Source organism: Telmatherina bonti (assembly GCF_933228915.1).
Source record: "Telmatherina bonti genome assembly, chromosome: 24".
NCBI classification, from domain to species: domain Eukaryota; kingdom Metazoa; phylum Chordata; class Actinopteri; order Atheriniformes; family Telmatherinidae; genus Telmatherina; species Telmatherina bonti.
The window spans coordinates 9451730-9595908 of NC_136633.1; the positions used below are offsets into that span (position 1 = coordinate 9451730).

At 40.8% G+C, this 144179-nt stretch overlaps 10 protein-coding genes across 10 annotated transcripts in view; 5 read left to right on the top strand and 5 right to left on the bottom strand.

Annotated features, from left to right (window-relative positions):
* Positions 1 to 8603: 8603 nt before the first annotated feature.
* On the top strand, positions 8604 to 13624 carry cyp4f3 (cytochrome P450, family 4, subfamily F, polypeptide 3; the record flags this gene model as incomplete). The annotated part of the gene is made up of 13 exons (XM_079264047.1): positions 8604 to 8807; positions 8928 to 9072; positions 9463 to 9516; positions 9702 to 9829; positions 9923 to 10044; positions 10125 to 10271; positions 10569 to 10698; positions 10817 to 10883; positions 12152 to 12281; positions 12777 to 12910; positions 13094 to 13158; positions 13245 to 13327; positions 13420 to 13624. The coding sequence occupies 13 exons, from the start codon at positions 8604 to 8606 to the stop codon at positions 13622 to 13624; spliced, it is 1614 nt and encodes a 537-aa protein (XP_079120173.1).
* An 829-nt stretch (positions 13625 to 14453) lies between these two features.
* Positions 14454 to 22177, top strand: LOC306773964 (uncharacterized protein). Its single transcript, XM_079263916.1, has 11 exons — positions 14454 to 14648; positions 15613 to 15774; positions 15855 to 15980; positions 16104 to 16264; positions 19089 to 19194; positions 19336 to 19434; positions 19549 to 19569; positions 20847 to 20867; positions 20970 to 20996; positions 21081 to 21137; positions 21227 to 22177. Exons 1-11 carry the CDS (start codon positions 14582 to 14584, stop codon positions 21277 to 21279), a joined length of 900 nt encoding a protein of 299 aa, XP_079120042.1. The 5' UTR covers positions 14454 to 14581; the 3' UTR covers positions 21280 to 22177.
* A 4165-nt stretch (positions 22178 to 26342) lies between these two features.
* slc19a1 (solute carrier family 19 member 1) lies at positions 26343 to 40093 on the bottom strand (the record flags this gene model as incomplete). The annotated part of the gene is made up of 5 exons (XM_079264048.1): positions 26343 to 26537; positions 28420 to 28561; positions 33536 to 33728; positions 34828 to 35587; positions 39797 to 40093. 5 exons carry the CDS (start codon positions 40091 to 40093, stop codon positions 26343 to 26345), a joined length of 1587 nt encoding a protein of 528 aa, XP_079120174.1.
* A 10021-nt stretch (positions 40094 to 50114) lies between these two features.
* LOC306774066 (C-X-C chemokine receptor type 2-like) lies at positions 50115 to 51179 on the bottom strand (the record flags this gene model as incomplete). The annotated part of the gene is made up of 1 exon (XM_079264049.1): positions 50115 to 51179. The coding sequence occupies one exon, from the start codon at positions 51177 to 51179 to the stop codon at positions 50115 to 50117; it is 1065 nt and encodes a 354-aa protein (XP_079120175.1).
* Positions 51180 to 65736: 14557 nt separating this feature from the next.
* On the top strand, positions 65737 to 80168 carry arpc2 (actin related protein 2/3 complex, subunit 2). The gene is made up of 10 exons (XM_079263682.1): positions 65737 to 65937; positions 68235 to 68269; positions 69221 to 69333; positions 70471 to 70516; positions 73792 to 73978; positions 74152 to 74245; positions 76202 to 76328; positions 76415 to 76515; positions 78635 to 78735; positions 79716 to 80168. The coding sequence occupies exons 1-10, from the start codon at positions 65864 to 65866 to the stop codon at positions 79735 to 79737; spliced, it is 900 nt and encodes a 299-aa protein (XP_079119808.1). The 5' UTR covers positions 65737 to 65863; the 3' UTR covers positions 79738 to 80168.
* Positions 80169 to 81669: 1501 nt separating this feature from the next.
* On the bottom strand, positions 81670 to 85287 carry LOC306774067 (keratin, type I cytoskeletal 18-like; the record flags this gene model as incomplete). Its single annotated transcript, XM_079264050.1, has 8 exons — positions 81670 to 81980; positions 82891 to 82925; positions 83073 to 83302; positions 84083 to 84208; positions 84286 to 84447; positions 84517 to 84673; positions 84752 to 84834; positions 84904 to 85287. 8 exons carry the CDS (start codon positions 85285 to 85287, stop codon positions 81670 to 81672), a joined length of 1488 nt encoding a protein of 495 aa, XP_079120176.1.
* A 395-nt stretch (positions 85288 to 85682) lies between these two features.
* On the top strand, positions 85683 to 89089 carry LOC306774068 (intermediate filament protein ON3-like; the record flags this gene model as incomplete). The annotated part of the gene is made up of 7 exons (XM_079264051.1): positions 85683 to 85841; positions 86961 to 87169; positions 87254 to 87314; positions 87403 to 87498; positions 88414 to 88578; positions 88656 to 88781; positions 88865 to 89089. The coding sequence occupies 7 exons, from the start codon at positions 85683 to 85685 to the stop codon at positions 89087 to 89089; spliced, it is 1041 nt and encodes a 346-aa protein (XP_079120177.1).
* Positions 89090 to 95298: 6209 nt separating this feature from the next.
* gpbar1 (G protein-coupled bile acid receptor 1) lies at positions 95299 to 96321 on the bottom strand (the record flags this gene model as incomplete). Its single annotated transcript, XM_079264045.1, has 1 exon — positions 95299 to 96321. Exon 1 carries the CDS (start codon positions 96316 to 96318, stop codon positions 95299 to 95301), a length of 1020 nt encoding a protein of 339 aa, XP_079120171.1. The 5' UTR covers positions 96319 to 96321.
* Positions 96322 to 103538: 7217 nt separating this feature from the next.
* Positions 103539 to 111687, bottom strand: aamp (angio-associated, migratory cell protein). The gene is made up of 11 exons (XM_079264237.1): positions 111392 to 111687; positions 111112 to 111252; positions 110913 to 111032; positions 109097 to 109236; positions 108741 to 108885; positions 106575 to 106658; positions 106228 to 106343; positions 106052 to 106146; positions 105879 to 105969; positions 104236 to 104390; positions 103539 to 104039 (listed from the first exon to the last, which is right to left on the bottom strand). Exons 1-11 carry the CDS (start codon positions 111480 to 111482, stop codon positions 103964 to 103966), a joined length of 1254 nt encoding a protein of 417 aa, XP_079120363.1. The 5' UTR covers positions 111483 to 111687; the 3' UTR covers positions 103539 to 103963.
* Positions 111688 to 134648: 22961 nt separating this feature from the next.
* Positions 134649 to 144179, top strand: part of LOC306773751 (histone deacetylase 4-like) — an 82971-nt gene continuing 73440 nt past the window's right edge. Inside the window, exon 1 of the mRNA XM_079263650.1 lies at positions 134649 to 134805. Coding sequence (XP_079119776.1) covers positions 134784 to 134805 — 22 coding nt within the window. The 5' untranslated portion in view covers positions 134649 to 134783. The remainder of the gene's footprint in view (positions 134806 to 144179) is intronic.

Here is a 144179-nt window from a genome sequence, read left to right on the forward strand (position 1 = left end):
TGTATTAGTTTGGATTTTATTGCCCACAAAAATACAATCAAATCCAGTCATTTCTAATAGCATAACTGACAAAAATTAAATTTAAAAAGTGCTTTTTTGTTCTAAACAATCAAATAAAAATCTTCGCCCAAGCTCTTTAAATTCATCCTGACTGATATGGTGACATGATAAATCTGGCCCAACCTCCTTGAAGAAAGCGGCAGGCGGCAGAGTGCAATACCCATCATCTTCTTCAGCACCACCTTCTCCATGCTCTTCATCCTTCTGCTCTTCCTCCATCAGCTTCTTTATGGCTATATACCAGTCTTCCTGTTGCTGCTGGTCCTCCATCACCAGAACCAGGGTCTGATCGCTGGCATACAGCGCCACCATGTGGCCTTTACGCGAATTGCCAATTCGACTCACGCCAAGACAGCAGCGCAAGTAAATGGTCCTGAAAAAGAAAAGATTGTGAGAACAATTATTTAGCCTGTTAATCAGCAGAAAACATGGTTCAACTTCAAAATGGATGAAATAATATGACACAAATACCGATTATGTCTTGTATAACTTAAGACAAAACCTTTTTTTTTTTCTTTTTAAAAATGTCAACTTTCTCCTTCAATTGTAATTACAATTTTCTCTCATTTTTCTGAAGCAAAATGATAAAACCAAAACAACCTGATTAAATCAACTGAAATTTAACCCTATAAAGTCCAGCGGGACATATTTGATACACATAGTTTGAGACATTTTGTATCACTGTACGGTAAAAACTTTGCTTTAAATCCTGTTAAACAATCTGATATTGGTCTTTTGTCCACTAATAGATACCAGGAAGCAGTGGATTACACTATAATGATTTAACATATCACATGGCAATAAATGATAAATATCCCCTAAAAACCTGTTAATATTAATAATAACAGTAATGATTTATTATTATTATTTTGTTTAAGGACCACATAAAGACCTCGTATTCAAAACATTGGACTTTTCCTGCCATTTGTTGATGTGTTGAGTGAAAACTAAATATTCTGACTGTGACTTCAGCTTCCACACAGCTGAGGTCGCGCGTGTTGCTTCCATCCCAGATCAGCGTCTCAACTAGAATATTCCATATCCAGAAGTTTTCCACTGATCACTGGATTAACCATCATTTAGCAGCTTATCACCTGGTTAACATTTAAGAAAAATGACAGAAGTGTTATTTAAAAGTCTCTAAATGAATCAATAGAAAATAGATTATATTGGGCTGTTTGGAGCTGCCAGCCTGAGACCGGCTTTGGACTCAAGGCCGAGGGCAAATTGTTTTCCTCGCCTGGAACCCAAACAACAATCATATCTGGGTTCGGCTTCCCGGCGGCCTTGGACCGGTGTAACCCCCCCCCTGAGAACGGAAGAAGAGATGTTCATAGACACTCTGTCCCCCTCCTCAACCCCCCCTCCCACATGACTCACCGCCTCCCTGGACTGTGTGTGTCTGAGTTTGTATTTAAGTGTATGAGACTTTTTTCCCTGTCTCTCCAGACTGCGCCATCTAGAGGTGCGGTCCGGAGTTACATGTTTTTTTTTCCCTTGACACCCCCCCATGATCCTAATGTATCGCTGTTCTTATCTGTTATCAGGCGGCGCCGGTAAAACTGGCTGCGTAGCCTAAGCTTCAGTTCGGTTCTGTAAACTTGTCATAAATGTTACACGTCTGGATGTCAAACCTTGGACGAGCTGCCTTGAACCTTGAATTTCCCCTTGGGGATGAATAAAGTATCTTTGATTTGAACAGGATTAACCAACATCTGGCTGCTGTGAATCGAGTGAGGAAATCAGTGGCGATACCCAGCCAGAAACTAAATCATGACATTTTTCTCAGCATATTAAAACAATGGATGTCCCAGAAGGTTCTCACAGTTTATCAAAGAAAGAATCAACCTATTCGGAGTCACAGAACATGACCAGCATGTAAAGTCTATGCACATCTGCAGCAACACAAATAGTTTGATTACTCTAAACTACCCAAAGCCATGACCCATATTCCAACGTACAGTTCATATTGCAATAGTTATTTTTATAAAAAAATCTAAATAATTTCAACCAAATGAAACCTACATGTAACGTTAACACAAACTGAAGCTTAAATGGAACCTTTAGAGGAGCTGAAATTACATCCACCAACCCTTGTTTGTTCAACCCAAACAGTGCCGTTTTCCCAGCAGACTTTTCCATTGCAGTGAACTTCTCCTGGTTCTTGAACCACTCCAGTCGGCTTGGCCCAGTATGACTTCCTGCTCTCAGGACAAAATATCTCCTGTGGTTCCGCTCCAGCTTCCCCAGATAGCCTTGTTTCGTCACATCACTCTGGGGTCCAGAGGAGCCCATCAAGGCCCCAGCCAGAGGGACCAGAGGGATGGAAGGTCGACCGCTACAGAAGAGCTCCTCGTAGAACCTTGATGAAGAGCTTTCACTTGACTGCAATCTGAGGAGGAAATCCCCAGAGTCTTCATCCTGCTCTGTGTGGGGATTATTCCTGGGAGACTCAAACAGCAGTCGTGTTTGGGGGGGGCTGCAGCGGCGGGACATCGGAGAGGAACAAGAGGCTGTAATCGCTCCCTGTTGATCATCGTCATGACCTTCTGCCATTTCTTCACTAAAAATAAACACCTGAAACAGAAACACAGGAAGAAAAAGAAGCAAAAATAATTGAGTTTATCCTTAGATGGAAAAGCTTAAAATATGAAGCCGTTTATTGAATGAATCTGGAGCTTTGTGATTAAAAAAAAAAGATGCATCTGTTGCATTTACCAACAAAGACACAGTAAGACGTAACTTCCAATTCAGATCAATGGCCAAGAACCATTTGGGAGGATTTATCATTAAAACCTTATGTATAAGTCAAATATTGCAAAGATCAAATTAAACCAGTTGTATTAAACCAAAAGAGTCAAATCATTGTTTAAAAACTGCTTATTTAAGGAGATTGCAGTTCAGATGTTTTTCAGGTTAACTTCAGACTTTTGACAGAATCATCAGTTCTGCAGAGTCCTGACACCAGATGGAAAACTGGAAAAATGCCTTTTAGCTCATTTAAGTATCATTATTAGGATCTTTAAAAAAAAAAAAAAAAAAAAGAAGCCCCAGTTTGAGAGATTAACCGTGTGCTTTAACAATACTCCTGAAGTATTAGCAGTTTCAAAAGGCTTTCACCTCCGACCTCTCTGATCTGATGTTGGATGTTTCCTTCAGGACCACGTTCATGCAGCGACACAAAGGCCTGACGAAACTACACAGAACATGGATGATAACTGACTGTGGACAACCCAGAAGTTTGTTTTCCCACTAATAATAGGTTTTAAAAGATTAATGTGCAGCAGATTATGATGACCTCCATTTATCCACTGTTGGACTTGGTTTTGAAAATTTCTTTTCAAAAGGTGAAAGGTCAAATGTATTTATATAGCACATTTGTGTGGGAAACGTGAAGCCCAAAGTGCTTTACAATCTAAAATTACAACTAAATCTAGGAAAGAAAAAAAAATACAATTGGAAATTCTTACAAACAAGATTAAAAACAATAAATCAAATCAAAACAAAAACATTTCCCAGTTAACTTGTGCTAAAAGCAAGAGCGTGTCTTCATTTGAGATGGAAGATGATCCAGTGTTTGATGGCAGACTACAGAAAAAGCTCGGCCTCCTCCAGACTTTAGTTTTGTTCTTAGACTGGATAACACCAAAGAACTTAACCTCATGGTTCTTGATGGAACACAGAAACATAAGAAATAGTTGTTAAGAGGCTTAAAACAGAGAGGAAAACTTTAAACCGGACCCTGTAGGAGACTGGAGGCCGATGGAGAAGTTCATTCTGTTTAACACCAGCCAGCAAACGAGCGTCCATCTGTTGGACCAATTAGAAACTAATACACAGTTGCAGTTGTCCGGGCAACTACAGGAAATGAACATGGATGGAAAGTTGAAAATCATGAGCAGGGAAGTATAGCTTTACGTTAGCCAGCTGTCTGAGGAGGAAGAGGCTGGACGGGACTACACGAAGTCTGACGACGAGATGAGAGGGGCCTCACCGCTCTGTCAACATCTGGAACAACATAATGACTCTCACTATTAAAGAAATGTAAAAAGATCCGTTATTAATAAGACCAAAAGCTCCCAGAAAGGCTGATTCAGTGTCACCAAAATATCCAGACGATAAAACTCTCATCCAGACACAGTTTTGTTCATCTCTGTGTGGAAACGGCCTTAATTGTTACAATCACACTGCTATGTACAGTCAACACCTCGTGGACCCCCATGAGGGCTCAGGGACCCGGGATTAGAAAAACGGCCCGTTTTGGTTTCATTTTTAAAACCTGAGCAAATAATTGCAAAGCAATACTTCTATAAATCCAATTACATTAAAGTCAGAAGCCAGCCTACAATGCAATGTATGTTCTTGTAGTTTTGAGTCATGAAAATATTTATCTTTTTTTAAAAAAAAAAAAAAAAAAAAAAGCATTATAAACAGTTTTAGTGAAACTTCTGTATAATACTTTGAAAAACATTAATTCCATTAAAATTATTGGAAAAATTTCAACTCAATTTGAATTAATCAGACCCATCATATTAATCTTTTCAGTTTTTTTATATGTAATTTCATAAAATCAACAGTTTCTCCAAAAATTAAGACAATTCTTTTTTTTTTTTTTTTTTTTTACTTCAAATGAGGTAAATGATGCTACTCTTCCTGCTTCATCACATTCTAAATCACATGACATTAAATGCATCAAATTAAATGTAAAGAATTATTGTCTAAAAGCAGTTGTTTGAATTGTAATGCAATAAGTCATAACAGTTTTTAATTCAAACTTATATAATGTGGCCATGTTTTCATTAACCATAGCTACCTGAATAAATGTCATTTGGACTATTTCATAAATCAGCTAGGCAGGCAAGCTTTTAAATTGTGTAGATTTTGACACAACTAAAAAAGAAGAAAAGTGTAAAGTGAGTTAAATGTTGAACTGAAAGTGAAAATCTCATTTTCCTTCATAGAGCTGCTAAACTCATGCTGACAAGTAAACGTCACTTTCTCCCCTCAACGTGAGAAAAAAAAACCAAACAAAACTTACCTGTTTCACATTTTACACCTGCAAACCCTCCCTGCTTTCTGCTTTTCCTCTCAGGTTGCTTTTTACAAGTCAAGCTGAAGTTAGCGAACTAGCTTTTTTCTGGAGCTCCGCGGCTTCCGTCCCGCAGGTGTAGCAATCAGTGTTGCATTCAGGAGCTCCCCGTAAAAACGAACACTCAATAAAAATAGGAGAAAAACTATGCAATTTTACTAGTTAGAAGGGAAAAGGAAACTCTGTGATTACATTAGTTGGAGTGAATAACTGCATAAATACTATCTACAGTTGCAAGTTATGTAATTTAGAATTTTTTGTTTTGTTCTTGAACAGAGCTTCAAATATGTTGTCAAAACGTTTTACTAATGTTTTATTTTTTGTTTATTTGTTCATTCATTTAGTCCTGCAAGCAAATATTTTTGCACAGAAACAAAAGAAGTATTTCAGTTAGTTTTCACAACTGCTAAAGCTCATTTCTTGAAACTTCTACCCTCTTAAAGAAAAGTATTCAGATCATAAACACAGCAATTACAAATATATTTTATAAAGAGTTTTTGTTTGATACTGCATGGAATGTGGTTTTTACCAGGAAAACGATTATTGCAGATACATTTAGGAAACAAAATATACCCCGAATCATGATAAAAGTGTTTTCTACATCCAGTACTACTCTCATACAAAACAAAACAAGAAAAGCACTTTACTGCAGAATCAGCGTGCCTCAGATTTACTCCCCATCACCATGTCTTTGTTCAGGACCCAACACTGCATAAAAAAAGATTAAATGATAGAGAAAGACGAATATTTGAAATAATGCATTTACCAATACTAATACTAATACTAATGTGTTCACTCTCAATTTACATGCCAGTTCACAGTACTGTAAAAGTAGAAGCTGTAACTCCCAGCCTTCAGTAACACCTGGAAGCATCAGGTTACACTTCTACAGTCAGATCTTTGACTCTTGCAGATTTAGACTCGGAGGCAACTCTGTGCACTTGTCTCATGCCCAGTCTGTCCTGCTGGAGGACGTGTTCACCAAGTGACTGAAACACTGTTTATTCCATCAGCGCCCACGTTGCATCATTTTAAACAACTATTTCAACAATGAGTGATTCTTCTTGGGAGAAAAATGCAGTCCTCAACCTTACTATATATATATATATATATATATATATAGTTCATAATTAATGTGTATAATTATGTGAAGAAAAGAAGGAAAAGAACAGCTGCCTATAAAATAAACTGAAATTGACTAAAATAATAATAAATAAAAATTTAATGAAAATCATGATATTATTTTCTAATTCTGGTTCAATAGAAATATTTTTTGAAAAGCAAACAAATAAGACAATTTGTTACATATTCCATCAGTCATAAAGTAATATTTAGTTGAACAATCCTTTAATGTTTCCGCTCCAGTCAGGTGTTTTCTGTTCCTCCCAGTCAGACTTCTGCACCTGTTGACAGGTATTTTGTCCCACTGTTCAACAGAAAAGTCTCTAATTTGTCCAGGACACATTTGTTTCTTTGTTTTTTTTCTTTCTTCAACTCAATTAAACGAAAAAACAGTCTCTTATATTACCAAATTATATTTTTGTAAATTTTTACTTATTGTTCCTTTTTTAAGTCTCCAGTTATTTGAGTGACTGTTGTAAATTCAGCCTTTTCTTTAATGAAAAGGGATGAACACGACTCGTCCCATAACCAATGACACGATGAACACAGTTTATCCAGATTTCATCAGTGAAAATTGTTCTTGATCGTCCTCTGCTTCTTCTTCACCCTCTTCCTCCTCATCCACAATATTTAACACAAATTCCTCCTCCTTAATCTTTCTGCATGTTTCTGTCTTTTGTAGATGATGAACACCGTCCACCTGCACACAGTTGATCTGATCCCGTCATCATAACCCTGTTAGGGTTATTGCTGTGAAAATAACAGCTGTGTTGAAGTCGTCTTCACGTTTTGCTTTCCATGTTTACAGTTTAGCAACACAAAACTATTATAGTGTGAAAAGTGTTTATTAACTGAGAATGTGATTATGGTTTGACAAAAAAGAGCAGATGAGCTTTGCCAATTGTGTCTAAGTACCTGAACACAAGAATCTCTGACTATATGCATATATATGTAAATATAAATAGGTGGGTTTATATAATATTCAATTTCAATTCAGTTCAACTTTATTTATATAGCGTCAAATCACAGCAATGCCATCTCAAGACGCTTTACGGACAGAGAAGAAAACATAATGAAGGCCAATTCATAATAGCCTATATAAGGAAACCAACAGATTGAGTTGAGTCCAACTCAATCTCCCATCCTGAGCAAGCACACTGGCAACAGTGGGAAGGAAAAAACTCCCTTTTAACAGGAAGGAAACCTCCGGCAGAACCCGGCTCAGGACAGGCAGCCATCTGCCTCTGCTGTGTGGGGGGAAGAGGACAGAAAGACAACAGACAACAGGAACTGCTACTCCCGGCCAGGGAGACCTGCTGAGACAGGAGACATACATGTTAATGATGCAACACTGTTATGGGGGGGGGGGGTAAAAGAAAGAGATAAAGAGAAAAAGAAAGAAGCTCAGTGTATCAGGAAATGTCCCTCAGCAGTCTAAACCTATAGCAGCATAACTAAGGGATGCTAACCATCCCTAGCTATAGGACTTATCAAAAAGATAAAGTCTTCAGCCTAGTCTTAAAGGTGGGGAGGGTGTCTGCTTCCCTAACACTAACTGGGAGGTTATTCCATAAGAGAGGGGCCTGATAACCAAAGGCTCTGCCTCCTGCTCGGCTCTTTGAGACTCTAGGAACCACAAGTAAGCCTGCAGTCTGCGAACGAAGTACTCTGCTTGGTATATAAGGAACAATGAGGTCTTTGATATATAGTGGTGCCTGGTTGTGGAGGGCTTTATATGTAAGGAGAAGGATTTTAAATTCTATTCTAGATTCAACAGGCAGCCAATGAAGAGAGGCTAAAACTGGAGAAATATGATCTCTCATGCTGGTTCTGGTCAGGACTCTGGCTGCAGAATTCTGGATCAGCTGAAGGCTTTTCAGGGCATATTTAGGACAGCCCAGTAATAGAGAGTTACAGTAATCTAGTCTCGAAGTAACAAAAGCATGAACCAGTTTTTCTGGTTATTTTTTGGCTATATTACGTAAATGAAAGAAGGCTGTTTTAGTAACCTGCTTAATATGTGGGCCAAAGGACAGGTCAGGGTCAAATATTACTATATAAAGTACTCCTTCCTTTGTCTCTTCAAAGTTACACTGAGTTTATCTTCTCTCTCTCTGTTTAATGATAATGTGGAAACTGGCGGTTTCACATGAAGAAGAAGTGGTGTCATAATATTTACAACAAGTTTCATGTGTTGAAATATTCAAAGCAATAATGGGTGGAGCACGTTGGCTTCCGTATATTTCAACATCAGTGACTTGCCACATTGTACAGCTCCTGTCACAGCAGAATAATTGCCACCTCGCCAGGACGTCTCTCCTGCTTTACCAGGATGGCTGTCATACTCAGTTTCTTCTTTCTGATCTTCAGCCGGATGGACCTCTACCTGGTTCTGCAGTTGCTTGTTGCAGTGGTGGTTGCCGTGGTTGGGGTTTGGACCGTGAGGCTGCTGCTACGTCACGCCTGGTACACCCACAAGTTAACCGGCTTCAGTAAGCCACAAACACACTCATGGCTGATGGGTCACATGGGCAAGGTAAAACACAGATGTCATTTCATATCAGACATATTTCTAAATACTGAAACACAATGAGATGAGTTCAGGCAACAGGTCAGATCTTTCTTTGGGATTAAAAGCATCTTTTTAATACTTCAGATGCAGAGTTCAGAGGAAGGTCTCCTGCAGGTGGATGACTTGGTTGAGACCTACAAACACTCCTGCAGCTGGTTCCTTGGTCCTTTCTACCATCTGGTCAGACTCTTCCATCCTGACTACGTCAAACCGCTGCTGATGGCTTCTGGTAAGGTGAAACCACAAAGTGTTGGAGCCACTGTTGTCTTTCTGTCCTCTTCCCCCCACACAGCAGAGGCAGATGGCTGCCTGTCCTTAAGCTGGGTTCTGTCGGAGGTTTCCTTCCTGTTAAAAGGGAGTTTTTTCCTTCCCACTGTCGCCAGTGTGCTTGCTCAGGATGGGAGATTGAGTTGGACTCAACTCAATCTGTTGGTTTTCTTATATAGGCTGTTATGAATTGGCCTTCATTATATTTTCTTCTCTGTCTGTAAAGCGTCTTGAGATGGCATTGCCGTGATTTGACGCTATATAAATAAAGTTGAATTGAACTGAATTGATAAACTTACATTCATGTTTAATGATCATTTCTTCTTTTATCGCTTTGCTTCGCCTCTTTAAGCCAACATCACAATGAAAGATGAGCTTATTTATGGCCACCTACGTCCATGGCTGGGTGAGTCACATTTGTTGGCCTGGAAACATTTACTTGCATGTTTCATCCTTTTTAAGATCATGGAAAGTAATTTGTGTGAATTATGTTATTTTAACTATAATCTATTATAACTAAGTCTTTATCATTGAAATAAACTGACTGCTATCAGAGCTGCAATCATTCTGAAAAAGCCTCTTCTACTCCAGGACAAAGTTTGTTGCTAAGCAACGGCGGGGAATGGTCTCGTAAGAGGCAACTGCTGACTCCGGCTTTTCATTTTGATATTCTAAAGAACTACATCACCACTTTTAACTCTTCAACTAACACCATGCATGTAAGATGACACACATGTACAGCACACACAAATACAAATCTGCCTTTCTTTTCGCATTGCATCCATGTCCTCTATGTCTCATGTGACCATCAGAACAAGTGGCGCCACCTGGTAGCTGAAGGCAAAAACAACTTGGAGATGTTCGACCATGTGACTCTGATGACACTTGACAGCTTACTGAAATGTGCCTTCAGCTACAACAGCAACTGTCAGGAGTGAGGACTCCATTCATTTCACTGAAAACATGCTTTTCCTCTTGTAGTTCTGCTTTGTTAAGAAGTTCTCCGCTCTGCAGATCCAACAGCGAGTACGTGTCAGCCATAGTGGAGCTCAGCGACCTGATCATAGACCGCCGCCTGAGGATTCTACACCACTGGGACTGGTTTTACTGGAAAACACACCAAGGAAAAAGATTCAAAAAGGCTTTAAATGTTGTACACAGGTAATTTGCATGTATGTTGCTGTTTTGCATCGTTCATGTAGAGTTTGAGTCTAAAAAATGAGATGATACTTAAATAACTATTACTTTGAGTTTTCTTTGTATTAATTACATTTGTATTCTAAATATATGTAATTGTACGGTTTTCTAGTGGTTTAAATTCAATTAATCATAATATAGTAGTAGAATATTTCAGTGAACAGTATCTCACAAGATCACATAGTATTTAGTTTTGATCCATAGTGAAGTTTGATGTACTGTAGTGCAGTATTTGTATATTATTGTATTCATGGTTCACAGATTTACTCGGGAAGTAGTTCAGAAGCGCCGTGCCTTTATTAACCTGCAGAAAGAAACAGAAACCAAACCCAATGTCAGCACAACACCACAGAGGAAGAAGGATTTTGTGGATATTATCCTGTTGTCAAAGGTAAAAAAAAAGAGAAAAAAGTATTTTTATAAATATAATAGATGTGGCCTAATGAGTTACAAACAGAGTGTGGAAGAAGCTGAAAGTGAAATAAATATTGTTACTACCTGTTTTACAGGACGAAGATGGACACGGCCTAACGAATGAGGAGATAGAGGCTGAGGCCAACACTTTCATGTTCGCAGGTGAGGTCGAACTGCACAACAGCGCCCTCTGTGGTCACAAGTGATCATTACATTAAGCTGCTCTTAAGTCAATAACTATAAAAAATGCAGGCTGTAATATGTATAGTATACATATGACTATACATGTATAGTATAAATATTACAAGCACTTTCTCCCAATAACCACCGGCTGCAGCCTAGAGAATGGGGCGGTGCTGGATATTGGATGGAGTTGGATGACAAATGGGCGTGGTTGGACAGCCAATGGGTGTTAGGGTTAGGGTTAGGGTTAGCAATGGCCATTTAGAGGGAAGGAGAAACATGATCACATCAAAATGTTGAGGGGGCAGGGTTGGATATCCAGGCCCGGCCTCGTTCTCCAGTCTGCAGCTAAGACCCTCTCCTTTCTGCTGCCGGCAAGCTTTAGGAAGTTTGTAATTTTGACCCCTTTTCACCAAACAGTCCGACTCAAGACATGGCTGTTTGGTGCAGTTTTGTGTGATAAACTCTACTTTCAGCTGTACCTGGAAGGCAGGTTATAAATAACCAGGATAGCAGTCGATTAGCTACATAACAGCATGACATGACAGCAGAAACAACAATCACATAACACAGAACCAACGGACAAAAATGGTGGACAAGCAGCAGTTTATACTCTTTCTTTCTGCCATGTGGCTTCAAACAACCAAAAAAATCCACAGTATGTTTACTGTGGGTTTTTAGCAGTGTTCCTGCTTTGATTTTCTTGCCAACTCACATGGAAACTGATGATTCTTTCAACCAACCAATGGATAGCAGTGTGTCAAGCTCCACCCATTGGCTTCTATTTGTAAGACTGGAGTCCCAGTGGACGGGTCCCAAATAAATAAGACAGCTTTAATTGGATATTCTGTAACCCCACGCGAGGCTTTTGCCTGTGTAAACAAAAATATGTGTACTATTCAATCCTATCCAGAGCCAGACAAAACAGGGTCTTAAAAGAAAGTGGTCTTCTTTCTTCTGACAGTGTACCGGTCCGCGGCCGAGAAACCACATTTTATGACTTTTTTCTTGGACACAACGTCACTTTACAGCACCTACCATAGTTCAACAGCACTACTGTAAAGAAACAGAACCCAAAATGTGATGTTTTCATATAGAGGATAAACAGGAGGATTTCTTTCATAGCTATAAGAATCTAAAAAAGATCATGCTAAACTACTCCCATGTAAATAAAATAAAATAAAATAGAGTTAGAAATGAACATAATAATCCTTTAAAACCTCATTTGAAACCTAATTTTTTTACAGGTCATGACACAACAGCCAGCGCGATTTGCTGGACGCTGTATAACTTAGCACGACATGCGCACCATCAGGAGAAATGCAGGCAGGAGGTGATGGACCTCATGCAGGGACGAAGTGGGCATGAAATAGAATGGTTAGATCTCACACACACACACACACACACACACACACACACACACGCCTATTCACTAGGGGTGGGAAAATTGAATCGAAAAATTGAAAATTGGGATTTTTTTGCTTTACAATTTTAAAATCAATTTATTTTGCAAAAAAATCTTCTTCTTTTTTTTCAAATAAATAAATATAATCCATGACTAAATTTTTGTCATTTTTATTGTTTTTATTGATATTTTAACTTGTCATCTTGGGTGTTATAGCAGCAGAATGATGATCTGGCTACTGTGTTGTTTTTTCCTAATTGAAATCAAGAAAAATGATGAGCAAAAACAAAAGTTTTATACATTTCTTTTGCTGTTAATCCACAAAAGAATTGTGAGAATCGCAATCTAAATCGAATCGGCACCCAAAAAAATCGGAATCGAATCGGGACAAAAGCATATCGTCACAGCCCTACCATTCACCGTGCAGTTATTGTTCTGTTTAAAATATTTGCATATGTTGTTTGAAGGGAGGATCTGTCCAGTCTTCCTTTCACCACCATGTGCATCAAAGAGAGTCTGAGGCTCCACTCACCGGTCCAAGCTGTAACGAGGAGGTACACTCAGGACATGCCGCTACCAGGAGATCTCATCGTACCAGAGGGTGAGAAGCTGAAATAAAAAGCTTAGTTTGCTACTAGTTATCTGTGCATGCCAGCAACCCATTTTATTCCACCTAAAGTAGTTCACCAGTGCTGTTGGGGATTCCCAGTTATGGAGATCAGACTTTGTTGGATTAATGAGTCTGATAGAAACCCAACTCTTTCTTCTTGCAAACCTTTCCTAGGAGTGATCTGTTTGGTTAGCATTTATGGAACACACCACAACCCCGTGGTCTGGACGAACCCACATGTAAGGATTTGAAAATGAGCCTTAATTATACTTTTACTTGGGTTCAAATTTGTTATGACTAACCAGTCGATCTTCTGTTTAACCAGGAGTTTGATCCTCTGCGTTTCGACCCAACCAGCCCTCAGAATCACTCCTCTCATGCCTTCATCCCATTCTCCTCAGGCCCCAGGTTCGATTCTGTAATAAAGCCGAATAAGATCTGATTTATCTGGATGTGTTTGTGGAAAATGCCAGAAAAATGTGAATGGAATGTGCTTCCAGGAACTGCATCGGACAGAAGTTTGCCATGGCAGAACTTCGAGTTGTCGTGGCGTTGACCTTGCTCCGGTTTCGCCTCGCCCTCGGCGTGAATCCTGAAGTCAGGAACGGGTCTGGGGAAGTTCGCCGCCTCCCACAGCTGGTTCTGCGCGCTGAAGGAGGTTTATGGCTGCAGCTGGAGCCTCTGGACACACAGCAGTCAGGATGAATGATCCAAGAAGCTCTGGTTTTCCCTACAAACATGTTATTTGACTATTATAAAAATAAGCATAAAAAATGACATTGACACATTGCTGCAACTTTCTTTCATTGCCCTGATGACACACTGTTAAATGTAGTTTAAATTAAAGTTCCTCATTTTAATATTGTCTTAAAATGGTCCATTTTGTATTTTTTCTCCACATAAAAAGATGCTTTGTGCCAGTTTTAGGAGGAAATCCTTTCCACTGAGAACTTGAGAGGAACGACGGTTTGTTCGGGTCGTTTCAGGCAATGTGCTCATCTCTGCAATTACAAAAGTGGTTGAAAAAGAAGAAAAAGTCCAAAGGAAGTTTTTCAACACTGTCCTTCAGACTGAAGTGGGATGACTACATTATGTAAAACAGTATTACAAACACTGTTGTCATTAAATTACAGAAGCACGTTGTATTCAGTTTGAGAAATAAAAATCTGAACTTAGTGGGAATATATTTTAGGTAGTTATTTAAACAGTACTGAGGGTGTGCTGTCTGTTTCGTTAGGTTACTGGGAAATGCTCCCTGGCTGCAGTAGTCAGTGTTCGTCAACAGGGGCGGAAAAGTGCCGTTTGGATCCAGAATACTAATATAAATTCACTTTTCATAAAGTAATTTTACTAAACATAGCATGTTACTTAATCTTAATACATTTTGTCTGCATATTTTTTTGTTTCCATGGCTGAGTGTTGTTTCATTCATACTATATTTAATGTCGTGGCGCGTGGAGGCGGAGACTTGTAGCGTGTTCAGATTTACAACTTTCAGTTTCAACCTTTTCCTCCTGCTGCTGCCCAGACCAGTCCTGTAACTTACTAAAACCACCATTTCTGCTCTATTTAGTATCAGCTAAAGTCATTTCACACGTCTGTTTAGTGAACAGCAGCTGGAGCCCGGACTTCTCGTCGCTTTTTACCATTTTATTCACCAAGATGAGGCCGCGCCTGATGGCCGGCTGGTTTGTTATTGTCATCTTGTGTGTCACGTCTGCAGCTTCAGGTCAGTTTTTATCGTTTTATCTACACGATGAAAAGTATTTATAGCTCTTCGATATAGTTGCAAGCCGTGTTGCAGTTTCTTATTTTCCACGGTATGACCGCACCCCTTCCAAAGGAAACACGCGAGATAAGGTTCTAAAGAAACACAGAAAACTAATGTGATTTTAGGTGAAAATGCGGGCAGGAACAGACTGTGGAAGAATTAAGGAATCTGAATAGTGTAAAGTCGGTCAAACATCACAAATCCCAACCAGGGAAGATGCGTCACATCATGTTTAAGTGTTTTAAATAAAGCTGTATCTATTTTTTTTTCTTTTTTCTAGTTACTCTGTTAGAATAATAGTTTCTATTTAAACCCCCCCAGTCTTTGTACTTCCGGCTACAGGTCCATATTTTGGCTGATTGCATATAGCTATCATCTGTTTTTTTGTTTTTTTTAGAGTCAAAGGATGTAAAATCTCGGCATAATAAGTTTACATTCAAAGAAAGCATCTGTTCTTCTAATTTTCTGTTATCTTGTACTGTCACAATACAACAGTGGCTCAGAAGGTACAAACCAGTGTTTAGTGCCGGCACTTGCAGCTTGACATAGTTGCATCCTAAACACTCGAACTTTAAAAATCTGCATTATTGTTTAGGAAAAGTGATTGTAAAATAGGATGATAAAAGGCCTTGCAGATAGACAATACTTGAAATAGCTCAACTACTAAAGTTTTTTTATGTCTTTATTAACAGATTCCTCCAAAAAAAAAAAAAAGAAAGTAAAATGAGGATGGAAGAAATTATGTGAATGAATTAAAAAAGTTTAGTGTGAGGCCTCCAGCGACACCTTATGAGGGTAGTTTGGGTAAAACTTAGAGGTGTGTCAGATTAAATTTAACCACCATTGTGACCACAGTCAAGCCAATTTAAAGCTTTTTTAAAGTATCTTTGGACTAAACAAACAGCATGCTTCTTTTTTGTAGCTGCTGAGACAACAATCTATGGGAAACTGGGCGGTGAAGTTGAGCTCAAACAAGATGTCGTCCCTGCAACTGACACCATCACCAGCATCAAATGGAATGATGGAGAAAATCTCGCCATGCAGTTGGTTGTAGGAACAGTACAAGCATTTCGCCACTTTAAAGGTTTGACTTTGGCGTGAAGATTTTGTTTGTCTTTATTTGTGACTTTACTTGGAAAGATAACACTATCGGTGTTTGTTTAGAGCGTGGCTATCTGAACACCTCAACAGGGGTGATGACAATCAAAGGACTGATCCAAACTGACAGCAAACTGTACACACCAGAGATCAATGGCAGACCAGGCACTCCAGTTCACCTGGAAGTCATCTGTAAGTAAACCAGTTTTATATACTTAATTCATCCAGTATTGTATGATTTACCACTTTTTAAGAATGAGTCGTGTTGGAGTATGTGATCATTTTTCTTTTTTTTTATGTCTTTAACAAAAATAGCTGCTGTTCCTGTACCTACCCTGAAATCTTGTGACAATTCAGAGAGCACATGTACTTTGGTCTGTGAAGGGGACACAGCGGGAACTGGACAAGTCAGCTACACATGGAAAGCAGACAATAATGTGTTGTCAGATGCCTCTGAGAATACTTACACCCTTCAGGTATTGTATGTGTAATCTTTTATATTTTAAGGTTGTGTTTTCTTATAAACCAATGTCTGTGGTTGACCAATTGATCCTCTAAAGCAGAGAAATTCAACTCAATCCTTTGAAGGCCGCGACCCTACAGGTTTTAATGTATCCTTGCTTTGACACACCTGACCAAATTAAATGGTTCCAACAGCCAAGGAAGATCTGCACAATCAATCAATCCATCCATCCATCCATCCATCCTTCTTCTGCCACTTATCCAGGGTCGGGTCGCGGGGGCAGCAGCCTAAGCAGGGTGGAAGCCCAGACTTCCCTCTCCCCAGCCACATTTGCCAACTCTGCGGGGGGGATCCCGAGGCGTTCCCAGATCAGCCCAGAGATATAATCCCTCCAGTGTGTCCTGGGTCTTCCCCGGGGTCTCCTCCCAGAGGGACGTGCCTGGAACACCTCACCAGGGAGGTCCAGGAGGCATCCTGACCAGATGCCCAAGCCACCTCAACTGGTTCCTCTCGATGCGGAGGAGCAGTGGCTCTACTCTGATCTCCTCCTGGATGACCGAGCTCCTCACCCTATCTCTAAGGGAGAGCCCGGCCACCCTGCGGAGGAAACTCATTTCAGCCGCTTGTATATCTCGTTCTTTCGGTCGCGACCCACAGCTCATGACCATAGGTGAGGGTAGGAACGTAGATCGACTGGTAAATCGAGAGCTTCGCCTTCTGGCTCAGCTCCTTCTTCACCACGACAGACCGGTGTAGAGTCCGCATTACTGCAGACGCCGCACCGATCCGTCTGTCGATCTCGCGCTCCATCCTTCCCTCACTCGTGAACAAGACCCCGAGATATTTAAACTCCTCCACTTGAGGCAGGACCTGACTCCCGACCCGGACCCAGATCTGCACAATGTCTCATTAATTTGAGTCCGGTGTGCTGTTGCAGAAGATATGCTAAAAAGTTGTCGGGCGGCAGCCCTTGTGGGAGAGAGATAAATACTTCTGCTCTAAAGTACCTGCACAAGTACATTCTCCTGATGGATGTGTCCAGCGGAGGACTCGACCAAGTTGCTGGTGCAGATAACTTATCAGTTATAAAGTCGTTCATCTGTTAGTTGCAGCTTTTTGGTAAAAGTGATCTGAGCTGATGTCTAGTGGGCAATAAAATCAATCAAAAGTGTGTAACTGAAGACGAGAACATTATCAACAACAGGATGAGATCATTAACTTGGGATGTAAATTCATCGAGCATAAATCTGATTCTCAGCCTCATTTTTCACAACACTGATTACACTAGTTCTTCTAATGAAGGTATAATAATTAGCTTGTTTGCTAGCTAACTGCCAAATTTGCATGGTTGGCTTTTCTAAAAGCTACCGCATGGTGGAAGAACCTATTTGCTCACCTTTAACTGATTATCCACTAAATCCAGGTGCTTTGCTTGTAGTTCTGCACTAAAACTTGTGAACAGAAAGTCAAGTAAAATCTGTTAAAAGTCCAACAGTTTAGTAAAACCAAGCAGCACCCTCTGGCTGTTAAAAGTAAAGCGCATGCAGAAGTGCCAAAAATTGCAGTTCACCACCCATCTGCAAGAGGCTGGCTCCTAAAAAGAGTGAATCCCCATAAAGTCCCCAAAAAAGTCCAACTTTACAGCAGAAATAAACTTATTTAAAGCATGGTAAAAAGCAACTTTTTAGGTTTAATAGGTAATACCTTCATGACAGCTCAGGGAGGAGGGAATTCTTTCGTTTATAACCAGTTTCATCTCAAAATTTGGCATAATTAGGTACCTGTAATCCCACTGCAAGAAGACAGAGTTTAAAACAGCTATGTGTTTTATTTTTTTGCCCGCTAAAAGCATGACCTGGCTTTTGCCGGCCTAGCTCCATTAGCTGGTTAGCTACTGTTAGCTCGATAGTTACAGGCAGGTCAGAGTTTGGACAGACGTCAATCATCCACCCAACGCACACAGCCCCTCTCTTAGAACACTGTCTCTCCTGGAAAATACAAAAAATGTGCAAAGAAGCAGAGCTAACAGTTTAGCATACCTATCGGAATAGCATACCTTTGCTATTTGTACATGCTTACCATTGAATGTGGCAAAACTAAGCACATGAAACGTATGACAGTTTAATTTACATTAAAATCTTCTGTAATGTCTTGTTGAGGTTTAGGAAAGCACACTTGGGTTAGGTTTATTGGTATGCTGTTTTGGCTAAAAAAGACTAAATCGACAGATAAACCTATGAATGCTAACTTGTGGAATGCTATTTCAACGAGGTCACAACGGCACACGTGACGCTGCCAAGATGCGGCGGTGGGAGCCGCCCAATGGGCTTAAATTCAGCTCTTCAGAAACCTGTGGGTGACGTCACGGTGTCTCCGTCCGTCGTTTTATATACAGTCTATGTGTAAACACAGTTCTCAGTCTTTTTCTACACTGCAAAAACTCAGCCTTAAAATACAAGAAAAAAAATATACAAAAATGAGTTAAATGTTGCTTAAAATAAGATAAATTATCTGCCAACACAACAAGAAAATTTGGCTTGTCAAGACTTCCTAAAACAAGTAAAAAATACTCTTAAAACAAGAGGAATTCTCTGGCATAAAAACTAAGAATTATCTTAACTTTTAAAAAAAAAAAAATCATATGTGTACATATGTGAACTGAGAAAATAACAGAGATGTGAAAATATAACCATGTCAACCTGATGGGCGGCTGAGACATGGGCAGCCATTTTTGTTTTTATTACTATGCAATACGGAGAAATCTTGTTTGGAAGAGTTTGGAAGTTTAAGTGAAATTGCTTTTAATGCAATGTTTTTTTTTCTTACTGCACTCCCAGAAGGACAGTTTAAATATAAAAGAGATGAAAGAGTTCAGCTGTGAGCTGAGTAATGAGTTCAGCAGGGAGAGCAGCAATTCCATCGATAACCCATTCACTCCCAGTGGTGAGTAAACCCTGAGACTTTCTCTGATATCTTTGTGTTAAGTTCTTGTCAAACCTACAGAAGCTCTTTTTCTCTTCACTAATATTAGATTTATGTCTGTAGTCTCTTTAAAGCCTTGTACTTGTTCAAAATCTCTTCCAGATGATGAAAGTAAACCGAATATTTCCGTCGGAATCACAGTGTTCATTTGTCTACTTCTGCCTCTACTGCTGCTGGTTTTGTTTCACAAGTGCAAAACGGGTAATTATCCTCCTTTTTTTTAATACACATTTTAAATATCTTTATGGTTAATTTATCTCATATTGCTTCCTTTTAAAGTCTGAGTTTGTAATTGCTGCTTATTTCTTCTTCTAGGAGTGTGTTTCTATGAGAAGGGTAAGTAGCCCACAGCCTGAAATGCAGCGTTTCAATTTGCTCAATCCACACGACACAAGTGCACATGCAGTCATGAAACAGAAAGTAAATCCTTTTAAATCAAAGCTGTTTGAATCAGGACATAACAAAATAATCATACTCTGACTGGGTCTTAAACCTGAACAAATTGTGTCCCAAATAAACAACAGAAGTGTCATTCTTTTTATCTATTTTGGCTTCATTTTCATTAAATAATGCATCTGAAAAACTTAAATACATCTTTACTGTGTCCAGACAGGTGCTGGTATTTAGATAACTGATCATCATTAGTGTGAACGCCTCAATAAAAGCTGAAGTTTGCTAGTCTGCAGCATTCAGCTGTGTTTTCACACAATGCCAAGGAGGAAAGACACCAGACAATGATTTTAGAGAAGCAGTTGTTGCTACACTTAGATCTGACGATGGTTCTCAGGTAATGTCCAAACCATTCAGAGTCCATCATTCTACAGTAAGAAGGATAATTGGATCATTTAAAACGTTTAGTGTTTATCTTACCAGGACTAGATGTTCCAGCAAGTTCACATAAATACTGAGAGAAGCAGTAAAAAACCAAAACCTCGGGCTCTTGTCCTCAGCATCTTAAATGTTGAAACTCAAGATGCTGCGACTGGAAAAAAAAAAAAAGCTGAACATGATGTTGGAGTTGCTGCAACAGTCGCCCAACATGAACTCCATTGGATTTAAAAAAAGGTAGTTGCAGCAGGCAAACACAAGAATATGAATGAACTGGAGACGTCATAATGTTGTGGTGGGGAGTGGGGCCCCCAGAACACTGTGGGCCCAGGGGCCTGTGCACCTTTAATCCGGCCCTGCGTTTGCCCAGGAGGGATGGGTTAGATTCCACAGGAACACTGCCAAAAAAAGGGGGGGGGGTGGGATTGTAAAGCTGCAGTTTGACAGTGAAAGGGGGATTTTCTCTTAAATTTGGCAAAATAACTTCATCATGGTTTGATTTATGGCAAACAGCTGCTAGTTTGTGGGTTTTTTTGCATTGGCTGGGGGTGAGTAATTTGGACTGAACTGTTTGTTAGCTTATAGATGCACTCTTACTACCACTTATATCACTATATTTTGTGTTAATACTCTTATTGTAGCTTGTACCTGCTGGACTGGAATAATAACACAATTATTATTGTTTTGTTTTTAAATGATATTGTTCTGACTTCAGAGTTGTAGATATGAATAAATCCATGTAAAACGTGTGGCGTGTTTAATCCGTTGTGATCCTCTTCCTGCAGCATCGATGCCTTGGGAAGCGGGTAGGTAACTCCGATCATCCCTCTGAAATCAGCTTGTTTCATGTGTCTAACTCTCTGGTTGTCTCTCGGCCTTCTCTTTCTGTCACTGTTCTGTTTTTTCAGACTTCTGGAAGAAGAACAATGGCCCACGTAAGTCTTCATTTTCAGTTTTTATTATTATTATTATTCTTTAAGCTGAAAAGAAATGACTCTCGTCTGTTTTTATTGAAGCAGAGAGGGAATCTGAATCCAACGGTGCCACACGTGTTCAGACAGAAAGCCCCATAAATGGTAACATGCCACTAAAAAAGCAAAGCTCCCTTTTATTTTTGTGATTTACTTCATCGACCTGTCTTCCTTTGTGCCTTGTCACCTTGCAGAGGTCTCACCCATGACAGAACCTGATGAGGACCTGAAACTGAACCATCCATAAGTTCCAGACTGAAACAGGACTTTTTTTTTTTTTAGGAAAACCAGAAGTAGGATTAGTCTAAAGGTGGTTTATTAATAACACACAAGCACATGATTAGCAGTCAAAAGGAAGAAACTTAAAGGGATTTATTTCATATTAAGGCACTTGGAAAACAACGTGGTTTGACACTTTCTGATGGTGTTACACGTTAAAGCTGACATTTTACCAGTTTATCAGCTGCTTAAACCTACAATAAGTTTATAAGTCAGGGTAAATAAACACTACAGAGGTTTATTTAATAGGAGCTGTGTTACAGAGAATGGAAGCACATCTACCTTTGGCTCAAAGAGCCTGATAGCATTTTAAACAATTCCAGGAAATCCAGTAAAGTGTGTTTTCCTGCGACGGCCTGCATACTTTACTCGGACTGGTACCTCCGACTCATTAAAGCGGCGGCTGCTGATGATTTGTTGTCCGATGTGTCGGAGGAACTGAACCGACGGGGAGAAAAGGAGCCATTGTGTGCTTCGAGCAGCCGGTCCAACCAACAATCAGAGCTTTGTTCAGTCCTTACCACTGCATGTTTAGCTGTTTGTTTCAGGCAAATATGCAAGCTGACAGAAATGATAGGACTTGAAAGCAAGCGGGCAAAAAAAAAAAAAAAGTGCCTTTTTTTTGTAGTTTTTTCTCATTTGCTTGCTAATTTTTCTCTTGTGGTTGTGTGTGTTTATGTAGCTTGTTTTTACTGCATACTTTGGGAATATTTGGGGGGAACATATTTCCACATGGACGCAGGTTAAATGTTGTCTTTTAGCTCTCCAGCAAAAAAAAAAGACTTTCTTTTAACATCGCTGCTGTTTCAACACTAAAAGAATTTTTATTTTCCGTTGCTGTTTTTTCATGTTTTCTGACAAAAGGCACTGAGTGATGAGAACTGCGTTGTCCTCGTATGTGTTGTACTTCATGCAGCTGTATGAAGACTTTTTATATCAACTACGATGTATTTAATAAAAACAACAAAATGTAATCATGTGTCTGAAGTCTTTTTCCTGTCTTGAGCATGAAACTTTTTTTTTTTTTAAATGATTTTTTATGCTGCAGGTATTGATAGATGAGGTATAATAATATTTTAAGGAAAAGGTGTGATACTTTACAGCGTTGGTTCAAGGTGCTTTGCTGTTGCCCATCCTTCCCCACACTAATAACTTCTTAATTAATCCGATGATAAACTGGAAAATTTAGTCTGAACAGAGACGATTTGGGGTTTAAATCTCTCAACGTTCAAGGTGGATTTAATTTACTACCATCAGGGGTCATGAGATATAAAGTCTGCTTTATAATAACTACTTTCAGCTTTATTTGTAAAGCTCCACTTCACAGACACATCAATTCGAGCCAGTTGGTAATAAATAGTCCAGTTAAGGAAAACCAGTAGACTGCATCAAATCTTGACTTCGATCCGACCCCCCACCCGTTGTTCCCGGTGTGTGTTCTTCAAGACTATTAGTTTCTTAGACCAAAGTGGTGGCCAAAAAAAGTGAAGAGAAAATGACCTGAAAATAGAAGATCAAAGTATTTTCTTTTATTTATCACAACCTACAACAAGAAAGCTGTTTTAAAACAACGTTCATAAATAACCAGTTCATAATTTTCCATTAAAAACATCTAAAACTATCAACCACCTTTTCTATAAACCTTCCGTTCCAAACTTAGTTGGTTCTCTATGAAAATACTCCATCTCTGACTGGCTTTAAAGGGGTCCTATTATGGTATTTGGAGTTTTCTGAGCTTTCTACAGTGTTACAGTGTTGAATCCTCATCAGACATGTGAACGGCACCGTTTTTTATCACCTAAACGCATGTTTGAGTTTGAGTTTGAGTTCCAGCACTCTCTCCGTTCGGTTTCCATGGCGACCAAAAACACGTCGTTTTAGAGTTTTTTCTACTTGGAAATCCTTGTGAAGTCCCGGAGGATAAGGTTCGGTGATTGGTTACCTTCTACTGGTTAACAAGGGCATGTACAAATACATCAGGCGGGTGGAAAACGTGGGATAAAGTTATTTCCAACGATGGCTGGTGAGTTTACCAAAGAGAGACATCCTGCTGCATTCGTTGCTGTGGGTTGCTGTTTTCCACTTCGTTTTCAGGCTCTGATTCAGGTTCCAACATGTAGGGCTGTATGCTATGTGTTGACATTGTATTTTGTTTTTTATTGAGTTCATATGAGCCTAATCCTTCTGTTTATGAGATGTTACAATGACGGCGAAAGCAGGTGCGGTGCGCGCTCCCGATGTAGTGCAGTGGCGGGAGGCGGGGCTTAATGCGGAAGAGTCTCAATCCACTCGTTTTGCCCACAGGCTGATCTGACAGCCTACGGAGAGGGTCGGTCTGAAGTAAATAAAGCCATTTGTGACAATAACACGATCAATCCCAGTCCTTCTGGTCTCAGAAATAAAAATAAATTAGCCTGAAATGCACAGAATAGTTCCACTTTAAACACAGCTTCACAGCTGCTGTGGGTGTTCATACAGTCTACTGTACATGAGCTCCAGTGTTAATGCCAACTTGAAGCTAGAGGGCAGCAAAGCCTCACAATGCAGCATGCCCAACCAGAGTTTTCTTCTGCAGGATTGTCATTGGTTGACGCCTGGAAGAACATGTTTATGTGCTGCTAAATGGTGCAAAAGTCATTTTGTTTTCTTTGGAGGCTCTTTGTAGCACATATGCAGATAAAATATAGATGGTTCTGATGAAATGGTGAATAATAAACCTGAAACTCAGGAGGATTCATTTTAAATGAGGGTTGAGTCGACAGTTTCTTCTCAGGTCATTTTTCAGTTTCCTGAGAGATTCTGCAGAACAGTCAAAGTTAGTGAACTTTGCATGGATGCAACACATTTAGTGTCCAATCCTCAGGGAATTCAGGACGTTACGGCGTCCAGCTGCATAAACTAAAGATGAAAACAAAAAAACCTCCTGCTAGGAAATATAACAATCTAAAAGCTCTTCTTGTTTTCATGCTGGGAGAAGAAACTGCAGCTGAACAAACAGCTCAACTCCAGAGAAGTCTGTCGAAACCTTTTGTATTCACGGCCACTTTGTTCAGAACACGATAATTCTTCATGGTGAAGATTCAACAAAGTGCTGACTTAGCTCTATAGTCATGATGAAATCACACAGTTGCTGTAGATTGGTTAACAGCACTTCCATGATGAGAATCTCCCGTTCCACCACGTCCCAAAGCTGCTCTGATGGATGTAGATCTGGTGACTGTGGAGGCCGTTGGAGGACAGTGAACTCATCGTCATGGTGATGTGAGCTTTGTGACACGGTGCATCATCCTGCTGGAAGTTTCCATCAGAAGATGCTACACTGTGCTCAGAAAGGGATGGACATGGTCAGCAGCAGGACTCAGGTAGGCTGTGGAGGTTAAACCAGGTCATGCTGGTACTAAGGGGACCATATGTGGTGGTTTTGTTGGACCACATCCGCAACATTGTTACAATAAGCTTTTCTAGGTTTTTTTTTAACTCCTTTGTTATTTTTAATGTATAAAAGGTGCTATTCAAGTAAAATTTTATTTAAATCGTATCATTCAGTATCTTTGGGTATCGACCGACCTTGTCCTTTGGTCACATGTTGCTCAGCCTTGACCTGACCAAGTGCAACAACCCCAGATGGGACCGTCCACACAGGATTGTATAGTAGACGCCAGACATAATGGCAGCATCCCTTCATACCCGGATGAAGCATGGTAAATCTGGACTGATGAGACCACAACACCTTCTTCCTGAACCTTCGTTCAGTCCCAATCCCTGGACTTCTCTTCACATTGTACATGTAGAGATGTTCTTACCTTCACTAATAAACACAGTCAGGAGTTCTAGCTTTCCTTCATTTAAATGAAGACTGACCATCCAGTATCCCTCCAGTTTGATGCTTGTCAGTGACCTGAACCACAGATGAACATCTTTTCCAGTGTACATGCACTGTTATTGTAAAACAGTTAGAAAATACTGCTCAAGACCACCATCATCAAGAAAACCAAGTGATTTTTTTTTTTTTTTTACCCACCAAATGTTATTTATTTGTGAACAAAAATAAACATCTAAGATGTCCTTTAATACAGCATTCAGACAGGCTCAGACTTCTCTCAGGAATCATCTCAATTTAAATGAAAGAAATCGTGAATACAATCGTAAAATGATTGAAATCCTCCTGAAAACAGAGTTAACGTGACAAATAACTATCCAGCAGTGAAAACATTTCCTCATCTTCACTGTAGTTCCTAGCTGTATGTAGTAACACTGCATTCCTATGTCCTCTACAGGAGCAACCCTGTGTGTGTTCATGTGAAAATAGCCGTCCTCTTTGGCTGCCTGACACCAACAAGCTGCTAGATTATTAACTCAAGTACTAAAATTCAACACTTGGTAGGAAATTAAGTGTAAAAATGTAGAAATTATTGGTCAAAACTATTCAAATCTTATTCCAAGGTATCAAACAGATTATTACAAAGTGTTTTTTTGTGCTTCTTCTACATTACAAAAGCAAAATATAAAATTACAGCAAAGATTTAAAACAAAATACTTTATGAAGTGCATAAAAATCTGCAATTATTAACCTCATTAATAATTCGTGATTGGATTTATACACATGAAAAAGTGATTATCTCAGTGTAATAATACTTAGCAAACTGGATCAACACAGTAATTGTAACATAAAGTAAAACAAGAGTGTTTAAATAACCACACCTGCCTAAAATAATACGCGTAGGAAATATTTTTATCTGAAATAGTAAAAAAGAAAACTGGTCATGACATTCACGGTCCCGCTCTGTTATTTTTCAGCTTAGGGCTGCTGAGCCTTTTGCAGTAAATAAAACAGCAGATTTGACTCCTTTTCTAGTCTGAACAGTAAATAAAACCTCTGCAGTGCAGCAGCTTTACACAGCAGATGAGGCACTTGTATGACGAAGGCTCGGAGAGATCTCCAACATCGGCAGCGTGTTGAGAACGACTGATACCCGCTGAGTGAAGAGCGTGGTAGAAAACTGGGATGAAGACAACAGGAGCTACTTCTGATTAAGTTTTGGCACTTTTACCATTTGACAAAGGTTCTTCCTCCGAGTTTGCAGCCATGTTGTTGAGCTCTGTAGCCTGGTTACCGGCCGTTCCTTGCCCTCCAGACTGGTTCCTGAAGTGACGGATGATGACCACAGCAGCGCAGATGAAGTAGATCACCGTAAGGATGGTGAAATAAACAAAGTATACCAGGAACTGCGGGAGAAAACACAGATATGGTTTGTTGTATCATGTAAATGTCAAATTAATTCGTGTTTTTTTTATTATCCTCAACAGGGTTTAAGTTTTATGATGCTGAAAACTACAAAAGCAGCCAATGAAGAGGAGCGAAAATGTTATGCCTTTAAGTATTTGAAAAAGATCTTTGGTATTTTTGTGCTTTAAATTATTTACGAGAAGAATATTCTGTTTATTTAACATTTTGCTTGATCTAATAGTTTTAAACATTTTGTTGCATTTCTTTCCAGCACATTTAGATTTTAAGATGCTCCTGGAAGCTTTTCTGTTTATTGCCAAGTCAAGAAACAAATACAACCAGAAAAAAAATCGATAGTTTCTTCCATTTTTTACTATTTGCCAGGGAAATTGGTTCAGCAGGCTGCATCCAGTTCTAAAGTCCTACATGGACCAACAGTAGGAGCCTGACAACAGCTCATTACCAGATACATCCATCTGAACCTACAAATTGTCTTCTCTCTCCAACTTCTGGTCATTTCTGTTTGCTACAGGACGGGTTTGGCTTTCCCCAGTTGCTCATGTGACTGACAGTGGCGACAGTGACATGCTTGAAGCTTAAAATGCGCTGGCAGCGGCTACACAACGAGTTCAGCACCAACAAAACCAGAAGGAAGCAATGGTTTTGTCTCTAGGGGGCACACATCATGCTCAGTAAAAGTATGGCTTTTTTCTAGTTGGAACAGTGAAACAGCCCACCAGTAACACCAGGAACGTTCCCGGAGCTCCAAACTGGCAACCCCAGCACTGAGCATTGCTATAGTGCCCTAAAAATGAATGATGGTGCAGAAAGAGCCATTACAGCAGGTAGTACAATGACTGAACTGCTTTGTTATGATGGAAGGAATTTTCTTTCACATTTACTGAACAAACCAACACATAAGTGCTGATTTTTTCCAATCAAATCAGCATAAAACCAGATGGGGAAAAGCTGGTGTTTAGTGAATATTAATGAGAAAGATATGACGGTGCACTTTTACAACATTCAACCAGAACTTTTTATGCAATCTAAAGCAAACAAACAGATGAATGTGCGCCATATTTTGTTTACATGTTCAAAATTAATCATTTGTAGAAAAAAAAGAAAAACATTTTAACATTTAAGAAGCTTTTACTGCACTTCATTACATTTTGTTTTTAATCAGTAAATCTACTTTTCTGCAGAAATACCAGCTTTGCCTGAGTGGCAGTTTAATCATTTCCGTTTTAATCATTAATGGCCCTCAAATCGGCTCCTCAGATCTTCTTCTTCTCTAAAACAAGAGTTTAGTTACAGTCTAATGGAGGGCCTCCTTGCTTAAAAGCCCTGTTTCTGCTTCTTGCCAACTTCACAGCCCTTTGTAAGCCTGTTTGCACTTCCTGGACGTCTTGTGTTTGTAGGAGATTAGAAGGGAAAACTAACCGAACCGTCTGAAGTTGGAGGAAGGGTTATATTCCTATATTCGGTGAAAATGTTTCTGTTATTCCTTTATGAAGCAGATTTATTGCAGAGGAAGCTGATGTCAAAGAGCAGAGAATTTCTTGTAGCTCTCGCTTAGTTTCTGTTTAAATAAAATAAAATCTGCTGATGCTGTTTATATATTCATTCTCTGGCCTCTTCTTTAAACATAATTTTTCATCCTTTAATACAACAGTAAACAAGAAAGTTATGTACTTTTGAAAGATATATAAGGAAAAAACTATTTTTTATGCAGTATGATGAAGGTTAAACGTCATCTGAAATGCTTTTGTTCCATTTATCTGAGTTATTACAGTGGTAAACTATTTAAATATTTGCCAATTAGGCCTTACAAGAACACTCAGATAATAGATATTATAAAACAGTGGTGTGATTTTTTTTTACCTGAGAATGCACATCCAGTGCCAGACCCCTTTTATCTGAGACTATCAGGCTGATGATGCTCTTCAGTATCGTCCCTAAGAAGGTGTTGATACCAAACACAAGGGCACACAGCTCCTTAGTGAGAGATGAAGCGATCTGGAAACTGTGGAGAGACAAAAACATAGTAATGCACTCCAGATCCAGCAGCCAGGTCCGTGAAATGCCTCTGCAGAGAGTTGCAATCCCACTTCCAGTCAGTCCTTTTTACTAATCTTGATTTAAAAGGAAACATAGTCTGATTGTGTTAAATTCTAAATAAATATGTCTTAAATGCTGCAGATCTAACTCATCTCCAGGGTTACCATTCCAACCAGTAAGTGGCAGTAATGTCTTCTTTAAGACCACTTCTGTCCTTTTATCTTCTGATGGCTACTTCCAGCCAGATTCTATTCTATTCTATTCTATTCTATTCTACAGTCATTTAGCAGAAGCTTTTCAACTAAGCAACTTACATCTGAGTGAGAACAACACAAGCATGAAATCATACAGTAGAGGACATCGTAGGAAGGTGCTGGTGGACTGTCCAGTTGGACCCAGATCCTTCCATGAAGTGCTACAGACTTGTTTTTGTTTGTTTTGTTTACTCCCTTCCCACCCCATAATATCACCTATGTTAGAATACAAATAACTAATATTATAAAGTTTGTTGCAAAGAACTGGGCTAAGTTCTCAAACTTTCCGACAAATATAGGTATACTAAGTGTGGAAGTGCTCCTTGAAGAGCTGAGTCTTCATCTTTGGGAGTTTGGGAGATCATTCCACCATCGTGGCACTACAGAGGAAAAGAGTCTGGCTAGTGATTTGTATTGTTGGGTGAGGCGTTAACACGAGGTGTCTTTCACTGGTGGAACGTAGCTGTGGAGAGGGAGTGTAGGTCTGGATTAGTGAGTGAAGGTAGACGGGAGCCGTTTGAGTTACTGTTTTGTAAAACAGAAGCAAAGCTTTAAATTTGATGCGTGCTGCGACTGGAAGCCAGTGAAGAGCGATTAGCAGTGGAGTGACATGAGCTCATTTGGGTTGGTTGAAAACCAGACGCGCTGCGGTGTTCTGGATCATCTGCAGAGGTTTAACAGAGCATGCAGGCAGACAAGTGAAAAGGGATATGATATCTCAACATAAACATCAACATAACTCTCTGTTCAAACATGTGATGCATGTAAACACCAGTTATAATCAGAAAAACTCTGATCTGAGTTGTAACCAGACAGGAAACTTTGAACATGGCTATTGTTTAGAGGCCTGGATTACAACGTGAGATTAACATACTCCACATATGTCCCTGATACTTGGGTTGACTTACTCAGACATTCATAAGCGCTCCAACAAAGCTGCTTGGTAATTTAACCCCGTGTTTTCCAATCCAGACCAGTGCACTCACATAAAAGAGGTTTGCAGCATCTGACCAATCGCAGACATAGAGCAACTCATTTAGAATGGAAAAGGCAGACAACTATTATTTAGAAATATTAAACACATCAACCCTTACGGACTTGGTAATAAGTCTAGAACTAGAATGAAAACTTAATCCAAAGCCGGCTTTATTTCTTCATCAGAAGTATTTCAACTTTCCCTAAAAACTCTCTCTCTCTTAAGCTCTCCAGTCAAGACATGGGCACCAGTGTGGTTAGAATGGATTTTCCAAGAGAAGCAATTGGTTTTTATGCTCAATCTATTATCCTGAACATAGCTTGCTCCAGGTTAGCCGTTCAGCATTAGTTACTGGGGCAATATACACTGGTAAGAACTGAACCAGCTTTGTGGTATGGAAAACAGAGGGCTAACCCCACAGTTACCCCAATAAGAGAAGGACCAGCGTCATTGTACAGGTCTCAGAGTTTATGGAGTAACTGCAGTGAGATTGGGGCTAAATGATGGATCTAAGGTTGTTTATGACACAACTGCAGACAGAGGAAATGTAACCAGTGGGATCCACTGAACGCAGAAGAACTGCGGTGTGGATTCACCACACCTTTGTAGCTGATCGCGGCAACACAAGTAAAAAGGCGTTTCTGAAGCGTCCCAGAAGCGCCGCCGCTTTGAAAACCAAAGTGGATCCGGTGGATTTTGCCAGTAAAGGACTACATGTCCACTTTGGATGCATTTTACTCTAAAACATCAACATTTCCTCGTTACCGGCGGCACCAGCACCAAGCCGTCAGGTGCAAATAGTTTCACTAAAGAAGTGTGTTTATCTTGGAGGAGGAAACCTGTATTGTTTTGAAAGCTTTTGTTTTGAGACCACACATCACCTCTATAAAGAAACTAGAGAGCAAAACCCCAGAGATCGTGAAATTATAGAACCTGTTTCTATTGAAGCCTTTATATCTAAAAAAAAAACTGGGGAAATTCCATTTAGACCCATTACTGGCTTTTGAGAGAAATGTTGAAAACAACCCATCAAATAATCAGACAAGACCCTATTTTTATTTTTTTTACAAAAAAATTGTGTTCGGAAAAATAGTTTAGTGGATAAAAAATCTGTATTGGCAATCTTGGATCAGAGCAGGAATATATTATATATATATATATATATATATATATATATATATATATATATATATATATTGTGAATACGGAGAGTTCCATGTGTTTTGACCAGATGACAGCTAAATATAAAATCCCCTCCAAAGATACCTGGAAATACTTACAGCTCAGAGACTGTATGAGAAAAGCATTTTTAAAAAAAAACACAGCTTAATATCTGCTACTACTATACAGGAAATTTATCAAAATACATAAGTATCTAAATGTGTAGCATCTAAATTCTACAACCTAATAAGAACCGCTAACCCACCAAAACATGATGTTCTTAAGAGAGCTTGGGAAAAAGACCTAAAATAGGAAATACAGGTTGCTACATGGGACAATTTTTACTTCTGCTGCTGTGACAATATTTAAATCCTGGTATAAGACATCAAGAGAGGTGCAGATGTGATAAATTATTTACAGAATCATCCATAGAAGCGACTGGACTCCTGATGGCGAGACTAAAATTGCGAGACTGTAAAATGATGGAGGTGTGGATGAGCCAGAGGTACACTAATACATATTTTATGGATGTCAGACAGTTGAGAGCTATTGGACAAGTCTGGTGGAGTGTATATATGACATGTTTAGGATATAAATGGTCCAACGCTCAGCTTGGTGTGTATTAGGTATAGGCCTACAAAAAGAAAAAACTCTCAACAGAACGGATTCAGTGGTGTAGACTCGCTTTATGCATGGGCTGCAGGACCATGCTGAGACATTGGAAAACTAAAACCTATATTTCTTACAACGAATGGTGGGAAGAAATAATTAAAACGGCTAAATACGAGAAGCTTACCCTTAACTTGCACAATAAACGAGAGACATTTCAGAAGAAATGGGCCCCTTTTCTGAACTACACAACCAGAGAGGAAATATCTGAGTCGAATGTAAGATGGAGAAATACCAAACAGACTATGATGTACTGATGTATGTACCAGTAACTGTGTTTGTTTCCCAGTATGTTACCCATAGACCATATATGAAAGATGGACGGAGCCTCCAGTGGTTAAAAGTGAAGCCTACGCGGAAGTGCATAAAACTGCAGTTCTCCCTTCATCCACTAGGGGCTGCAAAACAGAGCAAATCCCCATAGACTCCCATGTTAAAAAGACCAACTTCACAGCAGAAATAAACATGTTTACAGCCTGGTTCAAAAATCCATTTTAGGTTTAATAGGTCAGGTTTACCTTCATGACAACTGTGGGGGGAGTGAATTTTTTTTCTAACTCGCCCGTTTTAAAGTAATTTAATCTCAAAATTTGCATATTTAGGGGAGTGTGCTTTTGATTGACAGATACCCGATTTCCTGCTTCAAGTTAGAAGAACGTAGAACAACCGCTGTTTTTAGCCGATTAACAACGTGACTTAGCTTTAGCCCTCTTACCTCCGTTAGCTGGTTAGCTCCTGTTATCTCCGGGTTAGCTCGGTTAGCTCTTAGCTACAGAAAGCTCAGAGTTTGCTCGATGTCAATCATCCACCATGACGCTCACAGCCCCCCTCTCAGCTCCACCTCTTTGCCCATATTTGTATTTTCCGGGCGAGACAACACGCATGCCCCTGCCAAGATGGCGATGGTAGGAACCGCCCACCGAGCTTCAATTCAGCTCTTCAGAAACCTGCGGGTGACGTCACGGAGGCTCCGCCCATCTTTTTATATACAGTCTATGATATTACCCTGTTGTTTTTGTTGGGTTTTTTTTTTGTTTTTTTTGTTTTTTTTATGTTACACTGGGTGTTACTCATTTAATTATTAATAAAAATGAAAATTAAAAAAAGAAAAAGAAAGTAGAAAAGCACTCAGAGAGCACAAACCTCCGCCATGTTAAAGAATCCTTTAAAAAATATTCCTGGATTTGGTGGTAATCCGGATCACCACCAAAATTAAATCAGTTCTTCATTTTCACATTTCCAACAACTCCTGAAAATTTGACGAAAATCCATCCACAACCTTTTGAGTTAAACACAAACAGACAAACGGCTGTAAAAACATAACCTCCTTGGCGGAGGTAATAAAGAGCGGCATGTGAGACACGTTCGAACTGTGCCTGCTGTTATTTGCTGGTTTATTGAAAAAATATAAAAATAAAAAATAAAGCAAGTTTATAAAGCATTTTAAGTGGGCCTACTCCAGCTATGATGCACGATTACGCAATTCTCATGTGAACCGCGACACAGACGTTGCGCTCTGAAACTCTGCTGGTGAGAGAGGGTGCTGGGCAGAAAGCTCGGCGCTCCACAGCGCTTCCATTTCCAATTTCCAATATTATATTATTTTCTGCATGCCCTCGCAGCTTTTTCTTTGCTTTACAGGTTACTGAGTACAACAGACCTCAAAGAGGCCGACTGAGCGATGGAAGGGTGACATGGATCAGTCCATGTACCTGAAATGATCCCATCTGAGTAGCGGCATAAATTAATGCAAAGCTGCTGCATTATCTGTTGTATTGTAACCAGACCATGTTACAAACATTTCATTAAGAAGTCAGTAAAGAAAACAGTAAGAAAAAGAGGTGTATGCCTTGTTTGAAGACAACAATGTGACACTCACGTGGCGACAGGCACCAGGAACTGATAGAAGCCTCTGAAGAGGACGTAAGAAGTGTAGCAGACCCAGATGTTGTCGGTGGTCCCCATGAGGAGCAGCAGACCCGCCTGCAAGGCAGTGATAATCCCAATGACCAGCTCCGACCACACGTTCCATCGAATCTTGACAAAACCTGCCACGAAGGAAGTTACTGCACCTGTAAGCAGACAATCGTTACTGGGATTTATTTTTTTTAATGGATACATTTAAAAGCCGTCAATATCAGACGATATTCTTCTGATTTCCTTCTTTTACAAAATGTTTTCTTTGTGTGTGTAAAGCCTTTGCTTGTTGTGTGATCAGCACTATCACAAGGACATGTTGCGTCACGCTATCAGTCACCTACTGTTGGATTCTGTTCGGTAGTTATGGTTTTACTGCTGCCGCATGATTTCTGCAATCTGCTACCTTTGTTCTTTACAGCCATTTAAAGTGCAACAAGTAACGTCATCTGTCCAGATCAGAACACAGAGGAGTTTACTGCAGACAGCTGCTCTGGCAAATCAAAGCTTATCAACAGGAGGAACTTTTTGTGTAAATAGATGTCCACTCACACACACTCAGAGATATAGCTCAAATGCCAGAAGCCACATGGACTCCCTTTAGCAGCACAGGACCTACGAAGATTAGTGTGTCGACCAAGTGGAGAAACACACCCATTGTCCTGTTACAACTAACATGCTTTTATTCATTTGGTACAGACACAATGGTCCATATAGATAACAGAAACGACATCAAAAAACACATGGACAACACATAAATTAGTCCATGTGGCTGTTAAACAGCTTCTCCATCCAGTGTTTCCTCATACCTGAGGTATAGCGACAGCTGCTCAGTTGGGGGCTTGTTAAAGCCTGTATGGTGGCGTTTTTCTGACTCCTCCAGCTGCCGCATAAGTTTGATCAATAAATATCTTGGCAGTGCCTCACAAGTGGGAATGTGATTCTCTACAAACAACTTACTGGCAACTGTGTCACCTGAGCTCCCCCACTAACAGCCTAAATGTGTCATTATAAGCCACTTTCAGTCGATGAATCATCCATCCATCCATCTATCCATCCCTCTATCCATCTATCCATCCATCTATCCATCTATCAATCAAACTGTCCATCTATATATCTATTCTTATGCATCAATTTATTAATATAATTTATATAAAATATAAAATTTGTATAAAACTTTATCTAAATATATAAACCACCAAGCTGAGTATCATCCAACTCATTACTTCCTGAAAAACTGGATGAATGCCTTACTTAGTAGTGTTGAAGCTGCCTCCACGCCCCCGTTGTAGACATTCTTGTTCTCTCTGGGGGGGTAGACTTTGTTCCATAGAATGTGGACGTAGAACAGCACCAGGTAGTAGCCAGTGGAGTTGAACACCCACCACAAGGACCAGAGCCTCAGGTTTGGCCTTTTCAGCACATTTTTAACCTCCAGGAGCATCTGCACAAACACAGAATCCTTCCAGCGGGATGCTGTAGACGCTGCGCCCTCTTTTGGGTTCATCTTGTCCAGTTCTGATTTGACAGAAGAACCCTTTTCTTGCTCCTGATTCTTCGTCCGATTGAAGAACAAGGAGCGTTTAGGCCAGGGCAGGCACAGTGCGAGCAGCAGAACAAAGCTGACAAAACCCAAAGAGATGGCATTGAGGGTGTAGAAGGTGATGTTGCCTAAAGACAGGCACAGCTGACCCAGCACAGCGCTGGTGAAGACCCCAAAGAGGACTGAGGAGCGCGAATAGCCTGCCACGCGCTGGTAGAGGACCGGGTTGACCAGGGAGAAGATGTAGGAGGAGTAGGCCACACGGCAGGCCATGTAGATGCCGTAGAAGAACTCCATGAGCTGCATCTGAAGCAGCGTGTGGCCCAGGAGCAGAATGACCCAGATGACCACCTGACTGATGCCCTGGATGATCAGAACTGGCTTGTAGCGCAGGAGATCTGTCAGCAGGAAAGCTGGCACTAGCACGGCCATGTAGGAGTAGGTCAGGACAGGAGTGATCTCATTGGTCACCTGGAAAGCAGTGAGATGAAATAAAGCTTCAGTATTAGTTTTTAAAAATGTGAAGAAGGATGGATGGATGGAGGGATAGGTGGAAGAATGGATGGAGGGATGGATGGGTGGAGGAATGGATGGATGGATTAGATAGATGGATGGGTGGATGGAGAAATGAGTGAATGGATGGATGAGGGATGGATGGATGATTAGATGGATGGAGGAATGGATGAAGGATGGATAGATGGATGGATGGATGATTAGATGGAGGGATGGATGGATGATTAGATAAATGGATGGATGGATGGATGATTACATGAATGGATGGATGGAGGAATGGATGGATGATTAGATAGATGGATGGATGGATGAATGGATGGATGATTAGATGGAGGAATGGAGGGATGGATGGATGATTGGATGGATGGATGATGGATGGATGGATGAATGATTAGATGGATGGATGATTAGATGGATGGATGAATGATTAGATGGATGGATGGATGATTAGATGGAGGGATGGAGGAATGGATGGATGGATGGATGAATGGATGAAGAAATGAATGGATGGATGGATGGATGGATGATTAGATAAATGGATGGATGAATGGATGGATGGAGAAATGAATGAATGGATGGATGATGGATGGATGGATAAATGAATGAATGGATGGATAATGGATGGATGGAGAAATGAATGAATGGATGGATGAGGGATGATAGATGGATGGATGGGTGATTAGATGGATGGATGATTACATGAATGATGGATGAGGAATGGAGGAATAGATGGATGATTAGATAGATGGATGAAGAAATGTATGAATGGATGGATGAATGGATGGAGGAATGGATGAGGGATGGATGATTAGATGGATGGATGATTAGATGGGTGGATGATTACATGAATGGGTGGATAGAGGAATGGATGGATGATTAGATGGATGGATGGATGAATGGATGGATGGATGATTAGATGGAGGAATGGAGGGATGGATGGATGATTAGATAAATGGATGGATGGATGGATGGATGGATGATTAGATAAATGGATGGATGGATGGATGAATGGATAAATGGATGGATGGATGGATGAATGGATGGATGAAGAAATGAATGAATGGATGGATGATGGATGGATGGATAAATGAATGAATGGATGGATAATGGATGGATGGATAAATGAATGAATGGATGGATAATGGATGGATGGAGAAATGAATGAATGGATGGATGAGGGATGATAGATGGATGGATGGGTGATTAGATGGATGGATGATTACATGAATGGATGGATGAGGAATGGAGGAATGGATGGATGAATGGATGCAGGAATGGATGATTAGATGGAGGGATGGATGGATGATTAGATGGATGGATGAATGGATGGATGATTAGATGGATGGATGATTACATGAATGGATGGATGGAGGAATGGATGGATGATTAGATAGATGGATGGATGAATGGATGGATGGATGATTAGATGGAGGAATGGAGGGATGGATGATTAGATGGATGGATGGATGAATGATTAGATAAATGGATGGATGGATGGATGATTAGATAAATGGATGGATGGATGGATGATTAGATGGAGGTATGGAGGAATGGATGGATGGATGAATGGATGGATGGATAAATGAATGAATGGATGGATGATGGCTGGATGGATAAATGAATGAATGGATGGATGAGGGATGATAGATGGATGGATGGGTGATTAGATGGATGGATTACATGATTAGATAGATGGATGGAGAAATGTATGAATGGATGAATGATTAGATGGATGGATGATTAGATGGATGAATGGATGGATGATTAGATAAATGGGTGGATGGATGATTAGATAAATGGGTGGATGGATGATTAGATAAATGGATGGATGGATGATTAGATAAATGGATGGATGGATGATTAGATAAATGGATGGATGGATGGATGATTAGATGGAGGGATGGAGGAATGGATGGATGGATGGATGGAGAAATGAATGAATGGATGGATGATGGATGGACAGATAAATGAAGGAATGGATGGATGGATGGATGGAAAAATGAATGAATGGATGGATAATGGATGGATGGAGAAATTAGTTAATGGGTGGATGAGGGATGGATGATTAGATGGATGGATGGATGAGGAATGGAGGAATTGATGGAAGATTAGATAGATGGATGGAGAAATGTATGAATGGATGGATGATTAGATGGATGGATGAATGATTAGATGGATGGATGGATGGATGATTAGATAAATGGATGGATGGATGGATAAATGAATGAATGGATGGATGATTAGATGGATGGATGGAGAAATGTATGAATGGATGGAGGAATGATGGAGGATTAGATAGATGGATGGATGGAGAAATGTATGTATGGATGGAGAAATTAATGAATGGATGGATGGAGGATTAGATGGATGGATGGAGGAATGGATGAGGGATGGATGGATGGGTGATTGAATGGATGGATGGATGATTAGATAAATGGATGGATGGATGGATGATTAGACGGAGGGATGGATGGAGGGATGGAGGAATTGATGGATGATTAGATGGATGGATGGATGGATGATTAGATGGAGGGATGGATGGAGGGATGGAGGAATGGAGGAATGGATGGATGATTAGATGGATGGATGAATGGATGATTAGATGGAGGGATGGATGGAGGAATGGATGGATGATTTGATGGATGGATGGATGGATGGCCTACATTTATCATATAAAAATAAGATTTTAATTTGGGTTGTCAAGTTGAGCATGTTAATTGACAATTTAACAGGTTATTATACCAAATCAAAAATTGTAATTTGCCATCATCACAGTGAGGGAAGTGGATTTTGGGCGTGTAGGTACTTGTTTCAAATGTACAAATTAGCACATTAATATGGATTACTTACAAAACATTAGCCAATAAATGTTCACAGATGGTTTCAAATAGATTGTAATGTTAAGGAAAATGAAAATATATCTATTCTCAGCCTGCTTGCCTTCTGTTGTCACCAGTATGAACGAGACTACTTCATATGACACACTGCAGAGTAACCAGAGCAGGATATCATAAAGGCTTCAGATGACAGAATAAAAAGCCCGTGCAGACACACAAGAAACAGCTACTGAATATGAGATCTTAAAATGGTTTGTTTTGTTTCACAATTTATTCAGTTAACTAAAAAAGATTAAAAACACCTGAGTGTAACGATAACGTCTAACCGATGGCTGGCATAATCACAATATTGGCAATATCTGATCTCACAAGAGCAGAACCAGGTTCCTCATCAAAGGCCAAAGGTGGCATGAGTTTTCCATGATCCAGCCATCAGGATTACATAAAAACTACCAATAAATGGATTAAAGAAACAAATAAAATAGACTTTACTTTCATCAAAAGGAAAGTGGTAATTCAAATTCAAACTTTCACCAAGCTACGTCACAAAGCTGTCATCATATCTACTACAGTTTGATGTAGATTTACATCATTTAGGAAAAAATATTTAAATATCTATAATGGCTTTTGTTGACATGTTTATTAAAAAAAAAAAAAAAAAAAAAAAGGGTAAAATAATCAACTAGCTTTGGAGATGAATCAAGCCGTTTGATGATAAAAACTCTTCCCTTTGGCAACCAGTTCTAAGTTCAAGGTCATGGTTGAAAAAAAATGTCTGACAAACAAAATATTGACCACATCTCTGAAAAATCAGTCCACTTTCACAAACCAATTAAACTGCCCCACTTCAGAGGAATGTGGACTTTGATCGCAGTAAGATGGATCAGTAAACTCCCAGCAGGGAACTCATTCATTCTTTGTTGCATGGAAGAAAACTTATTCCATAAGTTTTAGAGGTTCTATTTCTATATGGATTAACTGTGCATATGTGTATATGAATGTTACTCTGCTAAAATCTCTACCAAGTAAATATACTAAAACAGTGTTTTTCAACACTGTGCCGTGACAGATTATCAGGTGTGTCCTGAGAAATGACCCAATTTCACCCGATTGGTCCAAAGAGGCCCAGGTGAAAGATAATAAAATTAATTTTTCTTGTTTATCTTCTTTCTATTCAAGACACTTTTATCAAATGACTTTATGTTAATAATATGGTCTTTTTTTAAATTAAAAAAAATTTTTTTAAAATTTTTGGTTTGTGTGCCTTGTGAGTTTTCAGTGAAAAAAAACAAAACAAAACACTGTACGAAGGTGGTAGGACATTACTAACCTGCTCCCTGGTGAAGTTCTTCTCAGAGCTCAGCAGATATGGCGTAATGAAGGCCTCCCCAGGCTTAATCGATGACATAAACCCATAAAAACACAAGAATATAACAGCCCATTTCCACTTTCTGGCATCCTCCACATCCTCTGGGGGTTCCTCTGAGGGCGACTGGATCCCTGGGGCCGAGACAGCCATCTCTACATCTCCACCTTCACGTGCCTCGGCGTCCTCAGTCATGCTGAGATTCATCTCCTTCTCCTCCTCGGATCTGTCCCCGCTTCCTGCCGTGTCATCTGCTGCCATCGTAGCAGCCGTTTGGTGGTAACTCTGAGTGCAACTTTTCTGCTCAGTCAGACCACCATGTGAGGATTTGTTTGGAGGCAAGAAGCTACCGATGTTCAGACGAGGGGGGGGGGGGGCAAACGTAAAAACGTTCCTACTGACTCTTCTGCTTGTCTGAGTCAGAGAGGACTGAACTGAAGGAAACGTAACATTTTACAGGGTGATGAAATGAAAGTTAAAATGCTACATGCTGCTGTTGTTATGCAGTTGACCTTTGATCCATTCCAGCGTCTGACCCTGTACGACGGCAACCTATCCAACCGCTGGATCTGGTGTCATTGTGAACCTGAAAGGATAACAATGCTGTCTGTTAGTCAGATAAAAAACACGATGCCAATATGCAGCTTTTCATCATGTATTAATAACCTGAAAACATTCCCGTAATAACTAAATGGTTCTGCAGCACAGAATGATTATTTAGCCTGGTTAGAGCTTCCAAAGGTCCAGATTTACCCTTGTTTCTATTATACAGAGAAAACTTTTGACTAAATAAAACTACAATCTGACTTCGGGAGGCATATTAACATTCTTAAATACAGGTCTGAGATGATGAAAGGATAAAAAAAAATATCAATATGAGCTTTTGTTCTCCATAAAACCAAAGCAGCATTTATCTGAACAGAAGTTGTATTATTCTGTTCTAATCTCAAGTTTATTTAGAGCGCCATCCAGCTATGTTCAGAAGGATAATCTATGTATAAAACCTGGTCTTTGTAAATACAGATTGGATTTCTAAAGATGTGTTTCAGTGTGGATTTCTAAACTTGACACTAAAAGTAGACCGCAATACAAAATGGTCCACGATCCCCAACAGGGAGGTAAGCTTGAAAATCCATGAGCCTTGCACCCTCTTCAGGCTAATGATATTTCAATCAATAGGACAATATAAACTCCAGGTTAGCCATTTTAATCAATATTTTGCTTTGAGGAGTAGTTTTAGGCAATATTGAAGCATGTAATTTTACCAAGAACTTGTCACATTTGATTGCATTCAAATCAAGAGACAAATCATTGATATCAAATCCAGCACCAGAGATTTGCAAACACTCACTATGATACACCAATAAAACTGCCTGCAAAGGGTTTCACACAAAATGTTGCAAAAAAAAATAGCTTAAGATTTAACATCTAAACCAAGATTGTGCATGCATCTATCAGAAAGCACCCAATCAGAGACCCTTTTGGCAAGGTCGATTATCCAAGCCAGATAGTTACACCACAGTGTCCAGGACATTGCTATTGGTACCATTGGCTGAGAGATGATAGAAATATCATTTCACAGTGTATCATTCACAATTTTCACAATGTTGTGCTGGGTAAGGGGGCCCCTGGAACACTCTGGGCCCAGGGGGCTGTGTATTTTTAATCCGGCCCTGCCTTTTGGGAATGCCTTATCATAATGATTCTGACAGCTATTTGTGGCCTATCCATTTCCAAATGATTAGAAACTACTTAGCAAAGATAACATGCCATGAAAATACAGCTTGTATTCCGTGTTTGTGTCCCAGAGTTTGCTGTTTCTGGCTTAATGAAAGCAAGTTACACAAACCACTGACAGCATTGTGAGTTAGCATGTCAGGCTTTCACATAGACAACCCATCAGCTGCTAACGTGCTAACCCTCACGTCAGATTGTTCCTGCTGAACAACGATACAGACCCTTTTTTTATATATAGTTTATATAGAAGATAAAAGGCACAAGTACTAAGACAATGTAGATATAAAAGTCTACATAATCTAGTTATGTAGAACAATGACATACCGTTATAAAGAGGCGGCTGAAAGTCTCTCACACAACACTGCGTTGGCTCTCCATGAAGCACAGTTTGTGTGGTCGCAATTTTTGGTTACCTTGCAGAAATCATTGCACTCTTGACTACCTCGTGCGATCAAAACAAGCAATGGCGCGAGCCGTGTGAACGTGCTTCTTATAGCCGCACTGACTTCTGGGAACTGAAGTCTTAAGGAGGAGGAGGGGTCTTCTTTCTACAACTAGCAAAACTTCTGTAGTTTTCGAGGTGAAGCTACGGAGGAGTATCAGGGCCACTGAATTTTAAAAAATAATTCTGTGAATTTTGACTTTAACCTCATAATTCTGCCTTTTTTTTTCTCATAATTCTGACTTTAATCTCAAAATTCTGACTTTAATCTAAAAATTCTGACTTTTTTCTCAAAATTCTGACTTTATTCTCAGAATTCTAACTCTTTCTCAGAATTCTGACTTTAATCTCAAATTCTGACTTTAATCTCAAAATTCTTACTTTAATCTCAGAAATCTGACTTTAATCTCAAAATTCTGACTTTAATCTCAGAAATCTGACTTTAATCTCAAAATTCTGACTTTAATCTCTCAATTCTGACTTTTTTTCAGAATTCTGACTTTAATCTCAAAATTCTGACTTTAATCTCAGAATTCTGACTTTTTTCCAGAATTCACACTTTAATCTCAAAATTCTGACTTTAATCTCAAAATTCTGACTTTTTTCTCAGAATTCTGAGATTAATCAGGCCAAAACACGTGGCTACCTTGCAAGAACTGAGGCTTACACACTGTATTACAGCTCAATGGAAACACCTGCAAATCGCAATTGTTTTTTTTTTTTAATCTGAAAAATGTTGCTTTCATTTTGCGAAAGAATGGAATGGGAACACAGCTACTGAAAACCCAAGTGTTAAACGTGTAGTCTTAACTTGTAGTTAAAATTCTGAGAATGAAGTCAGAATTCTGACTTTCTTTACAGAATTTTTCTCTTTTTTATTAAGTGGCCCTAATACTCTTCCGTATGGAGCAGTCAGGCTCTCATAAAAATAAGACTATGGTGTTTCCATGTGTTTTGGCCTGATTAATCCCCCATATCAGTTAAAACATGCAGGTTAATTGAGGAAGCTAATATTAGCTAAGAATGTGAGTCTGAATGAATGGTTTTGTCTCTTTTCGTTAGCCATGTGATCGGCTCTGCAGAGGTCCCATAGATGCAGGGCCGGATTAAAAATACACAGTCTCCTGGGCCGAGAGTGTTCCAGGGACCCCCCTCCCCACGGCAACATTGTGAAAATTGTGAATGATACACTGTGAAACAACGTTTCTTACATCTCTCAGCCAGTGGTACCAATAGCAATACACTATTGGTAGTGGTGTAACGATACGGAGATAACATAGGAAACCTGACATATTTGGTTTTTGCTTAGCGAATTTACAACAATGTATGTGAAGTTTAGCAAGTAAAGTGAAGAGGTTAGATAAATCTTATTTTGTATAGAAGGTGAGAACTAAAACACCCAAATAAAACATATTCAGGCTTCATCCTAACTTGATACTCCAGCTTCCTACTGAGGTACAGATTAACATCATTCCAGAAGACTTGACAATAGGAGCACTCCCAGAAAAGATGACATAGTTTTATCTGCTTGTTGACAGAAGGAACAGAGATGTTCAATATTTTTATGGATTTTTGCCATAAAAACATAAACTGGATAGCCACGTATCGAAGTTTTTTGTTGATAAAAAATAGTCTGGGAAGGTACCAGACTTAGTTTATATCAGGATATTCATTATTCCAGATAAAAACAGAGGCAGGTTTACAACTCATATCTCTTTGAAGTAATTCTCTAATGCACTTGCTATTAGTTTTTGTACAAAGAAAGGGCTCTGAGTTCCCAATAAAAAGTTGCAGCAGAGCATTAGGTGGAGCAGTTTTAGGTGAACATGAGACCAGATGTTTGCTTCCTGAGGGAATGGCGTCGTTAACAATGGCAAATTCTCTAGGAGTAACAGAGAAATTAATAATACGTAAGTACATGACCATCCCTATTAAGCAACTGATTAACAAGTAGAAGCCCATGTTCCACCCATGTTTTTAAATACAGAAACTTGTGTTTAAACAAATGTTCTGATTATTCCAGATGTAATAAAAGTGCGGAGTAAAGTTATGTTTGTATACTAGAGACCAGGAAAGAAGCATTTGCCTGTGAAAGTTGGATAATTTAATGGGTATTTTATCAACGTTGTAATGTTGTAACCTTAATAGAAAGTTAAGACCTCTTAAGGGTTCAAAAACATGATGGGAGATAAAAGTCCATAATGACTTAGGATTTAACAAACACCTTTTGATCCATTTTATTTTAAAGGAAGAATGTCATGTGTAAAAATCTAAAGCCTTAAATCCACCAGACTTTAAATCATTAATCATTACATTGTGGACTTTTCTTTTCCAAATCAAATTAAAAAGAGTTTTGTCAACAGTCGAGCACACATCTTTTGGGACATCTAATGCAGAGCTGGCATAGACAAGTCTGGACAACCCTTCAGCTTTAGACAGCAGGACACGGCCAGTTATACTAAGATACTAAGAATCTTTGTTTAAGAGTTGTTACTAGGGGGTTAAAGTTTTCACTAGTCCTCAAATTTTCTCTTTGAGAATAGATATTCCCAGGTATTTAACTTTAGATTTTATGAGAATTCCTAAAATTTCTATTTCCTTGCATGGTTTTATGGAGAACAACTCACACTTTGACATGTTTAGTTCAAGGCCAGAAGCTTAAAAAAATGCAGTAAAAGTTTTCATAGCAACATTTACTTGGGTTTTATCCCGTAGAAAAAGGGTGGTGTCATCTGCTAGCTGGCTTAGAGCAATAACCCTCCCCACAACAGAAATACTTTTTAGCTCACTGTTTTTAATATGAGTAGCCAGTATTTGCATTGGGAGTAAGAAAAGATATGGAAAAACTGGACACCCCTGAAGTATCCCTTTATTCAAATCAACTTTATTTGCATAGCGCCACTTCACAACAATATTGTCACAGGACACTTTACATACACATCATTTCCAGCCAATTCATACATATCCTATAATAGAAACCAACTGATGGCATCGAGTCATGACTTGGATCCAATCTCCCATCCTGAGCTGCACGAGGCGACAGTGGGAAGGAAAAAACTCCCCTTTAACATTAAGAAAACCTCCGGCAGAACCCGGCTCAGGGAGGGCAGCCATCTGCCTCGACTGGTTGGGGTGGAGACGACAGGAAAGACAGATCAACATGTACAACTGCATTTATTCAGGAAGACCTGCGGCAAAAAGGAGAAATAAGTTAGAGACGGCATTATTGTCATATATTTATATATTAATACATTAGAGAAATAGAGCGCGGTACATCTCAGTGCATCAGGTAACATCCCTATTGCTACATAAGTAATGGTTATCTAGACTACCCATAACTATAAGAGCAATGAGCATAACATGGATAGTTGGGTCCCGTACATGCAGACTCCAACTCAGGAGATGCTCATATCCTAATTATAAGAATCATGGAAAAGGAAGGTTTTCAGCTCCATCTTAAAGGTGTGGAGGGAGTCTGCCTCCTGAACCCACGGTGGGAGCTGGTTCCATAAGAGAGGAGTCTGATAGCTAAAGGCCCTTCCTCCCATAGTACTCTTTGAGACTCTGGGAACCACCAGTAAACCTGCAGTCTGAGAGCCAAGTGCTCTATTTGGAATATATGGAACTATAAGATCTTTTATGTACAATGGAGCTTGGTCATGGAGAGCTTTATAAGTGAGGAGAAGAATTTTAAAACTTTATCCTGGATTTAACAGGGAGCCAGTGTAGAGCGGCTAAAACTGGTGAAATATGATCTCTCCTGCTAGTCCTCATCAGAACCCTCGCTGCAGCATTTTGGATCAGCTGGAGACTTTTCAGAGCATATTTGGGACAACCCATGAATAAGGAATTGCAGTAATCCAGTCTGGAAGTAATAAAGTAATCAAATCAAACATTTTGGTGGTTCCATGTGGTAGTTTAATTGAACTGTTTGCAGATGTATAAAGAGTTTTTATAGATTTAATGTTAACTGTTCCCCAAAGCCAAAAAATGCAAACATAAACTCATGTTCTATAGAGTCAAATGCTTTGTGGAAATCTAAGAGCAGAATAAAAGTGTCATCCTCTATTAAATCTGAGTAATGTAGAATGTCAAATACCAATTTAATATTGTCAATTATGTACCTGTTAGGTATGACTCCATTCTGGGACTCATCTATGATACTATCTAGAACTAACTTCAGTTTTTCAGCGAAGTAAATAGCAAGGATTTGGTAATCATTGTTTAAAATGGAAGCAGGATGCCAATTATCCAATAACAAACTACCTTTATGTGGCTTTGGAATTTGGCAAGGAGAGGGATGCAATTTTCCAGTTTCAAAGCTTTCAAGAAATACTTTTAGGAGAAAAAGAGCTAGTTCCTCTGAGAAGTGTTTATAAAATTCAGAAGATAAGCCATCTGTGCCAGGAGATTCATTTGGTTTAAATTAGTTTATTGCTCGTTTCACTTCATTAAGAGTTATCGGGCTGTCGCACATTGATTTATCTCCTTCACTAACAATAATAATACAGACCACCACCATGTCTGTTTCCATTAATGAACACCATCGTGATCTCGTCCATCTCGTCACCTTGTTTGTTATAGATCATAGACTGTATATGAAAAGATGGGCGGAGCCTCCGTGACATCACCCGTAGGTTTCTGAAGAGCTGAATTGAAGCTCGGTGGGCGGTTCCTACCATCGCCATCTTGGCAGGGACATGCGTGTCGTCTCGCTCGGAAAATACAAATATGGTCAAAGAGGTGGAGCTGAGAGGGGGGCTGTGAGCGTCATGGTGGATGATTGACATCGAGCGAACTCCGAGCTTTCTGTAGCTAAGAGCTAACCGAGCTAACCTGGAGATAACAGGAGCTAACCAGCTAACGGAGGTAAGCTGGTTAAAGCTAAGTCACGTTGTTAACTGGCTGAAAACCGTGGTTGTTCTACGTTCTTCTTACTTGAAGCTGGAGATCGGGTACCTATCAATCAAAACGACAAAATATGCATATGAACTTTGACATTAAATTACTTTTAAACAGGTGAGTTAGAAAAAATTCACTCCCCCCACAGTTGTCATGAAGGTAAACCTGACCTATTAAACCTAAAATGGATTTTTGAACCAGGCTGCAAACATGTTTATTTCTGCTGTGAAGTTGGTCTTTTTAACATGGGAGTCTATGGGGATTTGCTCTGTTTTGGAGCCCCTAGTGGATGAAGGGGGAAATGCAGTTTTATGCACTTCCACAAAGGCTTCACTTTTAACCGCCGGAGGTTCCATCCATCTTTCATATACGGTCTATGGTTTTTATATTTTAATTTCACGTGCCCTTTCCTGTGTTACACGATCGCCGCCTGCTGGACAGATACTGTAACGTTTGTATTCCCACCAGCAGTTCCAATAACCCCTGGCTGCAGCCTGGAGAATGGGGTGGGGCTGGATATTGGGCGGAGTTGGTTGTCAAATGGGCATCGTTGGATGTCAGATGGGTGTGGTTAGACGGGCAATGGGTGTTAGGGGTCAAGCATAGTGATAGGTAACTCTCTTTCATGCTTCATGAATCGTCATCCAGCGTTTCTTGAAATCTTATTGAACACGTCCCGGAGGATACTGTGTGCCAGCTTTGTGATGAGGTATGCACGGTCAACTCGAGATCCTTTATGCATCGATGGCCGGGACCCTTGGCCACTATGTGTGTTTGTGTGTTTAAAGTGTGGCAGGGCGTCCCACCATTACACTTTGCCATTGGGTTGTGTTGGTAGGGTGTTGGGTATATCTGGAGATGCAGTCCGGGTGTTATGTTTATGGATTTATATGTTCAAAGAGGAGTATGGGGATCAGTTCTGCCCTAGTCCTTTCTCTGTGTGTGAGGCTAAGTTCGTCAGTTCTTTGTGATGGGGGGGAGTTTCAATTTAAGGGGCTTATCTGGGGATTTGTGTATCTCTGGGGTATGTGGTTTTAAGGGGGGAGGTGTTGGTTTGGGCAAGGTATGAGGTGGGAGAGGTATGTTTAGTATAAGGTACAGGAGAGTGGGTAGGGGGAGAGGGGTTGGTTAGGATCAGGTAGGAAGATGAGAGTGGCTATGGTTAGAGGTTAGGGTTGGAGTTAGCAGTGGCCATCCAATCAAAATGATGACTTTTATGTATGGGAGGCCAAAAGATGCACAACATGGGCAAGACTTTATCAGGGGTATCATTTAAGAGAGGTAATGATTGTATTCCTCACTCTAACACACACACACACACACACACACACACACATACACTGCTGTGATTACTGTGGTCAAAGAGACGTGAGATATAAATATATATGTGCATAAATTGGATCCATCCATCCAGCCAGCCACCCATCCATCCAGCTTCATGCCGCTTATCCGGGGTCGGGTCGTGGGGGGCAGCAGCCTAAGCAGGGAAGCCCAGACTTTCCTCTCCCCAGCTACACTTGCCACTCTGCGGGGGGATACCGAGGCATTGCCAGGCCAGCCAAGAGATATAATCCCTCTAGCATGTCCAGGGTCTCCTCCCAGAGGAATGTGCCTGGAACACCTCACCAGGGAGGTCCAGGAGGCATCCTGACCAGATGCCTGAACCACCTCAACTGGTTCCTCTCAATGCGGAGGAGCAGCGGCTCTACTCTGTTCTCCTCCCCGATGACCGAGCTCCTCATCCTATCTCTAAGGGAGAGCCCGGCCACCCTGCGGAGGAAACCCATTTCAGCCGCCTGTATACGAAGTAAATTGGATCACCATGTGGAAATATTTAGAACAATTCAAGAAGGCCCATAGAAAGGTCCATAAAGGGCCTACCAGCTATTTCGTTTGAGGTTGGGTGTGTGGCACTTGATGTGGTAGCAAAAGGGGTAAATTTTCTTCAGACTTCAATTATCTAATCCAATAAAGGACACCGAGAGTCAACAGCAAAATAAGTTTTTTTGGCAATGGTAGAGGTAAGTTTTTCAGAGGCACCACCCAAATAGTCATTTCTGTTGATCAACCCACAAATAAATATGTGGGAGGAGTTGGTATAAAATTATATTGTGCTGGTATAAAATATAGCACAATTTAAAAGAGAAATAGGCTTTCCAGTGGAATATGTTTTATTGTCAAGAAGCATTATCACTACAAAGAAGTAGGAACTGAATTTTTATGTCAAGATTATTCTAATTATAGAAACAATACCAGTAATGATAAAAATAAATAAATAAATAAATAAAATACTATATTAATTCTTAAAGGCAGTTAGGTAGGCTAATCAGGGGGTTTACTTACATGTAAACTTGTCATTAGACAATAATGCTATTGAAAACATGCAACCTAACTATAAACCAATGATATAGCTTTGGTAAAAAGAAAAAATGCTTGTGTGTGCAATGTCAAGTATGAATTGTATACATGCCAATTGCATTGTCAATACAATATTGCATGAAAAATGTAAACAAAACAGACAACACCTTGCATTACTGGATGTTTTCACATCTGCTGGCATTAGATCTGATTTGACATGTTATCAATACAAAATATAGTTTTGTGTTAATCAAATGAAGTCAATCCGATGGATAATATTTTTTTCCTTTTGTCATTAACACTAAAATACGCATTCAGACACTGAAATAATACATTCCCTCTGAGACAGATGAGTTATTCATTATTTTATTGATCACAAGGCCTCTTTGTGTATTAACTGAGTTTTGAGAGAAAAAGTTAATTCAGTCAGAATTAGGAAAAGAAGTATTTATTTACATATAAAAACATGACATGAAACAACTGAATCAATGCTTTTTAATATAAAAAAAATACAGCGGTAATTATACTTAAAGGCATATTCAATGATAATGTATTTTTCATTGAACTGGGAACATCTCAAAGATTGACAAGGAGAAATATGCAGTATGGGATCATAATCAGAGGCTTGAAAAGTGAGGCATCACCAGACTGATACCAATAGATGGCAGCAGTATACCTCATAATACAAAATGGCAGTAAAAGGTATGTATATACATCATGAAATAGAATGAAATAAAACCTGTAAAAACTTCAAATAAATCAATATTTGTTTAGTCTCATTAATTTTATTGCCTGTTCTAAGATATTATCCTTCTGTATGTTGGAAAAAAGTCCAGCAAGTGTTCAGAAGACAGTTCCACTGCCCTCTGAGGTCACAGATGTTGACCTGCTGAACCTTGACACCGACAGCCTCTCCAGTCGCAGATTCCTCTGAACAAAAAGTGTCATTTTCTTCCTGAACTTTTCTCCCACAAATGCATAGAGGAAAGGGTTGATGCAGCTGTGGCTCAGAGCCAGGCCGTTGGTTACATCCAGAGCTAAGCTCACTAATCTTCTCATGGCACAGTCATGACTTATCAGATCGGCCCTCAACAGAGTGTCAACCACCAAGGTTATGTGGTATGGCATCCAACACAGGAGAAATGCAATCACTACTGATATGATTACCCGCATGGCTCTGTGTTTCTGGAAACCACGAGTGTGCAGCAGCCTAGCGATGGTGATGGTATAACAGACTACCATGACAATCAGAGGGATCAAAAAGCCACAAATATGGCGGAGGCCGCGAGTAGCAAGCCTCCAAACAGTGGGACTGCCAATGTCAAATGCTTCTGTGCAAATCCACTCTTCTGAGTTACTACTGAGCTTGATGGCATCGTGAAAAAGGGCAGGCAGAGCCAGGGCCCAACCGAAGGCCCACACAGCTGCACAGAGTAGCCGGCTGCACTTCCTCTGATCAAACCTGGACCCCTCAAGAGCATGGACAATCACACAGTAACGATCAACGCTGATACAAGCCAGGAAGATGATACTGGTGTAGAAATTAGCTTCACTGATGAGGTTGAGGAACTTGCACAGGAAGTCTCCAAAGATCCATCCACGAACATGTGCAATTGCAAAGAAGGGGAGCGTTAGAGCCATGAGTCCATCTGCTACTGTCAGGTGAAACAAGTACACATCTGATGACGTCAAAGCCTGTCTGCTGGTGCAGATCAACCACCCCACCAGGAAATTTCCAGGGATAGCCAGTAAAAAGATGACCAGGAGGATGAAACACATAACCAGAGCTGCTGTAGGTTCCACCAGCTTTGGCTCACATTCCAGCGTCTTTGGATTGAGGACGAGTGGGGTGGTGTCATTCTGGCCATTGCCAAAGTAGTCCTCGTCAAAGGTATAGAAAATCGACATGGCTATGGATGGAAAACAGACTGATTTGAGTTCATTACAGCAATGAAACATGATCCTAACAATTACTGTCGTCTCAAAACAGTGATAATAACAGGTAGTTCATGAGCGATAGCAGTTATAGCTACACATGATCGTTTCTGGGTCATCTAGAAGAGAAAGTTATAGAAACCTACTCTAGTAGATGCCAAAAATCAATGTAATAAATGATTAATAAGCATTATCTGAGCATTATAGAGCAAGTTTGTTTAAGCTGTGCGAGACACAGGCTTAAAACAACAGTGACAAAAAATACCAGATACATTTATTTACTACTTATAACTCCTAACCTGCAGAAAAGCAACATAAGAAGAGAAGGATTATGCATTTTATGTTGGTTACACAAAATATCAGCCAGTATAAACTGCCATTAGCTACATTAAAACACGTATATATACATATAAACGTTTCTGTTCATCATCTGTGTCTCAGAATATTTAAAAAGTGAAACTTTTTGTTAAATCCCACAGTTTTAGTCCAGTATATCCCCACTACCATCCCTCTAGTTTTCACCTTTAAGGCTTACCTTATGAAGAGGCTCGACTGAAAGCTCCGGAGATGAGTGGCGCCAAAATGACTCCGCACCAAGAATACAATCTTTAAGAATGACTCAATATGGGTGGCTGTCTTCCTCCGGTCAAAGATGACCCAATGTACCGTTCTTGCACTTGGTTTCCTGTGTCGTCACCTCTTCCATCCCATCTCGTCAGCTGAAACGTGTCTCAAGGACTCAAGAAGATATTTTAATAAACAAACAGGTATATATTTTAGGAAGGATTTTTGGTTACCAAACATACAAAACCAGATATTTTATTGTTAATCCTGTAAAATCCAGGTTAGTTAGGGCTGAAGAGGCCTTCCAGATTAGAAAACTTCTGGAAACTCAGACTGATTTGTTGCTTTTGGAAGGAAAGATGGAAGATTTAACATGAAATTATTGTTATTACTGTTTATTTGATGTCATCATGAGGACGTTAGATCGTGATTGGACCCTGAAGATGAGTCAAGTCAGGTGTCTGTTACTTTTATAATTTTTTTATACTAAGAGACAGAATTTGAGATTTATTGAGTTTATGTTTGTGTTTGATTTGAGACCCTTCTTCTGACTGCTGAAGGCTTTTGGACAGCCATAATTTCAACACAATTCAAGAATTCAAGAAAGAAAAGAAACCAACAAAACCCCATTCACACATATTCTCATTTAAACTGAATCTGCTTCAACAAAAACTTCACAAAGAGACACCATTCATACTTCAAAATATTCACAAAACATTGTACTTTAGCTCTGACATTCATGATATCTGAAAACTTTACATTCAAAGACTTCAGATTCAGTTAAATTGAGTGCTAATAGACTGTATATAACAGAGTATATGATACTATATATAATAGACAGAACACAAGAGAGTAATCTGATTTAGTATCAAATCAAGAATATTTCTACCATTAAAACACAGGAAAATGACAACAGTCTCTAATAGGACTTTCATATCCATCAGACCTTTTGTCCAGGAAGCCTCTGAATGTAGGGAGGACCCTCCAGCTGATCCTTAGACTCCCACAGTTCTGACAGAATATTTTCTCTCTTTTAGAGTTTAGAGATTTTCCACATTAACTCTGACCTTCCCAGTTTTGAACACTTTTACAATGATGTGTTCAGCTATGTCTCGTCCTTCTTGTAGGGAGAAAACTGTCAACATAATCAGAGTTTGTTGTTGAGAATAAGGAAGTTTGAGGTTAAGCGTGAGGCCAGGTTCGGGCGAATTCGCTGCTTTCTTTCTGCATTTTGATATTCAGAATCAATCACATTGAAATATTTTATAATTCTTAAAATAACATCTTAAGTTGAACATTCATCCAACACAATGCAGCTTTTTTTTTTTTTTGGATAATTCTTCAACACTTCAAGTTTTCAGCTAATTTAGTCAAAATCATTGAGTCAGGATTCAGCACCATGAGCCTTTACACACGTTTTTCTTTCCCTTAGATCAAATATTCTCTTGTCTACAAGGACTTAAATTCATCTATGAAAAGAATTTGACATTTATTTACCAAAACATATTTTAATGAGACATAAAGCCATATATAGATAAAATGCCTGTAGTGTCTAAATATTTTTTTATTTCTCATTCAAGTTTAAGAGTTTGGACTTACCTGTTTTGTCGTTGTTTTTAAGTAAGCACATTTTTGGGTTATTTCTCCACTATAAGCCCTCTAAACATGTAAAGTTTAAATTAAGCAAGAAACAAAACAATAGCAGTCAGTTTGTGCATGATTTAGTACTTTTTAAATTCAACTTTTAAAACAAGACAGACATACTAGATCATCGCCGCTCAGCGTTTTCCTGTGGTTTTAACATAATAAACAGTGATTTTGCTAGAATGCTCTGTTTTTTCTGGTGTGGTTCCTGTTAGTGACGGAGGGGGGGGCTGCTTAGGCAATCAGCTGTGTGCTCGAGGCGTTTCACAAATCAGTCGACTGTCACGCTTTCTGGAAACCAAATGCTGAAATGTTCTTCCACTTCACATTGCAAAACGCTGCTCTGATGCTTCTGTTTTGTTCCCGTACTGAACCCCCTTGCAAGAGCACCAAAGACGTTGGTAGTTTTTGTTGTTTTGGTGAGAATTCCACAGAAGGAGCGTTGCATGTTGAGACAAACATTGGTGAGAAATATGCACCCTGCATGGTAGTAATAACAGGATGCCACGCTGACAGGACCTCTCCTCCTCCTCCTCTTTTTTTTACTCCTTGAGTCAATAGACAAGCATCAAGACCCAAAGACATCTTCTTTTAACACCCCTTTCTCTGCTTCAGTTGGGTTTTCAAATGGGGAGAGCTGTGGGTTCATCAGCGTTACAGTCCTTGTTGTCAGGTATCTGTAATTTATTGGCAACATTTAGCCTTTGCACCAGTAAATGACAAAACTGTCACACTGCCAACCTCCATCCGGAACGATAACAGCCCCAAAACAAGAATGGCCAGTTATTAGTTTCTTGTGTATGCAAACTGATTGGGTCAAGAGCGTGCACCTGGGAACTGTTTTACCAGACGAACTTGTAAAGGCATCACGAGTTAAAAGCATCACAACAAACAAGAGTAAATTTTGGTTTTGCTTTTGTCAACAATTCAGTCCCTGCAATTCCTCTCACACACAACTGACAGTTAAAAACACCACCCTTTCACACAGTAATAGATGAGTTGGCACCAACGCTAAGCTCAGCCTCCTTCTCTGGAAAATCTTGATTGCTATCAGATTCCTTTACAAGTAGTTCCATAGAACTCGCCGGCCACCGACATCATGTGATCGTCTTTTCATGATGATCATGTTTCGCAGTCCACATCACCTCATCCTCATATTTCTGACTTCTTTTACTGCCATTTTGTTGTCTATAATGTACTTCTTTTATGTTTGGAAAATGAAAGCATCCAAACTATGTTTTTTAACCTCTTACTGTCAACATCTTTAGGCAATCCTCGTGTATTTTGCAGACCCAAGTGGAGGTTTTTAGCCATATCCAACAGGTTTAACAATGGTTATTTTTATGCAAATGGACGTGTTGATTGGAAATACACATAACAGAACGCCGGCGACCAGTTTTTTTTTTCTTTTAAAGCTTATTTGTGTAAAAACTTACTTTCCACAAAACATTCACATTTGGTTTCTGCAAAATCCCTGAAAGTTGTTCTCATTATATAAGAAGATGTCATTTGTTGGTCATATTCTTTGTAAAAATATGTTTTCTTAAGTATCAAACCATTAATAAAGAAAACATTTCAAAAGCTGCTCCATTAAACATCTTGGATCTTTCAAAAGAGCCATTGGGTTATGATTTGTGGATACTATAAATGATAATAAAATTGGCACATTTTAAATTCATTCGTTCGTCATCCTAACCGCACAGTCCCATGAAGGGTGGCGGGGAGGCTGGAGCCTATCCCAGCAGTCTTTGGGTGAATGCAGGGTACACCCTGGACAGCTCGCCAGTCCATCACTGGGCCACATTTTAAAACTGAGTATGTTAATTTCATACATTAACAATTGAAAAATGAGTTCTGATGACAGTACTTTTCCCAACATTAATACCTTCAGTGACCTATTATCAATGCAATGACCATTTAATGAGCCTCACAGAAACAGGCTTTGATTCAACCAGTCATTGTGTGAAAGCAGCAGAGGCCGTGTGTCCACCAGCAGAGACAAATGACATATCAGGCATTCATTCCTGTTTTTGTGCTTCTTTCATGTCTTCATTTTTATTTACTTGGTCACCGAAAGACAATCTCCAACAAGCAGAATGTGACCAGCTGAACAGTTCAGTGCAATAACTTGTGAGCTAAAGAAAGATTCTTGATCTTTGGGAACAGCTCTTTGCCATCCGATAGCATCACCATCACGTTCTTGAGGAATCTAAATGTCACTCAGTTTTTTTTCCACAGTTCACATTAGTGTATTTTAGTTCAAACCCCATGGCATGTCCAAAAGGAAATACTTCTCAGGTTGTGCTGCAGGTTCACCCCCTTGATCACCACTCCGACGTCCTCCTCCGTCTTCCCAACACCATTGTGTGAAGCGCATCAAGCCGATGGAGGTGTGTTTAAACCTCCGCTCTGCTTCCTCATTGTTACCATTCTGTAGATAAGAAGTAAATGTATGTATATTTTACGACAGAAACCATAGGTTTGCATCAGAAAGTGGTATATACTGACCCAATACTCCTTAAGCATCATCATTGTGGACGTCTAAGGACCCTCTTCAGTTCTGTGTCATCTCTACATACAACAGCAAATGAAATTATTAGGATTTTTTTTTCTTATCTTCATATTCTCTCGCCAGCAGTGACTCTTGTCAATATTTAGGTCTACTGGGTATCATGCAGTTTAAAACACACACATTATAAACTCAGTTTTCAAGTCTGAAGTATGGCCAAACAAAGCAATGGTTGAACAGACTTGTCTGAACTCTTAATGTCATGAGATGAGCAATCTTCCTTCCAGCTCCTCCTGTGACACCAAAGAACTCAATTAAGTTAGCTGGGTCTTTGTCAAGCTATCCCAGGAATGCTGCTTGAAGTGGCAAAGTTGGAATGAACTATACATTCATCGACAGAAAAACAAGACACAGACAGAAGACTTTTATTATGCAAATATTCGTTTAATTTTATGTGCTCAGACTTGACTGTAGAAAACGAGTAAACAGGGAGAGTTCAGTGATTTTCTTTCAAAGCTAGCACGGAAGTATCCTGTTTTATAAATGATCCTACATATGGAGATGAAGTGTCAGATGTTTTCAGTGTGAAAATGCATCGTAATAGTTCATCTGAACTGCACATTATTTGAATTATGCTGTTTCCCGTTGCTGAAAGCTCATTCTGCTACTCAACTTATTCCATTCATTTAAAAAATGTATGATGTGCACAACTTCCATGACAAAGTAGAGAGCTCCAATGAATTTAAACATGGGTTTTGGGAGTTTGACATAAGCCTAAGGCAGTTCTGTATCTACATGTGGAAAGGCAACAGAAACATTCATGTCTAAACTTCCCCCAAATTGTCTGAAAGTGTTGTCAAAATGGTTTGACACACATTTTGATCATAATTCCACCCGATTTCCGACACACTTTAGACAACCCATCTTTCACGGCAGACGGTGGGGAAGTGGACCCAAATGCAGAGACGAGGGAACAGAGATGTAGGTTTGAGACTGATTTATTTTCCACAGGAGGAACCCAGGAGACTAACAAGCAAACCTAAGAACTAAATGATCCCGCCACCAAAAACAGAAACTGAGGGGTATAAATGCACTGGGGAACCAAACAAGAAACAGGTGTACTGAATGACCTAAAACAAGACCATGTGAACTTAATGAACAGGAAATCAATAAAGCTAAAAAAAAAAAAAAAAACCAAACAAACAAGAGAACCAAACAGGAAAAACTACAAAATAAAACAGGAAACCCAAAACCAAGCCACAGCAAAAACCAAATCATGACACCATCATATATATGCATGCTCAACAGAGAAGATGAGAAAATAAGGAAAAAGTCTAGCTTTACATATTACTGAACACGGCTTTCAAAGTCAAGCATTTAATACAATCACATGCACCTACTTAAACTGAGAGATTTCCCACAGAATGGAAAAGGTTCTGCAAACTAAACACAATGTTGCTGCACCTGAAAACACGAGGGAATTAAATAATAGTTAGTATCCATCCAAATTTAGAAATACGTGAGTAGAAAAAACAAAAAAAAGGTGAAAAAGTAATCTTCTCTTCTGGGTTTCCCCCACACAATATTCCAGACGTCAAAATATTTACTAACCCACTCTTGGTATTTCATTTTTCTAATATACATTTCTATCATTATTATTACTTTTAAAAAGGTATTGTAATAAATAAAAAAGCAGCCAATGACTTTGGCCTTCATGCTGCTTCACTGCTTTTCAACAGAGATCCAACTGTACCGAACCCTTATATAGTAGTTATGACTGTTGTTATATTAGCGGTGTAGATTTAGCAACACATTGAAGAGCATGTTGCAAGTTAGAACCCCCTTTAAATCAATATGAAAGAAAATATGGTTGCAACTGCTGTTTAATAAAAGCACACTCATAAATACACTATTTGAGATTTTCTGTTTGAATTTTACGGCTGCATCTAAAACTGCAAGACAGGAAGTGACGTAGTAAAAAGGGAGATGGTGTTGTACTGAAAAGCAGCCAATCACCAGAAGCGCAGTAACAGCATCTCGCCTGTAGATGGCGTGTATTCACTCTTTAACAAATAGGCGCCATCTACAGGTGAGATGCTGTTACTGCGCTTCTGGCGATTGCATGCTTTTTTTTTTTTTTTTTGGCACAACAAAAATCTTGAAAAAATTTGTTAAATATAAGTAAAAGTGAGATAATTAATAAAAATGTGTAAGCAACAACTTTAATGCTGAATTTTTACACTCACCATCCCGTATATGATGGCCAAAAATATTTTTTTAGTGTAGCTCATGAACTATTCTTGTATTACATGAGATGTGTAGTCTTCCAACAAGCGTCTTCTCCTGCTTTCATGGCAGGGGGTTTTCCAAGCAGCACGATATGGCAGCACAAATATTGGTCTTCTTTAACGCAGATGGCCCACTTTGGGAAAAGATACATCCATCCATCTTCTGCCGCTTATCCGGGGTCGGGTCGCGGGGGCAGCAGCCTATAATCCCTCCAGTGAGTCCTGGGTCTTCCCCAGGGTCTCCTCCCAGAGGGACGTGCCTGGAACACCTCACCAGGGAGGTCCAGGAGGCATCCAGACCAGATGCCCGAGCCACCTCAACTGGTTCCTCTCGATGCGGAGGAGCAGCGGCTCTACTCTGTTCTCCTCCCCGATGACCGAGCTCCTCACCCTATCTCTAAGGGAGAGCCCGGCCACCCTGCAGAGGAACCTCATTTCAGCCACCTGAATATGAGATCTCATTCTTTCGGTCACTACCCACAGCTCATGACCATAGGTGAGGGAAGGAACGTAGATCGACTGGTAAATCGAGAGCTTCACCTTCTGGCTCAGCTCCTTCTTCACCACAACAGACCGGCGTAGAGTCCGCATTACTGCAGACGCCGCACCGATCCGTCTGTCGATCTCACGCATCATCCTTCCCTCACTCGTGAACAAGACCCCGAGATATTTAAACTCCTCCACTTGATGCAGGACCTCAGGGGAGATGATTAAATAATGTAACTCACTTTTAGTGTAACTATTGTATATTATATATATGTAAATATGTTTTCTTGTATCTGTGAACCTGAGGAAATCTGAGAATCTAAGTTTTAGGGGGTTGGGATGGAAATTGTGGGATTGTTTATCTAATATATGTCTATGATAAACTGTTAGGTCTTGGCTCCCATTTATAAGCTAAAGATATATTCTAGGGAGTCCAAATTTTTACAAGTATACAATGTATCTATTGGCGTGTCACTGTATTTTAATGTGATTTGTAAAAATGAAATAAAATGAAAATAAAAGGAATCCACCCTATTCCGGCTGAGGACCACAGTCTCAGATTTGGAGGTCCTGATTCTCATCCCAGCAGCTTCACACTCGGCTCAAGTGAGAGCTGGAGATTACGACCAGATGAAGCCAACAGGACCACGTCATCCACAAAAGGCAGACCCAATCCTGAGGCCACTAAGGCGGATCCCTTCAACAACTCGGCTGCACCTAGAAATTCTGTCCATATAAGTTATGAACAGAATCGATGATAAAGGGCAGCCTTGGCGGAGTCCAACCCTCACTGGAAACGAATCCGACTTACTGCCGGCAATGCAGACCGAGCTCTGACACCTGTCGTACAGGGACCGGACAGCTCGTACAAGGGGGTCCGGTACCCCATACTCCCGGAGTACCCCCCACAGGAGCCCCCGGGGGACACGGCCGAACGCCTTCTCCAGGTCCACAAAGCACATGTAGACTGGTTGGGCAAACTCCCATGCCCCCTCCAGGACCCCAGAGAGGGTATAGAGTTGGTCCACTGTTCGGCGACCAGGACGAAAACCGCACTGCTCCTCCTCAATCCGAGATTGATCTATTCAGCGGACCCTCCTCTCCAGGACCCCTGAATAAACCTTACCAGGGAGGCTGAGGAGTGTGATTCCCCTGTAATTGGAACACACCCTCCGGTCCCCCTTCTTAAAAAGGGGGACCACCACCATAGTCTCCTAGTCCAGAGGCACCATCCCCGATGTCCACGCGATGCTGCAGAGGTGTGTCAGCCAGGACAGCCCCACAGCATCCAGAGCCTTAAGGAACTCCGGGCGGATCTCATCCACCCCCGGGGCCTTGCCGCCAAGGAGCTTTTAAACCACCTCAGCGACTTCAGCCCCAGAGATAGGAGAGTCCACCCCTGAGTCCCCCAGCTCTTTGGGAAAAGATATAGATGGTTAATTCTAAAGTAATTAAAATATGGTAATTATCTTTGGAAAGCAGTTAAATGCAAATAAACTTCATCTTTCAACAAGAGTCTTCTTCCTTTTATGGCAGTGGGTATCCCAAACACAGCAACTTCCATGGTAAGTGTGTCGCAATATGTCTTACAAGTTACCTCGTAAAGGTGACTAACCAGGCTTTCTACCAATGTTTCACACAAGACCAACTGGTACTATTAGAAGGGACACGTAACTGCCCAAAAACACATTAATACGTTTTTATCCATCAATGCTTTCTTCGTACATCTTAGCTATTATTTCTAATTGCAACTCCAACTTAAGACAAGAAAACTTATAACTCTATATTCCTTCATAGATCAGTGCTAAAACCTGAGTCAGGCAAATTGGATTTTAAGTATAGTGCTGAAAGTGATGGCTTTCCTTTTCATTTCATTGGCTTTGCAGCTTTATTTCCTTACTCATACTTCATCATCATCTACCAATCTTTGAATACAGGTTTTATCATCCAAAAACATATAATCCCTTCTGAAGTCAAGAGGTTTCTTGGTTTCAACTGAGTGAGTCATGAGGAAAAAACTCTGAAAGGGTCTGCCCACCCCCATCTCAACTTCTCATTCCTTTCTGTCGTGTGTTAGCACACCTGTTCATACAGTAGTTCAGGTTTTTTTTTTCAGCTTTTTGCAGCTTTGATAGCTGTGGAATTTTGTTTGCGCTGCTAAAAGCCTTTTTACAGGTGGAGCAGTAAATGAACAAAGTGTTCTCTAATCAAATGAATGACAAGTTCGAAGGAAGATTAAGTCATGAAAACAAAGAAAAGGTTGAATTCCAGCGTAGGGCAGAAGAAGCCTACGACTGGTTGTCTCTGGTTGTTTTGTTGTTGTTTTTTTTTTATCTAAAGTGGTTTCAGTGGTAACAGTTTCAAAATAAAACAAATTCCATTATCCTTACTATACCGGGATAAACTTTGATCTGACAGATAACCATCAGAGGTTGCATGTTTTCGGTTTCCAAACAACTGAGTTGCGTAGCTTGTTTGAGCTAGTCTTTTTAATTTAATCACTGTTCCAGGAATTCACACTATTAAAATCAAGATTATTTTTAAACCCCTGTAGATAAAATCATTTGATCTGAGATGCCATGCGCAAAACAGAAAGAGACATAATGGCAAAAGAGAACAAGACAAAGACAAAATTCTTTTCAAAACAATTTCAGTGGTATTTTGTTTCCGTGACATGTTAGAAAAAAATCTTGTCCAGTTACAGTTGGCATTTCTGATCATCCCTCCTTTCAAAAGAAGTCAAACGTTTGGCTTATTGACAATGTTCTAACGTATTTCTGTCTTCATCAAACTTTACAGAGATTAAAGAGCACTGGAATTAAATAATTAAATCGGCGTATCAAAAATTTTTTGAAATAATTTAAAAAATAAAATAAAATAAAATAAAATAAAATAAAATAAAACAAAGCCCTGATGGACTGGCAACCTGTCCAGGTTGATTCTCGCTCAGTGTGCTGGGATAGGCTCCAGCTTCCCGTGACCCTGGACTGATCAATTTGAAAAATGAATGCATAAATAAAGATAAAATAGACTAAAATTAATTAAAATAGTGGGCAGAAAAATAGAACATAGAAAATAATCAACAAAAATAAAGAAGAACTTGATGTTTTACATCCAAAATTTGCTCCCTAAATCTCAAATATGAAAAATGAAACTAGAAAACTTCAACAGAAAATGTGTAATTTGTTTATTTTAACTCGTTGTTACGAGAGTGTTTTCAATAATTACCAAAATATCAAATAATAGACAAAGTACGGTAAAAAAGGGAAAAAAAGATGAATTGTAATAGATTTCACATCTAATTTTTTAAGCCAAATTATTTTCAATTTTTTTTTTTTTATTATTTTTTATCAACTCAAAAAACAAATAAAACTAAACATCCATATTTGGAATAAATTTTTACTTTATAAATTGTGAAATCTTCTATGTAATAAGAACACCCGAGTAATATCTGATTTCTTGACAATAATGAACATAAAAGATCACCGACACTTACCAATCCCCTTACCTGAGCTCTTCAGAGTAGTGAAGCTGAAGAGCGCTGGTTTCATGTCACCAGCTTACAGGCTGTACCTGAAAATAAGGAAGAAACAAAGAAGATGGCTTTTTTATGAATAAAGTGTTTTCACTTGGTAAAACCGGTCAAGTCAGAGGAGAGGGCACCAGCATTCTGACATCATGAGGAAACATTTTACAAGACTCCGAAACCTTTAGGAAAAAAAAAACAAATCAGGATTTGTTTCGGATAAGTTTAGATGTTATTTCATGGTTTTCAATTTTCTTTTTTTATCTGTGACCAAGATTTATATTATTATTATTATTATTAATATTAATATTATCATTTTTATTATTATCATTATTATTGATATTGATATTATTATTATAGTCATTATTCATATTATTATCATTAATATTATTAATAATATTGATACTATTATTGTTTACATTTTTATTATTATTAATTATTATTATTATTATTATTTTAAAAACTACAGGGACTTTTACTGTAGGAGAAGTTGGCTGTTTCACTTAGTATCTGCTTTTTCTCTTCGTGTGGTCGGTCCTGTGATGGACTGGGGACCTGTCAGTGGTGCACCCTGCCTCTTGTCTGGGATGTGCCGCAGCCTCTCTGTGACACTGAATTGGACTGAGTTATATTGAAAGTGGAGGAATGGATGCATGTTAAATCACAGATTAAAGAGGTTATAGAAATTACACCGCTCAAAAATAAAGGGAACTCTAGCCCTTCACTCGTTCTTTCCTCGTGTAATCTTTTTTTTTTCCTGATGAGAAAAAGATGTGCCATTTAGATGCTTTGTCTGTCTGATCCTGTTTGTGTTTATAAGTAAATTGTTTGTCCTTGGACAGGTTGTAGGCCTACTGGAACACATTTCGATGTGCTGGGATGTTGGTTCAATGATAATATCCATTCATTCATTAAAAATGTACTTGGGTTTAATACTTGCATTTTAAAAACTTGAAATCCTGAATGAAAGTAAACTAAGAGCTGGAACAAGTTCAGATATGATCCAAGGTTCAACAACCTGAATTTCAGATTTTAAATATGTACAAGGAGATTCTTATGCTTTGATCCATCCTTGCCCGCATAAGACCAGGTCCTAATGATAATAATGTTGGGGAAACAAGTAGGCTATAATATTCTGACTGTTTGAGCAGACACATGCAGAATTGTGGGCTGCTGGAGCTCATTTTGCAGGGCTCTGGCAGTGCTCCTCCTGTTCCTCCTTGCACAAAGAAGGAGGTAGCGGTCCTGCTGCTGGGTTGTTGTCCTCCCACGGTCTCCTACACATCTCCTCATGTACTGGCCTGTCTCCTGGTAGCGCCTCCATGCTCTGGACACTACGCTGACAGACACAGCAAACCTTCTTGCCACAGCTCACATTGATGTGCCATCCTGGATGAGCTGCACTACCTGAGCCACTTGTGTGGGTTGTAGACTCCGTCTCATGCTGCCACTAGAGTGAAAGCACCGCCAGCATTCAGACCAAAACATCAGAAAGCATCGGAACTGAGAAGTGGTCTGTGGTCACCACCTGCAGAACCACTCCTTTATTGGGTGTGTCTTGCCAATTGCCTATAATTTCCACCTGTTGTCTATTCCATTTACACAACAGCAGGTGGAACTGATTGTCAATCAGTGTTGCTTCCTAAGTGGACAGTTCCATTTCACAGAAGTCTGGTTGACTTGGAGTTACACTGTGTTGTTTAGGTGTTCCCTTTATTTTTTAAGCAGTGTAAATGTGTCCAGGAAGAATTTTACAGTAAACTTTGTCACATAATGAATTGAAAAGAATAAACTATTGCTGTGTTTTATGGCCTATTATACTTTCTTTACACCATCTGGAATGCTTTTAATGTTTTATGTGAACTTTGAATTGTCTTGTATTTGCCTTGCCTTTGCTATTTTTCATTAATAAGTAGAATTTTACATATACCTATTATGAAAAGCAATGATGAACAAAAGAAAAGTATTTGGAAAAATAACATCCAGTGTAATAATGGCAAGGATTGCATTGCCTAATAAATAATTCCTTTTGATTGGAGTAATATAGACTTGGTCAAACTAACATGTTAGGCTGCAAAAAAAAAATTTCTGCAGGAAAAAAGTAAAAAATGTTGAATAAAGATAAAAGATTTTCTGTTTAGCATGCCCTCCAAAAACGAACAATTATTGACCCTTTTTTCGTCTAATCAACAATTTTATATAGGAAAAGATACATCCATCCATCCATCCATCCATCCATCCATCCATCTTCTGCCGCTTATCTGGAGTTGGGTCGCGGGGGCAGCAGCCTAAGCAGGGAAGCCCAGACTTCCCTCTCCCCAGCCACATTTGCCAACTCTGCGGGGGGATCCCGAGGCGTTCCCAGGCCAGTCGAGAGATATAATCCCTCCAGCGTGTCCTGGATCTTCCCCGGGGTCTCCTCCCAGAGGGACGTGCCTGGAACACCTCATCAGGGAGGTCCAGGAGGCATCCTGACCAGATGTCCTAGTCACCTCAACTGGTTCCTCTCGATGCAGAGGAGCAGCGGCTCTACTCTGTTCTCCTCCCGGATGACCGAGCTCCTCACCCTATCTCTAAGGGAGAGCCCGGCCACCCTGTGGAGGAAACTCATTTCAGCCGCCTGTATACGAGATCTCATTCTTTCGGTCACGACCCACAGCTCATGACCATAGGTGAGGGTCGGAACGTAGATCGACTGGTAAATTGAGAGCTTCACCATCTGGCTCAGCTCCTTCTTCACCACGACAGACCGGCGCAGAGCCCGCATTACTGCAGACGCCGCACCGACCCGTCTGTCGATCTCGCGCTCCATCCTTCCCTCATTCGTGAACAAGACCCCGAGATATTTAAACTCCTCCACTTGAGGCAGGACCTGACTCCCGACCCGGAGAGGGCAATCCCCCCTATTCCGGCTGAGGACCATGGTCTCAGATTTGGAGGTGCTGATTCTCATCCCAGCTGCTTCACACTCGGCCGCAAATCACTCAAGTGAGAGCTGGAGATCACGACCAGATGAAGCCAACAGGACCACGTCATCTGCAAAAAGCAGGGACCCAATCCTGAGGCCATAAACCAGATCCCTTCAAACCCTCCCTCCATCCTTCCCTAGGAAAAGATTTATTAAAGTAAACATTATAGAATTAAAGTTTGGTAAGGATGAATATCCATAAAAATAACAGACACTCTCTGACATCTATTCAGTAAGTCAGATTTTAGTTTTCTTTCATTCTATTCCACGTAAAATTTAATATTTCCATAACGCAGCGTTTCTCAAATCCAGTCCTCAGGTCTTACCACACCTAAATGAAATAAAGGCTCATTAATAGGCTGCAAAGAACTTGATGAGAGAGTTTATTAATCTAACTCAGGTGCTTTGGAGGAGGATCATGTCTAAAACATGCAGGGCAGGGGGGCCTGAGGACTGGATTTGAGAAACATTTCCACAACGGATTCACCACAGGCAATATTTTAGCCACCCATATCTCGTGGGGTCCTGATGGTGAAGTACGCGGAAGCTACAGGCGGAAGAAGCTTCGACGGAAGCGGTCTGGTCTGTCAAGGGAGGCATTTTTTGCAGAATTTAACCCTAAAGAGGTGAATCCCACCACATAGCACCACTCTTTCCCCCTCTTCCTCCACGATGATCCTGTTAGAAATCAACAACCGCATCATAGAAGAGACGCTGGCGCTGAAGTTCGACGGCGCATCCAACGGGTGAGAAATCATTGTAACACCGACGCTAACGCTAGCCAGCTAGCTTCCCCTTTAGCATCTTCCTTAAGATGCAACAAAACGGCTTATAAACTCTTACCTACCATACATTTAGGTCATACTTATTTAAAAGAGGTAAATAAGTGGTAACTTGCACATATAATTTGTGTAGTTTAGTCCTATGAGGCTGTTTGCCTGAAGCTGGGGTGTGTCTTCACCAGACGGGTTGTAAAGGAAAATGTAACCTCACTCAGTTGGTCCCCTTCTGGTCGTTTTCTTTCCACTGTAGCAGCAAGATAACAAAAACTAATAAATAATTCTGTCATGGCTGGCAAAATAAATGTTAAAAATGCGTTTTGAGACGTCTAACAAACATTGAAGTAGCTAGCCAACCTCTATACAGTCAACACAACCACATGTTTTGTTCACGTACATTTTAAAGACTCCAAACAATTTGCTTGAAAAACACAAACTAGTGACCTTACCCAAGAAGTTCCATCCATTGCATTAAGGTTAAGAGTTTGTCCACCGCCAAATTTGTATTAAAAGAAGCCTGTCATCAGAAGTAATATCACTATTACCAATTAATACCAATTAATTATAATGACCAATTATATTACCAATATAACACTGATCATTATTTGCAGAAATGTGATTCTATTAAATAATAAATAAATAAATAAATAACAAAAGAAGAAGAAAGTGTTTTTATGTGCTTCTCTGCACCACTGTTTAGCAGCTGCATGTCAGCTAACCACTGCTGCTGTCCTGCTTCCGCATTCCTGGAGTCAAGCTGCAGCAGCTTCTGGGACCATTATCAGCTTCAACAAGTCTCTGCAGCATCCAGCCAGAAATAGTTCATTTACAGTCATTTATTTTTTACCTGGTGCTTTAGTTAGTTAGTTAGTTTATTTTGAACAAATGAAAGAAAATACGAAAAGTATATGTATATACCTAAATTTGTGCTCATATGTATTTGTCCCCTTTCATTAAAGAAAAGGTTGAATTTACAACAGTCGCTCAAATAACTGGAGACTTAAAAAAAAAAAAAAGGAACAATAACTAAAAAAATTTGCAAAAATATCATTTAATAATATAAGACACTGTTTTTTCATTTAATCAAGTTGAAGAAAAAAAAAACAAAGAAACAAATTGGTCCTGGACAAATTTTTCCTTATTTAATGAAAGGGTATGAATAAATATGAGCACAACTGTATACATACATATATATATATATATATATATATATATATATATATATATATATATATATATATATATATATATATATACATACATACATACACACACATATACTTACTAATGAAGAAAATAATCATAATAATATTAATACTAATAATAATTCCTCATCAATTTAATCATAAAATAAATTCGTGAGATAAAAGGAGTTGGAAAAAGGAGTGGGAAGAAGTGTAGACTTATTTGGTATTCCCACCCCTTTCTACTCATCTAGTTTTATACTCTGTCGCTGCACGTCACAACATACAACACACAATTTACTATACATATTTACACATACACACACATTTCCATATACATCCATTCATATACACACAGATATAATACATACATACATATACTTACAGCCATGTACAAAATATTACATAAATATCATCTACTTATAATATTCCTTATATAATTTTTTTTTTCATTTTCATCCCTCATCCATGTACTTTTTCAAAAAATAAAAATTTGTACCTCTTTTTGAATATATTTCTGTTTCTGCTTTGCTTTAACTCTTCTTCCAGCTTGTTCCCCCCACAGCTTCATGTGCACATGCTTTCCATTGTTGTTGTTACTTTTTGTGTCTGAATTGTAGCTTTCCCCTTTAATTGAGGTAAAGTTGAGAGTTTAAGTTAAAACTGACGTTTCTTGATGTAAAAGATTTTACCTGATCAATACATCCTGTCTGAATGTGAAGCCAAGTGGTTATTTAGGTTGATAGGTGCCCATATTCCCCAATCGCTGGACAGGAATTATTTTTTATGCAACTTTAAAGCAGCTAGATGTCATTAACTTGTGCTCTGTGTCGCTGGTTGTCCTTTATCAGCTGATATAATAATAAATAGAAACCTTTCTGCACATTTTGGTTTAAAATTGCATCTAAAAGAAGATCCCATTAGAACTGGTCTAAATCAAGAGGAAATCTGGATGTCAGTGATGTTTCATAGCAGTAATCTGAACTGAGAAGTTTTACTTACAACTGAAAATGGTTAGTTTGCATATTTAATGCACACATGCTTCTAAACATTGCAGCTTATTGAATTTTGTCTTTGCAGAACCAAACCAGAAGCTGTCGATGTGACGTTTGCGGGTAAGTTGTTACTTCAGTGGAGTTTACACCAAACACTAATTATTTAGGTATCAGTGGGCCTGTGATGGTGTGCTTCTGTCCCAATTCCATTCCAGTTGTTTGGGTCCCGATTCGATTTTAATTACTATTCTCACACATCATTAAAAACCAAAAAAAAAAAGAATAGAAGTCTTTTTTTCTCGTCATTTTTCTTGATTTCAATCAGGAATAAAAAAAAAACCAGTAGCCAGACCATCATTCTGCTGCTATAACGCCCAAGACGACACGTAAAAAGATCAATAAAAATGACAAAAATGACCTAACCAGGCTTTATGATGGATTGGGGGGGGGGGGGGGATTTTTTTTAACAAAAAAACCCCAATTTTTATAATTATGAAGCAAAATATCGAGTTTTCGATTAGATTTTCGCAGCGCTAGGCGCTAGCTTTGCCGAACGGCAGTTGTCCATGTAAAAGTGATTCTTGACTTTTGTATTTTTTAAAAGAAAAATTAAAGTCTCATAATTTAAAGTTCATGAGAAAAGATGCAGCACAGCGTGTATTTCTGTTATAGTTGTGTAGTTTTACATTAATTTATATTAACTTTCTTAACACCCCCCCCCCCCCTCAGTGTGGTTTATACGATTTTAATGGATGGCTTCTTGTGAAGAGGGAAGTGTCCACGGTGGCTGTTTATCAGGTCTTTATTTTGTACGTGGAGAAAGAACTCAGACGTACCTAAAACTGCAGTTTTAGGTACTGAATACATTTCTTTGTGCTTTTGTTGTTTTTAAAGTACTGCTGCTTTTCTGGTGTGTTGCAACATATCGCTGCTTTCTAATTATAAACCAACCTGTTGCCACGTTGTGGCCCTGCCAGATGTTTGTGGTGGGTTTGTGACAGCCTGAAAATATGCAGTGATATTTATTTATCACCTGCAGGCGTTAGAATTAAAAGCTCCTCACTTCTGCAGATTTCGATGGCGTCTTGTACCACATCTCCAACCCCAACGGGGACAAGACCAAAGTGATGGTTAGCATCTCCTTGAAGTTCTACAAGGAGCTGCAGGAGCACGGCGCCGACGAGGTAAAACACCTCAATAAGATGGTTTCGTGTGTCAAAAGAGGAATGTTTTTGGGTTTTTTAAGCTTGAGATTAAAACATGGCTTTTTTTCTGTTCCTCTGGTGTCAAAATAAGCAAATTAGACACATCACTAAGAATCCTGTTTGTTAGTTTGTTCTTTAGATTATAGGTGTGAACTGCAGAAATACACAGTTTCTGGTCTCAGTTTTGATTTAGCATCAAACTCAGATGATTTAAGACAGAAAAAGGTCATGATTAGACCCGTCACACACACACACACACACACACACACTACAGTCACCCTGTTGCCATGTAAGGAATAAAGCAGCGATTGACTGAAACAGGAAGTGAGTTTGTGTTGCTCACCCCAGGCGAGGAAGTGCTGACTGCGAGCAGCAGACCCTGTGTTGGCGCGTTGGCCGCCGTCCAGCAGCTTCCCTCCTCGTCGCCTCAGGCCGAGAGGCAGAAGGATGAGTGAACGGCTCAACGGCGGGACATTCAGCTGTTCCGCCTGCTGAAAGTCCTGTCGGGGTAGCGGTCACGGGGAGTTTTTTTTTTTTTTTTTTAAACTCAAAATGAGACGCGCTTCTCTTAAAATCACATAAAGGTAGAACAGAAATGGAAATAATGACAGTTTTTAGGACATTATTGACATTCCTGAGGTATATTTGCATATTGAAGCTCATTCCGATACCACAGGTATCCATTAGGAGAAGTTCCCCCCCTTCAATTACCTCCAGAAATCATTTCACACCCTTCCTGCCGCTTGTTTTTTTCTTTGTTTTTTTTTAGCTTTTTTTTACAAGCCCTCTGGCTCTTATCCTTGTTGTTTCTTTTATTAAACCTCTAACTTTGTGTTTTTAATTCAAAGCAGCTTTGAAATCAAGTGAAAATAGGAAGAATTGCTTCTGAAGTAAAAGAAAAAGCATCTAAAACGTGAAGAATCTTAAAGTCTCACACTTCTTGTTTCGTAAAATTCACACAATCAAACACGGTTATGAAGTACTTTCCACCCTGGATGATTTCAGCTTGAAGCTCATGTTCTTCTTCTTCTTTTTGCCTGTGTTGTGGTTAATCTGTGAAGTCTTGGTTTTTTTGAGAAGAATAAAATTAGAGAAGTGCTTTTTTTTTTCTTCCAGCTCCTGAAGAGGGTCTATGGTCATTTCCTGGTTTCACCAGAGTCGGGTAAGTTTGATCATGTAACTCTTTTTTTCCTTCTGCATTAGACGGTGCTAGCCTGCAAAATTAACAGGTTACTGAAATCTCTACATTAGCAGGACGATATAATTATATCAGTTTGCTACAATAAAATGAACTGATACCTCCCGTGTGCTCACCATCTGCGGGAGGAGCCGTAGGGGTCGGGTGCAATGTGAGCTGGGCGGCAGCAAGGGGCGGGGACCCTGGCGGTCCGATCCCCGGCTGCAGAAGCTGGCTCTGGGGACGTGGAACGTCACCTCTCTGGTGGGGAAGGAGCCTGAGCTTGTGCGCGAGGTTGAGCGGTTCCGACTAGATATAGTTGGACTCACCTCGACGCATGGCTTGGGCTCTGGAACCAGTACCCTCGAGAGGGGCTGGACTTTCTTCCACTCTGGAGTTGCTCATGGTGAGAGGCGCCGAGCAGGTGTGGGCATTCTCATCAGCCCCCAGCTTGGTGCCTGCACGTTGGGGTTTACCCCGGTGGATGAAAGGGTAGTTTCCCTCCGCCTCCGGGTGGGGGGACGGGTCCTGACTGTTGTCTGTGCTTATGCACCGAACAGCAGTTCAGAGTACCCACCTTTTCTGGGGTCCTTGCTCCTTCTGGGGACTCCATTGTTCTGCTGGGGGACTTCAATGCTCACGTGGGCAATGACAGTGAGACCTGGAGGGGAGTGATTGGGAGGCATGGTCCCCCCCCCCTCTGAACCCAAATGGTGTTTTGTTATTGGACTTCTGTGCTCGTCATGGATTGTCCATAACGAACACCATGTTCCAGCATAAGAGTGTCCATATGTACACCTGGCATCAGGATTCCCTGGGCCGCAGTTCAATGATTGACTTTGTAGTCGTATCGTCGGACCTGCGGCCACATGCCTTGGACACTCGGGTGAAGAGGGGGGCGGAGCTGTCAACTGATCACCACCTGGTGGTGAGTTGGCTCAGATGGTGGGGGAGGAAGCCGGTCAGAGCTGGCAGGCCCAAACGTGTTGTGAGGGTCTGCTGGGAACGTCTGGCTGAGTCCCCCGTCAGAGCGAGCTTCAACTCCCACCTTCAGCAGAGCTTCGAACATGTCCCGAGTGAGGCGGGGGACATTGAGTCCGAATGGGCTGTGTTCCGTGCCTCTATTGCTGAGGCGGCCAGCCGGAGCTGTGGCTGCAAGGTCGTTGGTGCCTGTCGTGGCGGTAATCCCAGGACTCGTTGGTGGACACCAGCAGTGAGGAATGCTGTCAAGCTGAAGAAGGAGTCCTATCGGGCCTTCTTGGCCTGTGGGACTCTGGAGGCAGCTGATGGGTACCGACGGGCTAAGCGGCATGCGGCTTCGGCTGTTGCCGAGGCAAAAACTCGGGCATGGGAGGAGTTCGGCGAGGCCATGGAGAAAGACTTCCGGACGGCTTCGAGGAGATTCTGGTCCACCATCCGGCGGCTCAGGGGGGGGAAGCAGTGCTCCATCAATACTGTGTACAGTGGAGATGGGGAGCTGCTGACCTCAACTCGGGACGTTGTGGGTCGGTGGAGGGAATACTTCGAAGACCTCCTCAATCCTACCAACACGTCTTCCCATGAGGGAGCAGAGCTGGTGGACTCAGGGGTGGACTCTCCTATCTCTGGGGCTGAAGTCGCTGAGGTGGTCAAAAAGCTCCTTGGCGGCAAGGCCCCGGGGGTGGATGAGATCCGCCCGGAGTTCCTTAAGGCTCTGGATGCTGTGGGGCTGTCCTGGCTGACACGCCTCTGCAGCATCGCGTGGACATCGGGGGCAGTACCGCTGGATTGGCAGACTGGGGTGGTGGTCCCCCTTTTTAAGAAGGGGGACCGGAGGGTGTGTTCCAATTACAGGGGAATCACACTCCTCAGCCTCCCTGGTAAGGTCTATTCAGGGGTCCTGGAGAGGAGGGTCCGCCGGATAGTCGAATCCCGGATTGAGGAGGAGCAGTGTGGTTTTCGTCCTGGTCGCGGAACAGTGGACCAGCTCTATACCCTCTCTGGGGTCCTGGGGGGGGGCATGGGAGTTTGCCCAACCAGTCTACATGTGCTTTGTGGACCTGGAGAAGGCATTCAACCGTGTCCCCCGGGGGCTCCTGTGGGGGGTACTCCGGGAGTATGGGGTACCGGACCCCCTTGTACGAGCTGTCCGGTCCCTGTACGACAGGTGTCAGAGCTTGGTCCGCATTGCCGGTAGTAAGTCGGATTCGTTTCCGGTGAGAGTTGGACTCCGCCAAGGCTGCCCTTTATCACCGATTCTGTTCATAACTTATATGGACAGAATTTCTAGGCGCAGCCGAGGTGTTGAGGGGATCCGACTTGGTGGCCTCAGGATTGGGTCCCTGCTTTTTGCGGATGACGTGGTCCTGTTGGCTTCATCTGGTCGTGATCTCCAGCTCTCGCTTGAGCAATTCGCGGCCGAGTGTGAAGCGGCTGGGATGAGAATCAGCACCTCAAAATCTGAGACCATGGTCCTCAGCCGGAATAGGGTGGATTGCCCTCTCCGGGTCGGGAGTCAGGTCCTGCCTCAAGTGGAGGAGTTTAAATATCTCGGGGTCTTGTTCACGAGTGAGGGAAGGATGGAGCGTGAGATCGACAGACGGATCGGTGCGGCGTCTGCAGTAATGCGGGCTCTGCGCCGGTCTGTCGTGGTGAAGAAGGAGCTGAGCCAGAAGGTGAAGCTCTCGATTTACCAGTCGATCTACGTTCCTTCCCTCACCTATGGTCATGAGCTGTGGGTCATGACCGAAAGAATGAGATCTCTTATACAGGCGGCTGAAATGAGTTTCCTCCGCAGGGTGGCCGGGCTCTCCCTTAGAGATAGGGTGAGGAGCTCGGTCATCCGGGAGGAGAACAGAGTAGAGCCGCTGCTCCTCCGCATCGAGAGGAACCAGTTGAGGTGGCTCAGGCATCTGGTCAGGATGCCTCCTGGACCTCCCTGGTGAGGTGTTCCAGGCACGTCCCTCTGGGAGGAGACCCCGGGGAAGACCCAGGACACGCTGGAGGGAATATATCTCTCGGCTGGCCTGGGAACGCCTTGGGATCCCCCCCGCAGAGTTGGCAAATGTGGCTGGGGAGAGGGAAGTCTGGGCTTCCCTGCTTAGGCTGCTGCCCCCGCGACCCGACCCCGGATAAGCGGCAGAAGATGGATGGATGGATGGAAAATGAACTGATGTCTTTCTCACAGGATAAAATGTTGTTTCTTAAATAAACTGTAAAACTAAAGTCCATGTATGAGCCATAAATCACCATGTTGTCGTTTCTTTGTGACTTCCTCACAGGCTACAATGTGTCCCTCCTCTATGACCTGGACTCCCTCCCAGCCAATAAAGACGAGGTTGTCCACCAGGCAGGGATGCTCAAGAGGAACTGCTTCGCCTCAGTGTTTGAAAAGTATTTCAAGTTCCAGGAGGAGGGAAAAGAGGGCGAGAAGAGGGCTGTGGTCCACTACAGAGACGACGAGTCGCTGTACGTCCGCCAGAGTCAAAACGTTTCTCATGACGTCAGAGAGGAAGGGACTGGTTTCATGTTCCTTATATCTCACTGGAGTATTTAGAAAACTAAACTTAAAATCTAAACTTCATGATAAAAGTGAAACTTTATCCTTGGTGTTAAACTCTGAGATGTTTTTGTTTCCTCAGGTACATCGAGGCCAAGAAAGACAGAGTGACCGTGGTTTTCAGCACAGTGTTCAAAGATGACGACGATGTCATCATTGGCAAAGTCTTCATGCAGGTGAGCGAGGCTGTCTGTCATTACGAGACAACGTCGTGGCATTTGTAGAATCCATAATGAACCGTTTTGGTTCAGCCTCTGATTCTTTGCATAGCTCTGAATACTTTAGAACAAAACGCTGCGGATGTATGCGGGCATTCTTGACAACGTTCCAAATTAGATTTGGTCACCGGTGACGGTTGTGGATGCACAACAGCCTGTCAGAAGGATTTATTGACTTTGCCTCTTTGCAGTCCTGCCGTCTGGAATTGATCTGTAATTTAAGAGTCAGCAATTAAGCGAACACAACATCCTTCCTAATGTTGAAAACAACTTGGGAGGCATTCATTTATATGTGCGGAAAATGTTTCATGGTGCGTTCTTTAGTTCTAGTTTACTGTAAATACTTCTGTTGAGTGTGATCTCACCACGAAACTTTGCTCTGATTACTATGATGTGTACATAAAACTGTAACGCCTGGTTTCTCACTTGGGTCTGTTCTGTACTTTCAACTCCAAAAGTTGATCAATTAAATTCTAACAGCTGAAATGTAGAAAATTACACTGTGAAATAATTAGGAGGCAAATACCAGTTTGCACTGAATCGAGTTGTGTTAATTTATATCTACCAAGTTGGATGAAGTTTATGAATGCTCTCATGTCAGAACATTGGAGAGATTGTGTGTTAGTCAGTAAACAGCATGTTAGTTGAGACTTAACATGGTTGTGCCAATGATACGGGCCAAGTTAGATTGTTTCAGGAGAAAAAGTGGGAAAAATGACTTTGAAATGTATTTGGTAAGCAAGTTAACCTCGCTATTTTAGGCCACTTTAACTTTTGTTAATTGGCTTAAATAATAAAGAAAAACAAAAGAATACTGATTTAATGTTAACATATTCATTTAAGTTACCAAGTTAGCCTAGCTAATGATAGCCACTTTAGCTTTGCAACTAATGCAATTAACTAATTTAGCTAATATGTTGAACCTTTGAGCTAAAAAAAAAACCAGCAGAATACTGATTTAATGTTGAAATGCATTAGTTTAAGTTAGCCTAGCTAATGAGAAACACTTTAGCTTGCAACTAATGTAATTAACTAATTAACTAGCATGCTAAACCTTTGAGCTGAAAATCAAAAGAATACTGGTTTAATGTGGAAATGCATTAGTTTAAATTAGCGAATTAGCCTAGCTAAAGAGAGCCACTTTAGCTTCGCAACTAACATAATTAACTAATTTAGCTACTATGTTGAACATTTGGGCTGAAAAAGAAAAGCAAAATACTGATTTAATGTTGGAATGGATTAGTTTAAGTTAGCAAGTTAGCCTAGCTAATAAAAGCCACTTTAGCTTTGCAACTGATGCTAATAACTAATTAGTTAGCATGCTAAACCTTTGTGCTGAAATGAAAAGCAGAATACTGATTTAATGCTGAAAAGAATTAGTTTTAAGTTAGCGAGTTAGCCTAGCTAATGAGGGCCACATTAGCTTTGCAACTGACGCAATTAACTACCGATAATTAGCTAGCATGCTGAACCTATGAGCTGAAAAGATGAGCAGAATACTGATTTTAATTTTAAAATTAATTGGTTTAAGTTGGCAAGTTAGCCTATCTAATGATAGCCAATTTAGCTTTGCAACTGACACAATTAACCAATTTAGCTAGCATGCTAAACCTTTGTGCTGAACAGAAAAGCAGGATACTGATTTAATGTAAAATGCATTTAGTATGCTTGGCTAATGAGCTAATGTAAGCCACCTTGTCTTGGCAGAAAGCAAAAAACAAGCTAATTAGCTAACATGGTGTTGATAGCTGTTGGTATTATTAATAGTTAAAAACCTATTGTACCTTGTATGTCAGGTGGGTTGTTTTTTTGGTGTTGCTGTACTAGGACTTATTGTTCATATACTTACTCATTTAATTTGAATTAAAGTAATTCAAGCTGTAAAACATGCTGTATTTGTTTTTCTTCGTGTAGGAGTTTAAAGAGGGTCGGAGAGCCAGTCACACAGCTCCCCAGGTGCTCTTCAGCCACAGGGAGCCTCCTCTGGAGCTGAAGGACACAGACGCTGCTGTCGGAGACAACATTGGATACATCACCTTCGGTCAGTAAGATGCAGCATAGTTTTTCTTCCAAATAAACACAACTAGTCTTATTTAACGTCAACTATGTGCATTGAACATTTTATAGTCCTGTTCCCTCGTCACACCAACGCCAATGCCAGAGACAACACCATCAACCTCATCCACACCTTCAGGGACTACCTGCACTATCACATAAAGTGCTCTAAGGTGAGTTTGCTTCCTACCAAGACTTCATCAGCGATGGTTTGGCATAAACAGATCACTTACTTAATCAATAATCCATAAGTTTTATGTTATTAAAACCTGAATTCTTGGGTCTCATGAGAAGCCCTTAACTTTGTAAAGATTCCCACAGACAATTGAAAATTCAGGAGGATTCTGTCAAACTAAAACTGACAGTAATGACAGACCACAAAGGGTAATAAGGTCCCTCCCTTGTAATGGTACGTTCCGGTCTCCATTTCACCTGCTTCGTGGTGAAAGACCCGCCTTAAACAAGTTTAACCCAAGGTCCGACTAGGAGGATTTGTTCTGCATCAGTGTGATGCAAACTTATGTTTAATGTTCTAAGCATATGAAATGAAAAATACTTTACTAATCCCCAAAAGTTAAATTCAGTATTATAGTATATAATTTATATATAATTATTCGGGATGCACTGATCTGATACCTGAAACTTTGCCAATACCTGATGTGTTCATGTGAACATTATTGTGACTATGGTTATTATTGCTGTTATAACTGTGTAACATTTCATTACCTCACCAATACAAATATAATAACATTACAGATCTAACAATTTCAACAAGTTTTATTCTGATTTGGCACATTTTACCTAAATAGAACTATAAATGTGTGGTTTTGGAACAAACATCCAGCTTTTAGTGCCGTGTTCCTCATTGTATGCGGCTCTCTGACTCTTGCATTGCGGCTCGTGAAGCAGCCTCTGGCTGTCTGAAAATGCATCTAAACAAGTCATAATGATCCTCAACGCTGCAGTTTTCTCCACAAACAAGAGCTGCAGGCTGCTTGCAGAAACTCTGCTGTCCTAACGGCCCTAACCGACCCTGTAGAGTTGCCAGGTTTGTCTAATTTCATCTGCACCGATGTACCAGCCTTTTCCTTGTTCCTTTTTAACGGCGGTGGCGGCGTGGACTGTCTGGTTTTTGTACGCGCTTCCAACGATCCAAATAAAAAAAATTTTTTTAAAAATTTAAAAAAGGGGGGGAAAGGATTTAGAAAATTACAAATTTATTTTTCTTTAAACCAAAAGAAATAGAATAAAGGTGGATCGTTATTATTTGTTCCAGTTAACAAAAAAACAACAAAACCCCTGAAAGTGGTTAAAAAATCATTTCACCGTCTCACACCACCTGACACTGATTTCCAATTAAAAAAATAAAAATAAAAAAATCCCACCACCCCCTGACGTGACATAAATCACCTGTCTTCCTTCACCATTCTCACACTCGTCAAAAACGCTAAATAACAGACTGTAAATAAAAATCTATCTGTGTAATATAACCTAATATACTCAAATATAATACTTCCATAACAACCATTTCTCATAAAATAAAACAAAAACACACAAATGGCCTCAACAACCGAACTCCACCAAAGAGCTGCTCCGTCGGTAGCTCCGTATATATAATGAAAAAGAAACGCCCACATTCTGGAGGCATTGTTGTATTTTCACCATATACTGTTGCATCAGAACGCCATTACTCTGTGCAACATTTAGGATAAACATTCCTTGCTAAAAAATCTGAATGTGACTGATTTGGCAACGTAGCAGGATACGTAGCGTGGGAATGGGTTTTTTTTGGGAGCGTGGCGGCTCTCCTCTTCGTGCATTGAGTGCGTATCTTGCTAACAGTGAGGATCACTGCTCTAGTGGAACACATTTTAACATTTAAGGCTTTTATTTCTTTGATGACATGTTTTAAAACACATCTGCGCTAGCTGGACTAGCGTGGTATTGGTACACTTTTATTAGTACCAAGTAGGAGTACACACGCTGGGTGTTGAGCCGATACCGATGCTGGTATCGGTATCGGTGCATCCTGAAAGCACTTCGCTTCTAAAATGGAGGTGACAACCAAAGTCTTACAGCTGATAAAAGAAGAATTGGATGTGTTTCAGCAGGAGTTAGTCTGTAGGTTGGTTTATAAACATGTACGATAGGTTTCACTCCTGACTCAGTAAGTTTGAGCTAAAAGCATTTTTAACATTTCAGACATATTTAGTTTCATTGTGTTCGGCAGAAAACGATCGGTGTTTATCAAACATTTGCACCTGCTTATCCTGCATGCCATCTCTTACACAGGCCTACATTCACACGCGTATGAGGGCCAAGACGTCAGACTTCCTCAAGGTGCTGAATCGCGCTCGACCCGACGCAGAGAAGAAGGAGATGAAGACCATTTCGTAAGTCCCTTTTTCTTTTGTTTTCTGTATTTGTTGCATATTAAAGGTTTAAATACAGCCCATACAAGAAGACGAAGGTAAGAAGAGCTACGATTAAAATAAACAGAAGACATTTGTTTTGGTGTGCACCATCCGTACCTTCTGTTTGGACCCGAGCGAACCTGAATCGTGAAGTTTCACAACTGGAAACAAACTCAGTCAGTTTGGAGATCTGTCTTAAAAAACGCTGTTTTTCGAAGTGAATTTCTTCTGTTAACGAGTCCAAACAGAGTATTTACAGTAGTTATTGTGATCCCTTTCACACAAGCAGATCTGATAAAGTTCTGACTGAACGCTCACTGTGGGAACAGAGTCTTTATTCTGTAGCTTCTGTGTAACAGGAATAAACTGAAAGCCGCGCTAACTGCTGTCAGTAAAGCAAAAGACGAACTGTCTAGGTGAATCCTGCTCAGATTAACGAGGCGTAATCGCAGTAATGAAGAATAAAAGACAAATGGCCTGAATGAAAACAAAACTGATGTAAATGCCTCGGATCATTCTGCATCACAACAGGTTTTTGTTGACTGACGTTATGAAACCTTCCTGGAAACTAACGTCTAATGATGCAGGCATGAGCGCCGTGGCAACGTCCAGTTTTTCATGTTTTGTCTCTTTTAAGTGGTGATTTAAGAAGACAAGCACGAGTTTTTATCTAACGTACAAACTGGAAAAAAAACATTTAATCATAATTTTATTTCAAACTTAAAAAGGACTTTTAAAAAGAAAAAGTATTGGTTTCAACAAACAAAACGAGCTTTTTAAGTTGGACAAAAGGGTTTTGGAAGAAGTCGGGCACTTTTGGCGCTTGTTTCATTTAAAACCAAACATCTTAAAGGTTGGAATAAAAGCTTCACGTTGAGGCGCATTGGTCCAGATTTTACCTTGGTCTTCATGCTACGCTAGCTTATCATCTGGTGACGTGTCCCTCTCTGGGTTTACAGCGGAAAGACCTTCTCCCGTTGAGTCCCGCCGCCACGCCGGACACCTCAACCCCAGTGGAGATGCCCGAAAGCGCCACAGTGAGACTCGACTCCACATTGGACAGGACTTCAGGACGCCTTTAAACGCCCCGCCCAGCCTCCCAAAACAAAAAAAATATGTCCAGCCTCTTTGTTTTTTTTCTCTTCTTTTTTTTTTAAAAATTATTTGGATGATTAATAATGTCTGCTCCACATAGGGAAAGCCAAGGCTCGAGATAAATGGAAAAAAAGGGCATTCCTTGCTTTGCATAGTTAAAGAGAATTATTAGTCCTATATAAATATATATATGAACAAAATGAAATTTTTGATACGATATTTTACTCCATTTGGTACTCTTTCTTGCCCCTCACCATGCAGCATCCATTTACTAGGTGACTTCAACCCCCCCCCCCCCCCCCCCCCCCCCCCCCCCCTTCTTCTCCGTGCTTTCATGTCGTCTGTACCATGGTCATTTGAAAAATAAATCACTCTTAAAAAACATTTCTGTGTCCTCTCCTTTTGTTTTTAGGGTTTCATCAGTTCACATTTTAGCAGATTATCGTCTCATTCCCAGATTTAGCGCTGAGCACAGTTTGCATTTAGCCGCTCCTGCAGAAGTTGGATGTTTACAGATCGCTGGGAGGTATTTCCTTATCGGGTACCATCATGGTGCTTACCACCTGGTGCAGAAGAAGACGGCGACGGACTGGTTTCTTCTGTTTGTTAAAGAGGCGTCTGACTGAACAAACGTCAAGCAGCTGCATGTCTATGGAGCTACGTTAGCGACATAAGTTTTCTAACGTGTATTTACCTGTTTGCAGGTGTAACAAGATGTACAGGTACAAATTAAATCAAGTATGAAAGGGTTTGCTTCTCTAAAGATAATATTCAGTTTTGCAAGTAGAAAATATTTGTCCATTTTACCCGCCTGCTTATGAACCAGTTAGATTTCTCTGATCCCCATCATGGCTCTCTACTGGGTAAGATGTGGATAAAACCTTCGTAGAACTGGGAGATAGTAGACGTGTTTTCCCACTTACGTAAAGAAAACCTCCATAAACTGATTTTTGGTGAATGAAAATGAGACACATGATAACTGCTTATTTTACCCCAAAAGTTATGGAAATTAAACTTTTATGTTTTTTAAATTGCATTTTTCAATTAAATATCGTACTTTTTTGGTCTAAGTACAAATATTCACAAATCAAACTAATATTTTATGTCATTTTATATCTAAACAGTTTAGTTTGAGTCTTGACTCAGTTCAGATGGTCTGGTTTACGACAGAGTTGTGGAAATGCGCAGCTATGTGCAAGTTTTTGATAACTTCTAGCTCCTAACAACTTCCTCTGATCACTGCAGGACCATATATTTCAGATTCACATACCAGAGATTGGTTGATTTAGTTATTTTTCTTGGTAATTTTGTAGATCCATTAGGATTTGTAATGCATGTGCAGTGGAAACCACAATTTTCAAGGTTTTCATGGTGCGTTTAGTAAAGAGACGTTTAAAGTTTTTGTTCTTTGTGGGTTATTATGCTGTAAAATGAGTTTTAACACCTCTGATCTTCACAGTACTTTGGTTATTGATCAGACAAATCTGATTGGATCTTTCCTGGTGTGTAAAATATGTGATGAAAGTTGTATTTTTCAACTTGCAGAATGAACCCATACATGTTTTTTGCGCCTAACTAGATTCCATACGCATGCAGCTCCATTCTGCTTCATGTTCGTTCATCGCTGCGCCTTTAGGTTACGAAAACAGTGAAGATCATGCCAAATATTTATGAATGAAAAAACATGAGGCCAGTTTTTCTGGTTCTGAAACCGAATGCATTTATTTCACCAACACCTGAAAATGTACACGTTACCATGGTAACCTGACAGGTTTGACAGCATGCAGACAGAAGAGAGCAGGAAAGCGCTGTTAGAGATCAAACTTTAGTTTCTTCACCCTTGGACTTGGACTTTTCCTCTTCATTGTCGGACTCGGAGGAGGAAGAAGAAGAAGAAGAAGAGGAGGAGGAGGAAGAGGAGGAGGAATCCTTTTTGGCTTTAGACTTTTTGGTTTTTGTCTTCTTTGAAGGTTGGCTGACCGCAGTTGCTTCGTTGGCCGCCTCCTCTTCAGCTGGAGCGTCGTCAGACAGGTTGGGGGGGGTAGATTGGTAACAGGGGGCAGTTTCCACCTTCACCAGAGCTGCTGCCTCTTTCACTGCTTCCTGGTTCACCTCACTGGACCGTTGATCTGGAAACCGGAAGTTTAAAAAAACCACCGGTTTTAAACATATCAGCGTGTGAAACGTCACTTTGGTTCTTCCTGTTAGCTCAGTGATTCTCATTAGTTTCTCTTTTTGTGCGTGGTTAACGTTTCCAGAATCATGCTTTTGATTTGAGTGAGTTCCAATCGGGTTATGATTAGATGCAGCGACAATCGGACCACAGTTTAGTGCAGCTTAGTGACGTTAAAGCGTGTCGGAAATGCGCTCATTTGCATCCTTGCCCAGTTGTCGTTTAGAAGATGAATCCATCTTCCAACCGTGAGAAAGAAAGCCAATAACTGCACTTCCTAAACGGTTCCTTTCACCAGAAAGGTTTGTGTTTATACTAACTATGAGAACAGACTATCTAAAAGAGACAAAACAACCATGAGTCCATGTTAAATCATGCACCTTGCAGATATTTTTACACCATTAATCATCTCTTTTTGGGCTTTTCTGTGTCGCATTTACTTGTTAAAGAATTATTCACATCATCTATTCATTTTTTGACGCCATTTTTGCATTAAATTTCACCTTATTTAACCAGTTTGTCTCATGTCTTTTGGTGACACTTGATGGTCACTCTGCTGTTTTGTCTCTTTGTCCACTTTTTCCTGACCTAACTCTTCATTTATGCTTCTATTAAGCCTCCTTTTTGCATCAAACCACTCAGTCTCTGGCCTGTGACTGCTGCAGTAATCATTCCATGTCCTACTTCTAAAACTCTGAACTTGTTTGGGAAGCTGTTTCTTCCTTCTTTGTGTTTCCTTTTGGAAACCAGCCGAGCAGATTGCACGTCAAACCAGTCAGTAAAACCGACTGATGTCTGCTTTCCGATCAGCTGAGAAGGTGGTGATCTGATCTGATGTGTTTTTGCCGACCGGAACCAGAACTTACCACTGTGCAGAGCATCCTCTAAAGCAAACTCCAAGCTGTCGGGGGAGAAGAACATCAATAACGCAGCGAGTTGTGAACAGTTTCTTTGTGTTTCAGCGCGTCTTGCTGTGTGCTTTATAACCGTCCATTAAAAACATCCTAAAAGACAGAGGAAGATCCTGACAAACCCTCCTCATCCTCACCTGTCGGCGTCCGCGGTCATGCCATACATGAGCTCCTGGTAGTTGTTGATTTCCTGCTCCAGCTTCATCTTGACACACAGCAGGTTCTTGTTGTTCTCCATCTGCTGCTCCACCTGAGACCTGACGTCCTTCAGGTCTGCCTCCAGCTCCAGGATGATCTGATTGGCCGGGCCCAGGCGCTGGTTGTACTCGGCTTTGGTGTTCTTCAGGGTTTCCTCCAGAGTGTGGTTCTGGTGGGGGAGACGGGAGGTGACTTGGTAAAAAAGCTCATGGACTAAACCGGTAAGACTGCAGGAACGAAGCGGCGCGTTCAGGCGCTTTGGCGGCGTTTTCAGCCTGAAACCTGCAGCTTTACGGCGTGATGACACAGCAGAGGACCCGCTGGCTAGGAGGCGGACGAGGACACCATCCATCCTAACAATGTTGATATTCGTTGCATTTTCAGAGAAATCCACCATTTCCTTGCATGTCAAAGTGTTTATCTGCATGTACGAGACCCAACTGTCCAGGTTATGTCTTTGCTCTATAGTTATGGGTAGTCTAGCCAACCTTTACTTATGTAGCAATGGGGATGTTACCTGATGCACTGAGAAGTACCTCGCTCTATTTCTCTGATATATTCATGTATAAATATATGACAATATTGCCGTCTCTAATTTATTTCTCCTTTTTTCCGCAGGTCTTCCTGAATAAGTGCAGTTGTACATGTTGATCTGTCTTTCCTGTCGTCTCCACCCCAACCAGTCGAGAACCTGAGCCGGGTTCTGCTGGAGGTTTTCTTCCTGTTAAAGGGGAGTTTTTTCCTTCCCACTGTCGCCTCATGCATGGCCAGGATGGGGGATTGGATCCAAGTCATGACTCGATGCAATCAGTCGGTTTCTATTATAGGCTATGTATGAACTGGATTGAAATGATGTGTATGTAAAGTGTCCTGTGACAACATTGTTGTGAAGTGGAGCTATGATAAAGCTGAACTGGATTAAATGTGTGTATGTGTGTGTGTTGGTTACCTTGCTGAGCTCCGTCTGAATCTGAATCTCCAGTATTTTCTTTTGCTTCAGCAGATCCTTGAGCTCAGACTTCCCAGACTGCGCCGCTTCCACGTTTTTGGCTTCCTCCACCTTGATGTTGTCAAACTAGAGGAAAGGGAACGAGTTACAGCAGACTGGGGGGGGGTGGGGGGAATCAGACACACCTGGATGCCAGTTTCTACCTTCTTCTTGTACCAGTGGTCCGTGTCCTCCAAGTTCTTCCTGGCTACGTTGTCATACTGGATGCGAATGTTGTTGACGATGTTGGCCAGGTTGGAGTCGTTGGACTCGATCTCAACCTTCACCTCGGAGTTCTTGATCTTGTCACAAAGATCATCCACCTCCTGTAAGAAACACGTAAAAGGTTTAGGTCCAACCTGCAGGACTTGTGAGGCACCTGCATCCAGACTCACATCCTTGTGTTCCCTCCCAACTCGAGCGATCTCGTCCTTCACCAGGTCGATCTCTCTCTGGGTGTGATCCCGGCTGATTTTCAGCTCTTCGTCCAGATTCCTCAGGTTCTCCAGGTCCTTTTCCAGCTCCTTCCGCGCCTTTGTCTCGTCATTCAGCCTGTAAAGAGCAACAACAGTGAGGAACACACAGGTTTTCCTGATGAAGAATGAAATCTCTGTGTTTTTGCATCATTACTTGTTCTTGAAGTCATCGTTGGCCAGCTTGGTGTTGTCGATCTGCAGCAGCAGCTTGGCGTTGTCCATGGTGATCTCTTTGATCTGAGGAGAAAGATAAATTCAGTCGGAAATGTAATGTTATGTGAGGAAATGCAGAATGTGATGAGCCACCTGGTTCTTGCGCTCCTGCAGAGGCTCCTGGACTTTCTCCCAGTTGCGTCCCTCTGGCGTTTTCCTTTTGGCCAGAATCTCATCGATTTGCTTCTGCAGATCGTGATTTTCCTCCTGCAGGTGTCTGACTCTGGCCAGGTATCCGGACAGCCGGTCATTCAGGCCGCGGAGTGTCTGCTTGTCGTCTGTGTGGGCGACCGCAGGCGCGGCAAGCGCGGCAGGCGCGGCAGACGCGGCAGGCGCGGTGCGCGCTAGCGGCAGAGCGGAGTCCCTTTCCGTGTTGTTCCGCAACACGTTCCGCAGACCCTCCAGGCTCGCGACGGAGGCCCTGGAGCCCCTTCCACCTGCTCCACCAAACACACTGGCGCTGGTGTTTAAAGGCATTTTCTTCCTTCTTTGATTCTGGACTAAAAAAAAAAAAAAAGATCTGAGATGGAAGAAGTGTCAGCTGGAGTCACCTGGTGAGGAGACGGACAGGTGGGTTTTATACCTGCTCCTGCTGGGGGGGGGGGGGGGGGGGGGGCGGATGCTATTGGCTCCTGAATCCCTCCTCACCTCCAACACAAAGAGCCTCAAAGCTGCATTTCCAGAATTTCATGTTTCTGCTTTTATTCTTACTCTTGGAGGGTTGCAGCTGGCCGCTTCTGATTGGCTGCAGGCAGACAGAGGGCGGTGGTGGGTTCACGGACCCCTTTAAAAGCCAAAAGGTCTGCAGGTGCCTCTCATCTCCTCTCCTCTCACCTCACCAGCCAGACTCCTGCAGACTTTCTCCAGACAACATGTCTAAAGCCAGAGACTACAGCAGCCGGAGCTTCACTCCCGGCACCGCCAGGCCGCAGAGGAGCCAGCCCAGCTCCAAGGTGGACACGTCGGGGAAATTCAAGGAGAAGCAGGACATGGTGTCCCTCAATGACAAGTTCGTCGCGCTGATTGACAAGGTTTGGAAACTCCTTTTCACATCAGACACGCAGATATGTTAGGGGGGAAAAAAGGATTTAAAGGGTTAAAATGAATTTTTTTAAAAATATTTTTTATAATGTTCAAATAAATTTAAACGATAAAATAAAATATAAGGAATTTTTTTTATCAGGTATAATGTTTTATTACATTTTCATAATATTTTTTAAAATAGTTTTTTTCAAAAAATTTTATTTGAATATTTTTTCAATTTAATTTTTAAATATTTTTTAATTCAATTTAAACATTTTTTTATTTAGTTTTTTTTTTAACATTTTTTATTTATTTTAAAAAAAAAACATTTTCCCTCTCCTTAGCAGCTACAGTTTCTAAAGTTTTTATTTAAGCATTCAAAATATAAATATTTGAATTAATTAATATATTAATCTCTTAACACTGGAATTTATTTCTAATTAAATAAAAGCAAAATAAATACAGTGTTTAAAAAATAAATAAATAAATAAAAAAAAATAGATGTTAAATAAATTCACAATAAACTAATTGTAGCCTGTGATATGAATACATAAATTGAATAAATGAAATTAAATTAGAAGCAAGCAGAGAGCACACTTAGACAAGCTTTTTCCCAGTTATACTGGGATTTACTGGTATTTAATGGGGATTTAATACCATACTGGGATTTTTTTCTCCCACCTCCGAATTGTTTTTAAAGTTCCTGGATCTTTGTAATAAAAAGACCAGAAGTGCTTTGTTGCAGGTTTAGTAAAACGATAAGAAATCCCTCCTAAGTGAGATCATTCTCTCCCTCTGCAACAACCCAGCAGCTGTAAAACATGTTTCCTGGAGCGTGGTTTATCCCCGCGTCTGAAATAAGAGGAATTCTCTCTCCTGCGGCCACAAAGCTTCTCCTGCAAGCTGGAGGCGACGTGCGGCGAGTTGAAGCTCCCTCTTCTGGATGAAGGAGAAAACACTCCCCCAGCGAGCCATGAGCCTCATGTTTTCTGTCTCCATCAGATGTAAATGACTCCCAGTCTTTCCATTCCCAGCTCATTGTGGAGCATGGTGACAGCAGGCTGCAGGAGAGGTGAAACTCTGCTTCTGAACGCTGCTCAGCGGCTCCTCGGCTCTCTGCCCTCCAGGTGAAGGCTCTGGAGAACGAGAGGAAGAAGCTGGACACCAAACTGAAGATCCTGAAGAAGCAGGAGGACTACAACGGGAAGGTGGACGCCATCGTGAAGCAGCTGGAGAACGAGCTGAAGCAGCAGGTCGACAGCCTGCTCAACGACCAGGAGAAACTGAAGGAGGAGCTGCTGAAGGAGCAGGAGGAGGTGGAAGACACCAGGAAGAGGTCAGCAGCTGCATTTACAGCTCATTTAAGTCCAAAACGAGCCTCAAAGTAATTCTCTAACTCTGCATCTGCCTTTGCTTGCAGCTATGAGGAGGAGCTGTTCAAGAAAAATGACCTAGAGAACGAATTTGTCGTCACTAAAAAGGTCATTCCTGATATCTGGCAGCATTTTACCTCCACATTACTCCGCCTGAGGACTTGCAGAGATGCATGTGTGTGTTTATGTGTTGCAGAGCGCAGATCAGGGACACCTAGACGCTGTGGCGCTGGCCCTGGAGCTGGAGGAGCTCATGAGACAGATGGAGTTCCTCAGGGCTGGCTATGATGAGGTAAAATAACTGAGCTGGGACCTTTCCATTACGATATTTTGGGTGCGATTCTCGCAATTCTTTGATTATTGCTGATTTTTGTAAGTTAAAAAAGGTAGAAAACTTTTTTTTTTTTCAACGTTTTTTTTCTTGATTTCAATGAGAAAAAACAACCCAGTAGCCAGACTATCATTCTGCTGCTGTAATGTCCAGGAAACACATAAAAAGACCAAAAAAAATAAATAAATAAATAAATAAAATGACTAATTTTATAGTGGATTCATTTTATTTGTTTGGAAAAAAATCTTTTTTTAAAATTTGATTTTTTGTGTTAAAATTTTTTCTTTTGTAAAAAAAAAAAAAAAAAAGAATTATTTTTAACAAAAAAAAACAAATTAACACAAAAAAATCACATTTTTAACCAAAAAATAACTTTTTCTTTACAAAAAAAGGGAAAAATATTTTTTAATCAAAAACATACATTTTTTAACCAAAAAAATCCTTTTTTTTTTTACCAAAAAAATCCTTTTTTTTTAACAAAAAAACATCTATTTTTTAACCAAAAAATCCATTTTTTACCCAAAAAAATTCGATTTTTTTTTTCAAAAAAATCCTTTTTTTTTTTAACAAAAAAAAAAAATCAATTTTTCAACCAAAACAAATCACTTTTTTCAACCATAAAAATAGAAAAAAAAAAAAAGATAGTTTTTTTACCAAAAAAAAAAAGAAGATTTTTTTAACCCAAAAAAATCATTTTTTTAACCAAAAAAAAATCATTTTTTGCATTTGGTTAAAAAAACTTGATTTTAAAATTGTGAAGCAAAAAAAAATCCCCATTTTCCATTTTTCGATTGGATTTCCCGCCTCTATAAAATAACATCCAGATGTTCAGCTCTGGAGGAGCTGGTGAGAAGTTAACATCTGTCCGTCCTGCAGGAGCTCAAGGAGCTGGAGTCTCAGGTCCAGAATGAGAACGTGATCATCTCGGACCCCGACAAGCGGTCCCTGGACCTGGAGGAGGTCGTGAAGACCATTGAGGTTCAGTACGCCAACATGGCTGCACGCACCAGAGAAGAGGCGGAGCAGTGGAACCAGAAAAAAGTGAGAAAACGATGGAATATATTTATTGTGCTGATCTAAATCTGTATAAACACGACGATGTGTCCTTTCCCTCTCAGATGGACGTTCTGGTCCTGAATGCCGGAGAGCGGGAGCAGGAAGTGCGCGACATCAGGAGGGAGATTGCCGACACGCTGCGGGAAATCCAGAGGCTCAATGCCGACATCGATGCCCTGAAACGGAAGGTCAGGATCATATAAAAACATTCATCATTCAGGCATCTACACCCAGCAGCCAACCCCCCCCCCCTCTCTGTTTTCCCCGGCAGGAAGACCTCCTGAGGAAGGAGATCGATGAAGCGAGAGAAGAAGGAGAAGAAAACCTCGGCCAAGCCAGCAACGACATCGCCCAGCTGGAGGAGGCCTTGAAGCTGACCAAGCAGGAGTTGGCCCGGCAGATACGAGAACACCAAGATCTTCTGAACCTCAAGCTGGCCCTGGACATCGAGATCGCCACCTACCGCAAGCTGCTGGAGGGCGAGGAGCAGAGGTGAGCCGGGTTCCAGCAGCATGCATGAGAGGAAAATGTCTTCTGGCTCTAACGACTGTTTCTGTTCCATGTCTGAAGAATGAACAACCTTCAGCTCCATGCAGGTGAGAAGCTTTTATTATCTAATCAATCAAAGATACTTTACTCAGAGTTATCATTCCTAAATGAGCCGTTCTGACGTATTTCCTGGTTGTCATTAGGAGCGGGAAAATCGAATTGAAAAAATCGAAAATTGGGATTTTTTTGCTTCACAATTTTAAAATTGATTTTTTTTTTTTTTTAAATCTATTTTTAATTATTTATTTATTTGAAAAAAAACGATTTTTTTTTTTTGTTTAAAAAAATGGATTTTTTAACTAAAAAAATCGATTTTCTTTCAAATAAATCACAATAATACCCTATAAAATTGTCATTTTTATAAAATTGACGAGTAAAAAAAAAAGTTTTAGACATTTTTTTGGGGGTTTTTAAATCTACAAAAATCAGCAATATGGAAGAATTGTGAGTTTAAATCGAATCGGGATAAAAGCGGATCATCACAGCCCTATTTATCATGTTGCAAAAATAAAACTGATATATTTTTTTTATATTTATATTATGTTTTTATTTATAATTTATATAATTATATTTATATTTATATATTTTATATATTATTTTATTTTATATTAATGTAAATTTTTTTGATATTTTACATAATTTTTTGGAATATCATTTTAATATATTTAACCCTTTGGCTGCCTGAACGCTGGACCTCCCAGGCGTGTTCTACACACCTGATTCAGACTCAGACAAGCTCTGCACATGTCTGCTGATCTGACTCAGGTGTGTTGCAGCGGGGACACCTGAATCCTCCAGGACCTGATCTACTCTAACAAAGTCTCAGTTTGCTAAAATGTTCATCTGCTGTGCAGCAAACTACTTTACATGTCAAGTTAATGCTGCATTTAGAGCAGCATCAGTAGAGGTTTGTTTTCATTTCATTTTTACAAATCACATTAAAATACAGTGACACACCAATAAATTCATTATATAAAGCTGTGTTCATCTGTATTCATCCCCTTCCATTAAAGAAAAGGCTGAATTTACAACAGTCACTCAAATAACTGGAGCCTTAAAAAAGGAAAAATAACTAAAAATGTGCAAAAATATCATTTAGTAATATAAGACACTGTTTTTTCATTTAATTGAGTTGAAGAAAGGGAAAAAAAAAAAAAAAAAAAAATGTGTCCTGGACAAATTAGAGCACTGTTCTGTTGAACAGTGGGACAAAATACCTGTCAACAGGTGCAGAAGTCTGACTGAGAGGAACAGAAAACACCTGACTGGAGCGGAAACATTAAAGCATTGTTCAACTAAATATTACTTTATGACTGATATAATATGTCATAAATTGTCTTATTTGTTTGCTTTTAAAAAAAAATATTTCTATTGAACCAGAATTAGAAAATAATGTCATGATTTTCATAGAATTTTTATTTATTATTACTTTAGTTCATTTCAGCTTATTTTAGCTGTTTTTTTCCTTCTTTAATGAATAAATATGAACACAGCTGTATTTGTAAAAATCTGGACTCCCTAGAAACTATCTGTAGCTTCTAAATGGGAGCTAAACGGTTTATCATAGACATATTGTTTAGTTGCTTCTAGAAGCAACTAAACTGATTCCCAGTTGGCCTTAAACGCATCGTAAAGGTCTCGTTTTAGTCTACGTGATGTGGGAAGTTGTCCTAATCCTCTTTTAGTGCGACACAAGACACCAAAAGTTAATTATTATCATGATATGAATAATTAAAAACATCTAAACTGAACAAACGGATCTAAAACACACATAAATCTAAAGCTTCACTGATGTTTTGTGCTTCACTAAAATCAAACCTCTCTTCTGCTCAGATTTCTAAAAACAAACCAACCAATCCAAGTCCTTACTTGCATGCAGACGTTCACCTGCCATTGAAGCGACACTCCCCTCCAGAGAAGCCCCGAGCTGCAGAACGCACCAGCGTCCGGGAAAACGGCACCCCCCCTCAGGACATCAACACAATCCAAGCAAAGTTTCACGTCCCCAAGAAGCAGCTGCTGATCCGCGTGGAAGTGGAGTCAGGCCGAGTGGTCTCGGAAACCTCCCATTACACCGAGTGAATGACTGCAGCTTCCCAACAAATCCGCAAAATGTGAATTAATTCAGTTCAATTAATTTAAAAACATTTGAGTCTCTTGATGCCTTTTAAAAGACCGATCATCTTCTTGGCAGAGTGAACATCCAACACCAGCTGATTGAACTTCTTCCTCACATCCGTTCTTGTGTTTGCGTACATTAAAGCCCTGCTTTCAAAAAGGTTTTCTCATTTTAGGTTCTTTTCATGGAGTCCTTTGGTGTTTCAATGTTTTCTGACATGTTCTCTGCACCTGTTTCAGTCAAAGTGACCTCAACAGGACTATGTCTTTAGGAAAAAGTGGTTTTTTTTGTGTTTCTGTTCTGTTTCAGGTTGCTGGGTTTATGGTTAATAAAAAAAAAAAAGCAACATGACTAAAAAGCCTGCTGTCTTTCTTACAAACACACACAGAGTCATTACTTAAAGGGAAAGTGGGACCTTTTGGAAGTAATTGTGTAGAAACTGGAACCTGACAGTGTCATCCTGTTCCTTCCTGCTGCTCTCCCGGTTGTCCTCCGTCTTCCTGACACCGCCATATTCCGCAGTGGAAAACATGCTGGATGGTGACACAGCCATCTCATCACCTCCAGGGCTCCTAATGTTTCACCAGTTCTGCTTCCTAATGCGATTAAACGGGATTTTTCCTCATCGGCTCGCCTCTTTTCCACCCACGTACACGTTTAAAACCACATTTTTATGAGGAATCTCGCATACCCTACATTTAGACCTCAAATAAAAAGCCAATTTCTATTGGATGAATCTTTCCAACACATAAAACTTGTCTTTAAAAGCACAAGAAGACTGGATTCAAGCTGTAATATTTTATCTGAATATGACAGAAACTGTAAACTCACAACTTATGAAAACTCCCCGCTGGTTTTTGTTGTGGAAGCTAATCTTTACTTGTCTGGTAGATGTATTGTGGTTTCTGCATGCATCCCTCTCCCCTCTCCAGCTTGCATACCAGGATATAGATAAACACTGGCGAGGGAAGAAGGAGTAAACATTGCAGGCTGGGGGGTTGACAGATGGAGGAAATTTACGACCATCTAAATATTGTACAGAGAAAGCACCGAAATAAGAAATAAGGACAAAAGAAAATGTCTCTTATACTTATATGATGTAAAACACAGATAAAAGAGCTCTTTCTTGACTAAAGTTAACGTTAGCTGCAGGACACACGTTGTGTAATCCGGCTCAACGTTGCTAGAAAGACTGCAGAACCTTCAGTCCATCAGTGTACGAATTACAGCTGCAATTAACCAAGTTTTGACTGCGACTTTCCGGCTCTACTGCAATTTAATTCCTAGAGCAGTTTGTTAGTGGAAACCAGCACAATAAAGGGGAAATGAGACCAAATCCATGTCAGCTCTATGCAGGATGGTCTTATTTTTAGGTTATTTCTGCCAAATGTGGATTTAAAGATGATGAAATGCCTTTAAGAAGAAAAAGTGGTGTTGAAATATGGTCCTATTTAACACTGGCATCTTTTCCAATGATCTCCCACTGCAGGGATATTGCCATTTAAAGAGTGTGTAATGATTTCCCATCAACCATGTGCTTGTTCTGTTGAGTAACATACGACATGAACACCACGCCCCCCTTCCACCCCCCAAAATAAGGGTTTTGGTTTTATTCCATAGGTTATGACCCATAATGACATTGTTGGCTATAAGACTTCCAGCTAAAGGTATTACACTAAATAATCTAATCGTAATGCAGTTAGATTTCTTATTATCACCACTCTCAGAAAATAAAGTATCTAATTGTACCTTTAGGGTTATAAAGGAACGCCCGTGCGGTGGTATTTTCGAAGGTATTGCTGTTGAACCCTCGGCAGTGCAGATTGTACCTTTTGAAAATCAGAGGTACAGTGCTGGTCTTCATGAGGAAGGAGGCAGGTAGATGCAGGAGTCCAAAGTTTAATTGAAATAAAAGCAGAACAGGATTTGGAAAACTTCGACACATGGACTTGGTACGATGACTTTACAGGCCATTGATGGAACGACGGAAACACAACGGCAATCTGGCAAGAAGAAAATGATAGCAAGGGGTATAACAACACCGAGGAAAACTAACAAAATAACAGGTGAAGTGAGCTGCCATGTCGCACCAGGTAAACTGATGGCAGGAGGTAGAAAGCAAAACAGAAAACACAAGGGACAACCTACAAAGTAAGACAAGAAAAACAGAACTTAATCTGACAAAACTACAAAATACTAAACCAAAAGCCAGAGACCAGGACACAAACTCCACCTTTTAGGGTACAACAGCAAAACCGTCAGACTTGGGTGTGCAAAATGGGTTGACTTTTTTATTTGTTTGTTTGTTTGTTTCCATAAAAAGGAAATTCACCAATATATCTGATCCAAACCAATCTGCTTCTTTAGGATCCTTACGTTGGGGTCTCACTCTTCCTGATCCAACCCTCAGGACTGAAGCTTGGCAGTGTTGATCCATTGTTTGGTTGCGAGAACCATCCCCTTCATGTGCAACTTTGTATCAGGAACAAAGTTGAAAAACTGCCATATGTAAATGTACGGTGGCTTTTTGGTTGTTTAAGGCAACACAACAAGAAGAAAGACACAAACCTCTTCTGTGTTGCGTTATTACGAATTGTAAAAGCATGACCCATCATTGTGAATTGTATTTTAGAGTAGGATGGCCTTCGTTGTCCATCAGGAGAACGGGGCATTGGTATATTTTTATTTATAAGGCCGTGCTTGGTCTGCTGCCATCCTACATCTGGGATTTAATCACACAGAGATGTGTTGATTCTTATTTTTTGCAATCGAACCATCATTTGATGGTTTATGTTCCATTTGCCTGCACAAAACTGGGAAAAAGGGCCTTTATCTACTCCACTCCGTCTACGTGGAATTCTTTGCAGAGAGACTGGAAATTGTCCCAACTTATTTCTTTGAACGTTTTTAAGTCCAGAGTGAGAGATTTTGAGATGTCTTTGCTTTAGTTGTAATTGCTTTTAATTATTTGTTCTGTTTAAGTGGTAACATGTAAATTGTCTGTAACTCTTGCTGCCTCTTGGCCAGGACTCCCTTGAGAAAGCGGTTCTTAACCTCAATGGGACTTTCCTGGTCAAATAAAGGTTAAATTAAAAAATTTAAATTCTGCACTGTTATGTAATGAAGGTGCTATAACATCACGCTACTACAGCAGAGACATCTATCACTTTCCGTCTGGCACACCACCTACCTGCTAAGGGTACCGTTGGCTTTGGAAATGCAACAGAGATCAGGGTTAACTGAACTGTACTAAACTGTCCTTCCCCAACGCAAACACCTCAGAAGAAATTAATTACCATTCCAGTGACAACCCTTTGTATCCACAAAGGTACAATCAGGTACTTTTTTCTGAGAGTGAACAAGTACGGTGTTGCTGTGTCACCAAGACAACCATCAAAGTATAAATCAATTAGTATGAAATAACAATTTAAAAAAAAAAGAGGGTTCATTCATCCATTCATTCATTTTCCTAACCGCTTAATCCAGTTAGTCGCGGGGAAGCTGGAGCCTATCCCAGCTGGCTTTGAGCGAAAGGCAGGGTACACCCTGGACAGCTCGCCAGTCCATCGCAGAGCAAAAGGAAGGTTTTCACCACCAAATAGGATTTTTGTCATTTTGATTTCAGCCCATAACCAAGTAATGTTTCTTGTCTGAACTAAACCAGGTTGTAAGAAAATGTCCTCAGAAAGAAAGAAAGGGCAGTACTGCGTAACTTTGAACATGAAACACCTAACATGTTGCGCTACAGTCCCATGGCTGAATGCACCACGTTTTCATGCCCTCCATGTGGAATGTGAAGAATTGCATGAGATAATAATAAATGAAGGGTTGAAATTTGACACAACTATCTTTCCTTTTTGCAGACATTTTTATTTTATACTCACTTAAGGTGCTTTTTTTCCCATTTTATGAAAGAATTAATGCACATAAAGGGAGGCGGACACGACCCAACAGCTTATGGAAGTTTATCTTTTCACTGTAAACTTATCTTTTACAGAAAAAAAGCTTCATAAATATTTGAGTTCATGAACGTAACTTCAGACTGCCGTCTCTTCTGATCCACGTGTCCTTCTCCACCTGTCTCTGAGTTTCATGAAAAGTTTGTATGCTGGTTCTGTGTACTGTCTGTTTGCCAGGCCGAGCACCAGCGGCACCACAGCCATGCTTCCGATACCAGTGCAAGACAGCACGATGTGAGTGGTGGAATTCCACTTGGTCTCACTGATTAAGAAGGCAATGCAGACATGCATGTAAATAAGGTAGGGAACCCAGCAGGCCAGAAAAGTCAGCGACACAGCCACCACGCAGCGAGTATACCGCAGGTTGAGCCTCTGCTCCTGGTCTGAGGCCTGATTCCCTCGATCCACTGCGCGGTGAAGGCGGCGGATGTTCTTTAGCTGGCCTCGGGTGATGCACAAAACACGGCCAGTCATACCAGCAATGAAAAGAATAGCAGGTAAAACCAGACCGTATACCTCCAGGTAGATGAAAGCATTGGGGAACACCCGTCGGGAGGAGCAGCAGGTAGTGCGGTTTGTGGAGCAGTTTGAGAGCAACAAGTTCTGGGAACTCTCACAGCAGCCGTTCCAATCTGGTCCCGTCCAGTTGTTCCACCCAAAAGCAGGCAGAGATGCATACAGGAGGGGAGGCGTCCACACGACAAGCAACGCTAAAGGGAAGCTCCGATGCATCCACAAGTTGTTGTAATGCAGAGGGTCAATGATGCAGATGTAGCGCTCATAGTGGACCATCACCAAGTTGAACAAAAAGGCCAGAAAGAGGAAATTTGGAAACACATGTGCCACCAGACAGGAGTGGAAACTCAACTCTCGGTTCAGACCCATCAACGGGATGAAAGGTAGCGCCAAGCCTGTGCTCATGTCAGCCACTAGCAGGCTGAGGAAGAAGTAGTTGGGCGTGTTGTGGAGCTGGCGATTGCAGGAGATGCCGGAGATGATGACGAGATTGGCTATGATGATGGAGGTGGAAAGTGGCACAGTGATGGCGTAGATGAGCCGCTTCTCAGAAAGCAAAGCGTTGGAGTTATTGTGGTCCATCTTCGGTGGTATTTATGTCCTTTCATTTGCAGCCAGTCCCATCAAGCCACAGGTAACCTACAAAGACAAAAAATATTGTCAAAGTGGTCTGAACAAATTCATTAGATCACCTGACAGCCTTGTTGCATTCAGCAGCACAGAGAGATTAGCAGGACAGCAGGACAAAACGTCAAATGGAAAGATGCAGAAGAAGGCAGAGCAGCGTAAATTCCATTAAATTGATTGTGAAATCAAACCAAACAGGAAGAGATTGAATCAGTAATGATGCACTTTTAAAAAAAACTCACCGTCGGGTTAAAAAAAAATCCTTATCTTTTAAATACTTTTAGATGAAAAACCTTTGATCAACACTGAATTGTAAGAATTGCAAACTGCTTCAGAGCTGCTACTGCTATGAAAATAGCACCACTTAAAATTGTTCCCAGCTACTTGGCCGCCGTGCAGCTTCAAGAATCGACTTGAGCAGAACTTTTAGAGTGAATTTACTATTTATGTTTGCCACATTTACATTGTGATGCCTTCACAGAGCCACTTTGAGCCCTTGCTGAAGTAAAGTCACACGTTGGAAGCGTAAAATTCTGCAACTCCAACTGGCCTTGTGCCTTTCTGTTGTCTCCTCACTACAGAAACAAATATCGCCTCTGTGTAAGTCAACAGCATATAGGAACACATGTTAATAGACATTAGGCTGCTGTTGTTTAATAATTTATCAGCCTGGACTCTGAGGTTACAGCGCCCTTTCTCTCTATCATATCATAGGAACTGATGCATAACCTGGGTGTGGATAATTTAACAGTTTATAGTTAGAATAAGATGCACACATGTTCTTACAGTCACTTGTAACCCCTGCGAAAATATTACACTTGGTAATATTTGCATTTGGTTTATAAATAAGCATTGCAACATCCCTGAAACACTTAAATGTCTTGGTGTGGCTTCAGTATTTTTTAAAGGAATGAAAAAGTTAAATTTACACAAGTAAATGTTTTGTTTAGACTTACTGGTCAAACAGTAATTATTGCTTTCTAACTGGAAAAGAGTTTCTTTTTATGCAGTCATCAGAGTTCTTCTTACATTTATTTAAGGACAATTGCCAAAACTTTCCTTCACTATAAAAAACAGAACTAGAATTAAATAGATTTTATATAGTTGAAAATAAAACAACGTGAAATGTTGCAACAATGAAATCGTATATAATAAACAAAGATGTTTTACTTTTTTTTTTTTATTGTTAGAAAAGTATTTACCTTTTTGTGATGAGCAGTCCAGTTCTGTTTCATCTGTGAGAAGACATTTCACTAAAAAATACTTTCTGCTCATCATGTCCACCAGTAAGACCGATTAGAAGATTCAGCATTAACCACAGGAGCCTCGTCTTTATCACGTACGACTGGTTTCAGTAAACCCGACCCCGACAGCCTTTGCAAGCCACACCACAAAGTCAGACAGGGACTGAGCACCAAAGCATGCAGCTGCTGCCTCAGATACTTTAAGGAGGAAGTGTGCTATAAAAGGAGGAGGAGGCAGTCGTCATTCTGAAAGCATCGTTTCCTGAGGAGAGTTGCTGGGAATGAGGGCAGCATCCACGAACCCCTGACCAAGTAGCATCTGTCCATGGCCAAATGTCCATTCACCATCATCCAGGACTGAAATCCATGAATGGAAGAGAGTAAAAAGCTGCTGCTGCTGCTTGAAAATGATAATAAGATCTTTCAGATTTGTGTTTATTTTCCCCCACATCATGTGCTCTGTCAAAGTGTCACTCCATATAATGCTTAATGATACATTATACATTATACATACATTGTGGAACATTCATGGCAGAGTCCCAGTCCTTGAAGCGATTGATTAAAACTTTTATATCTGGGTTTCATCTTTGGCTGATGTGTCTTCAGAGTGTCTTTATATCAGGGGCGGATTAAAAATGCACAGGGCCCTGGGCCCAGAGTGCTCCAGGGGCCCCCTTTCCCACCACGACATTGTGAAAATTATGAATGATACAGTGTGAAACAACATTTCTAACATCTCTCAGCCAATGGTACCAAGAGCAATACACTATTGGTAGTGGTGTAACGATCTTTTTATATACGTTTTGTTTCTTGTCCAAACTGCTGATGTTTGCCCCACATGGGCCCCAAGTATGAGTCAGCCCCTGGGCCTGTGTCCTTAATGCCCATTGGATAATCCGGCTTTGCTTCATATAGTTATGATATTTTGTTTCCATGTTCCCAGTGGGACCACATAGATGCTGAACTTTAGGGAAAATGGAGCTTTGGGGTGTTTCGGATGACAAATCAGTTGGATGTTATATTTCAGATAATCAATAACCCTTGCACAATGACAAAACATGCTTTTGCAGACACATTTGGGTCTAACTTGGGAAATATTTTGCCCTTATGGTTCAGATAAGGACCATATTTAGACCAATATTTGCTTTCTGGGAGCTAGTTCGATCAAATCTAATTAAAATGAGGATTTTACACCCATTGAGTCTGTTTCACTTTGTAACCAAAGTTTTCAACTCAAACCATTGATTTTCATCCTTCATAATAAATCACCTTTATCAACGTTAACCTTGTGGTAAGGGGATTGAAGAGAACAAAAATAATTCTAGTTGTAATGTAATTTTGGAGCCAAAACTACTCAGCTGCTATTAGCCTCCTAGCCATCTGATTTTTTAAGCATACAACATGAAAATTTCTTAAATAATTTCATCAACTGAGCTAGTTTAAGGCTGAGAGACTATAATTAGCCTACAATACCGGCCATTGACCTGTTTTTTAATCTGATTAGAAGGTTTGCTTTCTGCACATTAGCTAGTTGAGTGGATTTGGCGTTAGCATAACAGCTGCAACAGCTTTTGTATTTTTAATCTAAAATGATAAGAAATACACCCACCAACTCTTCTAAAGATTGTTAATTAAATAATACATGTAATTTGGATCATTTCTCCAAGCAAAAGTGTGAAAAAAGGTCTTTACAAGTAATTAGAAGGTGTAGTGTGTAACATTAAGCTAACGTTAATGTGAAAACTTGAAAGTGAAATTCCTAAACCCCACATTTATGACTGGCTGTTCAAATCAACATTAGTTTAAATACAAACCAGGTCAATGTGCTGTTTTTGCTGAAAGCTTGTTTGGTTGGTGTAAATCTCCTGTTACGTCTACATTTTTTGTCTATCATGACCAAATTTGAACTCTGTCTCATGTACATATTCCCTACTTTTAGGTATTCGCTTCTTTTGTTTAGCCCAAGGATGAACCAAACATTAATACAACGTTGTGTACGACTGAATCCTAACAACTGTCACGGACATCTCATGTTTAAACAGATTGTTGGATGGAAGGTCTGCAGCGAGCTGTTTTGTTAGCCAAACACGGAAGACTCCTTCCCTGATAGTTTGGAGCAGACCTGGTTCTTGTAGAGATGGATGCTCAGCCATCAGATAATAGTTTTAAACAGAAATGTTCCTGAGTCGTGGAGCTTCTGAAAAGACACTACACAGGCTGGACATGAAAGCACAACATCTTCCAGAGCAGGAGATAGAGAATCCAGGCTTTCCAGGAACTCCAGTAAATGTGAACTAATAGGCTTTATTTTTGTAAACAGTGGGGGGAAAAGGTAGCGCGATAAGATGAATTAAGCTTTTTTCCTGAAGACTTTAGCTAACGCTGTTTTCAGCTAAGGGTTGAAATATCGTTTTAATTTTTGTTTGTTTGTTTCTTTATCAATGCAGATAATGAATTTAAAACTAATCTGCAGAGAACATGGAGTTTTATATTTTATATCTTTGTTTTTTAAATACAGCAAATCAACATTTTTTTTCCATCCAAAAAGGCTAGGGGCTCTGTAAACACAATTAAGACCAAATATTGAATTTATCCATCAATTTTTTCTTCCTTTTCATATTTATAAGGTTAATATGTGGCAAAGTCCATCCCAGCTATCATACAGAAAAGCACAATTACATTAAGTCACAAGTTTAGTTATTATCTGTTTTTTTATTGTTTCTTTTGTTTTGTTTTTAATCCTCCTGAAACCCATCTTTATTCAAAAATTATTTTATTTTATTTTATTTTATTTTGCCAGCCAGTAAAATTAAATCCAAAAGGTACATACCTCTTTTGTTTTTAAAATATACATAATGTAAAATTAAATCCCATGACCTCAGCTCCAGGCTGTGTAAAGATGGTCAATATACAGTAGTTAGATGTAAAGCTGGGTGCAATGTCGTAACTGGGTGGCTAGAATGGAAACGAGAACATCTGTCCTGCGTTTGAGCTGGAAGTCTCACAGTCAAGATAGGAGACACTGTCAAAGATGATAGAGAATGATCAAGCCCAGATCCTGTGGGACTTCCAGATCCAGACTGATAAACTGCTGTTAACTAACCAACCAGACATTGTGCTGCTTGTCAAGCTAATCAGGAAGGCAGTATGGACAGATACAGCAATCCAGAAGGACGGCAACATCAAGATGGAACGTGTGAAGCTGGAAAAATATCAAGGATTGGTTCTTAACACTCCAAATTCTCTGGAACGTTGTTTTTATATGTGAGTTTGGTCATTTCTATCTATTTCCATCTGCATTAAAAAACCAAAGCATTACAATTATGCAGTTATTGTTCATTAAATTCAGCTTGGAAATAAAAAATTACAGTAAGAACTGTAATAAAAGCAATCTGACTGATGAGGGAAAATGTCCTGCTGTCCCTAAACACTGCAGCAGGCAGGAGCAGCTTTTTTCTTTTCAAAATGAACAATGCATTAAGATATTACACATCTTTATGCATCATCAGACCACTCGGTCCACTCGGTGAGTGCAAACATTTCACTGCGTGTCTGAGTGAGTCATGCATGTACACATCTAGGTACACAGCCTTTCTTTGCACACTGAGGCAAAAGGAAGAAGCACTTGGGCACAGGATACCTTCAGACAGATGTTTTTCCTCATTCTACTCTGTAACCAGGAGGAGGGGAAGAACAGAAGACAAAAAAAACCTGTTTCTGAATCCCACCCCTCCAAAGTAAAAGCCCTTGAAACCCAACATTTAATATTAATTTGGCGTTCAGAGAGCCAAAGCGATTATAGTGAATAATTTCTCTGTATTTGTCCATTCTGGTCTTCATCAGTGAATGGGTAACCAGTCAAAGCTCTGTTTACTCGTCTCTGAATCTCTGAGCCATTAACACGAGTAACTGTACACAGCTGTGAGGAACTGCTGCAATGTGACTGCCTCACTTTCCACCAGATATCCAGCAATCAGTTACACAGTAACACAAACATACACAGTCACATTCATCCCTCTTCTTAGCAAGCAAGTGCTGAGTTCATGTGTTGCCTCTCTTGTAGGAAATATGTGTCGGGGCTGTAAACTATTGCTAATGTTTCACTCATCCCATCATTTGACGGGAAATGTTTCACACAACTTGAAGTGGTCTACTGGGCATAGTTTTATTTACACAAAGACTCCCCCGTGTATTTTATCTTTGAGAAGATTAAGACAAACTTAAACAGCATCAGAGCAGTTTAACAACGTTTACAATGATTGATGAAGCACTTGGGAAAATACAAACATACAAGAAAAGTACATTTCTTCATAAACAGACTCCAACAGCTGGCTTTGTCCTGAAACACCTCATAAAGCTTTTGCACTATATTAAAAATGAGAATATATGGAAGGAATAGGGTGGATTGCCCTCTCCGGGTCTGGATTGAGGTCCTGCCTCAAGTGGAGGAGTTTAAATATCTCAGGGTCTTGTTCAGGAGTGATCCATCCATTCATTCATCTTCTGCCGCTTATCCGGGGTCGGGTCGCGGGGGCAGCAGCCTAAGCAGGGAAGCCCAGACTTCCCTCTCCCCAGCCACATTTGCCAACTCTGCGGGGGGGATCTCGAGGTGTTCCTAGGCCAGCTGAGAGATGTAATCCCTCCAGCGTGTCCTGGGTCTTCACCGGGGTCTCCTCCCAGAGGGACGTGCCTGGAACACCTCACCAGGGAGGTCCAGGAGGCATCCTGACCAGATGCCCGAGCCACCTCAACTGGCTCCTCTCGACGTGGAGAAGCAGCGGCTCTACTCTGATCTCCTCCCGGATGACCGAGCTCCTCACCCTATCTCTAAGGGAGAGCCCGGCCACCCTGCGGAGGAAACTCATTTCAGCCACCTGTATACGAGATCTCCTTCTTTCGGTCACGACCCACAGCTCATGACCATCAAAAACCCCGGACTGCAGCCTGGAGAATGGGGCGGGGCTGGATGTCCAATGGGCAGGGGGTTAGGGTTAGGGTTAATCCAATCAAAAAGTTGAGGGGCCGGCGTTTGATATCCAGCCCCACCTCATTCGCCAGGATGCAGCCAAGACGCTCTCATGACCATAGGTGAGGGTAGGAACGTAGATCGACTGGTAAATGGAGAGCTTCGCCTTCTGGCTGGCGATCTCGCGCTCCATCCTTCCCTCACTCGTGAACAAGACCCCGAGATATTTAAACTCCTCCACTTGAGGCAGGACCTGACCCCCGACCCGGAGAGGGCAATCCACCCTATTCCGGCTGAGGACCATGGTCTCAGATTTGGATCCCAGCGGTTTCACACTCAGCCGCAAATCGCTGAAGTGAGAGCTAGAAGTCACGGTCAGAAGACGTGGTCATGTTGGTTTTATCTGGCCGTGATCTCCAGCTCTCACAGAGAATTATGATGGCTGTAAAGATAAAAGGGGTCCAACCCGATACGAGCAGGGTGAACTTAAAGTAGACAACTTAGTACATCGTTTCGGACTCCCACTGGTGGTTTTGATGGCATTTGTTCCCAGTTACACGTTGTTCCAAATGGTACAAAAATTTGTTATTTTGGATCAGTATTTATAATTTTATCGGAATTAAATTTTTCCATTATGTGATTGTTTTTAAAATAAAAGTTCTTTATGTCATTATTAAGCGTATTTTTTTAGATTATCACCTCCATATGTCTGATAATGTTCATTTCTAGTAAAAAAAGAGAACTGGATTAGATTTCAATCAGTAAAAGACTAAGATCTTTTTCTACGTTTTCTGTCACCGTGACCCATGGAATAAAAACGCTGTCCTCCAGTATCAGCGAGCTTCACGCTGCATCTTTGTCTCACAAGCGATAAACACTGATAAAAATAGATGGATAAATATAAACTAAGGGAACACAAGACACAAAACAGTCGCTGACAATTCATTTTCATTTCAACCCCGGGAATATTTGTTTATTTTCTTTGTATTTACATTTGAGTTTACAAGAAATAGCTGAAGTCTGAATGGAGGACCACACACACCTTCAGGGAAAGTCCAACCAGCTGGCGAATGACAGAAGAGATGCTTTCCTCTTCAGCGCAAACATCTTCCGGAGGACTCAACATTAAAGATCACTCTCTGAACAGGACTTTGTTTAGTCTCACGTTTTCACATCTTTCAGCATCTTAAAGTCTAAAATAGAAACATTTTGTTTTAGTTTTGTGTGTGCTTGTAGTAGCTCAAACATCTACAGCACAGCTGGTACAATTCTACAAAAATGAGGTCAAATAGGAGAATCCAGAAAGGAAAGAAATGTTCTCCAGTGTGAGATAATAAAAAGTCTGTTTCTCTTGTTGCGTTTCCTCTTCTCTCTGTGTTCGGCCTTTCTTTTACCGATCAGGTCTCTGGAGGCAGAAGACTTTCGCCTGGTTGTCGCCTGAGGCGGTTACTGCCAGAGATGCTTCCCTGAGGAGAGACGAGGACAGCGTTGAGCTGAAGAAACTACTCCAGCAGTAGCTCTGTTGTCACTGTGAATAATCTACCTAACTAATGACGCATGAGAAGGACAAAATAAAGCTTTTATCTATGACGAAATGAAAAATCATCAGAGAAATAACGGGTTTTTTTAAGCTCTAGCAACACTCTATTCCTGCAGTCTTACCGGTTGACGGCGAAGTCGAGGATCTCTCCGGTGTGGCCGCGGTACTCGGACAACATGTTACCGGAGCGACCGTCCCACAAGTGCAGCGCTCCGTCTAAACTGCAGGTGGCCACCACAGAAGAAGAGTCTTCCCACTGCAGACGGACAATGCCGGCCTGGAGGACCACAGAGAGTACAGCTGACATGTTGGAATCTGACTAAAGCAGGTTTTAACCATTAGACCCCATATGAAAGATGGACGGAGCCTCCAGTGGTTAAAAGTGAAGCCGATACAGAAGTGCATAAAACTGCAGTTCCCCCTTCATCCACTAGGGGCTGCAAAACAGAGCAAATCCCCATAGACTCCCATGTTAAAAAGACCAACTTCACAATAGAAATAGACATGTTTCCAGCCTGGTTCAAAAATCCATTTTAGGTTTCATAGGTCAGGTTTACCTTCATGACAACTGTGGGCGGAGTGAATTTTTTTCTAACTCGCCTGTTTTAAAGTAATTCAATCTCAAAGTTCGGCAAATTTAGGGGCGTGTCCTTTTGATTGACAGGTGCCCGATCTCCCGCTTCAAGTCAGAAGAACGTAGAACAACCGCGGTTTTAAGACGGCTAACAACGTGACTTAGCTTTAGCCCGCTTACCTCCGTTAGCTGGTTAGCTCCTGTTATCTCTGGGTTAGCTCGGTTAGCTCTTAGCTACAGAAAGCTTGGAGTTCGCTAGATGTCAATCATCCACCATGACGCTCACAGCCCCCCTCTCAGCTCCACCTCTTTGCCCAGATTTGTATTTTCTGGGCGAGACGACACATATGCCCCTGCCAAGATGGTGATGGTAGAAACCACCCACAGAGCTTCAATTCAGCTCTTTAGAAACGTATACGTGACGTCACGGAGGCTCCGCCCATCTTTTATATACAGTCTATGGCTGGGCTACTTAATTAGATGTTTAGGTGGGCCAGATTTTCACATAAAAAATTGATCAGAGGCAGTAAATAAAGTAAGGGAAGAAAATAAATAATAATCAAAATTCCAGTCAGAGCCTATTTTTCTCCTAACCTATAAAATAAAAAGGTCATATCAAGCTAAACTTCTCCATGTGGTGCCTCCTCACATTGTAATCTTTAAACACCGCTACACACTCATCGCATATTTAAACACATTGGTTTGGCGCACGAATGTGACGGAAAAATAAACACATACTTATCAGTCCAGACGGGGTTAAATCTGCGGTTTTTGTTGTTAATTTCACGTTTTGGGACAGAGAGCGACATGCTTGCTAGCGCTGATCTTACAACTTCAAAACACAACAACACGCGCTGGGGTTAATGTCGCTAGGCAACCAAGTGTTGCATTCATGGTCCGCAAAACTGTAGGATTGTAGGAATGACTGAAGGTTCTTGATTAATATATTTATTCTTTTACATAAAGCTGGGCCGCATAGAGGTTGGTTCTGGGCCGCATGTGGCCCGCGGGCCGCCGTTTGAAGAGCCCTGGTGGTTTAACATAGTAAACAGCCCTGCGATGGACTGGCAAGCTGTCCAGAGTGTACCTGGGATAGACTGCTGGGATAGGCTCCAGAGTTGGATTAAGCGCTTCTGAAAATGAATGAACATCGTCAACAAACAAGCCCTCCGTGCTGGTGTACTTTTATACCTCATGCTGGCACCTGTGCCTCAGCACCTGCGTCGACAGGTCATAGATGGCCAGAGTCCCGTCCAGGTACGCCACGGCGATGAGAGGCTGGCTGGGAAGGACAGCAGAGATTCCTGTGTGTTTATTTTGCCTTTTCGTCTCAGGAAGCTTCGTACTTTCACCGTTTCACTCACACGTTGCAGAATCCCACAGATTCAACGGAGTTGGACTCTTCATCGTCGTGCGGTCCCTTCGCTTTGCCTCCCTCCACAGAAAACACTCCGACCACCTTCGGGAGAAAAGCACAAACACCAGCAGCTGCTTACAGACACCCCTCTCTTCCATCTCCAGCGTCCTCGCAGGGTTCTACCTTTCCGCTGACAGTGTTGATGAGCTTGGCACGGCCGTCCACAGAACCCGTCAGAACCAGAGAGCCGTCCTGGTTGCATGCCAGGCAGGTCAGCGCCCCCTGGTGTCCGTCCTGACCTGCACAACAACTCGCTATTACAACTTTTAAAAATGTTTTCTTAAAGTGCTTTAAATTCAGGGCTTTTTTTCTGACATCCTCATATGAACACAACCAAACCAGTCGTGATAAATCCTGAATGATAAATCCATCGTATGTGTTCGTCTCCTGTGTGGAGGAGCTTCTTTTAAATTCCACATCAGCAGATAAAAGCTACACAAAGGCAGACTGTAGTTATGTGTTAACATTACCTTTAATGACATGGATAGCATTTCCGTGCTTCAGGTCCCACACGCGCACCGTTCCATCTTCATAACCCACCACAGCCCGCTTACCTGAAGGAAACGGAAACATCTTCAGGTGCACAAATTAAATCTGCATTCTGGTCCAACCATTTTTAATCCCATAAATCTGTGCTTCGGTGTGGACGACAGGTCAAATGGGAGGAAAATGTCGTCGTTTTGTGAGATATTCACACATAAACTGTATCTGAGAGGCTTGTTTACTTAATTCAACTCAATCTTTATTTTTATAGCACATTCAACACCAGAGTTTTTGGAGCCAAAGCACTTTTTTCCACTGAAAAATCACGTGATTTATTAAAAAATAAAAAAATAAAAAACCCATATAATGAATATAAAGTCCATCTTGTCAAAGCCTCTTGAATAGAAATCAGATAAACACAAGAAGGAATTTTATGATCTTTCAGGTGTTAGGATGAACACAGAGCTGCTTTTTGGACCAATCAGGTGAAACTGGGTCATTTCCTACGTGCTTACAGTGGTTGACAAACACTAAGACAAGCAGCGTTGAACAAAGAGCTTCACACAATTAAAATTAAATTAAGATCAAGTCTAAAAGTAAAAATAAAACTATCTGTGGTTATAAAATACTATAAAACAATCTGTAAACGTGGTAAAATAGCCTGTTTAGTGAAGTTTTAAACGGCTGGGAGGAGAAATGGGTCTCCATGTCGGACTTAGACTGGTCCGAGGAGTGTGAGGATCTAACATAGAGCTGAACTGGTCTACGGTCTGGGAGCTGCCAGAGGAACCTCCATCTCCTCTAGTCCTGATCCTGGTTTTAGGTTCTGCCAGCAGGATCTGGTCTGTAGACCTTCAGACTCTTCATGGAGCATCGGGCTGCAGAAGATCAGTTGCAGAAGGCGGGTCGTAGCGTGCAAACATTTAAAACGATGAATAAAATCTGAAAGGGGAGACCAGTACAGGAGTAACGTGCTCCCATCGCGGTGCAGACACGACTTTATTATGAAGAAGTCTGAAAGAAGCTGGACGTAGAGACACAACTGATTTACTGCTTAAACTTAAACAAGCCGTTAAACACGGTGTTTGTTCCCAGTTATACGTCGCTCCAAATGGTTAAAAAATGACTTATTTAGGATCATTATTTATGATTTTATCTAAACTAAATTTTTTAGTTATGTGATTTTTCAAAATAAAAGTTCTTTCTGTCATTATTAAGCGTATTATTCTAAGATTTTCGCCTCCATATGTCTGATCATTTTCATTTCTAGTAAGAAAAGATAATACCTGGATTAGATTTCAGTAAAAGACTAAACAAACCAAATCAGCGATGTGATTTTTCAAAATAAAAGTTTTTTATGTCATTATTAAGTGTATTTTTCTAAGATTATCGCCTCCATACAGTTGTGCTCATATGTATTTATCTCCTTTCATTAAAGAAAAGCTGAATTTACAACAGTCACTCAAATAACTTAAAAAAGGAACAATAACTAAAAATTTGCAAAAATATCATTTAGTAATATAAGACACTGTTTTTTCATTTAATTGAGTTGAAGAAAAAACAAACAAAGAAACAAATGTGTCCTGGACAAATGAGAGACTTTTCTGTTGAACAGTGGGACAAAATACCTGTCAACAGGTGCAGAAGTCTGACTGAGAGGAACAGAAAACACCTGACTGGAGCGGAAACATTAAAGGATTCTTCAACTAAATATTACTTTATGACTGATGGAATATGGAATAAATTATCTTATTTGTTTGCTTTTTAAAAAAATATTTCTATTGAACCAGAATTAGAAATAAATGTCATGATTTTCATCAAATTTTTATTTATTTTATTTATTATTACTTTAATCAATCTCAGCTTATTTTGCTGTTTTTTTTTCTTTAATGAATAAATATGAGGACAACTATATGTCTGATAATTTTCATTTCTAGTAAAAAAAAAAAAAAAAAAAAAAGAGAATAACTGGATTAAATTATTATAATTATTAATTATTAACTTATAAAAATCCTGCAGAGGGGTGTGAGGAGGAGGACGCTCCATGCAGAAGCTTTGTTTGGCTAAAAAGCCCAATCCTTAAAACACATGACTACATTACATTAGTTTTAGTTTTAGAGTTTACGTTCAGTGACTGTTTTTCCATCTTTTACCATCAGGGAGGACTTTGCCGCTGGTGGCCTGGCACGCAGGACTCTGAAAGGTTTTGCAGTCTCCTCCAGGGATCTTCCACATCCACACGCTGCCGTCGTTTGTTCCCGCCAGCAGCACCGGCGCACAGGGATGCCACTCCAACCACTGAGCCACAAAAACATCACAAGCTACGAGACAACGGGACTTTTCCACACGTTTCCTCATCATGCTTTCTATAAGCAGCCTGTTAGCAGATCATCTAAACATTACGCGACTCAAACCGTCCTCCTCTCCTTTATCCTCAGAAGATCTATAAGATAACCACCACCTGATGCAAGAAGTCTGGATAAGAGACTGAAAGTCTCCAAGCCGTTACCTCCAGATCTCCCACCTCGAAGGACCAGACCTCCTCTTTGGTTTCTACTCTCCAGACTTTAATCACTCCACTCATGTCACCAGACGCCACCAGAGAGGAGTCGTAGCTGAACACGGCGCATGTCACGGAGTCTTTGTGACCTGTGAAGACAGACAAATATTAACAAATATTATAGACAGTTCTGCAAACTATGTGAGGATTGTACAGACATGATTAGTGTTAGAGGCTGCAGAGAACAACTTCTCACCCTGAATATCTGCAAGTTGAACCAATCTTAGCATCTGACATGCTTTTATATTACACACACTACACACACACACTACACACACACACATATATATATATATATATATATATATATATATATATATATATATATATATATATATATATATATATATATATATATATATATATGTTTGTTTATCTATTTTTTAAATTATGGGTGGGAAATCGAATCCGAATCGGAAATCTGGATGTTTTTCTTCCCAATTTTAAAATCTTTTTTTTTTCCCAATAAAATTAATACACTATAAAAAAAATGTTCATTTTTATTGTTTGTATTGATCTTTTTACTTGTCTTCTTGGACATTATAGCAGCAGAATGATGGTCTGGCTACTGGGTTGATTTTTCCTTATTAGAATGAAGAAAAATGACGAGAAAAAAGTTTAATACATTTTTTTTGTTTTTAATCTACAAAAATCAGCAAAATAAAGAATTGTCCCTAATATATACATATATATATATATATATATATACATATATATATATATATATATATATATATATATATATACATATATATATATATATATATATATATATATACATATATATATATATATATATATATATACATATATATATATATAAATATATATATATACATATATATATATATACATATATATATATATATATATATATATATATATATATATATGTGTGTGTGTGTGTGTGTGTGTGTGTGTTAATTTCTCTGCATGTCTTTACCTTATTTGTAAAAAAGCTGTATTTCTACTTTTATATTATTATTCAGTGTTTTTATAATTATTTTTATTCAGCACCTTGTCACAGAAACAAGTTCCTCGTCTCTGATTTGTTCAAAGACAATAAAGGCAACAAAAGTCTTTCTGATTCTGCTACTGGAATGCCATTTAGTTTTATTATTATTTTTCATAAGGAGACATGTTCGCTGTACATTTTCAACATGCAGCAAATCATAGTTGAACTGAATGAAGTCTCCGTTTTTTTCCTATTTAGTAAACAGCTCATTTAGTTCCTGTGTAAACACTGGAAGACAGAAAGCTTCACTTGGTCATGTGTGTTGACATGAAAGTCTAAAACATGCAGAGTTATTTTGAACTTCCTGGAGACCATTTAGTCTGGACGTTTGCTTTTCACATGTTCATCACAGTGCATGACTCTGCACCAGATCCACCTTCTCAGCGAGGGAATGCAGAGAAAAATGCAATTAAAGCTGGAAATGATGCTAAATTAGGCTCGTTTGACTATTTATGATCTTTGTATTTTCTTTTATGCTTTTTTTCTGCAATCATGTAAAGCACTTTGACATGTCTGGTACATGAAAGGTAATATACAGATATACTTGCCCTGCCTGTTTCTTACAAACAGCTGTTTAAAGTCTCACCCAGCTTGATATGTGGAGTAATTCTCCTTTTCTTCTGCTCTTACGTTCCACATTCTGCAGCTCTGATCTGCCCAGATTTGTTCCCTGGTTTAAAATCCTGGGAACCTTTCAGATTTCTTGCTTTTTTTTCCCTTAATGATGCAACAAAGTCTTTTGACTCTCACCAGTGCACTCCAGCAGAAGCTCCCCATCGCTCAGCCTCCAGACATAGGCCTTATCATCTCCTCCTCCGGTCACCGCCAGGCTGTTGGTTGCCGGGTCCAGACTCACACAGAACACCGAGCCTGAACAAAGGGGACATTCCCAGACTTGTTAGGCCTTCACAGCCTCGGGTTGCTGCATCAACATGCTCCAGATGTTTACCTGTGTGTCTGGAGAAGGTCAGCTCACTGTCGTCTTGTTCTGCCTCCATCTCATCCTCTGTCTCCCAGCCTTCATCACCACCATCATCATCCTCAGCAGGTTCTTCTATGTCAACATCCTCCAGGTCATCAGCCAGATCATCTGGAAGGAAGACAACTTCTTCACTTTTTAACATAAAAACTGGCTTAGAGGGAGAAATGAGGGAAAGCAGGTGGGATTGTTTCCACGTCCAGCAGCTGTAACAGGAGGAAGGTGAACCCTGTCTGGTCTTTCCCAGTACCTGGACCAGGATCCGTGTCGTCCAGGTCGATGACTTCAATGATTTCCTCGTCTCCGTGGAGCTCCGTGACATTTTCCTCCGTACTCTCCATGATGATGTTAGGAAGCTAAAGGCTAACAGAGGAAAGCTGAGGAAGATAACGTGACTTTAAAACCTCCTTGGCTGATTTAGGAATAAAAACTCAGGTTTACTTTTTACTTTTATTCCTTTTAATGTAAAACTAATTCAGATATCCGACACTTTAAACGTCAGACGGGACTTATCTCCATGTTTTCTTCACGTGTTGTTTTTGCGACTGAAAGAGACGCATGGTGATGACGTAGAGCGATGACGTCGCAAAATCAGCCGTGAACTCCATGGATATCATAGACATAATATACATAGACGCTGTCTCATCCTGCCGCCATCTTGGGTGGGTCTAAAATGAATTTATCTGTAAGGTGTAGGTCTAACTACCACAATAACTTCACCAATTTTAGAAATAACATGTGGTCCACTAGTAAAGTATTTGGTAAAATAATGTAAAATAGAGAAAAATAAAATTAAACAAATATTATAAATATTGTTAAATAAATATAAAGTTACATTTAAATAAATAATTAAGTTTAGATTAATTATTTAATTAGGCTTTAATTTTAAGATTTGAATAATAATAAAGACATGTTTATCACACACACACACACACACACACTTTATTACAACATCTCGTGGAGACAATTACAAAAAAAAACAAGGCAAGGCATTTTCTTATGTAAAGTTAATGGACAGAACCATAAAAAAAACTTCCAGGGTCAAACATTTTACAGGATCACAAAAATTAGCAACAGTCTGATCAGGATTATTAATATATTTAATGGAGGACAGAAATATTCTAAATTGATTTTTAAAGCAGTCTATATTTGGCATCTGTTTTTTTTTTTTCCATTTATTTTTGTGAATATGGTATTTACCCAGAAATATAATAATATTTGTCAGAAGAGAAATCGCTTTTATAAGTTTTGAGTTATAAAAACTATTATCTTTAACTGTGAATTAATTTTACTACTTAACCATCTGTGAATATCCTGCCAGAATCTCCTACTTACTCAGATGCTCTGTTTGTTCAGGATTCTCATGACAAAATCCACAAGGATCAACTTCTAACCCAGTTCTACACCTCAACGTCTCCGCCGATGGATAGTAGTTATTAAGAATTTTAAATTGCATTTCTTCACTTTTTTTTTTTTTGGCCATTTCAGAAATTCCCAGTGGTTTTTGGACATTGTCGGATTGTTTTAATATTCTATATTTGATCTTTTTATTATAATCATGATAATTATGCCTCTTGTAAGCATTATTTAAACATTTGTGATCACATTTTTTGTCGTCAACTTTCCAATCAGCAGATTTGGAAGTTTAATTTGGACATCACAAAACATAATTGAATTTTTTATCAGCTGTATCGGGGCTAGAGGGACAGCTTTACATATTTTCTTATAGTCTTTGTGAAAAATCTGAATATTACATTTATTTTCAAATTATTCCAAATGAAATATTTCACCATTTGTGTTCAGCTGATCCATTCTTGCACCTCCACACAGACATTAACGTCGTTTACGATTAAATCCAGAAGATGGAGCTACTGACAAACTAAACTAAAGAAAGCTCATAACTTTCTTTAGTAACAGTTTGATTTTATTTTTTCAAAATAAAAAAATTGTTTTGTTGTTTTTTTTGTAGTTGTCTCTATGAGATGTTGTAATAAAGTGTGGGAAATGAAGATATGACAATAATGTTTTCATTATTATTCAAATCTTAAAATTAAAGCCTAATTAAATTAATTAAGCTAAACTTAATTAAATATTTATTTAAATGTAACTTTATATTTATTTAATAATATTTATGTTATTTGTTTGATTAAATTTTTTTCTAAATAAAACTGCACATTTGTTACATATTTACAGCAAATATTAAATTTAGTATTTTCCTGAGAGGAAATAATCACAGTCCACCCCATTGTCCATCATCATCATCAGTATTAGCAGCATCATACAAATTTTTCTGGGTTCTTCTTATTTATTTTCCTACAATCCTGTCTTTATTACAGAGACAGGATTCAATTCAATTCAATTCAACTTTATTTATATAGCATCAAATCACGGCAAAACCATCTCAAGACGCTTTACAGACAGAGAAGAAAACATAATGAAAGCCAATTCATAACAGCCTATATAAGGAAACCAACAGATTAAGTTGGAGGTCCAACTCAATCTCCCATCCTGAGCAAGCACACGGCGACAGTGGGAAGGAAAAAACTCCCTTTTAACAGGAAGGAAACCTCCGGCAGAACCCGGCTCAAGGACAGGCAGCCATTGTAGCATTGTAGATTGTAGCGGTTCTCTCACCTACATGTTACAAAATTATCCTTGTTTTGTGGTTTTAGTCCTTTCTAACAAACCTATCTTGTTCAGTCAGTTGTGTTGACATGGATTCAAAATAAATGAAAGCTCTTGTAATAAAAAAGCAGGAAATTCAATAAAAGAAGACAGAAAAAACTGTTTAAATCAAATGAAGTTAATGTTTATGTATTTATGTGGCACCTTACTGACTCAGTCAAAAGCACATAATTAGAAATAGTTTAGTAATCAGAGGGTAAAAGTCAAGTTTTGAATATTTTATAAAGTATAGCAGTGATACAAAAAAGAGAAAGAAATCATAAAAAAAAATTATTATTATGATATTAATCATAACTAATATAATCTATTATAATCAATTATAATGATCCATATAATAATTGTAATTATATAAAAAATAAAAAGTCGATATAAATAAATAAAGAAATAATGATCCGTTAAAGTGGATTTTTTTTCCCTAACTTGTCTTTAAGCAAAACAATGAACTTGCCTGCAGAGCCTGTATGTGTGTGTGTGTGTGTGTGTGTGTGTGTGTGTGTGTGTGTGTGTGTGTGTGTGTGTGTGTGTGTGTGTGTGTGTGTGTGTGTGTAGTAATCTAAAAACATAGGAGAGATTAAAAGAAGCAACACAGACCCGTCCACCCTCTCCATGTCGGACCAGGTTGTAGAACCACAGGGAAAACGTCATTAGCAGCGTGGCTGCTCTCCATTTTAAAAGGAGCTGCTCTCTCTGCCTTCATCCCTCCATCCAACGTTCCCCAGCCTGAGATATTCTATGAACACTTCACACAGTTTGTCTACCTTCGGTCTTCTGCTTCCAGTCATTTGCCTTCATGCTGCTGGCAGGACCCACAGACTGCAGGCCCAGGTTTTACAGCCTTCCCTGGAAAAATACAAGCATCTCATCATGTGTGGAGATGTGGAAATACCAGGGTGGATGTTATTTAGACCTTTTAAATCTTCAGCAAGCGAGAGATTTATAAAGTCTCCGCTGGGTTATGAGTAAAGCTGGAAGAGTTCTGCTGAGCCGTCGTGCTGGAAAGTTAGATGCCATGAGTCGCTTTATTTCAGCCTTTTATTTACAGCCTCCATTCAGCTTGATTTAAGATCTTCTAACGTGGTCGGATGGATCTGGGACGATGAATCACATCTTTGGTCCTTTTTATTTTCATGTCAGTTGATTTTTAGGGATGATCCAAACTTAAAAGCTCGATAGTTTCCTTTAATCAAATAAACCGATACTTAAACATGACGAGTCGTCTCTGTTTTCCCCTTTGTAAAGCAGTTAGATTATCATGAGACACTCACAGTCTCCATTAAAGCCCAGACTTAAGACATTCTTTCTGGCTTAACAGCTCTTTGCAGCTCATAAATAAAAAGATTGACAACACAAGCAAAGAAAGTTGGATTTAAATAAACGCTCTTAATCCGGAGTCGTGGACTGTACACACAGTCTGGTCAGGAGTTGCTGTCTGACCGCAGAAAACATGCGATTCAGACCCTGAATTGGATTAAGCGGTTCAGAAAATGAATGAACAAATGAAAGTCTCTCTGAATATGATGCCATGGGCTTGGCACGCCTATCTTTAGGCAGTTTGGTCCATTCTACCTTACTACTACTCCAGCTCCATCAGGTTGGCTGGGAGACGTCTTTGCATATTTTCACATCTCTCCAATGGTTTCCATTTGGATTCCAGTCTGGGCTCTGGTTGGACCACTCCAGGAACTTCCCAGAGTTGTCCCGATCCATTCCTTCCAGATTTCGGCTGTGTGTTTCGGGTCGTTGTCCTGCTGGTAAATGAACCGTCGTCCCAGTCTGAGGTCAGGATCTGAATCAGGTTTTATGTCTCTGAACATGGCTGCATTCATCTTTCCTTTTATGCAGAATAGTCTGCCAGTTCCTGCTGCTGAAAAACGTCCCCATAGCATGATGCTGCCACCACCATGCTGCACTGTAGGAATGGTATTGACCTGGTGATGAGCGGTCTCCTGGCAATCACATTGAAGAGCTCCATCTTTGTCTCATCAGACCAGAAAATTTCTATTCTCATATATATGTGTATATATATTATATTTATATAAAACTCCTCTCTCACCCCCCCTCCCATCTCCCAGGGTAGGGCGGGTGGCTGTTCACCTAAAGCTCGGGTTCTCTACCAGAGTCCTGGGAGCTTGAGGGTCCTACGCAGTATCTTAGCTCTTCCTAGGACTGATTCTGGACGGAAATGTCTGATGTTTCACCAGGTATCTGTTGGAACCACTTCTCCAGAGCTCCCATCACTATGGGTACTACTGTTGCTTTCACCTTCCAGACCTTCTCCAGGTCTTCCTTGAGGCCTTGGTACTTCTCCAGTTTCTCCTTTTTCCTGATATTTCCATCATTGGGGATGGATACATCGATCACTACGGCTTTCCTCTGCTGCTAATCCATGATCACTATGTCCGCTTGGTTGGCCACCACCATTTTATCTGTCTGGATCTGGAAGTCCCAGAGGATCTTAGTCCTCTCATTCTTCACCTCCTTGGGGGGAGTTTCCCACTGGGACTTGAGGGTCTCCAGTCCATATTCTGCACAGATGTTCCTGTACACTGTATCGGCTACTAGGTTATGATGCTCCATGTATGCTTTGCCTGCCAGAATCTTGTACCTGCTGTGAGGTGCTGGATTGTTTCAGAGGCTCCTTTGCATAGTCTGCACCTGGGATCCTACCTGGTATGGTAGACCTGGGATCCTGTCTGGTATGGTAGACCTGGGATCCTGTCTGGTATGGTAGACCTGGGATCCTGTCTGGTATGGTAGACCTGGGATCCTGTCTGGTATGGTAGACCTGGGATCCTGTCTGGTATGGTAGATCTGGGATCCTGCCTGGTATTGTAGACCTGGGATCCTGTCTGGTATGGTAGACCTGGGATCCTGTCTGGTATGGTAGACCTGGCATCCTACCTGGTCTGGTAGATCTGGGATCCTGCCTGGTATTGTAGACCTGGGATCCTGTCTGGTATGGTAGACCTGGGATCCTTCCTGGTCTGGTAGACCTGGGATCCTGCCTGGTATTGTAGATCTGGGATCCTGTCTGGTATGGTAGACCTGGGATCCTGCTTGGTCTGGTAGACCTGGGATCCTGCCTGGTATTGTAGACCTGGGATCCTTCCTGGTATTGTAGATCTGGGATCCTGCCTGCTATGGTAGATCTGGGATCCTGTCTGGTATGGTAGACCTGGGATCCTGCCTGGTATTGTAGACCTGGGATCCTTCCTGGTCTGGTAGACCTGGGATCCTTCCTGGTCTGGTAGACCTGGGATCCTGCCTGGTATTGTAGACCTGGGATCCTTCCTGGTCTGGTAGACCTGGGATCCTGCCTGGTATTGTAGACCTGGGATCCTTCCTGGTCTGGTAGACCTGGGATCCTTCCTGGTCTGGTAGACCTGGGATCCTGCCTGGTATTGTAGACCTGGGATCCTTCCTGGTCTGGTAGACCTGGGATCCTGCCTGGTATGGTAGACCTGGGATCCTTCCTGGTATGGTAGATCTGGGATCCTGCCTGGTATTGTAGACCTGGGATCCTTCCTGGTATGGTAGATCTGGGATCCTTCCTGGTATGGTAGACCTGGGATCCTTCCTGGTCTGGTAGACCTGGGATCCTTCCTGGTATGGTAGACCTGGGATCCTGTCTGGTATGGTAGACCTGGGATCCTGTCTGGTATGGTAGACCTGGGATCCTGTCTGGTATGGTAGACCTGGGATCCTGCCTGGTATGGTAGACCTGGGATCCTTCCTGGTATGGTAGACCTGGGATCCTGTCTGGTATGGTAGACCTGGGATCCTGCCTGGTCTTGTAGACCTGGGATCCTGCCTGGTATGGTAGACCTGGGATCCTGCCTGGTCTTGTAGACCTGGGATCCTGCCTGGTCTGGTAGACCTGGGATCCTTCCTGGTATGGTAGACCTGGGATCCTGTCTGGTATGGTAGACCTGGGATCCTGCCTGGTCTGGTAGACCTGGGATCCTGCCTGGTATGGTAGACCTGGGATCCTTCCTGGTCTGGTAGACCTGGGATCCTTCCTGGTATGGTAGACCTGGGATCCTGTCTGGTATGGTAGACCTGGGATCCTGCCTGGTCTTGTAGACCTGGGATCCTGCCTGGTATGGTAGACCTGGGATCCTGCCTGGTCTGGTAGACCTGGGATCCTGCCTGGTATGGTAGACCTGGGATCCTGCCTGGTCTTGTAGACCTGGGATCCTTCCTGGTCTGGTAGATCTGGGATCCTGCCTGGTATGGTAGACCTGGGATCCTGCCTGGTCTTGTAGACCTGGGATCCTTCCTGGTCTGGTAGATCTGGGATCCTGCCTGGTATGGTAGACCTGGGATCCTGCCTGGTCTTGTAGACCTGGGATCCTGTCTGGTCTGGTAGACCTGGGATCCTGCCTGGTCTTGTAGACCTGGGATCCTGCCTGGTATGGTAGACCTGGGATCCTGCCTGGTATGGTAGACCTGGGATCCTGCCTGGTATGGTAGACCTGGGATCCTGCCTGGTCTTGTAGACCTGGGATCCTTCCTGGTCTGGTAGATCTGGGATCCTGCCTGGTATGGTAGACCTGGGATCCTGCCTGGTCTTGTAGACCTGGGATCCTGTCTGGTCTGGTAGACCTGGGATCCTTCCTGGTCTTGTAGACCTGGGATCCTGCCTGGTATGGTAGACCTGGGATCCTGCCTGGTATGGTAGACCTGGGATCCTTCCTGGTCTTGTAGACCTGGGATCCTGTCTGGTATGGTAGACCTGGGATCCTGCCTGGTCTTGTAGACCTGGGATCCTTCCTGGTCTGGTAGATCTGGGATCCTGCCTGGTATGGTAGACCTGGGATCCTGTCTGGTATGGTAGACCTGGGATCCTGCCTGGTCTGGTAGACCTGGGATCCTGCCTGGTATGGTAGACCTGGGATCCTGCCTGGTCTTGTAGACCTGGGATCCTGTCTGGTCTGGTAGACCTGGGATCCTTCCTGGTCTTGTAGACCTGGGATCCTGCCTGGTATGGTAGACCTGGGATCCTGCCTGGTATGGTAGACCTGGGATCCTGCCTGGTCTGGTAGACCTGGGATCCTGCCTGGTATGGTAGACCTGGGATCCTGCCTGGTATGGTAGACCTGGGATCCTGCCTGGTCTTGTAGACCTGGGATCCTGTCTGGTCTGGTAGACCTGGGATCCTGCCTGGTATGGTAGACCTGGGATCCTGCCTGGTATGGTAGACCTGGGATCCTGTCTGGTCTGGTAGACCTGGGATCCTTCCTGGTCTTGTAGACCTGGGATCCTGCCTGGTATGGTAGACCTGGGATCCTGCCTGGTATGGTAGACCTGGGATCCTGCCTGGTCTGGTAGACCTGGGATCCTGCCTGGTATGGTAGACCTGGGATCCTGCCTGGTATGGTAGACCTGGGATCCTGCCTGGTCTTGTAGACCTGGGATCCTGCCTGGTATGGTAGACCTGGGATCCTGCCTGGTATGGTAGACCTGGGATCCTGCCTGGTCTGGTAGACCTGGGATCCTGCCTGGTATGGTAGACCTGGGATCCTGCCTGGTCTGGTAGACCTGGGATCCTGCCTGGTATGGTAGACCTGGGATCCTGCCTGGTCTTGTAGACCTGGGATCCTGTCTGGTCTGGTAGACCTGGGATCCTGCCTGGTCTTGTAGACCTGGGATCCTTCCTGGTCTTGTAGACCTGGGATCCTGCCTGGTCTTGTAGACCTGGGATCCTGCCTGGTATGGTAGACCTGGGATCCTGCCTGGTCTTGTAGACCTGGGATCCTGCCTGGTCTTGTAGACCTGGGATCCTGCCTGGTCTGGTAGACCTGGGCCTTGATCGCCATGATTAGTACCTCCGTGCAGTCCTTCAGTCCAGCCCTCTCCAGACGGGACTTGTTTGCCATCTCCCAACTTTTCAGATTCACCAGTCACCAAACTGCAGTTCAGGAATATTAAGCCAAATAAAATAGTAAAATTTGGTTTTTAATGTATGTTAATTTGAAACTTGAGGTATTTTTTATGTATGATGACCAGAGGCGTTAAGTCCTGGTCCAGAAAGTAGAAGTCCTGCCATGTTTCTGGATCTACCTGTACATTTAGAACAGGCGTTTTCACCAACAGGCTTGTTTACCTGGTAAATAAATCTGCTCATTAAATTCAGCTGGTTTGGTGCCGGACTGGACTTTTACCTTCTGGACCAGGAACTGCCACCTCTGACCATGACTGCTTAAATAAAACAGACTGTGTTTCCATTTAGGACACATTTTTATCCTTCTTGAACCACTAAACTGCAGTCAAAGTGTGTTCATTTCATCCGTTTAACCTGCTGACTTGATCTGCAGCTGTAAAATCTGTATTTTCAAGCAAAATGGAAATGATTTGGCCTTAAATCTAAAGATGACAGGAATCATAGCTTGTTCGGAGCTTGCATCTTGCTCCCAGTGCTCTCCAGTCTGGATTTGCCTCTGAAATCTGCCTATTTTTACCCAGACTCTCTGGAACAGCACATTGGGTGGGCTTCTCGCTGCCGTCATCAGGACAGCAGAGACCAGGAGCAGCCCGTCATAACAACATTTCTCCGTTTATCACCCCAGCGAGCTGGTTTAAAAAAGCAGCAGACTCTAGGCTGCTGTTTCTTTATAGGCATGGAAACACACACACACACACACGCACACACACACACACACACACACACAGTTCCTGACCAAGACATGGAGGCATATTCATCTACAATGAGAACAGTTAAGTAAGTGCACCTTCCACACACGCGTACACACACACAAAGGCAGTGTCGGTAATAAGGCCTGGGAGCTGTTGCTGTGTGAGAGGTAATTACTCCATGCAGCTCAGCATGGCTTTGATGGAAACTTTTAGACTAACTGGGTCGACTGGAAGAAGCCTTGATTCTGCTGTTTTTTTAACAAGAACTCTTTATGGCTGCTTTTTACTCTCTTTTCTCTTTTAAAAAGTCTAGGCATCCTGGAAAAACACACTAAGTTTGTCTAACTTTAACATGTTAGCAACCTAGCATAAACAAAAAGGGCTTAAAACCATTTGTGTTTGTGTCAGAAGATGCTGTTTTGCAAACTGTCAAATGCACCGTTAGACGCTCACAAGTGTTTTCCTCTCAGCTGCCAAAGCAAAGCTTTTTTATGACGCTGAGGTTTGCAAGCTTTGTCTGCATGCTGCATTTGACTCATGTGGGTCCATGTTGGGTGAGACGATGGCTTCCCTTCACAAACCACTAACAGCCACTTGTGTGTGGATTGCAAGTGGTCTGGTCCACAGCCTGTGTGTGATGTGTCTGCTGTGGTAGCAAAGAGGAGGGTTGTGCACGGCCCGACACACTTGCCTGTTGACTTTCCTGCCCTGATGGCTGCTCCTCACTCAGGTGCTGGCCAGAAACTGTTTATTTTTGGAGCATCATTACTCTGGATCTGTGTGGGGGTTTTTTTTTAGGTAGAGTCACACAAGGTTTGTATGGAATCAGATTTGTTTCAGAATCTTCAAGCAAAACTTTTAAAAACTCAAGCAAAAAAACAACAATTAAAACCAAAACTTTCTGAAAATTAAGTAAAATAAATTATCTCAAAATCAAAAATGATCATCATCATGGAAACTTTTAGGCTTTTATTTGGTTAAATTGAGTAGTTTTTGTTTTTTTTCTAGTTTCCTCTTAGTCTCTGCTTTGTATTTTGGTTCCACTTCACAGTCTTTGGTTTTGATTCTTGATTGTTTGGTTTCATTTCTGACCATAGACTGTATATAAAGAGATGGGCGGAGCCTCCGTGACGTCACCCGTAGGTTTCTGAAGAGCTGAATTGAAGGTCGGTGGGCGGTTCCTACCATCACCATCTTGGCATGCATGTCGTCTCATCCGGAAAATACAAATATGGGCAAAGAGGTGGAGCTGAGAGGGGGGCTGTGAGCGTCATGGTGGATGATTGACATCGAGCGAACTCCAAGCTTTCTGTAGCTAAGAGCTAACCGAGCTAACCCGGAGATAACAGGAGATAACCAGCTAACGGAGGTAAGCAGGCTAAAGCTAAGTCACGTTGTTAACCGGCTAAAAACTGTGGTTGTTCTACATTCTTCTTACTTGAAGCAGGAGATTGGTACCTGTCAATCAAACAGGACACACCCCTAAATATGCCCATCTTCGAGGTTAAATTACTTTTAAACGGGCAAGTTAGAAAAAAATTCCCTCCCTCCACAGTTGTCATGAAGGTAAACCTGACCTATTGAACCTAAAATAGATTTTTGAACCAGGCTGTATACATGTTTATATCTGTGCTGCTTAACCATAACAATGTAAACATCCATAATACTATTATAAGATTAGTTAAATACTTACTTCTGAACCCTAAGGAACTCATCCACTTTCACTTTTGGTTTTCAGGATGTTTACATTGTTTTGGTTAATCATGAATGCTGATGATTAAAGAAAATGACCATTAAACAATAACAATTCCACAGTTTCAAATTCTTTGTCAGAGAATCAGAAGTAGTTTTAATTTTCAACTCCTTAAACTTCCTAAGAAACTGTTTGTACATCTCATTGGGCTACAGCTGTGTCACTCCAAAACTCAACAGCCAATCAGAATGCGCCCCTAAAAAGAGCCCACCCATGAAAGGTTTGTGTCAGAAATGAAACCAAACAATCGAGAATCAAAACCAAAGACTGTGAAGCGCAACCAAAATAGCGAGAAGAGAGAAAGAAGAGGAGGAAACTGCAAACAAAACTAATCAATTTAACCAAATAAAAGCCAAATAGTTTTCATGATGATTGATCATTTTTGATTTTGAGATTCAGAGGTAAAATTTTAACTCATCTTTTAATGGTTTTAAAGATGTTTAGTTTTAGAAAGTTTTGGTTTTAATTGTTGTTTTTTGCTTGAGTTTTAAAAAGTTTTGCTTGGAGATTCTGAAACAAATCTGATTCCATAGATTTTTGTCGTAAAGATGGCTTTCAGACATCATGCTCCAAATAAGAAAAGACACACACACATGATGTAACGTCAGAGAGAAAGGAGGTGATGACTGCTCCCCTGGATGCAAAATAGTTAAACTAACATAATCAGCGACTTGGCAACCCGAGTGTGTTCACTGAATTGAAAATGTGCTGCTCTGGGCAATATAAGCCAATCTAATCCCTGCTTTGACATCACTGCTCTGGATGCACTCACACACTCGCACATATACACACATTAGAGCGTTTAATGCACGTCTGCGTCAGCAAAAGCCGTACACACAAACAATACAGATGCAGATGTCCAAAAGCAATTCTGCTCCCTCCGCTGTGCTTCTTTTTTTTTTTGGTTTTTTTTGTAACAACACAGTCATATTGATATGATGATTTAAAAAAAACACATCTGATTTATTTTTCATTTAAAAAGTTTTCAAAGCCAATTTAAAGATCACAATTTAAGTTTTCTTTTATAATTTGACAAAAGGTGTTATTTTAAAGGATTTGTTTCGCAGGCGGCCTTCACAAACTTGAATTAAATTCGCGCCTGAATTCATCCTTTAAATGGAAAAACTCGTCAACGGAGGAGGAAGGTCTTCAGTCTGAGGTTACAGCCCCAAACAGCTTACTCAAGCACACCATCAGAGATGCCTCCAAGACCTGCTGCCTTATGTAACCGAAGCTCCGCAGCTCATCCACAAATTACAGTATAATCCTCTGTTGCTATGGATACGGCTGTCCCAATGGGCCTCCCTTGTATTCCGAAGGAGGAGCGACCTCGATTAATAAATGCCAGTTGTAATGGAGCAGCACAAAGCCAGGGTCGGGTTAGAAATAATAAAAGAAGGTCTTGTGGTAGTAATAAAAATGTTGATGTGGACAGAGGGGAGGTCAGTGATGGAGCAACTAGACATCTGCCCCTGCCGAGATACCCTTGAGCAAGATGAGGAATTGCTGGTGGAGCGTGACCTCTTTGCCTAGTGTAGGAGGAGGTGAAATGAAAAGAAAAAAAAAACATAGTAAAGTCCTCTGTAGCAACAAATATTCATGTTATAATTGGTTAAAACAGTAATTCGTCATCGTATTAGATTAATTATCACATCTCACACCCTGACCACCTCCTACAGGGCACACTGAAATCATTATTAACACTACCGTACATTTTCCAATAGCTGGTGACTTTATCCCTGGAAATGGAGCTGAAAGTTCCACTCTGAACCATCTGGGCCGTACTGAGACCAGACGACATGGCGGCTCTTACCAGGAGGAGAAGTTGGAGGACAAGGTTCATGCCAGAAGAAGTGAGAAGTTGGGAGGTTGAGTTGTTAAGAGATAGTAATGAAAATAATGGTTTACCAAACCATTCACAATATTTTAGGAGTAACTGAGTTATAAACAGATATGTTTATCGAAACTGTTATGTTCTTCTGTGTAAAAACTTTATAATAACAGCTGTATATAACAAGTTACAATTAGTCAATTATCTCTGAAATTGACTACCTTGGAGTAATATTTGACCCTGACCTGTCCTTTGGCCCACATATTAAGCAGGTTACTAAAACAGCCTTCTTTCATTTACGTAATATAGCCAAAATTAGGGACATTCTGTCTCAGAGTGATGCAGAAAAACTTGTTCATGCTTTTGTTACTTCGAGACTAGATTACTGTAACTCTCTATTACTGGGCTGTCCTAAATATGCCCTGAAAAGCCTTCAGCTGATCCAGAATTCTGCAGCCTGAGTCCTGACCAGAACCAGCAGGAGAGATCATATTTCTCCAGTTTTAGCCTCTCTTCATTGGCTGCCTGTTGAATCTAGAATAGAATTTAAAATCCTTCTCCTTACATATAAAGCCCTCCACAACCAGGCACCACTATATATCAAAGACCTCATTGTTCCTTATATACCAAGCAGAGTACTTCGTTTGCAGACTGCAGGCTTACTTGTGGTTCCTAGAGTCTCAAAGAGCCGAGCAGGAGGCAGAGCCTTTGGTTATCAGGCCCCTCTCTTATGGAATAAGCTCCCAGTTAGTGTTAGGGAAGCAGACACCCTCCCCACCTTTAAGACTAGGCTGAAGACTTATCTTTTTGATAAGTCCTATAGCTAGGGATGGTTAGCATCCCTTAGTTATGCTGCTATAGGTTTAGACTGCTGAGGGACATTTCCTGATACACTGAGCTTCTTTCTCTTTCTCTTTATTTCTCTCTTTTAGTCCCCCCCCCCCCCCCAATAACAGTGTTGCATCATTAACATGTATGTCTCCTGTCTCAGCAGGTCTCCCTGGCCGGGAGTAGCAGTTCCTGTTGTCTGTTGTCTTTCTGTCCTCTTCCCCCCACACAGCAGAGGCAGATGGCTGCCTGTCCTGAGCCGGGTTCTGCCGGAGGTTTCCTTCCTGTTAAAAGGGAGTTTTTTCCTTCCCACTGTCGCCAGTGTGCTTGCTCAGGATGGGAGATTGAGTTGGACTCAACTCAATCTGTTGGTTTCCTTATATAGGCTATTATGATTTGGCCTTCATTATGTTTTCTTCTCTGTCCGTAAAGCGTCTTGAGATGGCATTGCCGTGATTTGACGCTATATAAATAAAGTTGAATTGAATTGACTACAAAGTGTGTATTTTAATGGCAGCTAAACAGAAATCAATTAATGTCACTTGGAGTACCCCAAGGGAGTTGTCTTGGTCCGTTTTTATTCACTATTTTTTACAAATGATTTACTGTAGATGTTAGATGAAAGTGACACAGTAATGTATGTAAACGTATCCACAATATACAACGTCAGCACACACTAAGAATGAATTAGAAACTGTCATAAAAAAGGAAATAAAGGGAGTTTCTGAATGGGTTAAAGCAAATAAACTAGTTCTGAATTCATCAAGAAATAGTAGCATGATTGTAGTGTCTGATTATAATATTGATGTTCATCATGTATATAAATCATATATATATATATATATATATATATATATATATATATATATATATATATATATATATATATATATATATATATATATATATATATATATATATACACACATATATGTAGCATGATTAATATATTATATACATATATATATATATAAATATATATATATATATGTATATAATATATTAATCATATATATATATATATATATATATATATATATATATATATATATATATATATATATATATATATATATATATATATATATATATTTAATTCTGTGTGGCCCTGCGATGGACTGGCGAGCTGTCCAGGGCATACCCTGCCTGTCGCCCAAAGCCACCTGGGATAGGCTCCAGCTTCCCCGCGACCCTGAATTGGATTCAGAAAATGAATGAATATATATATATATATTTTTTTTTTTTTTTTTTTTTTTTTTTTAATGTATTTTTTTTGTTGAATTTGCTGAAAACAAAATCACACAAAAATTATCAACCCATGGAGGTCTGGATTTGGAGTTCTACTCCAAATGAAAGTGGAAAAACACACTACAGGCTGATCCAACTTTGATGTAATGTCCTTTAAACAAGTCAAAATGAGGCTCAGTAGTGTGTGTGGCCCCCGCGTGCCTGTATGACCTCCCTACAACGCCTGGGCATGCTCCTGATGAGGCGGTGGATGTTCTCCTGAGGGATCTCCTCCCAGACCTGGACTAAAGCATCCGCCAACTCCTGGACAGTCTGTGGTGCAACTTGGCGTTGGTGGATGGAGCGAGACATGATGTCCCAGATGTGCTCAAATGGTTTCAGGTCTGGGGAACCGGCGGACCAGTCTATAACATCAATGCCTTCGTGTTGCAGGAACTGCTGACACACTCCAGCCACATGAGGTCTAGCATTGTCTTGCATTAGGAGGAACCCAGGGCCAACTTGTGTGGGTTGTAGACTCCGTCTCATGATACCACTGGAGCGAAATCACCGCCAGCATTCAAAAGTGACCAAAACATTAGAGAGGCGGTCCTGGGGATGGATTTGTCATATGTATACTAATGATCTCTAATAATCTTCTTCAGTAAATGTTAAAAAGCTGAAGTAAAAACAAAAGATATTGCGTAAAAGTCAAAGCATCCACTCTATGTATTATGGGATTGTACAGTCATTTTATTGGTTATTTTTTTCCTGTTTCCACCACATTTTTATTTTAGCAGCAAGATAATATTTATTTATTTGTCTCTTGACTCTTTTTACAATGTCGTTGCAACGATGTAATTCTGTTCATCAAACTATTTGTCTCAATTACAGCCTGCTCCAAAACTCAGCATTAATTTTTTTTAATTTTTTTTATCACATTTCTGCTCTCCTGTCCATCAGACCCAGAAACTAATCTTTCCAAATTTTTCTCTGAACCTTAGAGAGCTGTCAGAGGAGCCTGGGGATACGAGAGCAGACTTAATTCCCAGCGCCGCTGTGTAGTCTACCAGCATTTGGTGAATAATAACGCTGTCTCTGCCTGCAGATGTACAGAGACTGGTTAGCATATTACAATAATCTAGTCAGCTGAAACAGGCAGTGGTGTTTGCAGATTTGCCAGTGGGTGGCAGCTGAGATGCAAATCAAATCTAAAGTAATGGAAATAAAGACACATTGCATTAGAGCTGGCGGCAACTGGAGGACGTTTCATGGTGAAAATCTGGGAATAATGGATAAAAATATTTGTTTAAATTTGCAGCTGTTGGTGACGGAAAGAGCTGAGCAACAGAAAGGCTGGTAGAAACGCAGGAACAGATAGATTTTGTTGGTCAGAGGGAGTTTTCTGTCCTCCCAACCTCAGCTTCCTCTGCCATTGCTTTCAGAGACCTGCAAACGTTTAGAAAAGTTGTGTAGAACTGAGGAGAAAGGTTGCTCCAGTTTGGAAAGGAAGGTGTTTTTCCAGTTTTGCTTCATGCAGAGTTGGACAGTGTCTGCTTTGTTCCTATTTTTGGGTAAAATTCACCAAATTCTCTAAATAAGTGACTGTTTCACTGCAGGTAGGTTAGTTTAGCTTCTTACTTCCGAGCATCACAGCTACAATAACTTTGTTTTTTGCACTTTCATTAAATAAATGAGATATTCTTTAAAAGAAAACAAAAAAACAAGGTTTTTATCTGGCACCTTAAGAAATGTGCTCTTTTGCCACCAGAGATGCTTTTGCTACTTTTGTGTTGTGGGTTAATAAAAATCTAGATTGTCCCTTTTTTTCTGTGATTTTAAGATAAAATTTCACCTCAGTCCAACTTAAATTTACAGAAATTCTTTGTCTTATTTTAAGGATTTTCTAAACATTTGAATTTTGATGTTTAGGTGTGAATGCAGCAACCAGAAATTTCTCAACCATCACCTTTAGTTTTTCACTGTTAAATCGGACGTAAATGTAACCAATGCTTTGACAGGAGTTTTTCCTTCCACACTGCAGATGCTGAAATCTCTTCACTCAAACCATCTGATTCATCAAACTACCCAAAGTCTGCAATACAATGTTGCCTTTTTTGGATTTATGCTAACCAGTACACCCCAATATTGTACTTAACGGACCCTAAATGTCCAGAGTACGGACACTGACACTAGATGTAGGTTCCATATGAGATGAATATTGAAATACTGCTCCCAGTTTTCACTTCTCAGAGAACAAAATGCATTTACTGAGTCGATTTTAAACATATAATTTACTATATGTGATTATTTCCATGTCTTTGGAAGCTGTCTGTCAAACTGATCACTCAGTTTTTGTATTAGAAGAAGGATGTTGAATGTCATTCTTGTCCAATTAGGCACTTTGGATCTGGTCAAATAAGTCCAATACCTGATCAATTGACCATGTCAATGAATGTCCTTAGACTGTCAGACATGTTCCCTCTCTTCTCAGCCTTTTTCCAAATGTTGCACTTGTTAAAGTTACTCACAAAGCAGAGTGTATAGTTCCACTTTACATAGATACTAACCTTAGTATACAGAGATTCATTTAAAATCTCTGAATTGTTTCATGGATGACGAATTACAAAAACTATTTGCATTGTTCTGTTGGCTTCATCAGGCTGTGATCTCCAGATTTCCCTGGAGCGATCTGCAGCCAGATGAGCAAGGGGTGGATGGAACAGGAGATGGGAACAGCATCTGCAGGTGAACTCTGCATCGGTCGGTCACAGTGAAGAGGAAGCAGAGCCTAAAGGCAAAGCTCACAACTTACCGGTCAGTCTAAGTTCCTGCTCTCCCCTGTGGTCAAGAGCTATGACGAAAAGAACAAGGTTGGGAATAGAAGCAGCTAAGGTTAGTTTCCTCCACTGGGTGTCCAGGCTCTCCCTCAGTGATGGTGAGAAGCTCCGTCATTCAGAAGGGGGTCAGAGTACACATGGAGAGAAACATGATGAGGTGGGTTAGGGCATCTGGATAGGATGCCTCCTGGATGCTTCCCTGGTGAGGTGTCCCATTGGGATGAGACCTGGGGAAGACCCTGAACATACTGGAGGGACTACATCCCTGGGAGCGCCTTGGGATCCCCCCTGGACGAGCTAACAAATGTAGTTTGGGAGAGGGCAGCTCCTATTTTCAGATCCCAGCAGCAGAAATGGATGGATGTTACCTTTCCATAAAATCCCAAACTCCAAAAGACATATTTTGAAAGAAAACTTCATTTCTCATTATTTCAGATGTGCAAATCTTATATTTTTATTTACATTTTACACAACATCCCAACTTTAAGAGACAATTTGAACAGTAATAACTTCAAGTTATGCTTGAACAACGAATAAACATATTGCAAGTTAAAAGGGCAGCAATCACTCTCAGAAAGCAGCAAAGGCACATAAATGATTTGTGTAATCATATTATATGGTTGTCATTAAGATTAAAAATGCTATAAATGTGTTAGTTCGCCATTGATAGATTGCAAACTGGATGATATGGTACAATTTAATTAGACCAGTGTTTTTCAACCACTGTCCTGTGCCGTGAGAGATCATCAGGTGTGCCATGAAAAATGATCCAATTTCACCAAATTTGTCTAAAACAGGGGTGTCCAAAGTCGGTCCTCGAGGGCCGCTGTCCTGCAGGTTTCCCATGTATTCCTGTTCCAACACATCTAGCTTCCACTAAATGGATCAAACAGCCAATGACGTGCACAACTGATTAAGCTCTACTACTTATTAATTTGAATCAGGTGTGTCTGAGCAGGGATACATAGAAAACCTGCAGGATTCTGGCCCTCGAGGACCGGAGCTGGACACCTCTGGTCTAAAAAGTCGCTTTGTGTCCATCCAACAGACCCAGGCCTGTGAAAGGTCATAAAATTACTTTTTCTTTTGTTTTTTTCTGATTTATATTATTTGTATAGGCTTTTTTTTTTTTTTTTTTTTTTTTTCTTTTTTAAAGTTGGTTTGTGGTGTGATTTTGTGAGTGGAAAAAGTATACCTTGGCTTGAAAAAGGTTGAAAAACACTGAATTAGACGAAAGGGCAGATTATCCAATGGGCATTATGAGCGCGGGCCAAGGGGCCCATGCCCACGTTGGGCAAACACCAGCAGTTTGGACATAAAACAAAATGTACATAAAAGCCACATAGTTCCACCACAGTGTCTAGTGTATTGCTATTGGCACCACTGGCTGAGAGATAATAGAAATGTCGTTTTGTAGTGTATCATTTACAATTTTCACAATCCGTGCGTTTACATGGGAGTTTCAATTCCTGTTTAATTCCAAATAAAAGTTAAGTCCGCTTTAAAATGCTGAAAAACGACCATGTAAACACTAAATTCCTAATGGTAATTTTTATTCGGAATTAAACTTAATTTCATGTAAGTGTCTGGTTTATTCGCATTTTAATTCCGAACTATTTAATTTCTCTGTCATGTAAACCTTCATTCCGCTCTAAGTTAATTCCGGTTGTTCTGAGCATGCTCGTTACCTTGTCCTGTCCCGATGACGCGCGTTGTTTTGCCTCTCGTGTTCTGTACTATTTCTTGTCTATCTTTCTTTGCCTTCTCAGTTGCTGCAAAAAGTGAAGTAGTATGCTACATTTATAAAAAAAAAATATAGAAAACTGGTACTTATTATGTAGTTTTTACAAGTTACGACTGAAAAGAAACAGGGAGCTAACTTTGTATATTTCTGGTATACGTCATACGTCTCTGTCCAATCAGAACCCTTCCCAAACCGCTGCTATAAAGAGGAATTGAGTGAGGATGTGTTTCATGTTGATGTTCATCCTGAATTATTATTTTCATGTAAACTCGTAACAGAATTTAATTAATTAATTAAGAAAAAACATATAACCGTACCCAATGTTGTGGTGGGGAAGGGGGGCCCTGGAACACTGTGGGCCCAGGGACCTGTGCACTTTTAGTCCTGCCCTGATTAGACAATATAAAAAAAATATGGAGTAAAATTTCGCTGTGAAATGCAAAAAGTGATTACAAACTAAGATAAATGGTTGCATATGGGTTAGAATTCCAGATTCTGGACAGGAAAAAGTTGTTTAAAACAAAGTATTGAGTCGCTGACAGACTGCATGCAGGAATATTACAACCCAGGACACGCCCAGAGACGCTTTCCTGATCGGTGACAGAGCTATTTTCGACACGATTCATCCAAACAACCAGGTAAGTACACACATATCAGCCGAATACAAGCAGATGATCACATTTCCATCCGGCTGACCCCGCCTCTGGTTAATGCAGGGTCCGCTCCATGTGACGCTGGAGCTGGAACAAAAATCCAGTATGGCGGAATCTGTCAGGAGATGAATTTTTTCCGTAACACCCCCCCTCTGAGCTGAGAAAAACCCCGGAGACCTAACATGGGAGCGATATAACCCCTATGTGGGACACATGTTGGCAGGATTTGTCTCCTGTTGGCCCGTGTAGGTGAGCTGCTGGTGCGTTTGGGTCCGCTCCGGATCAATGTGTTGCTGATGGTTCAGGCGGGGATGCGACGCACAGATATGTTCATCAAAACAATGTCCGGCTCAACTTTCCACGCCGCTCCGCTTCGCTTTCGCTTTCCAGGTTACGTTTAAAAGGCTGCGTTTCTGTCTGAACACGGTAGGAATAATTTCAGGTCTTTTAAATGAGATTTAACTACGATTTTTCCATGCGGGGTTTGTTCCACTGTTGCGGGCGGGAAGTGTGTAGGGGGGAAATTGGACGGGCGGTGTTTATCACGCCGATTGTTTGTTGCTGAACTATTTATAGAGCACAGTCGAGCTTTAGGCTTTATAGACTGTGGCAACACTTCTCTAACGCCTTTTAGTCGTGTTGTTTAAAGAAAATAAATGCGTGAAACAAAGGTCCAGGCCTGTGTGAGTGTGTGTGAATGGTTCGGGATGGGCGGTGGTAATGCTCTGCATGCGTCAATATTCTGTTTTTTTGTGAATGGGGGCGTACAGGCTGGTGGAGATGTTAAAGCAGCACCAAAACAACACGTCAGGACTGTTTTAAAGTGTGGCTTACCACATGCGATGGGGTTTGTTGGTAAATATTTGTTAGAAGGTTTGTGATGTTTGTGTTTGGGCAACAAGCGGACCCCTTTATTTATAGGACAGGCACTTCATCATAGTGTCATGATGAATCAAAGTCATCCAGTTATTTGATTGTAATGGACGCCTTTCTGTAATATTGGTGTAATTTTGCTCCGTCAAACTGCTTCCCAGTTTTCTGATTTCTTTATATTGGGCTCCAGGGCACGTCTCCCCAGTTCTGTCACCCTGCATCAAGCCAAATCATTTTAGGGACAATAGCATTGGACACTCAGATGAATGCCCCTCCCGAGACAGATGAGATGCCCTGGGAGGATCGGTGTTGCGGGAACCCCTCGGAGTGGCAGCTACCCCCCATGACACACACATTTGGAGCTCCCCTCCCTTCCTTACTCTGCTTTTCTATCCCTGTGCAGTGACCGACTTTTTCGGGGGGCAATTTGTCCTGCGGCTGCACTGTCTGTCCCTCTTGTCTTGACCCCCCCTTCCCCTTCTCTTTAATGCACACACACACACACATGTGCATCTATCCGGCTTCAAAGAACCTTTGAGACCTCAGCCAACACACACAAGGGCGTGAACATGCACGCTATCCCCTCCAACACACACCAACCTCGCCCCTGGCAGTTTTGCCCCCCTCTATTTGCAGGGCTGTAACTGACTGGGTGCTTTAGGCCCGAGCTGTGATTATATCTGACAGTTATGCTTTGGGTGCAAAAAATTTAGCCTGCTCCCAAAAAAACCCAAAGAGAAGTGCGACCGTTTATTAGCGGAACCAACACGACGTCCAGTCACAAACCCCTAAAAACAAAAAGAAAGAAGGCTGATTGTAAATCTATGAAGGAATCAACGTTGCCTGTTGAGTGAAATTCATATTGATGAGAGTAACAGGACCGCTTTGCCTGTTTCTGCTTGAAATTTTTTGAGCACCAAGGTTAAAAAAAAAAAAATATGTGCAGGGCGAGCAATTTATCGCCTGGTTGGTTTACAGCTTTTTGCAGTCTGTGGTCTTGGATTACCATGGCAACAGCTTTCTACCATTTAGTAACCAAGTAATGGAACCGAATCGTCAACAGTGACAAACAGAAAGCTGTAAGATTATTGTAGACATGGAAATACTGTTATGTATATTCTGATACTGGTTTACACAGTTTGAGAACTGGAACCAGTTCCTCCACTTGGCTCCACCCATTGGTTTTCCAGAGCTTCACCTTTTCGTTTGGAGCTCAGAAAGTGGTTCTCACATAGATGAGCACCTAAAAGAATTGGTTTGTCCATCGTAAGGGAGCCCAGCAAAGAACAACACATTTAATGGTTATGTCTCACGTGGCCAGCAGAGGAGTTGTTGTTCGTCCTCGCTCTTTGTTCATATTTCATTTCTTAAAACCAGTTTTTTATGGTTGCTTCCAATTTTAAGCTTGTGAAGTGAACATCATACGGTTGTTTACGGCTCACAGGTGTCAAACTCCAGTCCTGTAGGGCCGCTATCCTGCAGGTTTATGGTTTCCATCCTCCAACAGACCTGATCAAAATTCAAAAATTGGTTGACAAGAAGCTGCTGGATCCATTTGGTTTGAATCAGCTGTGTTGGTAGAGGGAAACAACAAAAACCTGCCGGATACCGGCCCTTTAGGACTAGAGTTTGACACCCCTGGGTCAGAACTTTGATTCAACCAATCACAGAGCAGCTTCTCTGCGTAAAGGTTTATTTATCGGCTGCAGTTCATGCAGTGTCGCCGCAAATAACAAGCGATGCTCGATCCAGTAGTTAGGAGAACTATGCAAAGTTCCTGCAGTAAAACAACCTCTTTAGCAGCCATATTCTAAGGCTTGAAGGACGGTTGCATCATGAGTTTTCCTGCTTCGCTTTTGCACCAAACGTCATGAATTCTAAACCAAAGTTTGCAAAATGAAACAACAAAGAAAATGAGTTTAGATGATGGATTAATAATTCTTTTTTTTTTTTTTTTTTTTTTTTAAGAATGAGGTTATTAGATATCGGACTACATGGACTTCTCAGCATTTTACACACTAAGCTGACTTCTTCAGTCTTCTGTCGTTGAAAGATCAAAACCATGAATGAAAAGAAAACGTTTCAGACGTCTAACTTGTGCTTATGTTGCGATTTTTAGCTCCTGATACCAGTTCTTATATCTCATTTTGTGCTGAGGTGATGTAAAAATAGCCATTTTCTCAGATTTAAGATCTGTAAATCCATCTGTAACGGTCTAAATCTCCGGGTGTTTTATTAGAAGCTGTAACTTTTAAAACAGTAACACCTTCTGTTTCGCCTTGCAGGTTGGTATTGGTGCTAATCGGAGAAGCCAAACCATTAGGCTAATGGAGATTGGCTGCTGCTGGACGTCTGCTACCTGTTTCCCGTATGAACCTGCAGAGTGTTGGATCAACCCGAGCACTCTTACACACCTGAGGTTACAGACTTCCACAGTTTTGGCAGGATAACTCGTAAATTACACCTGCACCTGGACACATCCACTCCCTTTTATTCTGCCAAACACACCCATACTGTACCAGGTGCGTGCTCGTTGTGCGGCGTGGACACCCACCAGACTGACCTGTCAGCCATGACATCGCACAGTCACCAAGGTAAGAGCTTCGTCAACAGCACCATGTGCAGAAATCTTCCTCAGTTTTGATATTTTATTTCCTATTTACAGTTTTCCAGGAAATACAAACAGATGGTTACTGCGTTTCGTTGATATTGAATTTTTCCCAAAGTATATTGCAAATACTTACGTTTTAGGATGTTGGCCGACTGCAGTGAAGCATTTCTCTGCATCGTCGTCAGCGTGCAGCTGAAGCACGCCGGGAATCTCCAACAGAATTTGTCACTGTCACTGGTGGAGTAATGAGAATTTAGCTCCTCGGTTCAGTCACACCAGGGCAAATCTGTCTGGCGTTTCATCTGCCGTGTTGATGAATGCGAACATTTTGATTAGCAGAAGAGACAGATCGAGGCTCACTAAAACCCAATAAAACATTTTAATCTGGTTTTATGACTGGTAATGGACTTAATTCAATATGAATGAGCGCCGGAGTGTGAGAGGGAAAGTCCATAAGATCATCTCATTAAGAGTCTGCTTTAGTCTTTGACACCTAATCAAGCTCAGTTTAGAAGCGTTGGCTTGCGTTTTAGCAAAGGTGATGAATTATTCTGTAAGCAGCTGGCAGATGAAAAGCCTCGCCTCCTGCCCTGGTCGCTGTGGTACCTGACAGCGGCGACCATGTTTACTTTGTACACCTGGGAGTGTGTGCAGTATAAATATCACAGCTGAGGCAACCATGGAGCCTCAAGGGATTTGGAGGGAGCTGCAGCCTCAGCCAGCGTCCTCAACGCTCCCAACATCTCCATTGCTTGCACACCTGAACGCACCACACAGTATATAGAGCAGATACCTTGCACGTGCTAATAAAGCTGTATATATCCTTGTTCCATGGTAGGGGCGAGCGCATCAGTTGGTTAGATCTACCTCAGACTATGGTGGCTCAGCGGTTAGACAGTTCGGCTTTTATTATCTTCTGAATGTCGCAGCGATCTTCACTAATCATAGACTGTATATAAAAAGATGGGCAGAGCTTCCGCAACGTCACCCGTAGGTTTCTGAAGAGCTGAATTGAAGCTCGGTGGGCGGTTCCTACCATCGCCATCTTGGCAGGGGCATGCGTGTCGTCTTGCCCGTAAAATACAAATATGGGAAAAGAGGTGGAGCTGAGAGGGGGGGCTGTGAGCGTCATGGTGGATGATTGACATCAAGCGAACTCCGAGCTTTATGTAGCTAAAAGCTAACCGAGCTAACCTGGCGATAACAGGAGCTAACCAGCTAACGGAGGTAAGCGGGCTAAAGCTAAGTCACGTTAACCGGCTAAAAACCGCGGTTGTTCTACGTTCTTCTTACTTGAAGCGGGAGATCGGGTACCTGTCAATCAAAAGGACACGCCCCTAAATATGCCAAACTTCGAGATTAAATTACTTTTAAACGGGCGTGTTAGAAAAAAAATCACTCAGCCAAAAATGGGTTTTTGAACCAGGCTGTTAACATGTTTATTTCGGCTGTAAACGTGTTTATTTCTGCTGTAAACATGTTTATTTCTGCTGTGAAGTTGGTCTTTTTAACATGGGAGTCTATGGGGATTTGCGCTGTTTTGCAGCCCCTAGTGGATGAAGGGGGAACTGCAGTTTTGTGCACTTTCCGCAAAGGCTTCACTTTTAACCGCCGGAGGCTCCGTCCATCTTTTATATGCCGTCTATGCCACGAACACACGCCAGCAATAACAAGTAAAGAAACACTTTCTCTGATTTGATTCCAGCTGGTTTCAGAGACGTCATGCAGGAGCAGGTTTACGACTGCGTTGCATCACCTCCTCTTATAACAACTCTGTGAGCTTTAAGGACGTGAATGCAGAAACAGCAGTTTTTCAGAGGTGAAATGTTTTCCCAGCTGCCCTGCAAACAGCCGTGCTGTTGGGAGGCTTGGCATCGCCTTGCTGAAATAAGCAAGTTGTTCCCTGAAAGGGATGCCGTCTGGGTGGCAGCTTGCTTTGCTCCCAAATCTGTTTCTATCACGAACACATGAATGATCCTTTGAGTTGCATGCTGATGACAGGCGCATGTGGCGTTCAGGGTTCCTTATAACCATGAATCATTTATTCATTTTTATTAATACGCCGGTTATAAGCTGTCACAACAGTCAAATTAGTCTGCCTGCAGATTCTGTGCAGTCTGTGTGAAAAGTTCACTCTCACGCTGCTCCCGAGGCGGATTCATGAAATGAAGCCGTGCTTTCCACGCTCAGCAACCACTTGATTAGCTCCACTTTGGACCGTGTTGAGTCCATAGATGCTTCTGTAATAAGAAAACACACGTTGTCAGTAGTCCACGCTGAATATCACGAAGTCAGTTTTGGTTTGCTTTGAACAGTGCAGGGACACACACTTTGGGTATTTATCCAACCATCAGTGAAAAGAAACTAGACGGATTGATGTTACCTGCCTTAGCTATTAAATTTTTTTTTTTTTAGGTTTCTGAAGAGCTGAATTGAAGCTCGGTGGGCGGTTCCTACCATCGCCATCTTGGCAGGGGCATGCGTGTCGTCTCACCCGGAAAATACAAATATGGGCAAAGAGGTGGAGCTGAGAGGGGGGCTGTGAGCGTCATGGTGGATGATTGGAGCGAACTCCGAACTTTCTGTAGCTAAGAGCTAACCGAGCTAACCCTGAGATAACAGAAGCTAACCAGCTTACGGAGGTAAGCGGCTAAAGCTAAGTCACGTTGTTAACCGGCTAAAAACTGCGGTTGTTCTACATTCTTCTTCCTTGAAGCGGAAGATTGGGTACCTGTCAATCAAAAGGACACGCCCCTAAGTATGCCGAACTTAAAGATTAAATTACTTTTAAACAGGTGAGTTAGAAAAAAATTCACTCCCCCCACAATTGTCATGAAGGTAAACCTGACCTATTGAACCTAAAATAGATTTTTGAACCAGGCTGTAAACATGTTTATTTCTGCTGTGAAGTTGGTCTTTTCAACATGGGAGTCTATGGGGATTCGCTCTGTTTTGCAGCCCCTAGTGGATGAAGGGGGAACTGCAGTTTTATGCACTTCTGTATCGGCTTCACTTTTAACTGTTGGAGGCTCCGTCCATCTTTCATGTACGGTCTCTGTTTGATCCTATTCCTATCAATACCTTCGTTAGGTTCTTCACAATCCGACCACGTGATTTCACATTTCCAGAACCGCCAACGAAGCATCCCTGACATGCTTATGTTTTGGTTGTGTTTGTTGTCACAGTTCCCAAAACAGAGTCGCCGTCCGAGCAAACAGACAGGGATTCTGATGGATTCTTATGGTTTTTCTTATATCTCCCACATTTCCAACAAACATCATCCGATGGGAACGCCTTAAACTTCCACCTATAAACTGGTAAAGACTTCCTTATTATCATTACATCGTAACTTTTTCAGGCTTATTTTGTCAGAAGGAGACAAACTGATTAAATCACGGAGCAGCTGTGAACACGGCCTCGTCAGGAAAGTTTCCTGTTTGCTGGCGACAAGCAGCAGCTGACAGATAAACCAACCAGCTCCTGTCTACACACAACACACACACTTCTTTCTACCTTCAGGTCTCCATTACCTCTCATCTCCACGGTTTGCTTGGATGGCACTCCTCTCCATAAAACAAACATGATCCTCTGTGTGGAAGCAGGAGATGTTCCCCCAGTTCGGGTTGAAAAGCCCCCGAGGAGTCGGTCGGGCCCTCAGACGGGGGTTCATCAGAGGGGGCGGGCTTCAGTTTGAGTGACAGCTCAGAGACACACCTGTTGGACGGCAGGCGGGAGACGGAGGCGGGAGACGTTTAAGGAAAGAAATGAACAACAGTTTGACTTTGAGGCACCTGTCTGATGTCTTCCTTTTTGCTTTCTAGACGGAGATATTTGCAGACAGAAGATCAGGACAAGTAGCTTGATGTTCAGTCTGATAATAATTCTCCGGAAGAAACAAACGCTTCACATCGTGTCGAGTTGAACGAATTGATTGTCATCATTCCTGTACGAGCAGCGTGATCCCAGCTTTGCTTTGTACTTATTTCCAGTCCGCCAGCAGCCTCATGAGTAAAGCCTCAGTTTACGTGTGTGTGTGTGTGTGTGTGTGTGTGTGTGTGTGTGTGTGTGTGTGTGTGTGTGTGTGTGTGTGTGTGTGTGTGTGTGTGTGAGCTCTGGCTGATGTTTGTCAGCCTGTTTATGTGCCATTTTTGTAATCTGTAAATGAGCTTACTAGAGCGCACTTTTCTTTCTTTTTTTTTTCCATGCAGGACTTACTCATTTTCTTTATTACAGCAGCAGTTGGGATTTTTAGATTAAATATCATTTACCATAAATCTCTTCTCAGAAAAGGGAAATGTAAAACGCTTTGTGGGGTTGTTATTTCCCAGAACAAAAGGGGGGCCATGCCGATAAGACCCGGCCTGTCGGCAAACAGGCCGCAGCGTTTCCACGGGACGGATTCCTCTCACACTTTTTCTTTCTTTCTTTTATTTTTTTTACTTTTATCAGAAGTTTGTTGTCCGCTCTCGCTTTTAAAAGAGCAAACATGCCGAGCATCAATGGTTTGTAGATTAATTAGTCATTTATAGTCGTTAGAGTAAACTTGAAGTGGATTTTAAGTAAAAAAAAAAACATGGAAATTTGGTTTTTAGATCATTTATATGAGAATTATTTGCTTCTAACATGAGTAGAAAAGCCAAACCAGCTGCAAAATAGTATTTAAAGTAATTTCTTCGTCCGCAGTTTATGATTCATTTACACTTTAATGGTTTATTTTTACGCAGAATGGTCTGAACACAGACGCAGACACTTCAAATAGCTGTTTATCCCTTCCGATTGGTGGTCTGGGTTTCCTTTTATCTAGATAAAGACTGAGACTTCAACCAGATATTGGGTGAAAAAAAAAAGGCAAATAATGTCGGATATCGTTGTAAATGCTTATATTTAGGTGATAAAGATGAAGGGTGGCAATGATTTGTTTGCCTCTTAGTCAGAAGTTCGCTGGCTTTCCAGGAAAGTCTGCATGGTGTGTATGAGTGAGAGCTGTGGCTGCATGTGACACACACACACACACACACACACTCACACTGTGAAAGCTGCTAAGTAAGCGTCATGTCCCGTATTTGTGAATGATCGGGTTGAACTTCAGATGATCGTATGTGAGAAAATTAAAAATTAACCCGTTCCGTGAAGGCTATCAGAAGCGAGGCTTGGGATATAAAGCGGCGGTCAGATTAGACTTTTACTGCTTTATTTTCCAGGGTCTGTGTGGGTGTGAGCGCCATTTATGGCTCGGAACTAGTGAACTTGACACAATGCTCCTTTGCTCGAAGGCTCAGCAGTATCTAGGTTACAAGCGCCTTTTTCTAGGTTTGTTCGGCTTTAAACAACACAAATAAGTGAATATAAAACCAGTTAGAGCATTAAATGGGGACTGCCAGGGTATTGTTTGGACTGGCGTTGAAGATTTGACCATTTGTCTTTGTGGCGTTGCATCTGCATACTAGAGACAAACTGCTTGGGTTGATCAGGGTTGTATTTATAGACGGATGAAAAGGGAATTCCTGTTATTTACATATCTAGCCTGTTTTATTTCATTTGGATACTTTCTTGTTTTGTCCAGGGTTTTCTGATATCGTTCGACACTTTGCAGTTGAAGCTACAGAATGATGGTAGTGTGAGAAGTTGGGAGGTTTTTGTGCACCGTATGCTAATGTTGTTTAATTCAACGCTTTAAAGTCCCATCTGAAATGGTTCTACCAAGGAGATCATCGTAACCTGCTTAACAGATTGGATGTATTCCAGGAATTTATTAGAGTGCATTAGTTTGAACTTGTAGACATAAAATCATTTGTGTGTTCCTGGAAACAAACTAAGACTTAATAAAAAAAAATTAAAAAAAATGCTGTTTTAGCTGTTTGTTTTGGTAATCTTGAACTTTTGAACTTGAGGAGTTATGAAATATATCACAGTGCCTTGCAGTGGCAGGTCAGGGTTCCTAGCGGAGCTGGGATTGATGGGGGAGTTCATGTTCGCTCGCTGCCACACATCCGACGGGCTGATCCGGTCGGCTTGCTGGGTTCTGAGTTTGGCGGTGGCGGCTTGTCTCCCATGGAATCATGGGAGACAACAAGTCTCCCAACAAGTCATGGACCAAGTCGCACGATCACTGATCACCATTCATGCCTGGTATATTGCCCTGATCTTATCAACCTGCGTGTTGACATTAGACCGAAGAAAGATGGACTGAGCCTCCCGCGGTTAAAAGTGAAGCCTATGTGGAAGTGCATAAAACTGCAGTTCCCCCTTCATCCACTAGGGGCTGTAAAACAGAGCAAATCCCCATAGACTCCCATGTTAAAAAGACCAACTTCACAGCAGAAATAAACATGTTTACAGCCTGGTTCAAAAATCCATTTTAGGTTTAATAGGTCAGGTTTACCTTCATGACAATTGTGGGGGGAAAGAATGTTTTTCTAACTCGCCCGTTTAAAAGTAATTTAATCTCGAAATTCGGCATATTTAGGGGCGTGTCCTTTTGATTGACAGGTGCCCGATCTCCCGCTTCAAGTCAGAAGAACGTAGAACAACCGCGGTTTTTAGCCGGTTAACAACGTGACTTAGCTTTAGCCCGCTTACCTCCGTTAGCTGTTTAGCTCCTGTTATCTCCAGGTTAGCTCGGTTAGCTCTTAGCTACAGAAAGCTCGGAGTTCGCTCGATGTCAATCATCCACCATGACGCTCACAGCCCCCCCTCTCAGCTCCACCTCTTTGCCGATATTTGTATTATCCTGGCGAGACGACACGCATGCCCCTGCCAAGATGGTGATGGTAGGAACCGCCCACCGAGCTTCAATTCAGCTCTTCAAAACCTACGGATGACGTCACGGAAGCTCCGTCCATCTTTTTATATACAGTCTATGATGCTAACACAGTCACTGTGTTGTGTGGGTTTAATCACCAACAACTACAGTTCTGTTCATATTCTTTTCTTGTGTTGCTGATGTTATTGTTGTCATTCGTTTTTATTTTGTCTAGCCTGTATGTGTTTCTGTAGGTACTCCCGATGGTTGTCAGCTTCATTGTTACTTGAAGATGCTGCAGGTGGTTTCATTGCAGGTGTAGTGGCTGCATGTCTGGTTAGCTCCACCAAGGTGGGGTGGAGGTTTAGTTTGAGGCAGGATTGACTAATATGTCTGTTTGTCTGTCTGTTAGCAACATAACTCTGAAAGTTATGTTAATGAAATTTTCAGCAAACAATGGAATAAAGAAAAATTGATTAGATTTTGCGGTTATGCGTATAATTGCCTGGATTCAGGAATTATTGAAAGGAATTTTTACTACGGGGAAATCGGGATAATTCTCCCAATATAGCTTCTTATTTAAAAATAATGCTCACAATTATTGGAAAAAAGAAATGACAATAACTCAAGTTTAATTTGAACAGCTGATGCTGTTTTCTAACTGGTGGATCCTTGTCTCCTTTCTTTGTTTTTCTTGTGCATGTTACTCCTTTCTTTTATATCCACCCCTCTTTTCAGATTCTGCATTAATATAATAATTCAGCAATAGACAAATGTAGAAAGAAAGAATAAAAGATGTTACCCAGATAGGCTTCATATGCACAAAGTAAATGTGTTCGGCTTCCAGACCACCATTTAGCTTGCCATGATGCTGAACAGGACAAGTTGTGAAGGAAAAATTCGTAATTTAATATATTTATATGTCTGAGCAGTGTAACCTCACCAGATCATGTGAGTTTCTGTGGAGCTGAGGCGAGAGACGGCTGTCACTGTTCAGCAGCTACTTCCCAGCAGCGCGAGTAATATCTCTGTGTCTGTATGTCAGCTGTCCATCCATGTAGCTGCTGTTTTTTACTCTTTTTCAGTAGAATTACAGAGTTTTTAGCAATAAAAACAGGTTGAAAGTGTATTCAGGAAAGTTTAGCGGAGCAGAGTTACAGTTAGTTCATACTTGTTTCTGTTTTGGTTTCAACTGGTTGAAATGTGAGATTCCACCATCATGGTGATTTTAACAGGTTTTTTTATTATGCGGGGTGCATGATTCATTGCTCCCAAGATTTACCCAATTTGCGAGACAAATTACCGTCTTTTAGATAGCCATAAATAATCCTCTAAATTATCTGTAAGGAGGCACAAATTGTTTAGATTATCTTCTAAGGTTGTATAAAATTCTTTCCAAACCTACAAAGGGAGCATATTTTCATGCCACAGTAAAGAAAAAACTAAGTTATTGCGTTTTTACAACTAAAACCAGTTTGACTAAAGTTACATGAAATCGAACTTTGAAACCAGATTAACACACTTAGGTCATGCAGTTGGAGGTTATGTTAGTCCTGCATGCACATCAGGGATCCCAAACAAATGTGTCAATCCGTTCGCTTACATGGGAGATTTTATTCCTGCTTAATTCCGAATAAAGGTTAATTCTGCTTTAAACTGATGATAAATGACCATGTAAACACTTAATTCCTAATGTTAATTTCTATTTGGATTTAAACTTAATTCCGATGTAAGAGGCTGGTTTATTCAAATTTAAATTCCGAACTATTTGATTCCGGTTGTTCTGAGCATGCTCGTTACCTTGTCCTGTCCCGATGACGCGCGTTGTTTTGCCTACCGTGTTCAGTGGTCTATCGTTCTTCTCCTTCTCAGTTGCTGCAGAAAGTGAAGTAGTATGCTCGTGTTGAGCTGCTACTTCACATTTATCATAAAAATAGCGGCAAAACTGGTACTTATTATGTAGTTTTTACAAGTTACGATTGAAAAGACGAGAAGCAGGGACAACTCATAACAACTGTGGGGGGAAAGAATGTTTTTCTAACTTGCCCATTTAAAAGTAATTTAACCTTGAAGTTTGGCATATTTTAGGGGGCGTGTCCTTTTGATTGACAGGTACCCGATCTCCCGCTTCAAGTAAGAAGAACGTAGAACAACCGTGGTTTTTAGCCGGTTAACAACATGGCTTAGCTTTAGCGCGCTTACCTCCGTTAGCTGGTTAGCTCCTGTTATCTCCGATTATCTCCGGGTTAGCACGGTTAGTTTTTAGCTACAGGCAGGTCAGAGTTCGCTAGATGTCGATCATCCACCATGACGCCCACAGCCCCCCCTCTCAGCTCCACCTCTTGGCCCATATTTGTATTTTCCGGGTGAGACGACACACATGCCTCAGCCAAGATGGTGATGGTAGGAACCGCCCACCGAGCTTCAATTCAGCTCTTCAGAAACCTACGGGTGACGTCACGGAGGCTCCACCCATCTTTCTGTATACAGTCTATTGATGAAACTGGTACTAATTACGTAGTTTTTACAAGTTACGACTAAAAAAACGAGAAGCAGGGAGCCTACTTCGTTAATTTCCGGTATACATCATACGTCACGTGCACCCTCTGTCCAAT

Excerpts from the sequence above, each read along its gene's own strand:
- aamp (XM_079264237.1), bottom strand. The coding sequence starts at position 111,482 with ATGGAGAGTACGGAGGAAAATGTCACGGAGCTCCACGGAGACGAGGAA. Across the intron at positions 104,391-105,878 it reads GGCACAGGTGCCAGCATGAG|GCCGGCATTGTCCGTCTGCA; the intron begins GTATAAAAGTAC and ends GTGGTCCTCCAG. Across the intron at positions 104,040-104,235 it reads CTCGACTTCGCCGTCAACCG|GGAAGCATCTCTGGCAGTAA; the intron begins GTAAGACTGCAG and ends GTCTCTCCTCAG.
- arpc2 (XM_079263682.1), top strand. The coding sequence starts at position 65,864 with ATGATCCTGTTAGAAATCAACAACCGCATCATAGAAGAGACGCTGGCG. Across the intron at positions 70,517-73,791 it reads CCTGGTTTCACCAGAGTCGG|GCTACAATGTGTCCCTCCTC; the intron begins GTAAGTTTGATC and ends ACTTCCTCACAG. Across the intron at positions 74,246-76,201 it reads TTGGCAAAGTCTTCATGCAG|GAGTTTAAAGAGGGTCGGAG; the intron begins GTGAGCGAGGCT and ends TTCTTCGTGTAG.
- LOC306773964 (XM_079263916.1), top strand. The coding sequence starts at position 14,582 with ATGAGGCCGCGCCTGATGGCCGGCTGGTTTGTTATTGTCATCTTGTGT. Across the intron at positions 16,265-19,088 it reads AGAATACTTACACCCTTCAG|AAGGACAGTTTAAATATAAA; the intron begins GTATTGTATGTG and ends CTGCACTCCCAG. Across the intron at positions 19,195-19,335 it reads TAACCCATTCACTCCCAGTG|ATGATGAAAGTAAACCGAAT; the intron begins GTGAGTAAACCC and ends AATCTCTTCCAG.